Genomic DNA, 115,552 nt, shown 5'->3' on the forward strand with positions numbered 1-115,552 from the left:
TTGATTAATGGAATCATTCAAAAAGTCATAAAATCAATAGTCATCAATAGTCATCTTAAACATGAGGTCTAAAATCATTTGAAGCTTGAGCTGGAGAATGTAGAAGCTTGAGTTCTAGATTTAGAGCTTAAGGTTTGGAATCTCTTGTAAAAGAATAATTTGGAACGTCAGGTCCAGAATCAACTGAACCTGTGTTCTGAAATGCTTGGTCTGGTGGTGTTGCTCCTCAGTACAGTACAGTAGAGTAAAGCTCAGTTGGTGTACTGCATGGCACTTTACAAATCTTACAAATTTTATTGAATATACAAGAGATGCTTGAGCATCACAATGACTACAACACAAATGTAGCTATTTCATTTACTGTCAAAACCACCAGTCAACCTACACGTGTCTTCTGACTTTTATATGAAATGGTGATAATAAAATAGTGGAAAATCTGAAATAATAAGTTTTCTTTTAGGGACTATTTTGCCTCACAGTGGCCTGCATGCATCCCTCCACCATGAATGGATTTTAAGGCCCAAATCTTCTCAAACTACAGTAAAACACTGAGTGTGTTTATATGCAATCAATAGTCTGATCATCATAGCCTGATGTTGTGGATTTCTGCAGTTACGTGATTATTCAAATGGTCATGTAAACAGCACACTGTGATTTCTTAGATCGGAGGGAGGTCTAGAAATCTGACTAAGAAATCCAGCAAAGAGCGCTAGATTTTAACTCAGATTCATAACTAAGATTTCTCAGTTCATGTAAACTCTTACTCTGATTTCTTTCGGATTTCTCAGTCTGTGCATGTACAAAAACAGACAGAGGTACTGGAAATAAGCAAGCAGTGTCGCCGTGAGACGCAGCAAAACACTTTTGGAGCCATGCTGAAACCGTCTACATGCTTGACGAAATGAAGGATTTAAATATTCTTCATCTTCTAGATGATGTATGTTTATATTTTTAGGTAAAGTGGTGCGATGTTTAAAAATAAGGCTGCGGCATGAAGTTTGATTTTTACATTACATTTACCTCACATCTTCTTCTGTGAGTTGATTGGCTGGTTGCAAAGCAGAAATCTGATTACTGCCTGATTCATGTAGACCCAGAGTTTCCCCATTATCTGATTACTCGCGAGCGTTGAATGGATTACTGACAAAGTCTGATTTTCTGCAGTTATCGGATTATTAAGTGCATATAAACACAGTCAGTGTCTCAGACATCAGGCAGTGAATTCATAACCATTTCATGTAATAACTTTCTGTGAGGGAGCTTTTAGAGAAGGCTTGAACCATTTATACAAAATTAGCAGTTAGCATTGTCCTCCAGGCATGTTGAGCTGTCCAGTTATACTGCATTAGCCTCAATTTGAGACTTTTTGCTATAACGAAATTTGCGATTATTCACTCTCTCATGTGCTATTGCTTCATTATGTAGACTGACAGTGTTCAGAGGGGGAGCTGTGCTATTTTCCAGTGTGTGTTTGCTTGTATTGTCTGTATAGGATGCTCCTAGCAGCCATGGAGACCTGTCCTGTGTCCTCCAGTGTCCTTATTGTCCTCTCTTTTGTCTGTTTTCACTCCCCCAGGCTTACCGCCACATAAGAAAGGAAAGGAGCTGTACTGGTTTTAATGACCAGCCCGGCCGTCCACTCGCCAATTAAAGCTGCGCAGCGCTGGAAAGCGGCCCATTGTAACGGAGGCCTTGCCAGGGTCTGCGAGTGTGCACCATGGAGATAAAGACAGAAGGATGGAGAGGGGAGAGGAAAATAAAGAGGAAAAGAGCGAAGAGGGGTCCAGCTCTGTCCATCCTCATCTCCTCCTCTTTAATCCCGCTCTTTGTGGTGCAACAAAACCCGTCCAGTTCCTAGAACAGTTGGCTGTAGAGACCGATGGAGAAATAGAGACGTTTTTACCCTGGAGCGGAACGGAAATAAACAATAAACAAACAACAAAGAAGTAAATAAACAAACACACAATAAGGAGAAGATGACCGACTGGAACAGCCTTTCGTGTTTGTTGTGTTGTATGAATGGACGAAAAAGTGTTTCCATTGTTGTTTGCTGTTGTTTCTCATTTTTAACTACAGTGTTTGATTTATATTTAAATGAATGATTTGAAACTGAAGTCTGGAGGTATTTTTTTGGGAATATATTGCTTTTTTTGGTCATTTTTATGATGGATTGTAGCTGTAGGCTCACAAATCAACACTGAAAACAACAAAGCTATGGATTTACTTGATTGAAATGTGTATATTTCCACACAAACGTGCAAACTTTTGGCAGATACTGTGCTGGTATATATTTATTATTCATGTCAAAAGTATGTACATAAATCAATTAAACTCAGAGAGCTTTCCTTCAGTGAATCATTTTGAGGGAACTTAAAAGTCTTTCACACTGGAGAAACATTGATAACGTGGTATTTTTCATGCCTACGTCTATTGTGCACAAATACATTGTTGTTGTTGAACTTTCAGAATGTCGATAGTTATTTGTATTGCAGTATTTTGATTCTATTTAATTTATATTAAATTTTAACATTCAATAAAATCCCTTACAGCTTCCTGTTTTTCTCACATCTACACTCAAGGTTCCCTGATGTACGGTTCTACATGGAGGTTTTTAAGCTTTAGAAAACACTCATATGTCTCACTCATGCCTTTCACTTACAAAGGTTCTTTAAGTGAAAGCTTCTTTGCAGAACTGAAAGTGGTTCTTTTGTGGGATCGCTCCAAAGAACTCTCTTTGGCACCTTTATCTTGAAAAGTGTGGAGGAATTGATATTAACTGTACTTAAAAGAAGAAGAATGTACATAAGTTACATTGGCTAAAAAAGTGAAATTTGGCCAATGATCATTCTAGAACCAAATTCTTTTCTACACTGCCACTGTCTCCAGTGGTGAACCCTGAACATTATAGCGAGGACTTCTATGCTGATTTCTAATATTATGTTAGCGATAAGCTAATGCTGGTGCACATGAAAATTTTTTGGCCATTCTGTATTGAACACAAACATTTACAACTTGTAACAGACATTAACCAAGGTGCGAAATAGGGGAGGATCCAGGACCCCCTAATTAACCTCTTGGACCCACTAATTAACTCAAAATGAAAATTCTGGCGGGACCCGGAAAACAAACTCATCACGTTATGCTGACCGTTTGGGTAAAATAGACACTTAAATACAGATTCAGTGGAGCTCATTGTTTATCTACTTCACCCACAATCAGCTTCTGTCTTTGGTGTTCTTAACTAACTAGAGCTGCAGCACTGCTCTGCCTCAAGGTGGCGCTATAGCAGACTGGTTCACCCAGTTGGTCCATCATAGTTTAGAAACTGTAACTCTGACCGGATTTCTTCGAAAAACTGTACAATGTGCTGCAGCAGATCTGTAAATCTGAAAACTCGCCCATTTCCCAAGAGTTTGGTGTAAAGAGTGACTGTTGCTCATTTCACACACTGAAGACAGATGAGGAGGTGAGCAAGATCTCAGTTAATGTGAGGAAGAGCGCAACTAGAACAGAGACTTTCCAGAAGAAGAACTGATAAACAAACATTTTGTTGCTATGGGAGGTAGCACCAGTGCTGTGAGTTGGTAGGCAGCCAACTTGGGACCCCTGAAAACCAGGGGGTATTTCACACACTTAGATTAATGTATATCTGAGCTTGTATGTGTCCGTGTTACAGTGTCTGTATTTGCATGCAAAGATTTCTGCCAATCTGACTGAATGCATTTTGATTATATTTTAAGACTGAGGTGTTTATATGCTCACTCTACTTATTAATCTGATGGAAAATCAGAGGCGTTTACATGCTCACTGCAAGTAATCAGATCCAAAATGACAGAGAACCACTTAGCGCAGACGTTACCATGATAACGGGCATCATATGAGTCCAGTCAGAGTGAGATGAGCAGCAGTGAGCAGTGCTTGTGTTTTTTATTACTTTAAAATGATGACTCAGGAAAGTGTTCTTCACATGTACTTATTATAGAAGGGTCAGAGGAAGACATCATGTTCTGAGTCACATAAGCTGAATGCCCGTCCTGCCACCATCTTTTAAAGTTCAGAGCATAAACTCCGTCTCCTCTGCAGACCAGTTTCTGCTCCAGCCACGTTGAATGTTATAAACTTTTGCTATGATGTGACGCACATGATCAGAACGTACTTAAACTTTCCGATTGGGAATGTAATCAGATACAGGTGTTTACACGGATATTATTTTTCTATTTAACGGATTATTTACAGAATTACCCACCTTGTTCAATCAGATAGAAACTGTATTCTGAATGGTCTCAATACAATACATGGACGTATTGTATTCCGAATGAGCTATTAGTTGGATTATTAGGCTGCATGTAAACGTAGCTAGTGACTCTTTCAGTAAACAGTCCTGCCATAGAACTGCCACCACAGTTTTCCATTCCTAACAACTACCCGGAACCTGCTTAGACTACAACTCATTTAAAACTTTTAGAGAATTTTCAGAAGGACTAGAGTGATGTTTTTCCCAACTATGTCGGCAATTAGGCCCAATTCCATTTCCTACACCTTTGTTTTTTTTTAAATTTTTACCCGATTTTTCTCCCCAATTTAGTCGTCTCCAATTCCACCCGCTAGTTAGGACTCCCCCAATCACACGATGCTATCAACGCTAGGAGGGTGAAGGCTAACACAGGCTTCCTCCGAGACCTGTGAAGCCAACCACCGCTTCTTTTCGAACTGCCGCTCACGCAACGTCACTGGACAGCCGAACGCGCTCGGAGGAAAGCGCCAACCGCCAGATCTGTTACGTCAGCTAACAGACGCCTGCGCTGACTAGCATCGCGCTGAGTGATGGGGGGAGAGGGAGGGGCCATCCTACCCACCCAGAGAGAGCGAGGCCAGTTGTGCTCTCTTGGACTCCCAGCTACGGATGGCTGTAGCATCACCAGGGATCGAACTCGCGATCTCCTGATGATAGGGCCAACGCTTAGACGGTTGCGCCACTCGGGAGCCCCCCCTACACCTTTGTTTTTGAGTGTCACCGTGTCCCTTGGAACTTAGTTACAAGGGCTAATGCTTGAAATCTTCCCTACGAAAAGCGGCAAGCCAGACATTTCTAATATGCCAACAAGCATTGGTGGATTGGTTTGTGGTATGTAGGAAAGACTGCAATCAAGTTTTGTTGTAATTAGCCTAGCTACACTAGCTAGCGTGACTTGGGCCTTAATCTTATATGTGAAGTCTTCAGTCCAGCTCCTGAAGTCCTAACCAATAACAGTGCTCACTTGGCTGTATTTACCTAGTTTCAACAATTTAACCCTCGTGTTCCCAGCAAATCTTAACGAAGAAATAAGAGTCTTACATCTAGCATTTAAATCATGAAAATCATATTAAATAAAAATGTAGGCATATTTTTTTCTTTCTCAAAAGTCATTAGTCCTTCTCTGAAGACCTGGAAGGCCCTGAGGGTCCCCGCTGATTACTATAGTGTGACTCTAGGGAGTGATAGACAGTGCACCGGCATTTAAATAGAAGCTGCACCTGAAGCATGTTGGGAAATGCCATAGGCTTGTCACCACTCCTGAGCAAGATGGCATGTGTATGTTAGTGGGCTCCGCTGGTAAGCGCCATGGGCTTGACCTGTGTGTTGGAGCTTTAGAATGGGAATACTGTGGACTTTATACTGCTGTTTAATGGAAATTTACATGTGGAGCAAGTATGGTCCTCACGAACTCGGTGCTAAAAAGAACCAGCACAGTAATTTACCAAATAAATAACATATATCCACGTAAAGCCATGTTAGAGTGAGATTTTGGCCAAAAATCTAATTTCCCCTACTACTCTAAATGTGACTTCAGCCAAGATATGTTTAGTATCTGAAGCTTGCTTCTTTAGTTTTACACTGGAGCTACCAGGCTAATGTAGCTAACAAACCACTGACACTCACGTGCACCAATTCATATCATGCTAACTGCATGTCTATATCACACACTTGCCCCGAACTGTGTGGAGTTGTTCAGTAATCTCTAATAAGCTGCATCTTGTGGTTTCTAACACACTGTTATCTACAAACAGGGTTAGCATAACATTAGTATAGCTAAAACATTGCTAGCAGCTTTTGGTACATTGATCGATGACAAAGTTTTCAAAATGACAATTTTTAAAAATCTGTGCATTTTTTATCTTAATTATAGATAATTATATTGTTATCAAAGCTTTAATTGCCTGTTTCTGTTATTAAACTGTGATGTTGCTCCTTCTGACTGACTGGTTGAGCCATATAAAATAAACAGGCATCTTGAAACCCATAGAAACCTTTGTCCTTCAACTTGAGTTTATACTTACATTTTCTCAAATAAATAAACGTTATTATAATAATTCCACATTTTCATGGTTTTCCCAAGGTCAGACCACCTGACATGGTAAACTGAACTGTTCTAACCACGACATAAACATCACACTTTTACTCAACTTGTGACCTTCACTTTGCACCATGAAGATCACTCTTCTTTATGATGCAGTACCCTGGCCCCTCTTTCATAAAAGCCTGTCAAGATAAAAGTCCTTTGTTTTTGGTTGTGCTGCCTGACATCTGAGGAAGTAAGAAGTTGCGGACAAAAGTTTTTCAGCGAGTTGAGCACTTTTAAAGTTGACTTATTTTGCAACATGAATTTTATTTAAAAGTTTTCAAACATAAAATCAAGCCAAACTACTTTATTTAGAGTCTTATAACTAAATTACCTTGATCTGTTTACTTAATCAACATATATGGTTGGACTGTTGCACCACCTGTTATTTTTAGACTTTTGGGGGCAAAAAAGAAGCTGAAATAAATTTTATATGGATGCACTGAATAATGTTCCACATTAAAGAGGAATTGTTGAATAATTTGATATATATGTCATGTATGCCCTGTGATAGACTGGCAACCTGTACAGGCTGTTTTCTGCCTTAGGACTGCTTAACATAAGATCTCTTACATCTAAAGCCATCATTGTAAATGAAATTATTACCGATCACGACTTTGATGCTCTGTGTCTAACAGAGATGTGGATTAGACCTGAAGAGTACTTAGCTTTAAATGAAGCCACCCTGACAGGCTATAGCTATGTACATAGGTGGAGGCGTAGCAACCATTTATACCAATACTTTAGGAATAACCCAGAAAGCAGACTATAGTGTCTCTTCTTTTGAAATTCAGTTTCTCAATGTTAGCAATTGAGGAACAAATGAGAGCTCATTTTCGCTCATCGTAATCTACAGGCCACCAGTTTTTACAGGAATTTACTGACCTGTTATCTAGTTTAATAACAATCTTGAATAAAGTAATAATTGTTGGAGATTTTAATATCCACATAGCCAAACCACAGGATCTGCTAAGTAAGGAATTGTATCTATTTCAGACTGTTTTGGCTTCACTCAAAATATTATGGGGCCTACTCATTACTGTAACCACACTCTAGACTTAATATTGACCTTAGGTATAGACATTAAGTATTTGGCCATCCTTCCTCAGACCACAGCAGTGCCAGATCACTACTTAATCTCATATGAAATCAGTTTTAGTCGTAATATATGTCCATCCACACGCTATAGTGTTAAACGTACTATAACATCATTTACACCCAATAGCTTTATTGACAACCTTCCAGATCTTTCATCCTTAATGAATTAGATATGCTGACTAAATGTTTGGAGGACACTTTTCGCTCTACTGTAGATATTGTGGCTCCATTTAAAAGTAAAAGAATAAGGCAGAAAAGGCTCGCTTCATGGTACAATGACCATAATCGAGCTATGAAACAGACTGTTTAGAGCGTAAATGGTGTCAGACTAAACTTGAGGTTTTCCAATCTGCCTGGAAGGAGAGTCTTATAGACTATAGAAAAGCACTAAAGTCAGCACGTTCAGCCTATCTCTCGTCATTGATTGGAAATAACAAGAATAATCCTAGGCTACTATTCAGTACTATCTCTAAATTGACTAATAATCAAGCAGCTACTGAAGCCCAGATAACAGCAGCCTACAGCAACATTGACTTCATGAACTTTTTTAATAATAAAATTGAATCGATTAGGCACAAAATTCAAAATGCACAGCTAACAAGTGTCCTATAAACCTAATCTAGATCTAGAGTGCAGTATAACCACTACAGAGACACTGGAGTCTTTTACTTTACTCCAACAAACAGAGCTCATCCAAATTATTTCATCTTCAAAAACAACAACATGTATACTAGATCCTATTCCTACAGGTTTACTTAAAGATGTTTTGCCAGAAATAACCAAGCCTTTTCTATCTATAATAAACTCTTCTCTCAGCCTCGGCTATGTTCCAAAGTCTCTTAAATTAGCTGTAATTAAACCCCTAATTAAGAAACCTAATCTTGACCCCTCTGAGTTATCAAACTATAGACCTATTTCAAATCTTCCCTTTTTATCAAAAAATGTAGAGAAAGCCGTGGCAAAACAATTATGTTCCCATCTGCATAGGAGTGATATTTATGAAAAATTTCAGTCTGGCTTCAGGTCTCACCATAGTACTGAAACAGCGTTAGTGAAAATTGTAAATGATCTTTTATTATCCGCTGACAAAGGAAACATATCCTTACTGGTTCTAATTGATCTTACGATCACAAACATTCAAAGTACATCAAAGTACATCAGCGTATGCATGTATGTAATGGGCACTTCTAAATTAAGATATGGCACAGACGTTTCTGCTCATGGGCTCCCTTTGAGTATAGAGCAGGAAACTCTTAAGGTAATCTGCAGAACATGAAACAGAATTTGGCCAGCAGTTCTGCAGAAAAGCACTTTTATGTACTGATCTAGAGGCAAGTCCTAATGCCATGATGATGCAAAATGACATTAAAGATGTTAGAGGTGTTCTTAGGAGGATTTAACTTCACATATGTTCAAGCGCTTCTGAGCTGAACCCATTTATGAGTGCACAGTGCCCTCTGTTGGTGATTAAATGTATTGCTTCCAAGTTGCCTTGTTTACATACAGAAAATCAGAATCTGAAAACTGAAAGTACAAGGTAGGTGTGTCTAATAAAGTGGCCAGTAAGTGAAAGCATAAAGTAGGTGTTTCTAAAAAAGTGGCCAGTTAATGGAAGCATAAGGTAGGTGTTTCTAATAAAGTGGCCAGTTATTGGAAGTACAAGGTAGATGTTTCTAATAATGTGGCCAGTTAGTTGAAGCACAAGGTAGATGTTTCTAATAAAGTGGCCGGTTAATGGAAGCACAAGGTAGGTGTTTCTAATACAGTGGCCAGTAAGTGGAAGCTCAAGGTGAGTGTTTCTAATGAAGTGGCCAGTGAATGACAGTACAAGGTTGGTGTTTCCTATAAAGTGGCCAGTTAGTGGAAGTACAAGATAGGTGTTTCAAATAAAGTGGCCAGTGAATGAAAGTACAAGGTATGTGATTCCTATAAAGTGGCCAATGAGTGGAAGTACAAGGTAGGTGTTTCTAATAAAGTGGCCAGTGAATGAAAGTACAAGGTAGGTGTTTCCTATAAAGTGGCCAGTTAGCGGAAGTACAAGGTAGGTGTTTCTAATGAAGTGGCCAGTGATTGGAAGCCCAATTTGGGTGTTTCTAATAAAGTGGTCAGTGAGTGGAAGCACAAGGTAGGTGTTCCTAATAAAGTAGCCAGTTAGAGGCAGTACAAGGTAAGTGTTTCTAATAGAGTGAGATACAATGTTCTTCCTCTTCATTCATTCCTTTTCTTCTCTTTATGTTCATATGACACATATTGTGTTTTTTCATTATACTTTTTATCTACAATATTTATTAAGTTTTATTCTCACTTCTGGGCGATAGCAGATTTCTAGGTTTGACTTTCAATGTACTAGATGTATCTTTATCTGGTAAGTTGTTGCATACAGTTGCTTTAATGTATCAGGTATAGCAAACAATGAACTCCTAATTTTTAATAAAATAAAGTGGTCCATAATAAATATCTTTTCTTTTTCTTTTTCTTTTTCACATGATTAGAAAACAGTAGTTGCCCTTTACACTGTGACAAAATTCCAAGATTAATGCACCAATAAAAATGCTCCAAAATGGAATCTTATTCCACTGACTTCCTTTCAAAGTTAATACAGTTCTCAAGTTCAGGTTTAATAAGCTGAGTAGTAAATGTGATAGAAGATTATGTTTTGGCCAGTTCTATTAAATTTTGTTGCCTTATTTTGCAGGAAAGTTGGTTAGACTGCTGGGCCTCATTCACCAACTGTTCGTAAGAAGAATTTTCTTCTTAAAACTCACTTACGCAGTTTTTACGAAGATTCTGACATTCACCAGTGTTTTCTTATTTGGGATTTGTTCTTAGGTAAGAACAGACTCTACACACAGTCAAGAGCACAAAGGTGAGAACAGTTCTGCGCTTTAAGAACATGTCATGAATCTGACGTAGGATCTTTCTCAAGAACACATTTAAGAACAAACTTAGGAAGATACCAGTGAATGAGGCCCACTGTTTTCAGGGAGGAGAGCCTGAGGACAGAAGAGTGAAGGTTGGAGAGCAAAATAGCAGGAGAACATTTTCAAAAGGCTCCTTCAGTAAATACTGTCCAGTTTCTGCCATGTCTTGTAGATAATGTTCACATGTGAGTCACTATCACTCCAGAGCAGCAGTTAGAAACAGGAACTACTGCAGCAGATGTGGAGAGATAGAGCTCTGCAGTGCCTCCTTCAGCACAAGCTGTGGCTTCCCACACATTACTCATCTGCACACGAACTTGATCTGACCATCTATCCGTCTGTCTTATCTAAATATGGCGCAAAGAATCACAGCTGATATGCTTGTATAGAGCTGGTGATCATATGATGTGGTAACGAAGTGAGCATGTTTTAATAGTTTATTTAATTTATTGTTAATATTAATTTTATTAAGCATTTCTTTTACTAAGCACTGTAGATCAGGGGTTGGCAACATGCGGCTCTTTTACTGCCCTGTTGCGGCTCCACAACAGAATTAGATTTGTAGGTAATCTAAAATAATCTTCCTTTACAGTAAAATAAAGCTCTGCTGATCGCTCAAACACAGTTTTAACAATAAATGGTCTTAAATGCTGGAGTTCACCAGTAACCCTGAAGATCAGTAGAGACTGCTGGTCACCTAACGAAAAGGTAAAGAGAAAGATTTAAGACAAACATCAATAATTTGGAGATGAATGGACTTACTTTAATTTATAATCACTCCAGCTGGTGTCCTGATACGTTTAATCTGCAACGAGAAACTGCCGAACACTAAAGAGTCCCAAGGCTGAAGTTTCTCATTCGCCAGCTTCTTGTTTGAATTCTCTTGTTCCACCTTTAATGGTGCAGCCATTACACTCTCATTACACTCATTTAAGGTGGAACAGGAAAATTCGAGCTGTAAGCTGGTGAATTAAAAAGTGACTTCAGCCTCGTAAAGGTTGAACATTGAGAGACATTTTATAAGCAACTATTCTAGAAAGCAGCTATAGCTGAGCTAAAGCTTAAAGCAGAGCAAAGTAACTCTGTGTTTTTGTTTATATTACATTCTTTGGTCTACACTAGCACATCAGCACATACTGAGACATCTTTACAGCCAAGATGGTAAAATGGACATAAAATGTTGTGGCTCCCAAGATGGTTTAATTTTTGCTGAAAGGACAAAATGGCTCTTCTTTACATTTGGGTTGTGACCCTTGCTGTAGACTATGGCTGCCAAGCAACAAAGATTTTTGCATGACCAATGGTAACGTTTTAATAGTTTTGATTATGGCTTATTTAATGTGAGTCTATCTTGATTTTAGAACTGTTTTGAACCTGTTAGAGCGGAATTCCACCAATGTTTGAACATTTTTGGTTAAATCTGTGGCTACGACAAAGTACACAGAGTGGTTTGCTGTGGAATGGTTCAGATTTCTTTACGGTGGTGGTGATGGGAACCAGGGGTCACCATGACTACAACACAAATATAGACATTTTATTTACTATCCAAAACCACCAGTGAACCTACACGTGTCTTCTGAATTTTATGTGGAATGTTAATGATAGTAAAATAGTGGAAAAACTGACACAATATATTTTCTTTGGGGACTATTTTGCCATAGAAAACCCTGCATATTATGGATCCCTCCACCATGAAGGGATTTTAAGGCCTAAACTATCATTAAACAGTGTCTCAGACATCAGGCAGTGAATTCATAACCATTTCATGTAATAACTTTCTGTGAGGGAGCTTTTAGAGGTGGATGTCTGGTTCCTATCACCACCACTGTGAACAGTTCTGACTCAGTAAGTTTCTCTAGAATGGAGCATTTCACTTCATCTTAACCTTGATGTTTTATTGTATGTCCCCAGCTTTGTGTTGATTCAGAACAGCTTTAAAAATATTTGAAAATATTCATTCCAAACTTGTAAATATGAATGTGAATGTCCGTAGAATAAACTAACCTAAAACAAAAATGAAAGTTCTGTGTCAGAAAGCAAAATTAGTGTCTCTGAGAGGCAGTAAAAAATAGATTAGACATAACATGTCCTAAGAAGGCAGGACGATGCTATCAGCTTCTGTTTACTGAAGTTTGTCAGCCTCTTTATCGGACGATTTACATACACGTTTTCACTTTTTTGGCAGATGCTTTAGCAAAATAAACTTTTCACACCCTGAAAAGCTGTTGCTCAGAGTGTGCTGTTTGCATCCTTGTGTAGTTACTGCTGGTGTAGGGGTGGCATATACAGACAAACTCAATCATTCCTCCTAAGAATCATCAATACTTTATGAACACTGCAGGAATTTGCAAAAAAGGAAGAAATCTGCAGCCACACCTCCAAAGATCAGTCTTAGAAGTTGGATGTTGGTTGGTCTACCAGGTCTTCTATGGTTCTTAGGCCCAATCCCATTTCTTACTTTTAACCCTACCCCTTGTTTTTGAGTGTTGCCCCTTGGAACTGAGTTACAAGGCGTAGTGGTTGAAATCTTCTCTACGACGTGGAAAAACCTTCAAATAAAAAAGAAAAGAAGTGATAGCAGAGGAGGGTAAAGTTCAGCTCCTCACTGCTGGGCTTCAGTTACATTTAGGGCATCATATGCCTTCAAAGAGGGGCAATTATTTATTATCACCCACCCATAATTCTTCAGTGATATGAAGCTGAAGTCAGCTATTCGCCAGCTTCTCGTTCAAACTTTCCTGTTCCACCTTAAATGGGAACGGGAAATTTTGCTAGCATGACATCAGCACTACTAGAGATTTTTTTATGCTTGTTATAAATGGCCATAATACGTTGAAATTACACTAATCTAAGATAATTCAATTGTATTTTTTAACAGAGAAAATTCTCACATTTGTGTGTTTCTTTGGTCACTCACGCAGCCATCTTGCCGGTTTTTCTTTTTTTCTTGTAACACTCTGTTTGGACTGTGTCTTTGAAACCTCTGTTTGAAGGGTCATGTAGCCTTAACACTTCACCCCTCTATCTCAACAAGAATCAGGACACCCTACCCCTAGATGTGAACGCACATAACCGAGGGGTAAGGGCTAAGTGGTAGGGGCAAGGGGTAAAATGGGACTGGGCCTTAGAAGTCCTATTTGCTGTTGGAGGCTTTTCTATAATTTTCTGTTACAAATATTTTCTGCTTCTTTCCCTAAATTTGCAGTTATGGCCTGTTTTAACAAAAATCTATTTATTAAATAAGTGAAAAGGAAATATCTGACTATTGCACAGTACTGAATGCTGAAAAATAAATTTTCGCCTGATATTCTTGATCAATCCTGAAGCATAATTACATACAAACACTGGCAGTAGATTGGGTCATGATGAAGAGCTTAGTGACGTTAAATAGGATGCCATCTTTGTCACTAGTCTGTTTGCAAAAGTTCTGCCCTGCTGGATCTGCCCTGGACAACAGTAAGTGCTGTTTTTGTGAAATGAAGCAACAACAGCTCAGCTACAAAGAGGTAGATCACACAAAGTCTCTCACTACAGAGTCCCAATCTGCCTCTGGAAGCAACATAAGTACAAGAACTGTGTGTTAGAAGCTTCATGAAATGGGTTTCCATGACTGAGCAACTGAGAACGTTACCAACCAGAATGCAGCTCTTGAATGAGGGGGTAAAACTCTCTGTGCTCTATCACTTCTCCGAAGTGAAGAGAGGCTTACCCATGTCATCATTTGCCTGTGTTGTGTTTTGTGAGTGAAGACTGTGCATTATTTACACTAGAAGATATGTGTTAGTTTAGTGCATTTAATGCATTTTCGTGTCATTTATTTGCATCATGTTGCCCACAAAATAGAGGAGCAATCATAAGCACTACATGACCATAATGTGTTTTATTTACATTAAATTTTTCATTCTTTTTTACTGCATCCTACTAATTAGTCTAAACCTGTGCACACAAGATCCCATTTATTTATGTATCTGCAATGAAATTTGTTTCATTTATTTGAAATAAGCGATTTAAACTTTGATGCGAATGTTTGCATAAAAATAAAAGGTGAACATTTACATTATAAATGGATGTAATGACTAAGGAAATGTTGTGCTGCAAACATTGAATGAAAACCAAATTGCACATTATGTCAAATATTTGTGAACAGTTTCTATACGAAAAAAAATAGAACACAATCTGCTAAGCAGCCACATTAAGCAAAAGCATGAGAAATGTTTTTAGATGTGTGTAGATGTGAAACATTTTTCGACTAATGAGAGTTTAATGACTCGATAAGTGATAAAGATTTAAAGTGTTTTAAGAAGACAGGCTGATGTTATCACCTTCTGTTTCCTGGGAAAGTTTATCACACAGCCTCCTTATCTGAAGATTTACATGCATGTTTTCACTTTTATGGTAGATGCTTTAACAAAGTAAAGACACCCTAGTCCAAACAGAAACATGTGCTGTTTAAATTTTTGTATAGTTATTGCTGGTGTAGGGGCGACATATACAGACAAACTCTTTCAGGGGAAGGAAGGAAATCTGCAGCCACATCTGCAGTTCAGTCTTCAAAGTTGTTTGTTGGTTGGTCTATATTAACACTATATGGACAAAAGTATTTGAACACCTACACATTACACTTACAGGAGCTTTTATGGCATCTCATTCTAGATTCATAGGCATTAATATGGAGTTGGTCCCCCTTTGCAGCTCTAACAGCTTCCACTCTTCTGGGAAGCTTTCTACAAGATGTTGGAGAGTGTCTGTGGGAATTTTTGCCCATTCCTCCAGAAAAGCATTTGTGAGGTCAGACACTGATGTTGGACGAGAGGGTCTGGCTCACAGTCTCCATTCCAGTTCATCCCAGAGGTGTTTGATGGGGTTGAGGTCAGGGCTCTGTGAGGGCCAGTCACATTCTTCCACACCAAACTCACCCAGCCAGGCCTTTATGGAGCTTGCTTTGTGCACTGGGGCTCAGTCATGCTGGATTAGAAAAGGTTCTTCCCCAACCTGTTCCACCAAAGATGGACGCATACAATGGTCCAAAATGTCTTGGTGCTGAAGCATTAAGATTTCCCTTCACTGGAACTAAGGGTTCTAGGCCAACCCCTGAAAACAACCCCATAGCATTATGCCTCCTCCACCAAACTTTACAGCTGGCACAATGCAGTCAGGCAGGTAACGTTCTCCAGGCATTCGCCAAAACCAGACTCGTCCATCAGACCGCTAGATAGAGAAGCCGATTCATCACTCCACAGAATGTGTTTACACTGATGCTTGGCATTGTGCTTGGTGATGTAAGGCTTGCATGCAGCAGCTCAGCCATGTAAACTCATGCCATGAAGCTCCCAGCGCAGTTTTTGCGCTGATGTTGATGCCAGAGGAGGTTTGGAACTTTACAGTTATTGATCAACAGAGCTTTGGTGACTTTTATGTTGCTCTGCAACTTTATGTGGTCTGACACTTTGTGGCTGAGTTGCTGTGGTTCCTAAATGCTTCCTCTTTTCAATAATACCACTCACAGTTGATCATGGAATATCTAGGAAGAAAGAAATTTTGTGGCATCCTATTACAGCACCACACTGGAATTCAGTGAGCTCTTCAGAACAACACAGGCAGACTGCATGGCTAGGAGCTTGATTTGATACACCTGTGGCAATGGGACTGAAGGTGTGTCAAAGGACAGCTTCAATATATATATATATTGAAGCCGTCCTTTAGTTTCCTTTCATTTTAGGAAACTATAACTATAAATTAAATTTTAATTTTTTTAAACTTGGTTGCAAATCCTTTGCAGTCAGTGACTGCCTGAAATGTGGAAGCTATCTGAGGTTGGTTTTTTACCTATTGGTGCTCTGCCAGGTCTTTACTGCAGCCGTCTCCAGTTCCTGCTCATTCTCGGGCCATTTCAGTTTTGCCTCCAGTAAGTGAAATTCATGCTCAACTGGACAGAGGTCAGGAGCTAAACCTTAGGCACCCTGGTCAAAATTTCTGTTACTGTAAGCAAGTAAATGTTGACCTGATTTCCCAAAGGCATAAAGTTAAAGATGACACATTTCTTTAACATTTAAGCACAGGTACTTTCTTATTTCCATCTTTTATAGTTTCAAAATAACTAAAACTTTAAAAAGTTTGGGCAACCTGCATGGTCTGTACTTAAGTACTTAAATGTCTTTTTCCATTTTTATCATTTTGAATGTGTAAAAGAAGGAAAATCTTCCTTGCAAAAGGCTTCTAGCTCTGTGTGATTTATGGGCTCTGCTCTTTTGAGGTCTATCCACAGATTTTACGATAACATTTATGTCGGGGGACTGTGATGGGCCTTATAAAAATCTGTAGCTTGCACCTCTTGAGTTTGTCCATGGTGGATTTTGAGGTGTGTTTAGGATCATTATCCTGTTGTAGAAGCCATCCTCTTTTCATCTTCAGCTTTTTTACAGGTGGTGTAATGTTTGCTCTCATAATTTACTGGTATTTAATTGAATCCATTCGTCTTTCTACCAGTAAAATATTCCCCATGCCACTAGCTGCAACACAAGCCCAAATCATGATTGATCCACCCCCATGCTAAACGGTTGGAGAGGTGTTCTTTGAATAAAATTCTACACCGTTTTCTCCAAACACCTTTATTTATTGTGGCCAAAAAATTCTCGTTTAACTTTATCGGTCCACAGGGCTTGTTTCCAAAATACACGAAGCTTTTCTAGATATTCCAACTTCTGATGCTGAATTTTGAGGTGATGATCATATTCACCACCACTCCAAAGTCTGCTAAATCTTCCTGAAAGTCTTTTGCACTCCAAATGGGGAGACTTTCTTGCAATCCCATGAGCAGTCCTCTTGGACAGTTTTCTTGGTCTTCCAGAGTAAGCAGCTACCCAAAAACAATTTGTTTTATATAACGTTTCTTATATATATATATATATATATATATATATATATATACACACACATATATATATATATATATATATATATATATATATATATATATATATATACAAGGAGGTGGTTTAATGACGTGACCAGTTGGTATATACAGACACACAGTTATCTATCTATCTATCTATGGATCAGACACAGCAGTGCTGCTGGAGTTTTTAAATGCTGCGTCCACACACTCTATTAGACACTCCTACCTTGTTGGTCCATCTTGTAGATGTAAAGTCAAAGATGATAGCTCATCTGCTGCTGCACAGTTTGTGTTTGTCATCCTCTAGTCATTTCATCAGTGGTCACAGGACACTGCCCACAGGACACTGTTGGCTGGATGTTTTTGGTTCTCAGTCCAGCAGTGACACTGATGTGTTTAAAAACTCCAGCAGCACTGCTGTGTCTGATCCACTCCCACCAGCACAACACACACTAACACACCATCACCACGTCAGTGTCACTGCAGTGCTGAGAATGATCCACCACCCAAATAATACCTGCTCTTTGGGGGGTCCTGTGGGGGTCCTGACCAACAGGGTAACAAAGTAGATGGACAACAGTATATACTGTTTATATAGACAGAGAAAGAGAGCGAGCATAAGAACATAAAAACTGTTGAAACACGTAAATCTTCAGATAAGGAGGCCGTATGATAAACGTTTCCAGTAAACAGAAGCTGATAAGATCATTCTGCCTCCTAATGACATTTTAAATCTTTCTCTCAGCACTTATTGAAGGTCAGCAAACTCTCATCAGTGAACACATCTAAAATGTTTCTCACCATAGAGATCATGCTTGTGCTTAATGTTGTTTCATAGCAGACTAAATTTTATCATAATCACTGTAGGGAGAGTATAAAAACATTGATCAATATAGATTTGTAAATGCTAGAAGACAAAAAAGGAAAAATCTGAACACAGATTTATAACTCCAGGGAAGGCACAACTGCCTTTAAAACACTGTAGAACTGTTAAACAATGAAATGTCCATCATAAACTAATGCATGTTGCATTAATGTACAACCCCATTTCCAAAAAAGTTGGGATGTTGTGCAAAATGTAAATAAAAACAAAAAGCAATGATCAAATCATTTAAACCCTATATTTAGTTGCAAATAGTACAAAGACAACATATTCAATGTTAAAACTGAGAAATTGGATTGCTTTTTGAAAAATATATGCTTATTTTGAATTTGATGCCAACAACACGTTCCAAAAAAGTTGAGATGGGGGTAACAAAAGGCTGGTAAAATTGTGTAATGCACACCTGGTGGTAAATTGCCAACAGGTCAGTAACATGATTGGGCAAAAAAAGAGCATCCCAGAGAGTCTTTCAGAAGTTAAGATAGAGGGGGGGTCACCACACTGTGAAAGACTGTGTGAGCAAACATTGTAACAATTCAAGAATAACATTTCTCAACATAAAATAGCAAAGAACTTTTGCTTTTCATCATCTACGGTACATAATATCAATAAAAGATTCAGAGAATCCAGAGAAATCTCTGTATGCAAGGGACAAGAACAAAAACCAGTATTTGCTGGCTGTGATTTTTGCGCCCTCAGGCGGCACTGCATTAAAAAACAGACATGATTCTGTAGAGGAAATCACGGCATGCGCTCAGCAACACTTCTGAAAACCACTGTCTGTGAAAACAGTTCATCGCCGCATCCATAAATGCAGGTTAAAACTCTTCAACGCAAAGAAATTAAATATAAACAGGATCCAGAAATGCTGCCACCTTTTATGGGCCAGGGCTTATTTAAAATGGACTGAGGGGAAGTGGAAAAATGTCCTGTGGTCCGACAAATCAACATTTAAATTTTTTTTTTTGGAAATCATAGACACTGTGTCCTCTGGGCTAAAGACCACTCAGCTTGTTATCAGTGCACAGTTCAAAAGCCAGTATTCATGATGGTATAGAGTTGCAGTAGTGCACAGAGCATGGGTGACGTGCACATCTGTGATGGCAACATTAATGCTGAATAATGATATATACAGGTTTTGGCAACATATGCTGCCATCTAGATGACATTTTTTCATGGAAGGCCTTGATTATTTCAGCATGACAATGACAAAACACATTCTGCATGTATTACAACAGCATTGCTCTGTTTTTAAAGGGACCAGGTACTAAACTGACCTTACTGCAGTGCAGTCCTGACACCACTGATAACATTTAATGCATTATGAAATGAAAAATATGACAAAGGAGACCCCGAACTGTTGAGCAGCTGAAATCCTATATTAAATAAGACCAAGAAAACATTTCACTTTCAAAACTACAGCAGTGTCTCCTCAGTTCCCAAACGCTTACAGAGTGTTGATAAAAGAAGAGGTAATGAAACACAGAGGTAAACAGGCCCCTGTCCCAACTTTTTTGGAACATGTTGTTGGCATCAAATTCAAAATGGGCAAATATTTTTCAATAAACAATAATTTCTTTGGTTCATTATTTGATATGTTGTCTTTATAGTATTTTCCTTAAAAAATATGGTTTATATAGTTTGTATATCATTGCATTCTATTTTTATTTACATTCTGCCCAGCGTTCCAGATTCTTTGGAAATGGGGTTGTACGTGTTGGTAGACAGAGTTAACCAAGCAAGACCCAGAAAAACTCCATGAGCATCAAAACAAAGTTGGACACATGCAGGAAAAATGACCTTAAAACTGTTGAATTAGTAATCAGTTTTATTTGTGAAATCATGTTGAGTGAATATCATGCACTGAGGTCTTCGAAAGATGGAACAACTGCTTTTTTTGAAAGGTTTTGTAATCTGAAATTCAATCGTAGCTTGCTGGCTGGCTACAACTTTTAGCTAGCTAGCTAACAAGGCAAACTGGAATTTGTATACTTAACCTAATCCACCTATCTTACACCACTAAGCTGGAACTTATATATTCAATTTAACTAGCTAGCTAACAAAACCAAGCTGGACCATATATATTCAATTTAACTAGCTAGCTAACCAAGCTGGACCTTATATATTCAATTTAACTAGCTAGCTAACAAAACCATGCTGGAACTTATGTATGCAATTTTATCTAACTAGCTACCAAGATCAAGCTGAGACTTATATACTCATAGCTAGTTAGAAAACGCCACCAAACTGGGACCTCTATGTTCAGTTTTATCTAGGTAGCTAACAAGATCAAGCTGTGACATATATACTCAACTAAAACCAGCTAGTTACCAAAAGCAAGTTGGAATTTATACATTTATACACTCAACTTTTTTAGCTAGCTAAGAAGTCCAATCAAACATGCATTACTCCTTATCAAGCCAAGTTTTATTACAAACTTCTATACATTCTATATTACAAAAGTAAATGTCTGAAGTAAGCAAAACTTAAGACAGAGGCATGTTGGAATCAAGCGCTGTGGTCTGATACAACAAAAAAGAGCATTTGATGAAAGGAACGCCTTGCCAACTGTTAGGCTTAGAGTGGATCATGTACGAAATGTTGTGGAGATGGAGAAAAAGAGGAGATTTAGCTAAATTTCAACAAATTCTGGCAGCCACTGTCCCACACTCAGTTAAGAAACTCTGTGGTTAGATCTAGAACTGGTAGATGAACTGGAAGTGTTCTGCAGGGAAAAGCGAGAAGAATTCCTAAATCAAGAATAGAAAGACTGTTAGCTGGCTTCAAAAAGCGTTTGGAGGCTGTGAGTTCTTAAAGTGAGTTGTTGACTGGGCACCCAGACTTATGCACACACCACGTTTTATTTTTTCCAGTATCTTAAATTCAGCAAGTACACAGTAATCGTGTGTTAAAATCTGCAGAATGCAGAGCAGGCGTTATCTCCTTTTCATAATAAATCACTGACACAGTAGTTTTGACTCAGAGGCTCTGCCCCCAGACATATCAATAATAATCTGAAGTCTGGCTCGTAAGACTATTTAAACACACACAGACACACACAGATAACCTAAAGGCTCCAGATCACAATCAGGTAAGTGCTGAAAGTCACATTTAGGAGTATGAATTAAAGACAAAATAGGCAAAAAATAGTTAAGAGTCTTAACCTTTCAAAGTCTAGTGTTCCTATTTCTTGCTAATAACTATGTAGTTACACATAAACAATACATGCAACAACAATTTAACTACTGATATTTGTTATCACAGATGGATTATCAACTTCAGTTTTTACTCATTTCAGAATTGAGTAAACATTTTGATAGAAACATGCTGCACTGTCAGAAATAAAGGTGCTAAACTGTCACTGGGGTGGAACCCTCAAAGGGTTCATGCCAGTACCTTTAGTCAGGGAACATAATTGTACCATAATCCATTGGAATTATATTTTCTAAGATGTATTGACTTCACACACCCCGTCTCGTCTCCAGGATTTTCCTAACACTTAGCTTAGCTAGCTGATAGAATACGCTTGTGTTGTCTAAAGGCTGTCACACACTGGCTGCGCCATGTCACGTAGCGTCATGTAGCAGAATGCTGCAGTAGAATCCCGGCAGGTACATCCCAAAAACAGCATCACTTAGCACGCTTAGCATGGTGTGTCTGGCGTGACAGCCTTCATAGCAACCAAAGTTATGGCTTTAAACCATTCTGTAATGTGGTGGTATTGAATTGACTCAACAACAGCAGATGTCCATTTATATTTAACCTCTTAACATTCCAGGTTTATTTCATAATAAGGCTTATTATTCAGTTACTACAAGGACTTCAATGCAAACTAATTGAGCTATTCTTAGGTTATAGAAGTGTGTAATAAAACTGGCTTGTTAAGGGGTAAAAGATTTTTAAGTAGGTGCAGTGAAATCAGTTAATCCATGTATTTTAATCAGAATGTCATGTTATATTTAAAGCATTCCACAGTAACATTGTAACTGTTACATTTTAGAACAAGAAAAGTGCATCTGCAGGAAAATGCAGAGTGATTGTACAGCTTAAACAGTTGCTAGACAGTTGCTATGGTGTTGCCAAATGGTTACTATGGTATTACAGGTGGTTGCTAACATTTTGATAACCATCCCAAGTGGTTGCTAGGGTGTTGCAAGGTGGTTGATATGGAATCCTTGATGGTTGGTAAGAGGTTGCTATGTAATTTCTCTTGTATTCCACAAGGTGAATAGGGTGTTACTAATGGACATGATTCATTGTGATATAAGCTGTGTGTACAAACTTTTGCACCCCATTGATTTCTGTGAGATAAATAAAAGATTTCTTTAGGGTCCTAAAATGCTCATGTCTACTGCATTTGCAAGTTAAAATATATGCTAAAACTTAATTTTTCATTCATTTTCAGAATCAACCAGCAAATATTGAATCTAGTGCATTTCCTGCATTAAAATAATAAATGAGGACATCTCAAGACCTAAGAAGCTTCACTGTGTTTTTGTCTTAGAAGCTCAACATCACCTACATCAGGGTTCAGTGTTAAGATCCAAATTACAAGAATTCTTTTTAAATTTAATTAAAACTACAATTTTTTTTTACCGTATTCACAGTTTAGTATATTATTTCACATTTGCCATCGTCACTCACCTGGGCCTGTGCAGTAACCTAATGGATTTCCATTAAATAAAATCAAGCAAAATATATATATATATATATATATATATGTATATATTAATATATATATTATATATATATATATATATATATATATATATACACACACACAATTGAACCCCTTAACAGGCCAGGCCCAAAGTTTTATTAAACTTTATTACACATCTATAACCTAAGAATAGTTCAACCAGTTTGCATTAAAGTCTCTGTAGCTACCGAATAATAAGGCTTAGTGTGTAATAAGTCTGAACTTTTAAGGGGTTAATGAAATTTAAAACTACATTTTTAATGCAAAATTTTAAAACTGAGCTCAGTTTTTTGTTTATGAATTTTGCTGAAAGTTTTACTCTGATTCTAAATCACAAATATTGAGTCACCTGCTTATAAAATGACTAAACTCTAAACTACTTGGAGCAATTTTTTGTAATGTTGCATGGCTGCATGAATTAATCTTCCTCTGTGCAGAATGAGGGTTTTGCTCGCTGTCGCTGCTCTTGTGGTCGCGGCCGGTGCTGCCAGCGTCTCTATGGAGGATCTGGAGTTCCACGTCTGGAAACAGAAGTTTGGTGAGCAATTTACATCAAATTTGCTTCTGTATAACAAAATCTCCACCTCCATTTAACAGCTGTCCATCAGGCCTTAGCATTAACATGCCACTAACATGCCAAAGGTTTCACAGCTGAGAGTTGTAGCAGCTGTAAGAAGCACCTTTGGATGTAACTAATATGCTAATTATATTCTTTTTTAATTCTCTTGAAATAAATAATAAATATTATAAATACATAAATAAATAAAATAAATAAATATTAAAATGTCTGTCACACTAAATGTTTTCAGATTTTCATCCTCATAGATGTTACATAAGATGCGGAGAACATGAGAAAACACAAAACATTGATAAATGATCATTTCATTTATTGAAGAGAAAACGTTGTGCAACATCAATATCAGTCATGCAAAAAGTAAACTCAAATAACTGGTTGGGGCATCTTAAGTAGCAACAACTGCAACCAGATGTGTCCTATAACTAGAGATCAGTCTATGGAGGAATAGTGGTCAGATGTTCCTTGCATAATTGGTTTCATTGAGCCACACTCAAGAGCTTTCAAGCATGAACTGCCCATTTAAGGTCCTGCATCTCAAAGAGGTTCTTTGACTAAACCACTCCAAACTCTTTATTTTGTTTCTTTTGAGCCATTCAGAGTTGGACGTGCTCTTGTGCTTTGGATTGTTGTCTTGCTGCATAACCTTATTGCAGATGAGCCTCAGATCATGCATTAATGACCAGACTGTAAGATTTCTGTAAAGCAAAATTCATGGCACCATATTATAGCGAGCTGCCCAGCAGCAAAGCACACCCATCCTGTAACACTACCACCACCATGTTTCACTGCTGTTATAATGTTCTTGAGGAATGCTGTGTTAGTTTCATGCTTGAAAGGCTTGGTAAGCCTTTTTAGACTGATTTATTTCAATAAATTTCTCAACTATTCCACATTTTTGGTGGCAACTGCTTGTTGAGACTTTTTATCCTACTTCACATTGCTGGAAAGCATTCTTATTTAAGTGAGGTTTAGATTCAATAGGACAGCCAGCTGGGTGTGTCAAGTATAATTGATCAACTAAGTTTGGTTAATTGGTTGATTGAGTACTTAAGTAGGCTTTTTCCACACAGGGACAGTTGGTGTTGGATAACTGTTTCTCTGAAATAAATGAGATGAACATTTAAACAGTGTATGATCAGTGTATGATGTGTTTACCCAGATTGTTTTTGTCTTTTATTAGATTTAGTTTGAAGATCTGAAACAATTAACAGTGAGAAATATGCAAAAATAGGATGTATGTGTTTTTAGTCAATGGCAATTATTTGGGGTGTTTTGGAAAGGCCTGTTTGTTTTGTGGCATATCAGCTATGTTTTCCCAAATGTGCATGTCTGGAAAAAGGACTTCTTATCTCTTTCCTAGGTAAGCATTATGGTTCAGTGGATGAAGAGTCTCGCCGTAAAATGACCTGGCTGGACAGTCGTAAGCAGGTCCTGGTGCACAACCTGCTGGCTGACCAGGGCATCAAAAGCTACAGACTCGGCATGACCCGCTTTGCAGACATGGTGAGATCCCTTTGTCCTGCAAATCAAATGTACAATCCGGGGCAGAATTTAACAAATAAATGCAGTAAGTCAGTGTGGGAGAGCTTTTCCCACTGATTGTCTTTAGATGTTGAAGTTTTGTGTATAAATTTGCAGACAGTCTTTTACAGAAAGAAGAGCCCATTTTGATCCTCTCAGCATTGACGGCTTCAAACAGCTTAAAAACGTTGCTGAGCTAGTTTGTGTTTAATGTGAGAGCAAATATTTTCTATAGGGTTTACATCTGGACTTTGATCAGCCCAAAACCATCAGTAAAAGCCATCAAAATTCTTTTTGAATGGGAGTATATTACTCAACACTCTTTTGGGACTCACTGGTCTAGAGCACTGTTTTTAATGGGCAGTAACTGCAGTGATTCAGCTCGATGATTTGTACCAGTCTTTATGTATGTTTTGTGTTTGCATCTCTCATTTTTCTTTAGAATAACTCCATTTATTTGGTTTTATTAATTGTACAACTGACCCATCCATGCTAATGCAAGTTTAGATATAGAAGCCATGATTAAATCATCATGGCTCACTTTTCTGAGAACAAACACAAAAATGTGTTAAGGATAAATGTCAGACACAAACTTAATTCGAAGAAGACCAACAATCAGCGTAGTGTGATTCAAACTCAGCTGTTTGAGTGACAATAATGCAGCCATTAGCGCTTCCGTTGATCATTTGCGTTTTAGCTTAGCTAGCTAGCAGTGTTAGAAGTGCTAAAGCCTGTGAATTTTTTGCTTAGCCTCAAACTCTAATCTCTAAAAACCGTGATTATATACACTCGTGACAGTAACTGAGCAGAGCACAGATAGATCAACTCACTGCTGCTCTTCAGAAGGAAAAAAATGTGCATGTATTTCCTCATATCAAAAATATATGTGCAGTATACCGTATGCTGTCAGTATAAATTTCAAATATATTTCCTAATATCAAATAAAAATTGTTGTTGTCCAAAATACGCCCCCAAGTGTTTCTATTTATTTTGCACATAAATACAAACACACACATATATATATATATATATATATATATATATCTATATATCTATATATGTCAATGCAAAAATTTTTAATATATATATATATACACACACACACACACACATTGTTTAAGCGTTCCACTGTCTGAACAGGACAATCAGGAGTACCAAGCCACGTTCACGCACTGCCTGCGGTCCTCCAATAGAACCCAGAGCCGCAGTACACCTACACTCCTCCGACACGCAGAGGGCGTTACTTTGCCCAACACTGTGGACTGGACGGATATGGGCTTTGTGACAGAAGTCAGGGACCAGGAGGTCTGTGGCTCCTGCTGGACCTTCAGTGCGGTGAGTCTCAGTAGGACAGACAAGTGGAGAGAGAGAGATGGAAGTGTGTGTAAGGACAGTAATAAAAGCAGAAGGAACAAACAAATAAAATGAAACAGACAGATGTACTGCTGCAAACTCAGCACTGTGTCATGTGGCTAAATACACTAGTTGTGATCATGCTGTAAAATACATTTAGGATGGTTTAATCTCTGCTGTTTCCCTTTATTAACGGCTCTGGCACTCCCGGTTAAAATTTCGTGGAGTCGAGAGTTGGGATCGGTTTAGAATTGTGCATCAACAGATTACTTTGTGCTCTTGCACTCTCATGTGTACAAATTTAAACTCAGTGAAAACCTGCCTATTCGAATATTAACCGTTTATAGGAAAGGTTAATCAGATAATCATTAACACAATCAATAGGTTAAGATTAATCAGTTAATCATCCCAACGAATTTCTACTCGGTCGTGATTTAGCCCTGACTACTGAGAGAAAAGACTACCTTCGTGAGTTGAATGACAGGCATGTCTTTATGTGTTGTTTCCTGCTGTTCTTTTTTCATGCCGTCATGCTTTATGGTCACTGGAAAATGTAACGTAATGCTTGCTAGCTAGCTAAGCGTGTTTGTTATCTGAAATTTTGAAATAATGATGATGACAGTAACACTAAGAAGTCCAACAAATCAGTTTTGCATTCCATTATATAATGTTATTCTCTTGTTCCTCGCTCTCAGGTAGGGGCACTAGAGGGTCAGATGTTCCGGAAGACAGGGAAGCTGGTACCCCTGAGTGAGCAGCAGCTGCTTGACTGCTCCTGGCCCTTTGGAAACGATGGGTGTGAAGGTGGTTTTGTGGACCGAGCCTTTCGGTATATCATGGAAAGTGGAGGCCTGATGTCAGAAAGCTCCTATCCTTATGAGAACAAGGTGTGTTTATCAAAGTAAACTGTCAGGTAAACAAGGTGAGGCAGGTAAAAGGCCTCGTGCTGTGTTTGAATTTTGCTGCTACACCTGAATCACAGTATCATAACATAACTACACACCACTTATTGTGATATACAGTCAGTCAACCTCCTAGGGCCATTTCACACCTTGTTTAGTGTGGACCATTCAAACTTTTTTTTCAGTTTGGTCCAGTGGAGCCTTCCATGTATACAATTGAATGGTGGTCCACCAAAAAACATGAAAACCTGATTGGTCCATTGAAGCAGATATCAATTAAGTTTTCTTCTTATTGCTTTGATTATGATGCGTATAAATGGTAAGCGTCTCTGTTTTCTATTTTTCTGTTTTTATGGTGGTGAATGTGCCACCATAAAAACAGTCCCTGCAGAATTTCTGACCAGTAAACAAATGGGTCATTCTACAGAAACGTCCATTTTTGTGTCCTTAGCATTTACAGATATAGTACACTTAAAAAACATGTTAGGGTGACAATTTATTTATATTTCAAAATAAAACAATAAGTTATTTTGAATTTAGCAATATTGTTTTAAATCAATTATCTAGAATTCCAAGCACTACAGAAGTGCTTGTCTCCACAGCCATGTGTAAAGGGTGAGGCCATATTTTAAAGAAAAAAACACATTTTTCTGCTATTTTAACTGCAATAATCTATACATGACTTTTACAGAAAAGTGGACGTTTCTGTAGAGTGACCCAAACACGGAATTGAAATTTGGTACTTTAGTGTGAAACTGACCGTACCAAATAAAAATTATACAGTGTTGCAAAAAAACTCAAATACTGGTTCAGATCTTAGCAAAACAGCTCTGAAAATGTACATCATAAAGTGATACATAAACACATCTTTTTTCTTCATGTTTATTCACTTTTGGCAGGAAAAGAGGTGATGATATATTTTTTATTTATGTGGAACTGATGTACACCTTTCGTAAGTCAGAAAAGTCGGTGCACTTTTTTCAGTGCTGGTGTGAAAGAAGCCTTCATTTCAATCTAGCGCATTATTTGGTTCATTTTATTTGAAGAGGTAACTGGTTTCTCATTCAAGAATTTAAAACGCCAGCTTGGCCTGTTAGAAAGTCCTCAAAAATGCATTTGTGTGTTTTATTTAACATGCGCACTATGAGCTTTGGGTTGGCTAATTATTATTAGAATTCAGCCAAAAATTCAGGCATTGGCCAATTTGGCTGTAAAGAAATGGGAATTGAAATTGGCCATAAAAATTCACAATTGGTGCATTCCGAGTGTTGTTTCTGATCTTTGGATTTGTAAAGGAGCTGCGAGGCTGCAGTAGATAACAAGAAAATATAGATGCTTATATAGTTGTTGAGTTGTTTAGTAAGCTCAAATAAGTTTTCTTATGTAAAAAAGCAAATAAGAAATTTTACACTACTGTGCAAAAATCAGAGACCACTCTTTTTTTAAGACAAATGTATTCATTTTATTCAAGTTATTCATAATCCATTTGCAAAAGGAAGTTTCCAAAACTGTAGTTCAGAAAATGATCAACGAACAGAGAGAAAATCTGACACAAATGAGGAAATTGGCATTAGATCACCAAACCTGGCCATCTGAGATGTGAAGAAAGAGTGATCCCACTTAACATTATGTGTCTCTAATAACTGTGTAGTTACATGTGAACAACAAATGCAACCACAATGTAACTACTAATGATTTAGGCACTGTTACAGATGAATTACGGAAGTGTAGCCTTTGTAATTACACATGTGTATCTTCTTCAGTTTTGCCTCATGTGATCACACGTGTATTTTAATAGTGGTAACAGCCTATTCTCTTCATGTAATTAATCAAGTGTAATAACAAATGTAATTACATTGGTAATCTGATTGGAAATGCATTTTTTCAGAAGTTTTTTTTTGCAGTAAAAGGAAGTTTGTAATAACTTACATTAAGATATTACTTACACTGTATCTGACAGCTTTCCTAACATTTAGCTAGCATTTATGTTGCTAGTGCTGTGACACTGTAACCAGTTTAAACCATTCTGTAATGTGACAGTACAGCAGATGTCTCCTTATCTTAACATGTAACTTTTATGACATTAATTAAATGTGCTGCATTACCGCTAAAGCAATGTCTATATTACCACTCCATTATTACACAGTACCTACATAACAACTACACAGGAACTGTCCACTTTCTTTAAAGTGTAACTCTAACACTACACTACAGGAAAGTTCCTGTGTAGTTGTCATAGAGGTACAGTGTAATTACAGAATGGTTTTAATGAATGTGATGTGATTAGGTTACCTTGTTACAACACAGTTATTCCACAGTAATTATGTAAAACATAAATGTAATGTTATGAAAAACATACTTCCTTCAAGCACTGGAAAACACCTCTGATCTGTAGTGTATCAAAAAGATAATTACATGAGGCAAAACTGAAGTTGGTAATCTTCTGTAATCCATCTGTAATACATACTAAATCATAAGTAGTTACAGTGTTGTTGCATATGTTATTCATGTGTAACTATACAGTTATTAGAGACCCAAAAGCATTTATAGAGGAGTCTAAATTTACAACTGGGACAATATGAATGGTAAGAAGCAGAAAATACAAAACCAACTTCTGAACTGAAGACTGAATTTTGGAGGTGTGTCTGCAGATTTCTTTGAGAAACTGAAAGTGAGTCTTGTGAAAACAATGTAAGTTGTAATAAAGGTAAAGAGTGACACACTGAACACTCACACAGCTGATATTAGATTTAGTTCTTGAGGCTTCTGGGTAATTTTCTGATTAAAATGTCTTTTCTGCTTTTTTCCCCTGATGTTGAAAATTTAACAACTTGTGCTTGTTTCCCATTTTGGACTTTTACACATACATCTATAAAAGTAGATGTAATGATCTCATTATTAAAAACGGTAGAAGCATCTTGAAGCCTGACATTTTGTACATACTTTAGTCTAAGTTTATAGATAACAGTGCATCATGGAAACCACATAATCAAGTCTATTAAAGAAACTGAATACTAAACATCACTTGGCTGATCTGTATTTTGGGTAAGGAGGGGGTAAACTTAAACAGTTGCTTTAAACCTGAACCATAGGGTGAGAAATCCTACAGACACTTCTGATTGTCCCTGTCTGTTCTGCAGGAAGGGATGTGCAGGTTTAAACCAATGGAAGCTAGTGCTACCTGCAGTGGCTTTGAACAGTTACCTGTTGGAGATGAGAATGCTCTGCAGATGGCCGTGGCTGCAATCGGACCTATTTCTGTAGGCATAGAGGCCAGCCGTAGCACCTTACGGTTGTACGAGTCAGGTAACCCTCAGAAACCATCCTGTAACCACCCTGTCTCTACTGAGGCACAAATCTGGCTGCAAGGAAAGGAGTGAATCTTCAGAGAAGGGCTACTGATTTCTAGCAATCATCATATTGTTTAAGTGTAGTAGTGTAGTAAAATCTGGAAATCGAAAATTGTCCAATCAGGATTGTTCTCTCCATGGCATCTAGGTTGAGACAGCCAAGTAAGCTCTCCCATTGGTTAGGACTTCAGCTCAACATAATGGGAAGTTTTAAATATCATCCCATTGGAATTATAAGGTTCTATCTGACATTTTTCTCAAAATCTGTGAGGTCTTGACATTATGTGAGGTGTTTTTTTTAGTTGTCTGCATTTTTGGACTGTTTATCTAGAAAACAAAAAGGTTCTATCTCCAAAGTCAAACTCTAACTTAGTTCTATAAGGTTCTGTCTGCAAGCCAATCAGCACTTCAAATACACACAGAGGACCAATCAGGTTCTTCTTCTTTGTCATGTTGCGGATCTGCTCAGTGAAGGCAGGAAAAGTTTATAAAACTTTATGAAATGTGAAAACATGTTGCTGAAACTCTGGCTGTCTTCTTACTGCTCTTTAAAAAGGCTTACTGTCTTAGATTTTACAAATGTTATGCCTAAAAGGTAATTATATATTAAACATTTGAATTGATGGGCTCTTAATTACAACTTAAACATTAATTTAATTCATTTATCCATCTTTCTTTTTCTTCTTTCTCTCAAAATAGGACATTTTGGCTTATTAGAGTCACATTTCTGATATAAAACAAAACCTAATGTTGCCTTTAGACTGACCTGCTGGGACAGTTTATTACAGTAGCTGATTTCTGTCTGACTAAACGAAACTTAAATTAATGGTTCCTTGCTAAAAACTGTCCACTGGACAAACTCTCCACTGGACAAACTATTTAGCACTGACCTTTATACTTAATCTGCAATGCCTTTTTGAATAAGTAAAAACTGATTTGTCCTAAAGCAAGAAATAAGTGTAATAAAAAGATAAATAAATAATAAAAAGTGTCACAAAAATGTCATAAAAGCACAAAATCTAACTCTCTGAGACATGTAGAAACTCTGCTACAACACTAAGTTTTCAAACAAATTACCCTTAAAAAGTGTTCCTTTAAAATCATTGTTTCTTTTCATGTTTTGTCAGATAGAACCTTATAACTAGATATAGAGTGTCTGTCATTTTCATGCAGAGACTTGTTCCACATATCAGTTTCGCTATTTGGAAAGCTTTTGGAAAGTTCAATACCTCAAAACTGCACAGATTGCAGACAGAACCTTATAATTCTAAGGGGACGATATGTCACTGACTGTGAATATGAGCTGTAGTCTAAGCAGTGTTCCGGTTAGCTGTTAGGAATGGAAAACAGTGGCGGCAGCTCTGTAACAACTCTTTACTGAAAGAGTCACTGTAAAATTGACACATACAAGCTCAGAGATATGATAATGTCTGTTACAAGCTTCAAATAAAACATATGGAACATCTTTTACAAGCTTAAGATGTCTGTGTTTTATCAAGAACAGCCCAGCATTAGCCAAGTGCTAACAAGCAATTAGAAGTCCCATAGGTAGCTAGCAGAAATTGGCATTGTTGTAAAGGACATGGGGCTCTAAACAAGTCAGGGCAGGACAGAGCTGTGAAGTTTCACTGCAGAATCCAGATGACGGTGATTCTGTAACACATTGTTTGTCCATTTTGGTTCATTGATTTTCCAATTTACTAGCAAGTTGATTCATGTCTGGATATCTGTAACTGACGGCTTATATGCTGTCTCATTGTAGGGGTGTATGATGATCCGTACTGCACTGATGAGAACCTGAATCACGCTGTCCTGGTTGTTGGTTATGGCACTGATGAACACGGGCATGACTACTGGCTGGTCAAGAACAGGTGAATGAACAGGCAATTCCAGTTGAATTCCTGACAATTCCTGATTGGAATGAACACTGGAAGACTAGTGCTTTGTGCTTTAAACTGAACTTATACATTAGTTTTTAGTAGTTATTGAACAATTCATAGTTTAATAGAATAATAAATCCTGTGATGGTTCAGCCAAAAATGTACCCAGTTATGATCTCACTTTATTTGGATAGCCCCCAGTAGATTATCTATGGATGTTCAATTTATTAACAAACTATCTGTTGAAAGTCAGCAGTGTCAAAGTTAGGGTTAGGATTAATACCAGGGTGAGGCTTAGGTTTACGTTTTTTTAGGGTTAGATTTATGGCTAGGGGAAAATTAAGGTGAATTTAATATATACTTAATAGAATGTAAGTGTGCCATGTGCCGGCCCCCCTGGCCCCCCCGGGCCCTGAGGGCAACTGTAAAAGCTGGCAGGAAGGCGGGGCCTGAACCGCGAGTGAGGAAGAAGCCCTGCAAGGATGGCGGGGAGAGAAGAACTGTAAGGAAGCAGGGGACGGTGCACAAGTCCCGTGGCAAGGCCACTTTAATTTGCCTCACGTTTCATGCCGGTGGATGAGCTGGAGAGCAGGGGCTGTGATGAAGGAAGAGCAATGAGCTCTCTTTCCTTCTCCATTCCTTTTAAAAGGCACTCCTGAGCACCTGAACCAAGAAGGAAAGAAAGCTTGGGACCAGAGGTGGTGCTCAGGAGGCAGGGCTTGCTACCCGACCCCCATACCCTCGCAGTTCTCCTCTCCTCACCGGGCTTCGTCCTTGCTCAGGGTTTGGGCCACACCTCACTGCCGGCTCTTGCGGTGGTCATCAGGGCCTGGGGAACGGGCGTATGGCACAGTAAATTAAATGTAAGATAAACATCTACAAAGCATTCCAAAGCTATCCAAATAAAGTGTTACCCCAATTTCGTCCCTTGAAATGATCGCCAAGAAAAGCTTTTTGTCTGAAGTTTGCTTCTTCAGGTTTACGCTAGAGCTGCAAGGCTAATGTGGTTAACAAGTAATGGAAGGTTATACCCCAGCAGTTAGCAAGGTGCTAACTGCATGCCTAAATTAACACACACTTGCCTCAAATTGTGTTGAGTTGTTGAATCTCTCAATAGACCTGGTTGTGTGGTTCAGTATGAGAAGGGAATGGTAATCTCTAATAGATTGTGTGGTTCAGTATGAGAAGGGAATGGTAATCTCTAATAGATTGTGTGGTTCAGTATGAGAAGGGAATGGAAATCGGATTTACTTTTTGTAACTGCCAATGCATATTTAGCAGTGCTATCTCAGTTACCACAGAAAGCTCATCGCAGCTCACGTTTTCTTCTTTGGCAGCGATTTATCCATTAAAAAAACATTTTATTCAAGTTACTACATTTGTAACCCACTATAAATACGTGTTGCATTTCTCTGTAATGCTAATCCAGGTGGATTTAGCCCTAATTTCTACATTTTCCAAATGGGTGTGTATCAGCATCGACATCATCTGATATGTACATGGCAAATGTTGAATATTGGCATTGGCCCATAATTCTCATATAACCACACCCCACTTCACAAAAACAACGCAGAAGGTTTTAATTAAATTTATGGCTGAACGAGCATCAAGAGAATGCTGCCATGGCTAACTGGGCACACAATCGAACAAACTAACAGACGTCAGGCAGGCTTATTAGCACTGTTAAGTTTCTTAGATTGGCTTTGGTTGTTAGCTTTCGCTCAGTAAGTTTTGCTGCCCCAAACAAAGAGAGACAGAGTTGGAACACATAAAGCTGTGTAAAGATTTTATCTAAATACTATGTCATTCATTTGTTGGATGCTAGACTGTTATTTTAGAGCATGATTTGTACCTATAGCCTATATTCTCATAGATTTCAGTTACCTGGGGCTTTCATTTATGGCTGAACTGTTGTTTTAAGATTCACTAAATCATACGCTTTCAGTTTAAAGTAATTTATTTTGCAGTTGGGGTGCTAAGTGGGGTGAAAAGGGCTACATCAGGATGTCCAGGAACAAGAGGAACCAGTGTGGTATTGCCTCAGATGCCGTCTACCCTGTGGTCTAAAGGTATGCCTTAAAAAGGAAGATCTACACTGCTGAGTTTAGCTCAAATAAATCCTAATATGATAACAGCCCACAGTGATGGGAAACACTAATTATTATGCAAAAAACAAGCTCAGGGTGGGTTACTGTGTTATGTTCCAACAGGCAAATAAATAAAGCTGCCTTTGGTAGGGTGTCCCATTTTGGGACATCCACAAACCACAGCGTCAGGTTTCAGACATCCGAGGAAAAGGCTTCAGGTCTCGGGAAAAACACAGTCATGTCTAACGACACTGTGTTATTGTATGCATATTTTAGTGTTTTTTTTATGTAATGCTTTTAATTTTAATTAAAAAAAAATACATTTAGTATGCTCTTCTCTTTGGCAAAGGCTGAGCTTATTCACAGCCTATCACTGTGTTTACTCCTGTATCTGCTCAGTGTTCAGAACAGTCTCAAAATTATCAGAAGAAAACTTGTATGAACTGTAGATCAGACTCAGTTTATATCACAATACCTACATTTAGAGTCAGTTATTCATTCAACCTAATGAGAAACTGTAGAACAGACTCAGTTTATATCACAATACCTACATTTAGAGTCAGTTATTCATTCAACCTAATGGGAAACTGTAGAACAGACTCAGTTTATATCACAATACCTACATTTAGAGTCGGTTATTCATTCAACCTAATGGGAAACTGTAGAACAGACTCAGTTTATATCACAATACTTACATTTAGAGTCAGTTATTCATTCAACCTAATGGGAAACTGTAGAACAGACTCGGTTTATATCACAATACCTACATTTAGAGTCAGTTATTCATTCAACCTAATGAGAAACTGTAGGACAGGCTCGGTTTATATCACAATACCTACATTTAGAGTCAGTTATTCATTCAACTTAATGAGAAACTGTAGAACAGACTCAGTTTATATCACAATACCTACATTTAGAGCCAGTTATTCATTCAGCCTAATGAGAAACTGTAGAACAGACTCAGTTTATATCACAATACCTACATTTAGAGCCAGTTATTCATTCAACCTAATGAGAAACTGTAGAACAGACTCAGTTTATATCACAATACCTACATTTAGAGCCATACGTTTGGTATATTATGGAAGGTCACACTGTTAGGATGTATCAGCTGGGCAATTATGTTGTTTTTTGAGGATTTTTAGTGCTAAATATCTGACAGATAAGGCAGAACGTTCACCAGCTTCAGCTGTTTTAGTGGGGCTTGATAGTTAACATCACGGCCTATACCGCTAACGACTGTAGCGTGGATGAAGTTTACCTGACAACATTTTTTCCCACTGTACTGCCATATATTAATACATTGGTGCAAAAGTAAAAAACACCTTAAAAAGTCTTTGATGTTAATTCAACTACGCCAAACAACTTTGTATCATTAACAAAATGATGACATTATAAATGCATTGAACCCATTCTATGAAATGATGTTTTCCTACAGATTGGAGAAAGCCAGGACCCTGATGAGCATCTCAGAGGCGATTTTTTAAAAAATCTATTTACAAGCTTGTTTTCTTTTCTAACTTTCAACTTTTACTTTTCTATTTCTTTTTTTAAAACATCAGTGTTACATCCTCACTCATGATGCTGTCTAAAAGTATATTAAAAAAGTAAATAAACAAACTTTGAGCATTCGCAAAACTGTGTAATGGCTTTAATGATAACAGTGTAAATGCAGCTGGGTGTCATCAGCGTTCTGCGAGAAGTAGAATGGAAGTGCACCAAGAGTAGTCCCCTGAGAAACTCTAGTAGTGAGTCTCCGAGGCCCGAGAGGGAGGCATTCCAGGCTACTGAGATCCAGAAGATAAGATAGAAATCATGATGGTGCCTCTTTGAAAGTCCCTGAGAACCTCAGTATGACATGTTCTACTCATTGTTTGTCATCACAAGTTGGTAGTATAGCCATCTTAAAGGCCTTTACAGGGTGTAAAAGATGTAGTGGTGTACTGGGCAATGCACGCACGTTGCTTACAAAAGGTTGCAAGTTCAGTCCCAAATCCAGGCAGCTTTGCCATACAAAAACAAAAGTTAAGTGCCCGAACTCTACATTCCCAGCTGCTGGATGCCTTAAAATGTAAGGTGTACTATATTTTGTGAACACTGAACTTACTATGCTTTCACTGTTAAATCAACACTGCACAATCATAGAGTAAACATTGCTTGAACATTTAATCAACCTGCTGGTAGATTAACAGCTACTCAACATTCAGTGAGGGCTGGTAAATAGTTAATGATGAATCAATGGCCAAAACTACAAACAAGATCAATGCAAATTAAACATTAAGATCTATGTTAATTCTGTGGTTTTGCCCAAGTTTGCTATCTGTGTAGTCATCAGTAACAAACTGTCATCATCTCTGCTAACAGTAATGATTTTTTGGAACAATTATAACTTATCCAAGAGATTTTATTTGAAGTTTTCATTGTGGTACCACTTTAAATAAATTCTGGCTTTAGATACAATACAAGTATACCCACTTTTAACCAAGTTCTACAAACATCTATTTTCAAAATTTACATGTAATCAAATCATTTTTTAAAAAGATAATTCATAAAAAAAGCTTGTTGCATTTGTTTACCCTCTGCAGTGTCCTGACATATGATTGGCCTTTCGTAAGCCAGCAGATCTACTGGAGAATGTGAAGCCTATGATTCATTTAATAGTGGCCTTAAATGATATGAATTAAAATTTTAATTGACTTTTTTGTCTCTTTTTCATTGGGTTTCATAATGTATTTCACTGTATTTGGCTGAGAAGGGGAAGGTGAAGGGGAAATACATTGGTTCCTATGCCAATGGTAGAAAGTAAATGAAACCGTGAACAGCTTCAACTTCATTAGGTTTCAGCTTTTTTTAAGCCTCGAAACAGAAAACACCTGGCTGTTAGCTATCATCTTCTTGATGTTCTTTACTGAGATGGTCAAAACTTCATCATTTTCTCCTAAACAAGTTCCTACTACATGCAAGTCCACTGATTTACCAAACTACACTACAGTAATCACACATTTCAGTCTTGAAGGAACGGCACAAAAATTCAATACAATCTATTCTTGTCTCATACTTCTTAAGTTTTGTGCAGCATTGGCTACCATTGGTCAGTAATTCCCACCCCTGGTCCTGAAACACCCCCTGCCCTTTTCTCCCAACATACTTGATTCAACTAGCTATCCTATTGGCTGATTGCTAATAAACAAGCCCTCCCCGAGTTAAAGTGGGTTTTTTAGCCAGGTGTTATCCATTTCAGGTTCTAAAGGGGAGCACCAGGAACAGAAGCACAGATGATAACCTACACATATTATCTAAGCCGCTTTTCCTCCTGGGTTGCAGGAGCCTGTCCGAACACTCAATGGGTGGACACACTGGACTAGACAGGCTGCCAGTCCATCACAGGGCAAACACACAGATACAAACATTCACACCTAGCATTTCCATTTCATCTGACAGCATGTCTTTGGACAAACTCCACACAGAAAGGATCCCGGCTGGGAAATCAAACCCAGGCCCTTCTTGCTGTGAGGTCACAGTTCTACCCACTGTGCCGCCATGCCAACCTAGACGATAATATAAGACAATCCTACCTGACTGACCACTGACAGTTTAAAAATATAAATGTCAAATTTTCTGCATGTACTAAAGTGAAGTGTGGTGTCCCACAAGGTTCTGCTATAGGACAATCGTTATTCTATTATGCCTCCATTCAGTACAGTTACATGCAAATATGTTATTAGCATTCTTGGCTGGACTCACAGATAACAGATAACTATATTTGCTGGTCTACTGTACAGGCCACAGAAATAATCCATAGAAGATTTATTGCTTTTTCTTCTCTGTGGCTGATGCTAGACATCATCTCAGGCCACTTTAATTAGCGTGCTATCCTCATTGCTCCAAATGCACACACAGTGTTCTTAACCACATCAAACATCAAAACAGCCCTTTGAACATCAAAACACAGAAAATACATTTATCAATTAGTCACAAAAAACGGGCACCCAGCAAAATTAACAATACATTATGTATTATACTGCACTCATGCTTTCACAAAAACAGAGCTGAGAAAGAGGGAAAAAGTAGAATGAAATGAAAAAGCAGATGAATCAGACACCCTGCAAACCACCAGAAAAAGAGGATGTTTGTGGTTAACCTTTCTTAAGAAGCAGAATCAGATAGCATTGGTTTACCTTATCTGAAATTTTTTATCTACTTCCACTTTCTGCTGCCACTTGTAGAGTAAACTCTCATGAATGTAAACCTGAACCTAATCATCATTGTCCTCAATTTTATTGATTAGGCAAATTGTTTCAGCAAATTTGACAGTTACTCACAGATATAAACGTGAATGAACTACGTGGTCTTTATTCAATGTTCACAGCACAATTTTCATTTACGTTTTTATTTGTGCTTTCCTGTAAACTAAAGTCATTTCTATTTTTATTAAAAACCCTCAGCACTCAGAATCCTGCTTTTTAAATGCTTAACTCGTCCTGGATGTTTATTATGATGATCTGGATAGTATTTGCGTCAAATGTAGTGCGAGAGAATGAATTTTACGTCAGTACTTTCATTAAAAACTGTTTGTGTTTACTAAATATTCAATATAAAAATTCTTTAGTATTTACAGTACTGTAAATACAATTAACATGCAAGTAAAATGCTCCATTGTCATCTTCATCATCATCATTATCATCATGTATGTTGTCCTCAGTCCATCATCATCGTCATCATCATCATGTGTGTTGTCCTGAGTTCCTCGTCATCTTCATCATCATCATCGTCATGTGTGTTGTCCTGAGTCCATCGTCATCATCATCATCTCTTCTTTAGGGTCACTGAGCTTCGTAGGGCAAAGTTTTTTTGTGCAAGTTATTTAGAAAGATCAGATCTTTTTAAAGTGGGGAGTATGAACCAATATACTCAGCAGTTCTCTTCTTGAGTGCATTAGCAATAGTATTATGTACAACTATGTGTAATCATGTTCATGTAGAATTAAATACAGTAATAGATACATTACATGCAAACTTAAATTTAACGAATGAAGTTTCAATCCTCTGACATATGTTTAAGACATGCCTTAGTACAGTTCAAAGTGCTACACTGGCTACATTTCTCTAAAGCTAAACTTGCGAGAATATTCTCCTTCTCTTCTCTATTCTTTTCTAGGCATCCTTTTTTGACACCATTTCCAAGACCTATGGCTATGATATTATGCCTCCTACAACAATTAATATTTTTGCTATATTCTCAGTTCCAGACGATTCCAGTCTTCCTGCTCAATTACGAAAGGTCATTGCTTTTTCCTCTCTAGACGCTAGGTTTTATTTAAATGGAAGGATGTTTCCATTAAGAGATTTCACAAAACCTGGGATCCATTAATAAACTATATGAATAGGTTACCTGTCCTGGAACTATGAACTCATATCTCTACTGGTGATGTGCTCTATCTGCACTTAAACACATCATGATGCATGGGGTTTTGTTTTGTTTGTTTTTTTATTTGTCAGTTGTTGTTGGTTTTGTTTGTTGTCTTTTTTCAGTATTCCTTATTGTTCTATACAAAGTTTGCTTGGGATAATATTTGAAGTTTTGTGAAAATTTTGTCTGATAAGTGAAAAAAGGCCTTTAAGGGAAGTGCTTGCAATTTTAACCAGTGAATCAGAGAAGTTGATTTCTATCAATTATATTTAAGTAATAGAAACAATTTATTTGCAAATAAATGGAGGAGAAAAGAGGAAAAATGCCAGTTGTCTCATTGCGCTGTCCAGCACTGAACTGTTAGCTCATAGTCACGTCTTTACTTCTGACTGGAAATTAAACCAAATGTCCGTTTCAACACAGAAACCACTGTCAACCAAACCAACGTCAGATTGCTTCTGTGGTTTAGTTGTTTATTTCAGTTATTCTTAAAGGACACAGCATGTGGTGGAGGTTTAGGATTCCAAGTCAGATACTTTTTTGTTGTAATTCAGTGTGTAAAACATATTTAAAATATCATTTCAACAATAAATCAAACCCAGTTTGATTTAAACTCATGGTCTAAAGTGGCCTAGTCCAGGGGTCGGCAACATGTGGCTCTTTTACTGCCCTGTTGCGGCTCCACAGCAGAATTCGATTTTTAGGTAAAAATAAAAATAATCCTCCTTTGCAGTAAAATAAAGCTCTGCTCCGCTCTGCACAGTTTTAACAGTAAATAGTCTTAAACGCTGGAGTTCATGTAGAACTGCTAATTCACCCTTTAACCCTGAAGATCAGCAAGCAAACTGCTGGTATACCATAGCAACGCAGAAAACAATCTTGCATACCTAGTAGTTAATAAAAAGGCAAAAAGAAAGATTTAAGATGAACATCGATAATTTAGAGACAAATGGACTTATTTGTGGTTATAATTACTCAGCTGGTTTTCTGATACGTTTAATCTGCAGTGAGAAACTGTCAAACACTAAAAGGTCATAAAGCTGAAGTCAGCTTCTCGTTTGCCAGCTTCTTTTTTTCGAATTTTTCCGTTCTACCTTAAATGGTACGTGCTAAAGCTTGAGAGACATAGCTTGGGAGACATATTTACAGCCAATATTGTAAAATGAACATAAAATATTGTGGCTCCCAAGGTGGTTTAATTTTTGCTGAAGGGACAAAATGGCTTTTCTTAACAGTTGGGCCTTGACACCCGCATGCGGCAAAGAGACCAGAGAGATGGTTCTCACGCTCCTGCCTCCCATCCCCCCTGGCGCCCTTCTCCAGCTGGGCCACCACTTAGAGGAGACCTGCCCGAGCCCATGCTATAGGGTAGTGCTGGCTTGCCTGATCACAGTCCTGGACCTCAGTCATTTGAGGCTAGGCGCCCTGGCAACACCAGTCGCCCATCGGGAAACACGTGGGTCCGCTCCGGTCAGGGGGACCAGTGAGGGGCCTTTGTTCCTCCTCCCCCACTTCAGGACTCTACTTGAAAGCAAAAATTTCATGGGGCCCTGTCAACACACCACCTTGCAGGCCTTCATTGACTCAGGGGCGGGAGAAAGCTTTCTTGATGCCATGTTGGCTGCTGACCTTGGTTTATACATTGGACCCCTGGAGTGTCCACTACCACTTATGGCCATGGATGGCCAGTCTCTGGGTTCTGGGTCCATCACTCATCGCACTGGGCCAGTCACTTTGCGAGTGAGCCCTCACAGTGAGATCACTGTGCTGTACCTCACCCAAGCCCCCACTTACAACTGGTGTTGGGGTTCCCTTGGTTGAGACAGCACAACCTTTACATCGACTGGACCACACAGTCTGTATATGCGTGGGACCCCCAGTGTAATGGTCATTGCTTGGCCGATCCTGGCCCCCTACGAAGGGCACCCTCCCTCAAGGGTCCAGCCATGCCGGAACTTTCAGGGTCCCCAGAGACTACTGGGACCTCCGGGTGGTCTTCAGTAAAGAAAAGGCCCAGGTCCTGCCACCCCACATCAACCTGCTCCAAGGCACCACACTGCCCCGTGGTCGGTTGTTTGCGCTCTCGCTCCCTAAATGTGCTGCTATACATGAATTCATCCAAGAAGCTTTGGAGCTGGGTTTCATATCCTATCCTCCTCTCCTGCAGGAGCAGGCTTCTTTCTTGTCAGAAAGAAGGATGGAGGCTTCCGCCCCGCGTGGATTACCGTGGTCTCAACACCATCACCGTAAAAGACCACCACCCCTTGCCCCTCATGTCAACAGCATTTGAGGCACTACAGCAAGCTACAATATTCACTAAGCTGGACTTGCACAGTGCTTACAACCTCATCCACATTAGGTAGGGGGATGAATGGAAGACGGCGTTCATAACCCCCACTGGGCATTATGAGTACCGGGTGATGCCCTTTGGGCTAATGAACGCCCGGCAGTCTTTTAGCAGTGCATTAATGAAGTCCTCAGAGAGGCCCTGGGTCATTACGCATATGTCTACCTCTAGGATATAGTCATTTACAGCCGGTCCCTCGAGGAACATGTTGGGCATATCAGGCAGATCCTGCAGCTATTGCTCGAGAACTGCCTGTATGTTAAGCTGGAGAAGTCAGTGTTCCATGTCTCTATCTTTTTTGGGCTTTGTGGTGTCCAAGGCCACGCTCTGCATGGACCCGGCCAAGATCAGAGCTGTGGTGGACTGGCCCTGTCCTACCTCCCTCCATTTGGCCCAACGTTTTCTGGGGTTTGCCAACTTCTTCCGTTGCTTTGTGCGGAACTTCAGGTCTGTGGCGGCTCCTCTCACCGCCCTTACCCAGAAGACCCCAGGACCCTTTCATTGGACCATCAAAGCCCAAAAGTCTTTCAAGGAGATCAAGACGTGGTTAACATCCCCCATGGTCCTCCAGCTACTGGACCTGGAAGAACCGTTTGTCGTCAAGGTAGATGCTTCGGAAAAGATGACATTACACAAGAACAAGTACTTTCAAAATAAAAAAAGATTGCCTAATTGATGGATGTCTTCAGTTATTTCATCAATCTGAAATTGATAAAGCAGAATTGGTTCAATAGGTAACACGCTGACTATTAACACTTTACATATGCAAATAAATGTTTTTTCCACTCACACAAAAGTTGAAGTATGATGTGCTTCAAGGCTCTGTTCTGGGAACGCTGTTATTCTCCTACTTACTCTCCTACTGTTATTCTCCTGTTACTCCCCTACTGGAATGGCACTTTTTTATTACATTCAACAGCATGCTGAAATTTAAGTAACATTTAAAGAGTTTTGCTCCGTAGTTTAAATTAGACACCATCATGGACAACTTTGATATTCTTGGCAAAATTCTTTCGCGTTTACTATCAAATGCACAAAATAATTAATATATGAGATCCCTGACTGGCGAGACACAAGATTTAAGTTGAAATTAAACTTTGTTGGACGGTAAATCGTCAAAAGCTGGTGGTTGTTTACAGAAAATAAATCTACCAACCATATCAACCAGTCATAAACCATATAGGCTAGGCCAGAGGACACCAACTTCCAGCTCATGGCGTTTTACTTTTTAAATTCAAACAAAATCCAACATCTCTCACCATTCAAGGATCATATACAGGAATTATTAAGACACATCCAGAACGACATAAAACATCTATGAATTTAAAATGTTCACTTTATTTAGAAAGATCAGATCTTTTTAAAGTGGGGAGTATGAACCAATATACTCAGGAGTTCTCTTCTTGAGTGCATTAGCAATAGCATTATGTACAACTATGTGTAATCATGTTCATGTAGAATTAAATACAGGAACTTAAATTTAACCAATGAAGTTTCAATCCTCTGACATATGTTTAAGACATGCCTTAGTACAGTTCAAAGTGCTACACTGGCTACATTTCTCTAAAGCTAAACTTGCGAGAATATTCTCATTCTCTTCTCTATTCTTTTCTAGGCATCCGTTTTTGACACCATGTCTAAGACCTATGGCTATGATATTATGCCTCCTACAACAATTAATATTTTAGGTATATTCTCAGTTCCAGACGATTCCAGTCTTCCTGCTCAATTACGAAAGGTCATTGCTTTTTCCTCTCTAGACGCTAGGTTTTATTTAAATGGAAGGATGTTTCCATTAAGAGATTTCACAAAACCTGGGATCCATTAATAAACTATATGAATAGGTTACCTGTCCTGGAACTATGAACTCATATCTCTACTGGTGATGTGCTCTATCTGCACTTAAACACATCATGATGCATGGGGTTTTGTTTTGTTTGTTTTTTTATTTGTCAGTTGTTGTTGGTTTTGTTTGTTGTCTTTTTTCAGTATTCCTTATTGTTCTATACAAAGTTTGCTTGGGATAATATTTGAAGTTTTGTGAAAATTTTGTCTGATAAGTGGAAAAATGTCTTTAAGGGAAGTGCTTGCAATTTTAACCAGTGAATCAGAGAAGCTGATTTCTGTCAATTATATTTGGTAAGTAATAGAAACAATTTATTTGCAAATAAATGGAGGATAAAAGAGGAAAAATGCCAGTTGTCTCACTGTGCTGTCCAGCACTGAACTGTTAGCTCATAGTCACATGTCTGTACTGACTGGAAATTAAACCAAATGTCCGTTTCAACACAGAAACCACTGTCAACCAAACCAACGTCAGATTGCTTCTGTGGTTTAGTTGTTTATTTCAGTTATTCTTAAAGGACACAGCATGTGGTGGAGGTTTAGGATTCCAAGTCAGACACTTTTTTGTTGTAATTCAGTGTGTAAAACATACATACATACATACATCATCTAAACCGCTTATCCTTCTGGGTCGCGGTGGGGTGCTGGAGCCTATCCCAGCTGTCATTGGGCGGAAGGCAGGATACACCCTGGACAGGTCGCCAGTCCATCGCAGGGCAGACAGACATACACAATCACACCTAGGGGCAATTTTAGCATGGCCAGTTGGCCTGACTGCATGTCTTTGGACTGTGGGAGGAAACCGGAGTACCCGGAGGAAACCCACGCAGACACGGGGAGAACAGGCAAACTCCACACAGAAACGACCCCAGGCCATCAAACCCAGGCCATTCTTGCTGTGAGGCGACAGCGCTACCCACTGCACCACCGTGCCGCCCGTGTGCGTAAAACATATTTAAAATAATATTTCAACAATAAATCAAACCCAGTTTGATTTAAACCTATGGTCAAAAATGTCCTGGCCCATGGCCTAGTCCAGGGGTCGGCAACATGTGGCTCCTTTACTGCCCTGTTGCGGCTCCACAGCAGAATTCGATTTTTAGGTAAAAATAAAAATAATCCTCCTTTGCAGTAAAATAAAGCTCTGCTCCGCTCTGCACAGTTTTAACAGTAAATAGTCTTAAACGCTGGAGTTCATGTAGAACTGCTAATTCACCCTTTAACCCTGAAGATCAGCAAGCAGACTGCTGGTCACCATAGCAACGCAGAAAACAATCTTGCATACCTAGTAGTTAACAAAAAGGCAAAAAGAAAGATTTAAGATGAACATCGATAATTTGGAGACAAATGGACTTATTTGTGGTTATAATCACTCAGCTGGTTTACTGATATGTTTAATCTGCAGTGAGAAACTGTCAAACACTAAAAGGTCATAAAGCTGAAGTCAGCTTCTCGTTTGCCAGCTTCTTTTTTTCGAATTTTTTCGTTCTACCTTAAATGGTACGTGCTAAAGCTTGAGAGACATATTTATAGCCAATATTGTAAAATGGACATAAAATATTGTGGCTCCCAACGTGGTTTGATTTTTGCTGAAGGGGCAAAATGGCTCTCCTTAACAGTTGGGCCTTGACACCCACATGCGGCAAAGAGACCAGAGAGATGGTTCTCACGCTCCTTCCTCCCATCCCCCTGGCGCCCCTCTCCAGCTAGGCCACCACTTAGAGGAGACCTGCCCGAGCCCATGCTATTGGGTAGTGCTGGCTTGCCTGATCACGGTACTGGGCCTTAATACATCAATAATGTATTAAGCATAAAGCTTAATTAATTAATTAAAATCTGAATTTGAAGCATTTCTCTTTTCTTTGGAGAAGAATGGACGTTATAAGCACTCAGCTGATATGTTTAATCTGCAACGAGAAACTGTCAAACACTAAAAGGTTGCAAAGCTGAAGTCAGCTTCTAATGCACCAGCTTCTTTTGGTTGCGTCCCCTGGCCTAGTCAAACTCAGCTTCTACAGTGAAGAGCATACTGGCATGTGATCCAGTCAAACCCTATTTCCATAATGAAAAGTCAAACTCCACTGCAGCATTGAAAAGCATCTCAGCTTGTGACACAGTCAAACTTCACTATAGCGGTGAAAAGTGTCCCATGTTGCGGCCCAGTCATACTCTATTACAGCAGTGAGAAGTGTCCTGGCTCATGACCCAGTCAAACTCCACTACAGCAGTAAAAGTGTCCTGGCTCGTGGCTTAGTCAGCCTCCACTACAGCAGTCAAGCATGTCCCAGCCCACAGCCCCATATATTAGTGAGTAATTTTTGGTTCCTTTTCGTCTAAAACAAAATGCTAAAGGTTCAATATGGGAGAAATGATCAATGTTAAAACAAAATAGGAGCTGAACCAACGCAACACAATAAAATTAAGAATTAGAAACTTAATGTTAGTGACTAACCTGGAGCTGAGTAAAAGGTAGATTATTTTCTAATACATTCGAGCATAAGTAAAATTGGAATGTAAGAAAAGTACCCGGAAGTGAGTGAGTCAAACTATTTACCACACACTACTGTTGTGAGAACATTGTGTACATTGCTGTTGAGCAGTTTCTGGTAAGCAGAATGTGGTGAGCAGAATGTGGTGAGCAGAAAGCAGAACTTTACAAAAAGATAATTTCATCATTATAAGAAGAAAAATAAGTCAAAAGCTGTAAAAGTGACAATGAACAGACATAAATTATCAGAGCTTTGAGCTGGATCACTAGAAGCATTCACAGAAATCTGTGTGACACTTTATATTATTGCATATGATGTTGTCAGTACACACAAAGAGGAGAGTTGCTCTCATATAGCTTCTTATATACACTCCTGTGCAAAAAAATGGACCAAGTCCAGAATACTAATAGTTTTACTGATGGTTTTGGTCTGTTCAGAGTCCAAATATTAACTCTATAGAGAATATTTTGTCACATTTTGTCCCTCTGTGAAGGACTGTCTGAAAGTTCACCCACAAGGTTTCAACTTTTAAAGAAATGAAAAGGAAAATCTCTCCCACGCTAACTTACTACATCTATTTGTTTAGTTCTTGCTAAGTTAGTGAATTATGATTTGTTAAGACCATTGAAAGCTTGGTGTTTTGCCATTTTGGGCTGGGGCCAAAGAGAGTGTACATCATAGAAGCAGTGAATTAAGTCAAAGGCTTGGCTACTCAAGTTACAGAATCTGAATCACCAAGATTCAGACAAAACATCTTAATTTGAAGCATTACTCTTTTAATAATATTGGTATGAATTCATATCAAGTTGAACTAATGTACTGTGAATATAACACATGTAAACTGAATGAATGCAATTCAGTTTATTCTGTTCTCTTTTACCCACCAAACAGGCTTACAGAATGTGGGTTTTGCTCGCTGTCACTGCTCTTGTGGCCATGGCTGGTGCAGCCAGTGTCTCTCTGGAGGATCATGAATTCTACACCTGGTAACTGAAGCTTGGTGGGAAATCTACATCGTATCTATCTTCTTTATAATAAAATCTCCATCTCCATTGATAAAGACTACTTGACAGCATAACTGATCTCGTTTAATAGCAAGTTTGTCCCTCTTTTTGCTGCAGTAAGAACCAGCACTCTTCTGGAAAGGCTTTACACTAAAAGCTAAAACATTTTTGCCAGGATTTGCTTTCATTCAGCAACAAAGGCATTAGTAAACATGACTAATCTCACAAATCTGATATTGGAAGAGAAGTCCTGGCTCACAGTTGGCATTCCATTTAATTTCAAATATGTTGGAACAGAGAGAACAGGCCAGTCAAGTTCTTCCACACAAAACTCATCAAATCATTTCTTTATGGTGCTCGCTTTGTGTCCTGTTGACACAGGAAAAGGATTTCATTTCGCTGCTTCACAAAGTTGAAAGCACACAATTCTTTAGAATGTCATAGTACGCTGTACTACTAAGATTTCACCAGGACTGAAGGGCCCAAACCAAGGAAAACAGCCACAGCTTATTTTCCTCTTTAACCAAATTGGTGTTTTGTCAGGTAGCGTTCTCCTGCATCCTCCAAACCCATCTCAGACTGACAGACGAAGAGTGATTTATCACTTCAGAGAGTACAGTTACACTGCTTCACAGCCCAATGCTTAGGGGCTTGTTCAGTGGTTTTCCATGGGGATTATGCAAGCTGTGTGTGCAGAACTGCAAGCCTGTGTACATATCCAAACCCCCTCAAATGTCTTTAATTCAATTACACATATAGTTTACTGAATTGTAGCTGTTTGCAACACTTATTTATTATGCATTGTTCAGTACCTATCATCAACATTAAATTCAGTCATTAAATCCTCCACCATCTCCTTCTCCAACTGTCACGCATCCCTCCGGCCTCGATTCCACAAGGACTTCATTTCCCAGAACCCCTTGGGAGACTGACTAATGAACTTCCTCGTTTAACCAATCATCGCTCTAAGTCTCCTGAGTACTGATTCTCTACACCTGTGTTCTGTGTCATATGGCCTGTTAAATTTAGATTATAAGCCTGGGCTTTAGCTTAGCCAAATTGCGACGTATTGTTTCTCCTGCAGAACTACTGATCGCTTCTATTGTGTTTTCAGTTGCCCTTTTAGTTTATTGGACTGTTTTCTGGATTTCTAATTGTTGTCTTTTGTCTTTGCCCTGCTGGTTATGATTGCTCTGTTTTGCCTTTTTGCTATTTTTGATTTGACCCACGCCTGTACCATGAGTACTATTCTTGCCAGTCCTTTTTGCTTTAAAGCCTCATCTCTTGGATTTTACCGCAAACGTTTGACTGGTTTTGTCTTGTCACAGAATACCTCGGCATTGATGACATCACCAGGTTTTGGCTTGTGTTACTCACTCGCTCGAATCGGTAACTCAAGAACAGACTGAACAAAGAATACAACTAGTACAGCTGGTTGACAGTGTGAAAGAGCTCACTTCATAACTCTGAGCTCTAGGTATGTCAGCTAAGAGTGATAATGCTGCTAATGTTTCTACGCCTGTTGAAACATCTAGGTCTGTTTTTTCTGTAAGTAATCCTGATAAATTTGATGGTAATCCAGAGAAGTGCTGTGGTTTTCTTCACCAATGTGTCTTATTCTTTAGTAATTCCCCTCCTAGCTCAGATCAAGCTAAAAATTCTTTCCTAATATCTCGACTGACCGACAGAGCATTAGAATGGGCAATTGTCCTTAGCCTTCACAGATAAATCCCACTTGAAAAACACAGTAGGGTTTCAATTTTTTAATATTTTAAAATAAAACAATAGGCTATTTTAATGTTTACACCTTCTTGAGTCATCAATTTAGCAATATTCGTTTTTAAATCAATCATATAATATGCCAAGGACCACAGAAGTGCTGGTCTCCACAGTTATGTGTAAAGGCCATATTTTGAGGTAAAAATTTGTTTTTCTGCCATTTTAACTGCAATAATCTATACATGAGTATGAAATATATGATTTAAATGACATAAAGAAAACAAATAACAAATAAATATTATAAAATATATAATGAAAGTTGTGGGCGGCACGGTGGCACAGTGGGTGGCACAGTGGGTAGCGCTGTCGCCTCACAGCAAGAAGGGCCTGGGTTCGATTCCCGGCCGGGTGACCAGGGTCCTTTCTGTGTGGAGTTTGCCTGTTCTCCCCGTGTCTGCGTGAGTTTCTTCCAGGTACTCCGGTTTCCTCCCACAGTCCAAAAACATGCAGTCAGGCTGATTGGACATGCTAAACTGCCCCTAGGTGTGAGTGAGTGTGTGAATGTGCATGTCTGTCTGTCTGCCCTGTGATGGACTGGTGACCTGTCCAGGGTGTATCCTGCCTTCCGCCCAATGACAGCTGGGATAGGCTCCAGCACCCCACCGCGACCCAGAAGGATAAGCGGTTTAGATGATGGATGGATGGATGGATAATGAAAGTTGTCCCAAGGAGTCATCACTGGTGTTACAGAATAACAAAAACATCTCTTATTTTGAAAGAAAAATCACACTGACGACATCAGTTGACTTCCTTTTACCTGTTTTCTGAAGATCTATGAAGAAAAGCACATGGTAAGTCCACTGTGTCTTTCAGTTAGCAGACATTTTCTCATTTACCTTATTATTCCATATGAAGCTTTTAGTTGATGTCACTGGTCTGACCTACTTTATTCTTAGGTAATTGTGAAAAAATTGAGTACAAATGGATTAAACTATATATTTTAGTTGATATTCCATGACTGACAACATGGGGTTTGATACTCTGTAACAGCCATTGAAAAATGTCACTGGTGTTACCTTTTTTATGTGTAATACCAGTGATGATCAGTAACACCAGTGACTCCTGTGCTAGATAAATGTTATTCAAAGCTGTTCATTGTGTTTACAGGCAGATAAAACAGAGCTCAGAGTCTAAGATCAAACCCAGGTTTCGTACTTCAGGTTTGGTATATATAGCTAAAGAACCAAGTTTCTCACAAAGCATTTCTTAGAGTTTTAGTACCAAAGATCAGTATTATCCATTTTTTTGTGATTTAATTGTAGAGAATTTTGTGAGATCCCCTGAGAAATACATGACACACAGCTGGTTAGTCTGTCTACACAGTCTTGATTTTCAGAGGGTATAGAAATGTATAACTGTGTGTCATCAGCATAGCTAAGAAAATTGATATTTCGTTTCTTAATGACATCACATCGAGAGGTAACATCTACAAAGAGAAAAGCAAAGGCCCTAAAACTGAACCTTGAGGAACTCCTTAAGAAATGTTACATTTTTTGATGAATGATTTCCCATTGAAACCATGAATTGTCTATTACCTAAATATGATTTCAATTGTTCTAAAACTGTACCTGAGAGGCGACCCAGTATTCAAGATAGTGTATTAGAATCTTGGGGTCAACAGCATCAAAAGCTGCACTAAGATCCAGTAAGAACAGAATGGAAGGATTTTGTGCATCAACACTGAGCCTAAGGTCATTCACAACATGAACCTATGCTCTCTCAGTACTCTGGTTAGAATGAAAACCTGATTGAGGTTATAGTATTTTAGTTTAGACAATGTACTTGTTGGACAGGTTTAGTTGTTTTCTAATAAAGTTATATATTTTTAAACTGTTGTTTATGACTTGTGTCTTTTACTTAGTGCTTTCATTAAGTATTAATGATAACCTTTGATTTTATGCCAAATGTAACATTCTCTCAAATGTCTCACTTTCTTAATTAGATTTGGGAGATCTTTGGTGTTTCATTGTGTCACTGGTGTTACTGTGTGCTTTTTCTGTCATGTTAAATAAAAAAGTGTCACACCTGACATAATAATAATTTTAAATTAATTGATGTTTGCTACATTCAAAAGTTCAGAGTTAAGGCATTTCATCATTACTTGTTTATAACTATATCACATGATAGCTGAGTACTCTCAGAATTCTGTACCCTGGCAGCAGGTAGCGGATGGAATGAACCAATGTTACTAGTGATGTTTCGCCAAGGACTGAACCCATACATTCTCACAGAGTTAGCAAGTAGAAGATTATATTAAACAAGTCAAAAATAACTCCTTTACCAAATGCACACTTTTCCAAATTTAATACAAAGAAAGCATTTTGCAAACAGCTAAAACCGTCTCTAAAACCCACTGTTTGCTCATTTTAGAAGAAGATCTTGATAAGTGAGTCTGCTTTTTTGTGGTGAGATGTTTATGGTGAGATTTTTGTTGACAGTGTGATGTGCAGACAGAGGAACATGCTGAAATTACAGTAAGACTAATAAGGTGGCCCATTCCCGCATCTCAGCCGTAGAAAGAGGAGTATTGGGTCGGGAGGAACTAGCAGCGTTAACAGGGGTTCTTGTTACTGGAGTGCGGCAAGAAACAACACCACGGTGCTAAGGTGAAACAAAGAACAAATTCATCAGCTAATGTAGCAGCTACAGATAGTCTGCACACTTTCTGCTCATTAAGATACACAACGATTTTCTCTGGGAGACTTTTTGAGTCTTCTAGTAGCATGAGCTCCTTGAGCTCTTCAAACGTAGTGACTTTGCTAGCCGCACACTATTTCTCAAACAAAACAGTCTTCTCCCTAGCAAACTAAACAAAACCACAATTTTGCAGTAGGCTTCGGGCACCAGTTCATAAGACCTCAGAATTGTGGCTTTCACTACCTCATAATCCAAGCTCTGCTCCAATGAGAGAGAAGAACACACTTTCTGGGCTTTCCCAACTAACTTGCACTGCAGTAACAGTGACCACAGATCCTTAGGCCAACAAAGAGCGGTAGTGATACACTCAAATATGGGAAAGTAAGCATCCACCTCATGCTCTCTAAAGGTTGGGACAAGACTAACTTGTCAACTGACATCAAACTGACCAGCGCTACTTATGGCTGTTGAGCATATGGGAGAGCGGGGCTTGGGCACTGGTGGAGCAGCAGCTGCTTGAGGGCCAGCGGTAGTGGGCGTCCAAGCTGAGAGAGAGGCAGCGCTCCGAGGGAGAGAGACCGGCTTGTCGCTCGCCAAACTCAGCCTCCTCGATTCAAGGTCCCTCTCAGCGTTAACTTGTATCGCTTTCAGGCAGAGAGCCTCTGCTTCATGCTCCTGGATTTTAATTTCCAGCTCCAGCTCCCTCAGCTGAACAACCAGGTGAGGATCCAACCCAGGAGAAAGGGCACCACTGGTATCCATGCGCGGCCGGTGCACCGAGCCATCTTCAACCTCCACCGCTTCCGCACCCGGAGTATGGCCTGAAGCAACACCCAGGAATCCTTCCCTCTCAGGCAGAATGCCCAACATAACAAGGTGAGTTTCTAACTCAATCTTTATCTCTCGTTTAGGAGCAGAACAAGGGACCAAGAGTAGGTCAGTCTTACAGCATGCATCAAACTGTTCCCAACGAGGGTTAATAACAAACACTGAAAGATCAGACTTAGACATCACGCCCCCCCCAAAAGAGAAAACCACCAGCCAGAACAACAAAAAACCCACCCAAGCACAAAAGGCAGCAAGGCCACACAAACAAAGAAATGGAGGACGAGCCCCCAAAATGTGTTACAACTCGGTCTAGGTTAGGCCGTAAAAATATGAACAGAGTGAGTATTAAATGTGATGTGGGTGAGGAGAAGAAACACCAGACATAACTATTAAGTTCAAAGACTGTATTACGTGACTGATATGAGCACAAATAGTGGATTCTCACACCGGCAACAACGTCAGGAATGGCTTAGGCCAAAACAACAAACAAACCCACATTAACTTTATAACACATTCTACCTATCCTACATACAAACAAAATGAAATAAAAACAGTATACTAATCTACCTTCCCGACTAGCCATACGCACAGACAACCCTGTTCCCAAGCAAAATAGCAGCCACTCCCTACAGCCGGTTCACACTGACTATTTACAAATATCTACAATATATGTACAGTTATTAGGGAACAGGCTAAATCGAAGTCAAAAACAATCAAGGTCAGTAACAAGCGAAATAGGCAAGAAATCAAGGACTACGAAATGTACACAAAAGGCAGCAGCAATACAATGAGGAAGTCTCCTCCTGACCAAGCCATCAGGGTCCTCTTTAAGCAGGTGGGAGGAGATGAAACCACACAGTGGAACACAGCAGAGTCTGGGAGCGGGAAGGGTGAAGTTGTGGGATGGAATCTGGAATGAATACAAGAACACACAAGACCAGGCAAAAACACAAGGCATAACAGGATATGCAGGATTATCTTACACTGGCTAATGTCAGTGTTCATGAGTCCACCATTAGGCAAACGCTGAAGAAGAATAGTACGTAGGGAATGATAGCTTGGAGAAAGCCACTACTCTCCAGGAAGAACATTTCTGCCTGTTTCAAATTTAGTAAAGATCACTTGTATGAGCCAGAAGAATACTATAATAATGTTATTTGGATGTATGAGGCAAAATAGATCTTTATGGTTTCAGTGAGAAATGTTATGTTTGGCAAAAACTAAACACTGCATTCCAGCATAAAACCTCATCCCAACTGTGAAACACAGTGGTGGTAGTATCATGGTTTGGGGCTGTTTTGCCTCTATTGGAACAGGACAGCTTGACATCTTTTGTTGAAGCTATGAATTCTGGATGGTATTTCTACAGGTGAATGTTAGAGCATCCATCTGTGAACTGATCCTCAACAGATGGTGGATCCTGCAGAAAGACAACGACCCGAAAAACAACAGTTAGTCTATGAAGAATCGGAGTTGAAGCAGTTCTGTAAGAAGGACTAGATCAAGATTCCTCTAATCAATGTGCATGGCTGATCGATATTAACAGGAACTGCTTAGCTGAAATCATTATTGCTTAGGGGGTCACAGTAGTTCCTGAAATTAGAGGCTCACACACTTTTGCCAAAAAAGACATTTAATGTTAGATGACTTTGTTCAATGAATGCATTAAAACTAAAGGTATATATACCTTTTGTATAATTTGTTTTATTGGGTTCTCTATGTGTTGTTATGAGTTAAATGGTCAGTGAAAATTGTGATGGGAACAGAACTACTACCAAGCTAACAACAGAGCCAGATTATGTTACAGGCAAATTGATGCTTTAAGAACTTCTTGGAAAAGAAACACAAAGGATGGTCAATGTGATCTTCATCTTCTTGAAGAACACTGCCAGCACCTGTATCACTTGCATTGATTTCCAACTTAAACAGCTTATTGAAATCAAGTGCAGCAAACACAGGGGAACTGATGAGCAGCAGCTTCACAGAATCAGATGCTGACTGGCACTCGAGTGATCATGCAGAAGGGGCATCTGATTGCAGAAGGTTAATGCAGGGTGACACAATAACCGAAACATTTGTACAAAAGCAGCTATAGAATTGTTTGCACCTTAGCGTCAAAAGGCTTCATCTGACCCTGTCCTGCAGTCTTTAACTCCTTTACCAAATTCACACTTTTCCAAATTTACGACAAAGAAAGCATTTAGCCAACAGCTAAAACGTGTCTAAAAGCCACTGTTTGCTTATTTTAGAAGATGAGCTTGATAAAGTCTGCTTTTTGTGGTGAGATGTTTGTGGTAAAATGTTTGTGGTGAGATGTTTGTGGTGAGATGTCTGTGGCAAACTGTTTGTGGTGAGCAGAGTGTGCTTACCGGCATCTTTAGCACAGAGATAAGCGTCATTGTGGTGGATTAGCCAGATGAAGTCACTATAAAAACCAAACCCGACAGGGCCGATACATTCACCTCATCATTCACACATAGAGCTTCAAGACTGCAGAACATCACACAGAGGTAAGAGCTGAAATGCACACACTGGTAGAAACATTCATAAAATTACACTCATGTAAAAAGTGAGTAACACTAAACATTCAGTCATTGTAGCCATTGTACTAGTGCTGTATAATACTAATTCACCGGTTTCTACTTAGTTTCCTTCCTCTTATGTATTTAGATGTTCAGGGACAGTGTGATGTACAGACGTAGTCACAGGCTGAAATTACAGTAAGACTAAGTGGTGTTAGACCCATAAATGCAAACTTACTTCTTTCCACCTTGTGTTGTATTTCACTGCATCTTACGTCAGGTGAAAAAATCAGTTCTTCAGAATAATGTGGGTGATTACACTGAAACTACGACTCAAATACTCCATTATAATCATTGTTGTTATGTTACTTTTTACATGTTGGCTCACCTACAGACATGGTTATCCAGAAAGAGGCAAATATACTGAGATTCAGATTAATTTCAGTGATGAAAAAAACTTATAATGCAACACAACTTTTTATGATTAACACTTTATTGATGATTTAGTTCTAAAGGGTTCATCACATTCCAACATGTTACAGACATACATGCTGTAAGTCTCCACTCATGGGACCATGATGTTCGTTGTCAACACCATGATCGTGGCAATTAAACACTGTGCAATAGAAACACTTTATATACAGGAGATGGAGCTCAGAGTAACTTACCTAAACCTAACATTGTGCATGTGCAGACACATGGGTCGATAAGCATTGCTAATAAAATAAAATAAACAAATAAATAAATAGAGCTTCTGTATAAGTTACAGTATAAGTTTAACTCAGTAGTTAAATACAGAATATGTTGGCCTTCTTTCTCTCTGTTGTAAGTGTAAACAACATTATGAACAGTGCTACCTCAACAGTGAACAAACCCTGGTGATATGAAAACAAATTTCCAACCATAACTTAATGTCCTTAGAGGGAAATACGCCTAGGCAATCTGCTTTGGGACAATGAAGGTGTGAGTAACTAGGCTAGCTAATATCCAAGCTTGTTGTCTGGCCCCAGTCTTGCACATTTCACATGCTCTGAAAGAACACAATGGCTTTTGCAGGATCAGTGAAATGCCTTGAACTCTCTGTAGTGTCAGTTCGTAATGTAGCTGGGAACAGTAGAACAAATTTGAAGAATTGCCATTCTTTAAAGGCAACATAGTAAACCAGCAGAAAGGAGTTTGCATTCACCATCTACTAGATGCAATATAGTAAGATATAATAAAAGGAAATAAATGACTTCTGTGGAAAGCTAATGCCCAAAACAAGCTAGAAACAGTGGGCAGTGCAAGAGCAGATGGCACAGATGCAACAACTGAAGCAGCCAACCTCCATCTTACTTTCCCAGGCCCTTTCATAGCTGGAGCACCCCTGTTGCTCAGAAGTCTCCAAGGTCTGGGCCTAGTAAAGAGACAAGTGGAACAAGTCACTCGTGGATCACTGAGACAGGAATGACCCTACACCAACATCAGAGACCGCCACTAAAAATGCTATTGCAGGGTCGGGGATCCGTAGCGTCCAACCTGTGCCTGTCTTTGAGAGGACAGTCAATGTAGTGGCCACTGTGCTAAAATCCTCAATGAATTGGCAGAAGAAATTGGCGAAGCCCAGAAAGCTTTGAGTCAAGTGGAGAGAGGTGGGGTGCAGCCATGATGGCCTTGGTCTTAAAGTGCCTGCTCAGTTTGCCTTTTGACACAACAAACCTATGAACGGTTTCCAACTGGGTGTGGAAAAGGGATTTTTCCAGCTTCACATATAAATAGTTCTCGAGCAAAGCTGGAGAATCCATCAGACATGTTCGTCTACTGAGCAGCTGTAATTGAGCATGTCATCAAGGTAAATGAACACATAGTGATTCAGGGCTTCTTGCAGATCTCCATTAATGAAGTGCCAGAAGACAGCTAGTGCATTACTTAACCTGAAGGACATCATGAGCTACTCATAGTGTCCCTAGGGAATGCTGTTTCCATTCTGCACCTTAGTGGGACCCTAAGGAGGTTGTAGGCACTGTACAAGTCCAGTTTATTGAAAACTGTGTCATACAAAACAGAGGACGATGTTCACTGACAGTTATTTTGTTTCGACCCTGGTAATCAATGCAGATGTATAGATCCCTGATACATTCATCTGTATCTGTTTGCCCTGGCCCCAAAAGAGAGAACAGCCTCTAAATTTAGGCTTTGCATTTGCCAAAGATCTCCAGCTGACCAAGAAAACACTGATCTGATTGGAGGCCACAGCAGGTTTCTCAATGCTGGAGCCATTTTCCATGTTGTTGTCCCCAAGAGGGGGTAGCAGTTAGGAAAAGCCTGAGTGCCTTGGCTTCTCCCTTAAGTTCAGGACATTCAGGATGGAAGTGGCTGGCTTGCCCTGCAGTAAACGCACCTGTTTCCTGCATGTGAGAGTCATGTTTTTGCCAGGAAAGACCGGTATGTTCTTATTGAATGGTCTGCTCAGCCTGCTTGGGAGGAATAGCATACAATGGAGAACTCTGATGGGACCCTGCATTAGGGTGCTCTGTCTCACACTCCCTACAGCACTCCTGTAGCCAGTTGTCCAGCTTAAGGGCCTGTTCGATGAGGGAAGGGAGGTTCAGCTCACCTTTAATCTCATCATTCAGGCCCTGCTGGAAAGTGGGCATGAGTGCCTCCTCATTCCAACCATTATCCACAGCCAGAGAGAATGTGGAATTAGGCATAGCCTGGCACTGAACGCTCGTCCTGCAATATTTAAAGGAGGCAGCACTGGCCTGTCGAGGTCTGCTCTGAAGACTCTACCCAGTGCTCTCATCATGCCAACTCTGCATGCCCCTGGGTTGGCAACTACAACTGGAGCTGACTCTTCTGTTCTTGCTACCTGGGTGGCTCCTGTTCCATCTCCCTGAGCTCTCCATTTCCAGCTACCAGGGCCACTCCAGTTCTGGCTCTCAGGGCCACTCTAGTTCCTGCACCTCAGACTGCTCCTGTTCCCTAGATGGCTCCAGTTCCTGCTCCCAGGACTTCAGTGCTGGCTCCAAGCAAGTCTTCTGTTTGAGTTCTCCAGACTGCTCCATTTCCTGCTCCCAGGGCTCCGATGCCAGCTCCATGCATGTCTCCAGTGCTGGCTCTGTGCAAGACTCCTGATGTTTTGAAAGATCACTGATAATGATCTTTGAGGCATTGCCCACAATCTGTCCCTTTTCTCTTTGATGTGAGTCAGTGGCTGGATCTCACAATTTTTACTGACACCTCCTTGATTCCTCAGCCCCTGACCAAGAAAGTGAAGTCTGTCATTTTTCAGGACATATCAGTACTTAAAATGTGCTTTGAATGATCAAGGAGTAAGGATAGAGGAGTCATAGACCCTTGCAGGGCAGGACTTTTTTTATTAGTAGGAAAGCACTGTTTATGTATTTCCTAAGATGATCTAGGTAAGAGTGTCTGCTAGGTTTGTAGTAAGCTGTATGTGGTAAGCAGAGTAAATCTGATAGCATCAAAAGTGAAAAAAAGATTTTGTTGCAATACATTTTTCAGACTCTGCAGTGGCCTTCAAAATTGAACTCAAGTGCATCTGGTTTTCGGTCATCATCCTTGAGATGTTTCTACATCTTCTAGTAAAATACCTTATGTAAATTCACTTGATTGGACATGATTTGGAAGTGCACACTTCTGTCTATATAAAGCCCCATGTGTGAAAGTGCATGCTAGGACAAAGATCTAACCATGAGGTCAAAGGAACATTTTGACCTCCAAGGACTGTGTTGAGGCAAAGATCTAGGCAAGGGTACCAAAACATTTCTGCCAGTCCTAAAGAGAAGTGGCCTCATTCTTAAAAAAAAAGAAATCTTAAACTACTCTAGTAAGGTTGGCCACCTAACCAAACTGAAAACCGAAGAGAAAGGCTTTATTCAGGTGATTTGACTCCAGAGATGCTGTGTGGACATGAATGAACAGCCATCTCGGCACCAGTCAGGGCTTTATGGTACAATTTCCAGATGGAAGATGACCCTGAGTAGAAGGCGCATGACAGCTGGTTTGGATTTACCAAACAGCACCTAAAGGACTCTCAGACCAAGAGGAGCAAGATTTTATTGTCTTATGTAATCAAACTGAACTCGCTGGCCGTAATGTTTAGTGTTACTTTTGGACAGTTGTTTACAAAGAAGCTGTTTGTTGCTTGTTGCACTGTGTGCAGATTTTGAAATAGTTAATAAAAAGTATTTAAGATGTTTCTTTTAAAGATTGTAAAAGATTGTGTGATTTTTGTGTAGTGAGATACTTGGCTGGACTCAGTCTCAAATTTTTTTTATCTCAAACCTGGCACACTGAATTTTTGGGTCCTTTCACAGTTCTATCTGAAGAAATTTTAAAGCTCTATCAGATTGGATAGAGTAGCATTGCTATACTGCTATTTCCAGGTCAAGTTATCACAGCTTGCGGAGGGGGTGAGTTTGAGATATCACTCCGAACACCTCCCATGTGGAAAGAGAAACCCAACAGCTTTGGGAACCAGATATGATAAGGACTGGAACACTCCCAATGTTTTTAATCCTTTAAGATGCTACCCCTCAAGTTTATTTTTGAATTTTGAATTGGGATTCTTCTACCTTCCAATCACCAACTTCTGAGACTCTGCTCCAGCTCCAACTATTAGATTGATTCCCATTTTGAATTCTATTAGAGTGTTTCTTGACAGAAGATAATAAAACGCAGGCAAACTTCTGAATCTTAAAGGTACTCTGTGGCCAGCTGTTGTTTCTACAGTGTTATGTGTTTAGTACATCATTTTAATTTAGTCTTGTTATTAGATGCAAGCATTGCATTGTACAAAGTCAACCTACTAAAACCCTGACAGGTTCAACAACATTTCAAATAATAAGCCTTTCAATATAGAAAAACCTTCAGTCTGAAGGACAGAACTGAAGCACTACACTGACTATATATCGTATTTAAAAGAAAGAGGCAAAGAATTTGAAATGGTTGGTTAGTCTGTAGTTTGTATAACAAGTATGCTAGCTAACTAGCTTAACTAAAATAGCTGAAGATATGAAAACTATTAGATTTCAACTAGGGCTTCTTATTGTTTTTGAGTTAATCTGCAGTTTGTTTTTATACACTTTGAATGTGTTTGGCATTTAATATCTCTATTTACTATTTATTTTTTATAAAATAACTTTTTTATCTGTAGTAGATGTCATATCACACATATACTTCAGGTCAGAGACCCTTGCACTCTTGTGTAGCAGACTCAAGACAGTAGTTGAGACCAGGCACGCACACCCTAGGAAGTGCAGATCTGAAGGTTTATTCCTGAATAAAAGTATGGGGCATGGGGCAGCAGTAAGCTCAAGCAGCCATAACAGCTCTCTCCCACTCCCCGTACAAGCATCCACTATGCTTCTACATGTTCACAAAACATGTGAAATAAATTTGTACAATACATAAAACAAAATGAGGTAGATTAATTTAAAGTTTAAACACATTCTAAGATGAATTTCAATTTACAATGCTTAAAGTAATGCAGATAATCATTTCAGCTACTCTGAACTGTGCAGCTTGGTTTCAGCACAAGTGCTGTACACAAAAAGGCCACCAGATGGCGCTCGGGAAACATAGGCTATGTTCACATTACCATGTTGAAGTGGTACAAATCCGATTTTTTGTCCTAATGTGACTCAGATCTATTTTTTTTCAGGCCTGTGTGGACACGGATCTTTTCAAATCCAACCTGAGCCACTTATATATGTGGTCCTAGATCGGAAAAGCATCCGATTCATGGCCATGAAACCTTAATGTGGCAAAATTCATGTGTTTTTTTACCCACTGTGCGTGTGCTATCATTCAGCATTACCATGGCAGCAGTTAAAGCCTGTAAACGGTGGAAAATCAGCTCATCTCACTTTTTCTCTTCGTCTCGCTCTAAAAATTAACAGCTACGAGCTGATCAGAGTTAATTATCTTCACAGCGAAGGCTCATTCCGCACATTAGTTTGTTTGCTGATGATGCACATGATGCCCGTGATTCATTCATGTGACATTACTGAGTAGGATGTGCAAATGTGATTTCAGGACACCGGTTCGTTCACATTAATGACAGATTTGAGTCACTTACCTAAACGAGTGTGAACCGTCCTGGATGTGAGCAATGAGGCTTCTCATGTGAACGCAGCCATAGAGCAAAAAAATGAAATTAGTGCAACTTAAAATGCACCATATAGCGCCTTAACTAACTTATTAGAACCCAACAGATCTCAAAATCAAGGCATGGACATACCCTAATAAAAGTTGCACGGGGCAGTAGTAAGCTCATGCAGCCAGAACAGCTCTCTCCCACTCCCTTTTTGATAAATAATAAGTGATTGTAGCAGTAACACATCAGCAATGAAATATTAAAATAATTTTAACAATTTGTACTGACCGAAAAATCACTGATAGATGAAATGTTAGTTTTCCAGCCTTTTAGCCTGTTTTGGAGGTCCCTCAGTTCAGTCTTAGATATGAATATTTTTAAATAAACTATAAACAGTGTAGACATTTTAATTAATTAATTTAACATATCCAATGCCAAATGTTTACAGGAGAGACAGAAATCTTCATTTTCATAATAATTAGGCCTGTAGAAAGGGGTTAAATCAACTGTGTGTCTCACTAATAATTCATTGCTGATCAGAACAGGGAGACAGAAAACAGAATAAAACTAGAACAAACTACATTGGAGTAAATTTCCTGATTGAATATACTGTGAATGTAATTAATGTAAATAGAAATAATTTTATTTTAATATATTATATAAACTTCTTTCAACCCCTATTCACACTTACTCTGTGCAGAATGAAGGTTTTGCTCACTCTCACCGCTCTTGTGGTCGTGGCTGGTGCAGCCAGTGTCTCTCTGGAGGATGTGGAGTTCCATGCCTGGAAACTGAAGTTCGGTGAGTATATACAATTATGGTGTGCAAAAGTTTGTGCACTCCTGGTCAAATGACATTTGTTGCTCTCATTACATAAATTTTTATTATAAGGCTTCTTTTTCTCCAGTAAAGTCACTGTTTTGAAGATCACATTCAAAATGGATATATATTTTTTAAACAACAGTAAATTTCTCAGTTTCAACATTTGATATACTGGCTTAAGTAATTAAAGGGTTTCAGTGATTTACACACCTTTGCACTCTGTTTTAATTGACATTTTGCCAGTTTACATAGCATCCCAACTTTAAGGAAACAGGGTTTTGTGTAATGGGGCACCCTGCATAATCAGTTCTTAGTAATACCCTCTTTAACAAGCATTACATCTTGCGAATGCTTTTTACAGCCAGCTAGGTCTCTCAGTTCTTGTTTAGGGTTATGTTTGCTCATTCTTCCTTGCAGAGCATGCACTGCACTTTCATGGTTTAAATGTAAATGGTCCATTAACATGTTTCATGACCGTATTCTTTAACCTAGTATACTTCAAAGTCACAGATTTTCAATGAAATTTAGACCAGCGGACTTTGAGGGCCATGGCAGAACCTTCGGCATGCACCTCTTGAGGTAGTCCATTGTGGATTTTGAGGAGGGTCATTATCCTGTTATAAAAGCCTTCCTCTTTTCATCTTCATCTTGTTCCCTGTGCCACTGGCTGCAACACAAGTCAAAAGCATGATTGATCCATCCTCATGCTCAACAGTTGGAGAGGTGTTCTTTTCATGAAATTCTGCACTCTTTTTTCTCCAAACATACCTTTGCTCATTGTGGCCGAACGTTTTAAGTATTTTAAAGTTTTGCAAAGTGATATGCAATGGTTTGAACAACTAGGTTTAAATGGCTAAGTGAAAATAACACATCCTCTACAGAAAACACACTTCTGCACATTTTAATGCACAATTGCTTTTTACTTACTGTTGCTTCAGTGGAAATTTGGACTAAGGCTATCATTTAATATTAACTAATAATATTTTTAGATATTTATATTTTATTTTATATTTTACAAAATTTTGTAAAATTAAATAATGAAACTGATTTATTTACCACTAACTAAAAACAGGTTGCATTTTATTCTAAAGCATCCTAATATGGTTTTGGTCTTGAATCAAATTCGACTACTATGAAGTCACAAATTTTTGACTACAACACTAGTATTTAGTCTGCTAATCTGGTATATACAATGTTCATTTACTACAAACGCTACATAGGCTGTGACAAAATGCAAATATCTACTTCTGTGATAAAAGTCATCAAAGGTAAGATGTAAATGGTCCATTAACATTTTTCATGTCCACCATGGCCATAGTCTTTAACCTAGCATACTTCAAAGTCTAGGTTTTCAGTTGTGTGGTGCTTTTGACATCTCATTCTTTTAACTCCGTTATGTCATCTTCATTGGTAAGTTTATGTGGATACAGCAGTTTTGTTGATTTGTATAGTTCCAATAAGGCAGAAGAGTTGGAATAGATACGATGGTGACTGCACTGCTGTCAGCAATAGGCTGAACCCTGATGTTATCACATTGTGGAGAAAATCATGTTTGAAAAATGTGGGTCTACCCACTTTTTAACGGTCTTACTCAAAATGCTTTACTGCCTACACCACTGGCTTTTAGAAAACTATATATTTTAGTATAGGCCTCATTTTTTAGAGCTCACAGAGGCAAAAGATGAAACATTTGTTTCTGAAGCAACCATAAAAAAATTAATTGAAATGGTGAGCATATAAATGCAAAATAGGTTTGTCTCAGTATATTTCAACTTTGTTGAGCTGAAACAAACAGTTTGTAATGTTATCAACTTAGCTCCAGTTTTCTTAGTGTCCACAGAAATAATGAGTTCCAGTGAGAGTTTTATGTAGTTTCAAAAAGTGTAAACTTTGTTAAAATCTACTGGAATAAAAATCTTCTAAAATCTTGAAGAATTTGAAGCACATACAAATGTTTTCTGTACTTTTAATGGTGAGTTTTATTGCAGTGTGTGTTAATAGCAGTTTTTCAGTGGTATGAGATTAAAACTAGCTTTGCTTTCTGTTGACTCGCAGTTCAGCATATTGACTGACTCAGAGTGCAGATCTTTGTTAATTTCCCAGAAGCACTATACTGAAATAGCAGTTAAAAACTAAGTTAGTCATGGTAGACACCCCCACCGGACTAAAACAGTGTACATGAACCATGGGAGATATAGGAATAATGTTTTGTATGTTTAGGAATAAATCAGTTCAATATCTCTAGAACTACATGATGGCCTCATTGGTCCTGTTTACTGGTTTAATATGGAGTTTTCCCCTTTTTGTGCTGCAGTAACAGCCTCCACTCTTGTTGAAAGGCTTTACACTAGATACTGGAAGATGTTTGAGGGGATTTACTTCCATTCAGCTACAAGAGCATTAGTGAGCATCACTAATCTTACAAATCTGACAATGGGCATTTCATCCCAAAAATGTTGCATGGTGGTTGAGACGCAGGCTGATCAATTGCTTCCGCACCAAACTCACCAAATTATTTCATTATGAAGCTTGCTTTGTGTTCTGCTGAAACCCCAAATTGCTCCACAAAGTTGGAGGGACATAATTCTATAGATGCCAGATGAAGAATGGTTTCCAGAGAACGCAGTTTCACTGCTCCACAGCTCAATGCTGGGGGTCTTTATACCCTCTAGTTGAAGCCAGCCTGACCTTTTCTATTGATCAGTGTTTTTCTTCTGCAATTATATAAGCTGTGAGTGCGCAACTGAAAGCCTTTGTCAGCAATGCGTGCACCTTAAAGTAGCTTTACTTTTTCAAAGAAACAGCTTGAAATGTTATTTTGCTGCCTAACTCTACCAAATGTGGGAACAGCAGAGTGTTGCCAGCAGAGCAGTGCCAACTGGGGCAGGTATACCTAGTCAACTGTGGGATTTGAACCCACAACCTTTCAGTTGATGGCTCACCTCTCTTACTGTAGGCGACTGGTCACCCCTAATTAAAGACATTTGTTAAAGTTACTAAATTGGACTGGAATTAATTTTTTTATGTTCTGAAGTCTTAGATATTAGAAACATGTTGTTTAAGTATATGTATCTGTTTCCTCAAAGGTAAGAGTTATGGTTCAGTGGAAGAAGAGTCTCGGCGTAAGATGATCTGGCTGGACAATCGTAAGCTGGTCCAGGAGCACAACATGCTCGCTGACCAGGGCATCAAAAGCTATAGACTTGGCCTAAACCACTTTGCAGACATGGTGAGAACTTCCATATACACAAACCCACTCAAATGTCTTTAATTTATTTTCACAATTTATAAACAGTAGTTGTTTGTAATTCTGTTATTTATTATGCATTTTCAGGTAATTATTGTTGACATTTGCTAAGGCCATTAAATCTCCCACCGTCTCCCTCTCCAACAGGACAACCAGGAGTTCCAGGCCGGGTTCGGCAGCTGCCTGGGATCCTTTAACATGACCAAGGCCCACAGTGCACCTGCACACATCAGACAGGCAGGGGACGCTAATCTACCAAATTCTGTAGATTGGAGAAACAAGGGCTACGTGACTCAAGTTAAAAACCAAAATCCTTTGAACTCCTGCTGGGCCTTCAGCGCGGTGAGTTATAGAAGCACAGATAGAGAAAAACAAAGGGATGGAAAGATAACTTGAAAATTTGAAATAAAATAAAAAAAGAGGGCAGAAAGAATAAGTGCTGACCGTGGGCAGGGTTTTTGTAAGCTAGCTTGTAAACTGGCATTTGCCTAGAACACGCGTTGTGCATTCTCTAGTTCAGTTACTTATGTGCTCATGTTTCGCTGTGTGCTGAGTCATTTAGCTCCCGTTTGTATTATTTAAAACTGTCTTCTCACTATTTACAGCCAGGGCTACATTATATTTCCACAACTTTCTGTTTTAAAAATGTGTCTTGTATGAACAAACAAGTGTATGAACATAGAAATATGCTGAAGGAAGCAAAGGCATTGCATAAATGTAGATGACTAAATGTAGGCTAGTGCTGGTCATGGCAAATAAGCTTGTAAAGCCTCTTTGTTCAAACAGCTAATTGCTAAGCTGTATAACTGTATATACTAAAATTATGAAAGTATGTTCATATTAACAAAGTATGTTTATATGACAGTCTATAAAGAAATTTGCATGTTAACCACTGCAAGAAAACACAGCAATGTCGAGTAGCAGCCATGAAAACATTAAAGAAATTTAAATCCTAGCAGTCATATCATAAACAAACCAAATTTGTTTGTTAGTAAAGAAACCTGCAGTAGGCTGTTTGAGAATATGTGCTGGGTATCACTATAACAACTTGTTAACTCATTGCCAAGCACCTGCATGTTTGCAAAGGGACAGCAGCACTGGCATATTAAAGCAATAACCCATAGGAGCACATTTGTTACAGTGATTGTATTGTGGTTTAAGAGTGATGCTACCTTAAATCTGTGATGAAATCTTTGTAACACACTGCTTCAAGTTGCTTATTGCTTAAGAAAAACGGCAACAAATATTATAATATATACTATAAAAAATACAACATAATAAAATAAAAAAATCAATAATAAAGAAGTCTGGAACTGGTCTCAAGAGTCGCCACTATCGGGAAAATGCATAGTATGGCCCTGGGAACCATTTGGCTTACAGCAGTGTTCTTGGGGTTCCTACAAACGTCACTGCTAGGATGAGAGTGGTCCATCACCCAAAACTATTCAGCCAAGAGCAGCTCTGTAGTCAGAAGCTGACCACTGATGAAGGGCTAGAAAGAGAAACACGGGCAATGTTCTCTAGGAGTTCCAAGCAACTCATGTGTCTGTATGCATCCCTCTCTCTCAGGCAGGGGCGCTAGAGGGCCAGATGTTTCGGAAGACGGGGAGGCTGATATCCCTGAGCGAGCAACAGTTGGTCGACTGCTCTGAGGATTTTAGAAGGAACAGCTATAAAGGTAGTCTGCCGGACCGGGCCTTTAAGGATGTCATCGACAGAAGAGGCCTGCAGGCAGAGAACACCTATCCATACGTGGCCAAGGTGACACTAATGTCAAGTGAAGCTTCTGAGATGGACAGTTTTTCCTTGATCACAAATGTAGTTTTCAGCCAGCTTATTAGCATCTGAAGTTTGGTTCTTTAATTTTGCTAATGTAGCTAAAAAGAACTGATACTGATTGCATGTAAGTCATCACACACTAGCGTCACAAATGTACAAAAGTACGTCAGCATAGCATAGACATTTTTTCAACTTTCACTTTCAACTTTGAACCAGGAGGCTAGTCATTCATTAACTCATCCTGATTGTTTTCATTTCACTTCAGGTTGGTCTGTGCCGGTTTAATCCATGGTATGTTGTGGCTACCTGCAGAGGCTACAGATTCTTGCCCAGAGGAGATGAAAGGAGTCTTCAGTATGCTGTAGCTGTAATCGGACCTATTTCTGTAGGCGTAATTGCTTCCGAACCCTCCTTCAGGTTCTATGAATCAGGTAACCCTCAGAAACGAACCTTCACTCATCATCAGGGGGTAAACTGGGATAGACCACTGCAGTCATGTCGTCATTTTGTTGTCAGCGCCATGCTGTTTTGCCCATATAAGGAACTCCGGGTCTAAGCCCCATTTCTCTATCGGCAGAATGAATAGGGTTTTCGAAAAATTGCCTCTATCACACCCTGTGTTAAATACAAATGTTCTGAACCCGATACATTTCGTCCTGTGAACCTTCTTCTCTCGAATATCACTGGATCCTCTGAATTATGAAGTCATTAAAGAGTTGAAATATGAATATTGCTACATATGAGCTAAAGCTACTGTGCAATGAATTCACGTCATTAGACTGGCAGTCTCCTTAAGCAGGTTTTGGCAGTAAACATTTCCATGTTTAGACTTTTTGGAAGTGGAAGTGTACACATCAAATTCAGTAATACTGCAGCGCTCACAGGCGGCATGGTGGTGCGGTGGTTAGCGCTGTCGCCTCACAGCAAGAAGGGCCTGGGTTCGATTCCCCGGCTCTGTGTGGAGTTTGCATGTTCTCCCTGTGTCTGCGTGGGTTTCCTCCCACAGTCCAAAGACATGTAGTTAGGCTAATTGGACATGCTAACTTGCCCCTAGGTGTGAGTGAGTCTGTGTGTGTGACCTGTCCAGGTCATTTGCCCGATGACAGCTGGGATAGGCACCAAAACCTCCCGCGACCCAGAAAGAGAAGCGTCTTAAATGGTGTGTGTGTGCACCCAGAGTCTACACACTCTGACCCTTAGCACCTTGTCAAAAGCTGCCCAGACAAACAGTTCTACTTCAATCATCACCATGAGCTGTCTTTACTGAGGCGCATGTCTGGATACCGGGATACAGGAGCGAATTTGACACTGTTGCTGGGAGTTGAGTCTGAGACTATGTGTTCTCCCAGTGACTCGGTTTACTCTTGTTCAGTGTCTTAGCTTTACTGATTAATTGATTAACAGAGTAATTTAGTGATGGGTTAATGGTTGAATGTTCTAATTGCAGGGGTGTATAATGAGCCAAACTGCAGAGGCACTGAGCTGAATCATGCTGTCCTTGTTGTTGGTTACGGCACTGACCGCATCAATGGGGACTACTGGCTGTTAAAGAACAGGTAGACGAACAAGACATCAAAACAACAGAACATCAAACAGACAATTACTGATCATAGTTAACATAAAAGGACAGCAGAGTACTGTTTGGGCATCAGGAGCATATATATATATGACAGTCCAAGGTCTCGGACATATGATTTTATCTTTAATACTGCCTAAACACTTACACTAATAACTACACTAATAAATAATAACTACGTTCTCAAAAAGTATCAAAAAGAAAAAAGACTTCAGATGCCGAGTTCTTGTGGAAAGAGAAAAAAGGTACTTGAATTTATTTGAGCATTGAATGAAAAGTGGTCTCCGGAGACGCCAAATGCAAAAGACAATTTTTGAACAATGCCATTTATATCCTTTAGCTGGGGTGATATGGTGTCACCCCACCGTCTTATCAGTTTTGATTTTCCATTAGTCTCCATTACATTCAAAACCTCTACATTCCTTAGCCCCCCTTATTTCCAATTGTATACAACACTCCTTTTTGAAAAGCTGGTTTCATCCAGTTCGTACCCGTCCATCCCATCTTGCAAAGACATTCTTATAATGTTTCATGAGAGTTCACAAAGGTCACTCAGACACCTGCATGTAAGTTCAGGGACCTCACTAAGCTAGAATGCACACAGTCTATGGCCTTTTGCTTTTCCTATGTTAAGAGAAATTAATATTTCCTTTTAGCCCATGCCTAACCTATCTGATTATTGATTACATACCTAATCTGTTTGATTATTGATTAAGGGTGTATTTATTCAAATTTTTCCATCACCCCCCTAATATTTCAGACTTCAACACTTTATATCCCATAGTCTCATAAGCCTACTTATAGACCAGTATTTTAAGTAGTATTTTGATTTACAGATAGTATTTGAGAACCAAGAAGAGGCACCCAGTGGCAATATTGTTGATTGGATGTAGGTTATTTTGAGTACTGATTATATGTGACATGATGGCAAAGCCAGACATCTATATTTACCCTAAATACTGCATCTGTGTATACACTGCAGGAGCTAGAAGCATACACATCACTCAAATCATAATGAGTTGAAACAATGGATTAACTGAAAATTTGGAAGAGGGCCATGTCTAAAACCCCTCCTTCTTCTAATATATCACTTTATAAATTCCCATCCTTACCTTTTATTTCCTGTGAAGAAGCCACTTGGTCATGAGATGCCAGTACTGCTACAAGCCATTCTGACTCCTGAATGCTCCTCAGCTGTCTGTCTGCTCCTTCCTACTACACAGCCCAGCCAACTTCCAACTGAAATTCATTTTCCTTGTTCCTGCTTCTCTGGCTAGTGCTGCCTCGATAGGATCTGCCCGCCCAGTTGACTTCCTCGGCCACATGCTCTCCCTGCCCGGACTCAGCGCTTACTGCAGGGCAGCAGCTCCATTCCTGCCCTTGCATCTGCAAGCTTCCTCCTTAACACCTAACTGAACTGTGGCGTACAGAAGTGCATTCTGTGACACGAATCTCTGCCAGAACTGACAACGCATGCCCTACGCGTTGATATCACATGCCCTACGCGTTGATATCACATGCCCTACGCGTTGACATCACATGCCAAAACGCATTCTACACAGCATCACCCCATCAACAGCTATTCCAAGCGGTGATACAGCCGCCATGGCTCCGCTCTCTTGACATTGTCTGTTTTTCTCCTTCATGCCTGCTTCCCCGTTCCCTCCTTCCTCATGCTTATCTCCCACTCTTCTCTTTAGCACATAGTCAAGATTCCAGTCTGTTCTATTCCATGCTTTGTATCTAGTGATTTGCTATCTTTTTATGTTAAGCCTTTAATTTGCTCATGTCAGCTTATCTATTGTATGTACCTAAATCACTAGTTTTAATCTGGCTGAATGAGCTCTTGTTAAGGAAATACTTATTCTCTTCTACTGTGGTGTTCCCTGTCATTTTACTGTTCATAGCATTCAATGATCTTGATTACCTACATTTTTGAGATATTTACTTTGCTTATGACCCATTTCATATTGTATTATGTATTTTTGTGATTTTAGTGGTTGCACTGCACAATTGCTTAACCTTCTGATCAAAGCCTTTCTATTAGTCAACTTCCTTCCGTCCTTTTTGTCTTCTTCCCACCTTCACTCCTTTTGTCCTATCTTTCCTCTTCACTACTCATGCCTTCCCTCTCTCTTCCTTCATCCCCCTTCTTTCCCGTTTTCATTGACTAAAATCCTATCGTCATTGACTAAAACTACTAACAGTTAGACTATAAATTATAAATCTATTTATCTATTACCATATAAGTAAAAATGTTATAATTATAAATAGACAAACATATAAAAACAGATTGAAACAAAAAAATGAACACTGCTCAGGAGGGTGAAGTGCTTTAATCACAAAACCAAAATGAGACTTCAACTCAGACAATTGCTCTGAATATCCAACACTGACAGTAATTTATTTTTCCAGCTATGGTGTTCAGTGGGGTGAAAGAGGCTACTACAGAATAGCCAGGAACAAGAATAACCAGTGTGGTATTGGCTTGTATGCTGTCTACCCTGAGGTTTAAAGGTATAACTTCATTACATTGGTTCCAGTACCCATCCACAGACATCTACACTGCTGAGTTCAGTTCCAGCTGCCCTTTTCAGACGATCAATTAGACCGAGCACATAGAAGTTGCTCCTGGATTTTTTGAGGTTACTGTACAAGGTTTTGTCACATGAAATGTCTAAACTACAATTAAATTTTATAAATTTTCAACAATTTGACTTATAGACATCTGCAAAACCACATTGTTGTTGAAGGGTTTGCTATTAAACATCATTGTATGTGGAACTGCATGTTCCTAATGACCTACAACAACCAAAAATCTGAGAACCTCTCCATTAGAAAGTTCACTTCATTTGTAATCAGTCTAAGACTGGTTGTGTGTGATTCCAGTTGAAACTGAACTCTACAGGTCTCTAGAATTAATACTAAACTACATCAATGAATATAATGTATCTCTATTTATAAAACAACATTAAGGATGCAGCAGTTCATGTGAGTCAATCATCAATCCTGTTAAACTTTGTTTTTCTACAGATTGGAGAGAGACAGAACCTGAAAACCCCACGGAGGAGGTTACAGACTGATCAGATCATCATTTACTTAGCGATGCAGCAAAAGTTCCTGTGGTTTTAGCTTTAGTTAAACCACTACAGTGCTTCAGTCCTTTCTATAAAATAAGCATTGTCTGTGTGTGAAATATTACTGTTTCTTACTGCTAAAAATATCTAATAAACTCTCAGCATTCACAAAATTTACATCAAGTGTAATGACTTTGACTATTGCTATGATTACAGTGACTAAAACATTTTTAGTTTATGAGCAGTAAAGTCCTGATTGATCAGACATTTATCCCAACATTACATTATTAGAACATTTATGTCCAGCTGTCATAATCTGGGTGATAATAATAGAATTGATAGATAAACATTCAACTGCAGTACCACCAGATACAGTTTGAGGGGAGCCCGCCACTTCCTATTTCTCCCATTACACCAAAAAATTACTGATAAAAGCTAGCGGGCACCTCAGTGAATGAGGGTGAATAGAGCTAAAGAGCTAAAACTGACGTATTAAACATCTTTGTAACCATTTATGAAACACCAATGATGGTAAAAGCCCTGAAAGGGGAAAGCTGAACGTAAGTGGAGAAAAATGAACTTCAAATCCACCTCTGTAAACAAAGCCTTAGTACTTTTAACTTTTTTAAAAAAAAACTTTTACAATGGCATTAACACCACACAGTCAAATAATGATACCATGCCATCTCTATGTCCTGCAAGAAATACATTCACTGAGCACTTAAATACGAGCACCTTGTATCTACACTCACTGTCCATTTTATCAGCTCCACTGACCATACATGATCACTTTGTAGTTCTACAGTTACAGACACAGCAGTGCTGCTGGAGTTTTTAAACAATGTGTCCACTCAATCTAGCAGGAATGATAAAGCTCTAGAAAATATTTTTCATCATATACTTAATGACACTGAGATCTGAACTCACTTGTAAGGATGATCATCTGTGCTTTTCCCAACTCTGCTGTCATTAAAGCTAGACAATCTAATTTCAGGCCAATGGCAAAATGCACCACTCTTCTACCCCCTAGCCACACCTTCTCCTTGCAAGACACAGAGCCTATGGAGATCTATGGGTCTGAGCCAAGCTGTCCTCTGAAGAGAATCAAAAAAGAATGAGAGAAGGGCTGTGTCTGTGTTGTGGTCACCCTGGGCATTTTAAAACATCCTGTCCATCTCATGTCTGGCCCACACCGCCCCTCCCATTTCATCAGGTGCATTTGCCACATGGATTGACGGCACTCGGGCGGACCGCTCCCATTTGCTAGATGTGCACCACGGACATACCGGATTAGGGCCATAAGTGAGCCAAAAGCTTTTTCAGTGAGAGACAGGCAGGTCAGTCTGCACTCTCTGATTAGACAGCATCTAAAAGGCAGCATATGTTGCTCAACATTTTGTCTGGCGGTAATAGTGCGTTCACAGATGTACAGGTTACCCACTTATACCCTAAATGTACAAAAACAATGAAGCTGATGAGATAAAACATCAAATATCTTGTCTTTGTTCTGCTTTTGTTTAAACAGAGATCAAAGTAGATTTACTAATAACTGCTTTTTGTCTTTATTCGCATTTCACGTTATGTCCAAATATTTTGGACTTAGGCTTGTTTATATACATTTGCCTTTGAACCTTCATACAAACCAATTATGTTAATTTGCATGTTTAATCATTATATGACATGATGTGACCATTTAAAAGATCAATTTATATGACATAATAAATAACATGAATCAAATTACTAATAAGACTTATTGTTTTGTTTTGAAAGGTAGCACTTCTGTGTTTTCATCAAAGCATTGGCCAGTGCTGGACAGCTGCTGTTTCTTCTTGGAATGCTGTAGAAATTCATATTAGTATTGATCATGTTCATAAGGGTTTGTTAACACAATATCATCTCTATTTTTAGTTTTCCAATTATTTTCCATTGTAGAACAGCAATATTTAGAACTTTAGAGTACAGTACAGTTAGCCAGATTCAGTAAGACAAATACAAATGTTGTGAGAAAACACAGAAAAACACATTTCAGCTTAGCAACCACACCACTGAAACAATACCACTGACCCCATCTCAGAGCCAAAGTAGCTAATGTCCAATGCCTGAGCTAACATGCTAACCACCAGCTAATGCGCTAACCCTAAGGTACCATGCTAAGCCTGAGTTAACGTGCTAACTGCTAACTGCGAACTAATGCGCTAGCTAATATGCTAACATGCTAACCGCGAACTAATGCGCTAACTAACATGCCAACAGTGACAGCTTAGCGCTAGTTAGCTATAGGTACACAAAAGCATAAAAATAAGAAGTTAACTTAGCCAGCTAGCTAACGTTACATCAAGATAATATATTTACAACAACAAAACTACTTCACCTCAGTGTTTCTAACACAGGTAGAGGTTTACATTACTTACCAATAACTTCCAACACTGTAGCACTGTATTCACATGTTTAAACTTTTATAAATCATTTGACAGTTTTCCTGAATGACCAGGATGGCCAGAAGTCAACACTGCAGTCAGAAGGGCTTTATGGTTTACAACGAACACATTACACTGGCATAATACAGTCAGTCATGGAGGACGTAGTATAATACAGTCAGTTCTCTACGACTGACTGTATTACACTAACACAATACACTCTGTCGTAGAGGACATCAAGGTAAAACACACGGACAGACAAATAAACAACAGTACAGACTAAAATCAAGCTTAAACAGTCACAAAACATGCCTTAGCTGGTTCGCTAAATTTGGCGTGAGGGGTGGGGTCAATTTGCTATATCACAAAAGTGTCTTTTTAACAGCTTTGATGCATTCAGTTCTTTATTATTCAATTCAATTATTCATTTTTCACAAACGTTCGGTGGCCAATTTTCTTAGAAAGAAAATTCCTCGCATTTTGCACTTTATGTAACCCAGTAGAAAAAGTCTCCAAATCAGTCTCTTTGAAATATTAACATTTTTCTAGCCAGAACAGAACATAAGTTCACAATACATTTCCTGTGTGGAATTTGAATCTTATTGGTTGACTTGACTGATTTGAAAAAATGCTAGTTTCCTATTGGAGCAAAGGAGCTTGCTCCAATAGACGATAAAGTGGAGCTTAAACAGAAAAATGAACTAGTAAAACAGACTGCAAACATGCTATAAACTGAGCAACACGGTGATTATTTGTACTATCAAGCGATACAGACCAAGAACAATGATTCCGAGGATCGATTCCTGCTTTGTATTTTCTTTTGTCTTGGTAAGTGAAAGTTTCAGTTGAGCTAGTAAATGCAGAGCATTAGACCAGGCGTTCCTGCAGTTCAGCCACTCTAGCCTAGCTTCACTTTAAACCTGTTAGCACTGAGAGTCATGTTTTAAGTTCTTTAACTAAACAAATGTATGTGTTAAAGACCCAAAAATATAAAATATAAAATAAAAGAACATAGTGCTGAACCTAAAGCTAATGGAAGTTGTAACTAGCCGTCATTTTCAAGTTTTGGTCATGTGCCACTGTTGGAGGAACAGCGCCTCCAGCTGGCTGTTAGTGTGAGCTGTCGAGTCCACAACAGGAGTACAGTTGGAGCTTAGACTATGTTGTTGACAATATCAGATTATGAGCTCTTAAATGTAACATTTTCTTTTGGTTAATGTGGAAGGGCTCAGTACTACTCTTGAGTAAGGAAATAAGGTAAGTATAACTCATTTTATTGCTGAAATCACTTTATTGTTCCGGCGGCACAGCATGCACCTGCAGCTGCCACTTCAGGAACAACAAAATGGTGCTTTTTTGCTCTTTTGTTTCACTATTTGTTATTGTAACCTGAGCAAAACTCAAAAATCATGACTGCAACAACCAGCACCAACGTCTACCATCAGCAAATCCTGCTACAGCTGAGAAATCAGTCACAATCTCTGCTTCCAGATGGACTGGGGGAAGAGCTGGGCCTGCTATGATCCACGGCGCTGCGAAAATACCTTATTCCACTACCTCATGCTCAGAAATGAGTGCTGTATCTGCGCTGCACTGTCCTGTCTGTTTATTGTGTCTAATGTCCGTTTTATTTATCATATTTAATGTATTAGTTCTAGTTTAATGTTTTGCACACTTACGTCTGCACATCTGCACTTTGTACTATCTATTTTGTCCCATGTTGCACCGTGTTCCTGGCGGAATGTGATTTCGCTCCACTGTGTACTTGTATAGAAACAGTTGAATGATAGTTAGTTGAATGACACTTTATTTCCATATGTTACTGTTGTTAATAAGTAATGTTGGGGTTTACATTCATTTCATTGCTATTTCATTGTCATGTCATAGTTAAGTGAAACGTAAGACCTTGAAGATATGCTAGATCCTGGATTCTCTTCTTGAGTGGGGAGATGGCATCACTTCTTTGAGAGGAACACCTGTTGACTTGGTGGGAAGGAGCTTACCTGCATCACTGGTTCTCGTTCACCCTGGTCTGGATGTCCTTATCCTTATTAGAGCTGTAGTACTGTGCTTTAATGCCCATGCCCTGTTATTGTTTGCTACTTTGAGGGTGCATAATAATCTGATCATTGGATTTCTGCAAACTCTTACTCTGATTTCTTCCAGTTTTTTCAGTCTGTGCATGTGTGAAAACAGATGGCGGTACTGGAAATAAGCAAGCAATGTTGCTGCGAGATGCAGCAAAACACTTTTGCAGGGATGCTGAAACCAAATACATGCTTGACGACATGAAGAATTTAAATATTCACCATGTAGATGATCTATGTTCATATTTTCAGGTAAAGTAATGCTAAACAATGTGGCATGAAGTTTGAGTTTTGGATTACATTTACGTCACATCTTTTTCTATGAGTTTATTAGCTGGTTGCAAAGCAGAAATCTGTTTACTGCCTGACTCATTTAGACCCTGGAGTTTCCCCATTATTTGATTACTCAAGTGCATGTAAATGCGCTGACTGGATTAGTGACAAAATCTCACATTCTGCAGTTATCGGATTATTAAGTGCATGTAAATGCACTCAGTGGCACTATTTGACTGAAGACTTGACAGACATTCAGAACAAATTCTCAACACTAATTGTGCATAATCTAGTTACTGTGAATGCGGCTAACTTTGTAATTCTGTTATTTCTTTTCAGAAACATAACTGGAATACATTTCATATCTTATACTTAACCTTTGACTCCCATAGCTCATTGTGTCTATCTTTTTATTTCCAACTCCTCTCTACGAACCTGGACTCTGGTGTACCATAACTCATTTAAGTGACCAGCATCACTTCAACTATCATTTTGGGCTGTATTAACATTTTTGAGCTACTTTTATGTGAAAACTGATTTAAGTATCATTACTGATTCAGAAGAATGAAAACAGGCTAAATATGGTGAGTGCACTGCTGTGAGTCACCTTGTAAAGCCTAAAATAAACATTTAAAAGGTAGAGGTGTTGAATTTTTCACACCACGTCATAAGAGTTTATGTATTAACGTCACGCACAGACTCAAAAAGAAGATCCAGCTCGATGTCAAATGATCTCAAAATCAACAATATACTGATGAAGATATGATGACACTCACATCCTCAGAAGACACCTCATTCACCAAGTTTAGACTGAGTTCTCTTTAAATTGTCTTTTAAGCATGAAATTCATCTGGTCAGGGGATGGATCTGAAGCACAGCCCACACTACAGAATGTTTTTTAACATGTTGCAAATTTTCACCAGAGAGGTCTCCAAAATGCCCAAAATGTAATTGGTGCAGGTTTATCATTTTTAAATATTAATTGCGATGTATGTCATAGAGTTTAGTTTCAGAGAATAACTTGATGGTTTAGATGCAAACAATGTCACTCAGAGTGGCTTGAGGTGAAATAAAAAGAAATTAGTCAGAACTGTTTACAGTGGCGGTGATAGTGTTTTAACTGTAACATATCCATTAAAAAATATTATTCATCTTATAATTCATTGATAAATAATCTTTTGTACTGTAATTTAACCCAAAAGAACCCATGGTGACATATGGGTCACAAACACTTTAAAAGGTCTGGAAAGTTCCTTAAACAGCTTTAGCCTTCCCCTTGTCCTAATGATGTCCCTAAGTGACATATACTGAACGTCCTGGATGCAGTCATATGACAGTTTGTGAATTTGTGTTCATGTGACCTCATTAACGAAATGGTGGTGTGCTTGGTTAGTGCATGAGACCAAACCAGCTGAGTTTAAAAGTGTTTTATTTGCTTCTACAGGTATGTTCCAACCCATTTAACAATTTTAATGCTTTAATAACATGTCCTATATTACATATAACCCATTCTGACCATTTCTAGAATAAAATAATAAAATACAAGTTGCGAAATTGTGTTGTGACATATATGTTACATCGGGATTTTATTCTTAAAATAGTTACAGAAGACGCCATGCGACCTCCTTGTCACAATAAGAAAAAATTGAATTATCTGCCCAATTAATTTGACTGATTCTATTATTTTGTATTAGTATATGTTTTTGTTGTTCAATTCAAAGCATATTTAAACAAATGTAAACAGAAAAATAATGTAAAATCAATTAAATTAGTTATAAAATGTATTGTGATACAATTTTTGTGTATCAGTTCTGAAATTACACCTTGGCTTTAGCTGAGACGCTTAGTTTGGTAAATAAAACAAACAAAATTTTTACTATGTTGATCTTATTTAAATGTAGTTTTATTTACTTGTAGTATGAATACCAAGAACCGATACAGTCTTTACGATGCACTCAAGATCATCACTGGAGATGACAGTGAGTTTGAGGGATGTGAAGATAGCTCAAATGAAGACCCTGTAGACCAAGCAACAAAGACATGGAGAGTGATGAATCAAGTGGGTCTGATGATTCAGACAGTAGTGAATCAAAGGATTTAGATGATGTACAGCAACCAAACATGAACCCCAGACAGCAAAATACAACTGTCCAAGGAAAAAAAGAATTTTCTTGGAGAAAGAAACCTTTTGAAACCCCTGAATGCACATTCAAAGGACAAAGTGTCACACCTTCAGAGAATCTTCATACTCCACTGGAGTATTTCAGAAAATTCATAACACAAGAAATGCTTCAGTTACTGATGGAACAAACAAATTTGTACAGTGTACAAAAATCTGAATCTCACAGAAATGTTAACACCACTGTTAAAGAGTTGGAAATATTGATTGGTCTTTACCTGCGCATGGGTCTTTGCCAATTGCCAGGAAATCGTGCATACTGGGAAAATGACACAAGGTGCCCCATGGTGGCTGACAACATGTCACGCAACCGTTTTCAGACCCTGCTGTCATGTCTACATTTCACTGACAACACTGATTTGTCGAACAGGCAAGAAGAGGATAAGTGTTGGAAGATCCGTCCATGGCTTGATATGTTTCGCAGACAGTGCCTAGATATCACCCCAGAGGAGCACAACTCTATTGATGAACAAATGGTGCCATTCAGAGGGACATACAGCCCAATAAGGCAGTATGTGAAGGGCAAGCCCCACCCTTGGGGATTGAAAATTTGGGGGCGCTGCTCTTCCTCAGGAATCCTCTGTGATTTTGTGGTCTATCAAGGTGGTACTGGGGAGAAAACCTTACTTGGCATGGGAGGTGATGTTGTGGTCAAGCTGTGTGAAACACTCCCATCAAACCAAAATTACAAAGTATTTGCTGACAATTTTTTTTCTTCGGCACCACTGGTGCTCAAGCTTCTTCAGCGAGAGATCTACTTTGTAGGAACACTCCGTAGCAACCAGTTGGCTGGATGTCAGGTTGAAGATGAGAAAGATCTTGCCAAGAGAGGCAGAGGATCCTTTGATGTCAGGGTGGAGAAAGAGGAAAGCATTGCCATTGTCAAGTGGTATGACAACAGGTCTGTTACCCTAATCTCATCCTACTGTGCAATTGAGCCTCAAGACAAAGTACGACGCTGGAGCAAATCAGGAGGTCAACAGGCCACACATTGTGAACGAGTACAACACATTCATGGGGGGAATAGACCTCCTTGATGCATGCGTTGCAAGGTACAAGTACCACATGAGGTCACGGAGATGGTACCTCTACCTGTTCTGGCAAACCATCATGTTAGGCCTTGTTAATGCATGGTTAATCTACCGCTGTGACTGTAGACTGCTTGGTATCCAAAAGCCACTGAAACAAAGGAGCTTCCAAGCAGAGGTTGCCACTAGCCTGATTCTTGTCCAGTCACAAAGAGGTCGCCCATCACTTAATGCCACACCTCCTCCACCACCACCACCACCCAAGAGAGTTCGTGTTGGAGTTCCAGATGATGTTCGCATCGACCAGGTTGCACACTGGCCTGTGAAATGTGACAAGCGTGGTCGTTGTAAAGTCTGCAAAGTCAATGCAACCACCACCCTCTGTGAGAAATGCGATGTGCGTCTTTGCTTCACTGAGGAAAGAAATTGTTTCAAACGTTACCATTTGGCTTAGGCCACATGCTTATCAGACATGAGAACTGATAACGATGGTTCGAAACAACACCTCCACCACCACCCAAGAGAGTTCTTGTTGGAGTTCCAGATGATGTTCGCACAGACCAACCACCACCCTCTGATGTGCATCTTTGCTTCATTGAGAAAAGGAATTGTTACAAACATTACCATTTGGCTTGGCCAAATTACGAGATGAAAGGACTAAAAACAATAGTTCACACATGGTGCTAATAACACAAAAGTTTTGTTTCCCTTAAGCGTTTCTCAACAATTATTTAATTCTGAACATTTTTTTTGCACTATGTACGTGTTTTTGAAAGTTCACGCTTTGCATTTTTTGAAAGATTGAAGTTTTAAAATGGTGTTAAAACAAGTGACAGAAAACTTTGTTCATTCATGTTTTAGTTAAATGTTTTTAAAGGATTGAAAAAAAAGAAAATAAGCTGTCATCTATGTGGACTAATATTTTTAAATATTTATTTCACTAAAAATGGGAATTAAATGAAGTATAATAATGAGCATTTTCTAAACGCTTCACTTTTTGGATTTGTTGTCTCATAATTGAGGACCACTGATTAAAAAGAAAAACCAAATGTCACCTTCAGTTCTCCACAGTTCTGCACATTCAGTGGGTTAAAGGATCAACAGACTGGCAGTGTGTTATGTGACATTTTTTATCCAGGTAAAGCATCCCGTTTTGAAACATGCTCTTCATTCATGGCTTTAAAACATGCATAAAGACAGCAGATGGTGCTGTCAAGCCTGCTAATTAAAATATTGTAGGAAAAAGTGGTCTTGCTTTATTTGGATAGCCCACAGTAGCTACTATATAGACTTTGAAACTGTTAACAATTTATCTGGCGAATTTAATTTAACAATTTACCAGGGAGCTGTCCAAATAAGCTGGTACTGAAACAGTTTTTGTTATAAATTCAAGGTGTAACTTCAGATGGCAAAACTTCTCTTTAAGAACCTGGAACAGACAACACAGATTGTTTGAAATTAGTTTCTTAATAGTCCTTAGTAAGGCAGTCTAAACTTCACAATTTCCACCACCATGAGTTCATACAATAAAGTGATACTGTTTCACCAACTTAAATTACAGCAACACAGGACATTTCAGTACAAACACAAATATTTAATTAAATGTGTTCATGTCTCTACTCACATTTCCTAATCTTAGTGCAGTATGTATATTATGATTTACATAGATCATGATATCACAATTGAACTCAATTGAAGTTTTTTTTTTTGTTGTTGTATGAGCCGTACTTTTTGATCAGTGTTTTTTTACTTTTTCTTCAGTTAAGCCAGGAGCTGCCAACTTACAAACTATTCTCTGAGAGAAAACAGAAAAATGTGCATGCTTTCTAGCGTAAAAGCATAAAAGACAAAGCATAACAGACAAAGTAGATGCATCAGACACCACACAAACCACCAGGTAGGGAGGATGTCTGATTTCTAAGAAGCAGAATCATATAGCATCACTTTGCTTTTATTTGAAATGTTTATTTTCATTTCGCTTTCTTATTGCAAGAGTAAACTCTCTTGACTAATTGCAATTATGAAATGGTCATCTCTTTTCTGGGTCACAGCAAGGTGCTATTTTATAAGTTTTTCTTATGTTACTGTGTGTTTTCCATGTCCAGTTCATCACTGGTCCAGCACAAACATTTGTTGCACTGACACAATCAAGTACAGCTGTGCAACACTCTTAGGAATTGGAGGAAAATGCAGTGTTTCACGGCATTTTGGTGCTACGAGCAGAGATAGTGGAGGAGCTAAACAAAGCTGGGCTTCTTGGGAAGTCATGCCCAGTCACTGTGGTCTCAGCTGAGCAACCCCTGTCAGGAGAGGAGGTGCAGGAGACAGTGCAAGCAGAAGCACAAATGTGGAAAATGCACTGGAGTCTGAGCTAGGCTAAAAGCTAACCCCACACTGCCCGTACCCTCACTTGTTTTTAGCCAACGTTCGCTTGCTCGACAACAAAATGGAAAATGGTCAGGTTCAGAATGACTGCACATTGTGAGATGGGAGAACGCTGCATATTTATTCTGTCTGAAATGTGGCTTTCCAGCAGTATCCCGACTCAGTAATCACGCTGGATGGACTAACCTGCTTCTGTGTGGACAGAGACCTCTTGTTTGGGACAACCAGTCTACATGAATAAAAGTTGGTGTATGAATGCTTCCGTCATTTCTGTCTCCTTTTTCTGCAGCAGAGGAATACATCACAATAAAGTCCTGGCCTCAGTAATTACAGAGAGAACTCTACTGTCTTTATCCTCAAAGTTTATTCGCGCCGAGTGCCGTCGCTAAGGGTGCGTTGGGGGCACTCAATGACGCAGTCAGCTCAATACACAACAAGCACCCTGAGAGTTTAATTGTTGCAGGTGACTTCAACCATGTAAATTTGAAGAACATTCTCTCTACAGACTTGAATGATTGTGCATCGTTTGTTATTTGGCTAAATAAGCAAGTGCCTAGACGATGTAGTGATTACAAGAAGTGTCTCCAAACAGCAAACCAGAAGTAAATGCTGAGGTTGTTTCATGCTCAAGGCCCGCAATGTTGCATTCAGATCAAGTGATGGAGCGGCACTCAGGGTAGCTAGAAACAGCCTCAAAGATGGCAACAAGAGAGCCAAGGATTCAGGAACACTTCTGAACCAATCACCCACTCATTCATATTCATATTACCACTGACTACAAGGGGAAGAATCACCTCATCGGCACCAATGACACTGCCCTCCTGGATGCAAGACGCTTCTGTGATCTTACCGAAGCATCCAACACTGAGGCAGCAGTAGGATCTTGCCTCTGCTAGTGACCAGGTGCAGCTGATGTGAGTATAACCCTCCTGAGGGTGAACCCTTGGAAAGCTGCAGGCCCTAACAACATTCCTGGGTGTGTGCCCAAGGAATGTGCCCACCTGCTAGCTGCTGTCTTCATCTCCCTGGAGCAGGCTGCTGTCTCAACAAATCAGCCACCATTATCCCAGTGCCAAAGAAGTCCTTTGACACCAACACTAATGACTATCTGATCTATTCCACCAAAACTGGACCCTACCAATATGTGTACAGGCAAAACCACTCCACTGAGGATGTTGTATCCCCTGCCATCCACCTGGCTTTATCACACTTGGATAACACCCAAGAAGGTAACCAGCAAACTGCACTTACTTGTACTATGCTCATCTCTCTGTAACTAAACTTTTTTAGTAACAGACCTCAGACAGTCAGTGTCCAGAACACATTATCCCACTCCATCATTTTGAACACCAGGGCCACCCAGGGCTGTGTACTGAGTCCTCTGCTGTACACCCTGCTCCTCTCAACTGCATTACCAAATATCAGAGCAATTACATCAAGTTTGCTGATGATACTACAGTTGTGGGGCTCATCTCCAACAATGATGAGACAGCCTACAGAGAGAAAGAGAGGCAGCTGGAGGGCTGGTGCGCTTAATCTCTCTCTCTGAATGTGACTAAGACAAAAGAGATGATTGTAGACTTCAGAAGGTCACAGACCCCTCAAACACCTCTTCATATCAATGGTACAGTAGTGCACAGCTTCAAGTTTGTGGAAGTGCATATCACTGACAATCTCTCCTGGTCCCCAAACACCTTCTCCTTAATGAAGAAGGCACAACAGCACCTCTATTTCTTCAGGAGACTCCACTGCTTCCACAAAAGCATCCTGACCTGCAGCATCACTGTGTACAGTCCATGACATGGACTATTTACACCACTCCCTGGAAGAAGGCTATTATCACTATGCTTATCACAAGCAGTCAGACTGCCGAACAGATCTACCTGATTGACTTCTACTACCTCAGCCATAATACTCACTTTATCTGCTGCAATTCTTCAATCTCACTCACTTCATATGCAATCACTTTAATCTGTATATCGCCTGCAGTTTTATTAATCATTCTGATTGCAGTTGTTAATTGAAAAAAAAAGGTTAATTATCAGTGTATTCATAAACACACACAGAACTGTCATTGAGTGCATATACATGCACTCAATAATCCGATAATAATCAGATTTCTGCAGTTATCCGATTATTCAAATGGTAATGTAAACACCATACTCCAATCTAGTAATCCGATTAAGAAAACCGATAAAGAGGCTGGATTTTAGCTCAGTAATCAGATTTCTCAGTGCATGTATACTCGTACTCTGATTTCTATCGGATTTCTGAGTCTGCACATGCGCAAGAACAGACGATGGATGTTGCAAGATGGCAGCAAAACACTGTTGGAGCGGCATGTAAATGCACTCATTGTTGCTGTGGACCAACAGATGGCCTGTTTTCTCTATTGTCCTGTGCTGAATAGTTGTATAGTTGCAGTTGTTGTATATTTAAAGAAGACTTTATTGTATTGTGTTTGTATAGTTTGTATTCATTATATTTATTGTCTGTCTGCACAGTTGTCTGCTGCTGTTCTGTGTTAAATGTAGCACTGTGTCCTGAAGAAATTACACTGTGTTCCTCTCTCAACATACATGTGATAAGAAGGAATAACAATAAAGCTCACTTTGACAAAACTTCTGTTCTGATCAGTTAATTCAGTTTCCCTCAGTGTTGCTGGTTCTTACAAACGTATTGGTTTCAACTTAAGTCATTTTGTCACAGATACCTAATGTCATCTTTATTCAACAATTTAAATCAGTTTTAGTTTTAGATTCATTCCTGTCATGTGCAACTCCCAATCTGTCCACCAGAGGTCTTCCTTTCCTGAAAACTAACAGGCTCAATCACACACTCGTTTCCTATTCTCCCTCTTCAGCTTTCCTACAAATAATCTCACTCCACTCTTTGCGAAGCATTGTTAGTCTCACACTGCTGTCCTGAGCCGTTATCCCCTGTGAATCATTTGACCTTGTGGTTTTTTTTATCTTAGTCATTTTGACTTTTGATATTCGGTTTTGTGTTGTATTTTTCTACCCTGGAACGTGTGTTTTTGGCCTTTAACTCTTTGCTATGCCCCTGACGTTGCTTTTGGATTGTTCAATAAAAGCCTCATTATAGATCCAACAAGTCTGCATGGCTCTGCATTGTCACAGTTCCCTAGGATAGTCATGCCTTGCTGCACAATAAAGCCATTTATAATTTTATACAGCAATTAAAAAAGACAAAAACATGCTTTTTAAATAAAAAACAGGAGAGTTTGGGAAATACCACATCAGAGTTCAGATGATGCAACGATTCTGGTTGCTCAAAGGCGACACACGGGTACGCTAACCTGGTAGCTAGCGTTAGCATATGTGTTTAGGGTGATAGTGACGATTCTGTCCAACCAAGCAGTAGTCTGCAGTTTGTGTAAGTCACCTTTTAGTATTAACTCAGCTCGCTTGGAACCTTGACGGAGATTAAAAATAGGACTGGGTACCAGATTTGCCCAAAGGAAAACTAAAAAAGGCGAGTCGGGCCGGAGGGGAATGGAATGTGACTGCTTTGAGATGCTTTTGTTGGGCAGACACAGCGAGAACATGTTGGGTTTAAAATTACAAGGATTGAAGAGTTAAAGTGGCATTAAATTTACGAAAAGTAAAGAGTGGATAAGCTAAACACTGACAGATTTGATATTTAGTTGTTGACACTTCTTTGTCATTTTCTGTTAAAGTTTCTTCTTTTTTATTTTTTAACCAGACGATTAAAAATAACAACTGGTATTTTCCATTTTGACAGAAAATTAAATTAACAAAACAGTGTGAAAGGCTGGTCTTTGACATTTTCATAATATGAGTATATTACTATTTGACAGAAGTTCATAAAATGTCTGCAGTATAGAGTGATGATTGTCAAAGTGCTTGTCCTCATTTAGCAGTCTATGGTTTCTTGGCAATGAAAGCTTACTTTAAATAAGGGGCTTCAGCCACCCTCTTTTACCTCTCTACCCTTTAAAAATGTGGTTTCCAAATAAATTACTTTCTTTTGATTCTATGTTCTCTTTTGTTTCACTTTTACTGTAGTGCTACAGTAAAAGACCATCCTGGCAAACTATCTTTTTAGTTCTCCCCTTCATTTTGTGATTCCTTGTTATGAACTGTGACTCTGGAACAAAACTTTCTTTAAAGGAATGACAGTTCCTGAGTTTGACATCTTACAAAAGCTAATATCCAGGTAGATATTCTTATATATAATTTCATCAATTATTAAAAATGTTTAATTAAACAGTTAAATGCTCAATTTTAGAGAAACTTACTGAGTCAGAATTGTTCACAGGGGTGGTGATAGGAACCAGATGTCCACCTCTAGAAGCTCCCTCACTGAAGGTTTTTGCATGAAATGGTTGTGAATACACTGCCTGATCTCTGAGAGATTGTGTATTGATGGTTCTGAGAAGGTTTTAGTCTAAAATGTACTTTTAAATTCCATTCATCGTGGATGGATACATGCAGGGTGTTGTAAGGCAAAATAGTCTTCAAAGAAAATGTCATTTTTTAGATTTTCCACTATTTTACCATCATCAACATTCCATATAAACTCAGAAGACACGTGTAGGTTCACTGGTGGTTTGGGACAGTAAATAAAATGTCTATATTTGTATTGTATTCATGGTGACCCCTGGTTCCTATCACCACCATAGTATAGAAATCTGAGTGTGCCATGCACACATCACCCCTGCCCCAGTGATGGTTGCGAGAGCTGGCAGGAATGCAGGGCCCTGAATCCCGAGTGAGGACGGCAAGGGAGTTTTCCTTCTCACCTCAGCCATCTTTGTGAGGTTTCGTCCTCGCTCAGTATTTGGGCCCGCCCTCTTGCCAGCTCTTGCATCTGTCATTGGGTCCCGGGGGTTAGACACATGGCACATACACAGACCTGGCCTGAGCAGACATCCCTTCCCCCAAGCACAGGACAGGAGGGTGGGAGAACAAAGCTGCGGTCTGGGTTGGGCCTCGGTCACTGGCAAGGAAGGAGGCTTGGAGGCTTGGAAGCTACTGGCACGGAGGCCGGCATGTCGGGAGGCAGTGTGCATGCTGGCAGTACACACAGCCAGGATTGCACTGATGTCTTCGGGTGCAGACGAGACCTCATTAACGTCTTCGCGAGCAGGAAGGGGAGAGGAAGGCGTGAACCCCGAGCCCTCTGAGAGTGGGGAGGGAGTGAACTCTGAGCCCTCTCAGAACGGGGATGGGAGTGAACTTCAAGCCCTCTCAAAGCAAGGATGGGAGGGGAGAGAAGGAGACCCAGCCTGTGCCACCAGCCGCCCGCAGAGGGCGACGGCGGCGGAGGTGCAATAAGTTCAGGGAACTCCAATTCCCAGAAGCCCATGGGCTGATTAGGCTCAACCTGGCACACCTGTGGACTCCTCTACTTAAGTCTGTGGCAAACAGGAGCCCTTTGTCACACCTTTGTAGAGGGGTGACTGGTACAGTACTTAGCCCAGGTGAGTATTTAAATGAAAAGGAAAGGAAAGGAAAGGAAAGTAAAAGAAAAGAAAGAAAAAAGAAAAGAAAGGAAAAAGAAAGAGGGTTGGAAAAAAACAAAAGAGAGAAATTGCCCCAAAACTACTTAAAAACCAAAAGAAGCCTTGAGAAAGAAATGGGTCCAGGCCATACAAAAGGTGTTTGCTCCACAAAGAGCAAACAGGTGAAACATAAGTCTGCCTTCCCCTCATAATCACAGAGTAGTGATTTTTGTTTTCTGATTATCTTTTATTTCACTTTTCTGTTTCAGCCTTTGTTTGAGCACACAGCTTTCAGCATCACCTTTGTTTGCCAGTGGTAACCCCTTGGACCACCAGTCAGTACATTGGCGGTTTGAGCCTGGCTCTGGGTCACCTCAACTCCAATGTGCACAATCACCAAAGTCACACTCTATCTCCTCAATAAATTCATTTAAGACCCTTTCTCATAGGTTTACCCCTCTGCACTTGAGTCTGCCTCCCTGCTGTTCCATAACAGAAAGGTGTGACCACCATGGACCCAGCAGAGTTGGAACCCATCAAAACTGCCCTGCAAAGTCTGCTGTTATTGGCTGGCATGAGCAGCTGTTACAAGCCTGCCAGTGCTGCTGCTGCTCCTGCTCCTCCTTCAGCTCCCATTCCACCAACCCCCCGGCTGATCAGAGCCCCGTCTGGGGGGATGCTCTGGTGGCCAATCCAGAAAGGTATGCTGGGGACCCAGAGAGCTGTAGAGGGTTCCTGCTGCAGTGCTGTCTGGTGTTTGAGCAGCAACCCTCCCGGTTCCCCAGAGAGAGGTCCAAAGTGGCTTATGATCTCCCTATTGACTGGTAGGGCTTTGGCTTGGGCCACCTCGCTGTGGGAACATGCGGGCAACCTTCCATTACCCTGTGGGGGGTAGGGACACTGCGGTAGTCCGCACTGTGGCGGATTATGCCATTAAATTTTGTAGCCTTGCCGCTGAGAGGGGCTGAAATGAGGGGGCACTTATTCCTGTCTTCTATCAGGGGCTTAACGGGAGGCTCCAAGATCAACTAGCCACCTGGGAGCTGCGCTCCACATTAGAGGGCCTATACAATGTATGCATCCACCTTGACACCTGCATGCATCAAAGAGACTTAGACCGGAGAGGTGGTTCACACACTCCTGCCTCCCATCCCCCCTGGTGCCCTTCTCCAGCTGGGCCACCACCTAGTGGGGACCTGCCCGAGCCCATGCTATTGGGTAGTGCTGGCTTGCCTGATCACAGTCCTGGGCCTCAATCACTTGAGGCTAGGTGCCCTGGCAACACCAGTCGCCCACTGGGAAACGCATGGGCCTGCTCTGGTCAGGGGGACCAGTGAAGGGCCTGTGTTCTTCCTTCCCCACTTTAGGGCTCTACTTGAAAACAACACTTTCATGGGGCCCTGTCAACATACCACCTTGCAGGCCTTCGTTGACTCAAGGGCGGCAGAAAGCTTTTTTGATGTCATGCTGGCTGCTGATCTGGGCCTAACCATCGAGCCCCTGGAGTGTCCCCTAACACTTATGGCCATCAATGGCCAGTTTCTGGGTTCTGGGTCCATCACGCATTGCACTGGGCCAGTCACTTTGCGAGTAGGCCCTCACAGTGAGAGCACTGTGCTGTACCTCACCCAAGCCCCCCACTTATAACTGGTGTTGGGGTTCCTTTGGTTGAGGCAGCAATCCTGGCCCCCTACATAGGGCACCCTCCCTCAAGGGTCCCAGCTTGCCAGACATTTCAGGGGTCCCCAGAGACTACTGGGACCTCCAGGAGGTCTTCAGTAAAGAAAAGGCCAGGTCATGCCGCCCCACAGGAAATTTGACTGTGCCATCAACCTGCTCCAAGGCCCCATGGTTGGTTGTTCTTGCTCTTGCCCCCTAAACGTGCTGCTATGAATGAATACATCTGAGAAGCTTTGGAGCTGGGTTTCATACACCCATCCTCCTCTCCTGCAGGAGCAAACTTGTTCTTTGACAGAAAGAAGGATGGAGGCCTCCGCCCCTGCATGGATTACTGTGGTCTCAACACCATCACTGTAAAAGACTGCCACCCCCTGCCCCTCACGTCAACAGCATTTGAGGCACTGAAGGAAGCTGGACTAAGCTGGACTTGCGCAGTGCTTGGCACCTCATCCACATTAAGCAGGTGGATGAATAGAAGATGGCATTCATCACATCCACTGGGCATTATGAGTACTGGGTAATGCCCTTCAGGCTTAAGAAAGCCCTGGCAGTCTTCCAGCGCTTCATTAATGAGGTTCTCACATAGGCCCTCGGTCATTATGTGTATGTCTACCTTGACGGCATTGTCATTTATAGCCGGTCCCTCGAGGAACATGTTGGGCATATCAGGCATATCCTATTGCTGGAGAACCGCCTGTATGTTAAGCTGGAGAAGTCGGTTTTCCCTGTCTCTACGGTATCCTTTTTTGGGCTTTGTGGTGTCCAAGGGCACCCTCTGCATAGACCTGGCCAAGATCAGAGCTATGGTGGACTGGCCCCATCCTACCTCCCTCTGGTTGGTCCAATGTTTTCTGGGGTTTGCCAGCTTCTTCCGATGCTTTGTATAGAACTTCAGTTCTGTGGCAGCTCCCCTCAACGCACTTACCTGGAAGACCCCAGGGCCCTTTCGTTAGACCATCAAAGCCCAAAAGGCTTTTGAGGAGATTAAGGTGCAGTTAACCTTTAAGAAAAGTTTGTCGTCGAGGTAGACACTTCGGAAGTTGGCGTGGGAGTGGTACTCTCCCAACGCCTAGGTCTGGCCAAAAAGCTCTACCCGTGTGAATTCTTCTCCCACCGTCTTACCCCAGCTGAATGCAACTACAATGTTAGGACAGGGAGCTTCTGGCCGTAAAGCTCGCCCTGGAGGAATGGAGGCACTGGCTTGAGGGGTCTAAACATCCCTTTGTGGTCTGGACCAACCACAAGAACCTGGCCTATATCCAACAGGCAAAGCAGCTCAACCCTCGCCAAGCCTGATGGGCCCTGTTCTTTAGCCGCTTTAATTTCCTGCTGTCTTATAGGCCAGGCTCTAAGAACACCAAGCCATATGCCCTGTCCAGACCCCTTCCCAGAACCCATCATTCCTGCTCCTCGGATCCTGGCCCCACTTCATTGGGAGCTGGAGACCACCATCAGTGAGGCCCTACAGCCCCCTGGAAAGCTGTATGTGCCTGCAGCTGTGCGGCAATGGGTGCTGCTATGAGGGCATGCCTCCTCATTTTCAGGTCAGCCAGGAGCGAATAGGACACTGGACTTTTTGCGCAGGCGGTTTTGGTGGCTCAGTACGGAGAGAGACTTCTGTGCCTTTATTGCATCTTGCGAGATGTGTGCATGCTGCAAGGCCACCCAAGGTCTCCTCCACCCACTGCCCATCCCTGCACGTCCATGGTCTCACGTTTCCCTGGACTTTATCACAGGCCTACCCCCCTCAAAGGGCAACATGGTCATCCTCATGGACCGCTTCTTCAAGGCATGCGTTTGTGGCACTGCCCAAGCGTCCATCTGCCAAGGAGGCAGCGGAACTTCTATTACAGCACGTGGTCAGGGTTCATGGGATGCCTAGTGAGCTGGTGTTTTCCCCTCTGCATTTGGGTCTGCCTCCCTGCCGTCCCATAACACAAACTAGCTCAGCAGTGTTTTTCTTTCTGTAAAAGGCTGTCTGAATGTTCACTCACAAGACTTCAACTTTTAAAGCAATCAAAAGGAAAAGATCTCCCATGCTAACTTACTGCATCAATTGTTTAATTCTTGCTAATTTACTGACTTATGATTTGTTTTTAAGACAATTGAAAGCTTAATGTGTTGCCATTTTGGGCTGGGGCCATTTTTTTGAGTGTACATTATAGAAGTAGTGAATTAAGTTTAAAGCTTGGCTACTAAAGTTACAGAATCTGAATCACCAAGATCTGAATTTGAAGCATAAATCTTTTAATTTTGAGACAAATGGATGTATTTACAGTTATAAGCACTCATCTGGTTTCCTGATACATTTAAAAGGTTCTAATTCACCAGCTTCTTGTTTGAATTTTCCTATTCCACTTTAAATAGTACCTGCTGCACCATCTAAGGTGGAACAGGAAAATTCAAACAAGAAGCTGGTAAATGAGAAGCTGACTTTACCTTTGTAAAAAAGAAAAATTGAGCATTGAGAGACATTTTACAGGAAACTATTGTATTTTGGTTTAGTTTCCTGCCAGAGATGTGACAGAAGCGACTATAGCTGAGCAAAAGCTTAAATCAGAGCAAAGTAAGTCGGTGTTTCTGTTTATATTATGGTTTTTCGCCTATACTAATACATTATCACATACTGAGACATATTTACACTCAGTATGGTAAAACGGACATAAAATATTGCGGCTCCCAAGGTGATTTGATTTTTGCAGAAAGGACAAAATGGCTCTTCTTATCAGTTGGGCGGCCAACCTCTGGCCTAGTCAAACTCAGCTTCAACAGTGAAGAGCCATTCTGGCCTGCAGCTCAGTCAAACTCAGCCACTATGATGAAAAGCATGCTGGCCTGTGATCCAGTCAAACCCTATTTCCATGATGAAAAGTCTCCTGACTTACAGCCAAGTCAAAGTCCACTACAGCAGTCAAAAGTGTCCCAGACCACTGCCCAGTATATTGGTGAGTAATTATTGGGTCCTTTTGGTCTAAAACAAAATGCTAAAGCCTCAGTGTGGGAGAAGTGATCAACATTAAAGCAGAAAGGGAGCTGAACCAACACAACACAAAATTAATAATTTTGTTAATGACTTATCTGGAACGGAATAAAAGAATATACTATTTACTAATACACTTGAGTATAAGTAAAATTAGAATGTGAGAGAAGTACCTGGAAGGGAGTGAGTCGAATTATTTACTACACACTACTGCTGTGAGAACATTGTGTACATTGCCGTTGAGTGGTTTGTGGTGAGAAGAAACAGAACTTAATACAAAAAAGATAATTTCATCATTATAGGAAGAATGAAGAACAAGTCAAAAGCTGTAAAAGTGACAATGAACAGACATAAATCATAAGAGCTTTGAGCTGGATCAGTAGAAACATTCACAGAAATCTGTATGACACTTTATATTATTGCATATTATGTTGTCAGTACACAAAAAGAGGAGAGTTACTCTCATACAGCTTCTTATATACACTCCTGTGCAAAATAGACAAATTCCAGAGGGCGGCATGGTGGCGCAGTGGGTAGCGCTGTTGCCTCACAGCAAGAATGGCCTGGGTTCGATTCTCAGCCGGGCGACCAGGGTCATTTCTGTGTGGAGTTTGCCTGTTCTCCCCGTGTCTGCGTGGGTTTCCTCCCACAGTCCAAAGACATGCAGTCAGGCTGATTGGACGTGCTAAAATTGCCCCTAGGTGTGAGTGTGTGATTGTGTATGTCTGTCTGTCTGCCCTGCGATGGACTGGCGACCTGTCCAGGGTGTATCCTGCCTTCCACCCAATGACAGCTGGGATAGGCTCCAGCACCCCACCGCGACCCAGAAGGATAAGCGGTTTAGATGATGTATGATGTATGTACAAATTCCAGAATACTAATACTTTTCCAAATTTTAACCCTATAGAGAATATTTGGTGTCATATTAAACCCAAACTAGCTCAGCAGTGTTTTTCAGGTGTTTGAAGCCATCAATGCTGAGTGGACAACTACTGACTCTTCTTTCTGTAAAAGCCTGTCTGAAAGTTCACCCACAAGGCTTAAACTTTTAAAGCAATCAAAAGGAAAAGATCTCCTACACTAACTTACAAATTCTTGCTAATTTACTGACTTGTGATTTGTTGTTAGGGTCATTGAAAGCTTAATATGCTGCCATTTTGGGCTGGGGCCATCTTTTACATGAGAGTGCACACCATAGAAGTAATGTATTAAGTCTAAAGCTTAATTAAATAATAAAATAAATAAATAAATAAATAAAAAACATGAGAAAAAAAAAAGCTGGCCAATGAGAAGCTGACTTTAGCCTTGTAAAAAAATTGAGCGTTGAGAGACATTTTCCAAGAAACTGTTCTATTTTGGATGTAAAGTTTCCTGCCAGAGATGAGAGAAAAGCAGCTATTGCTGAGCTAAAGCTTAAATCAGAGCAAAGTAAGTGTGTGTTTTTGTTTATATTACGGTTTTTAGCCTATACTAACACATTAGCACACACTGAGACATATTTACAGCCAATATGGTAAAATGGACATAAAATATTGTGGCTTCCAAGGAGGTTTGATTTTTGCTGACCGGGCAAAGTGGCTCTTCTTAACATTTGGGTTGCAACCCCTGGCCTAGTCAAACTCAGCTTCTACAGTGATGAGCCGTTCCGGGCTGCAGCTCAGTCAAACTCAGCTACTACGATGAAAAGCATGCTGGCTTGTGATCCAGTCAAACCCTATTTCCGTAGTGAATAGTTTCCTGACTTACAGCCAAGTCAAACTCCACTGCAGCAGTGAAAAGTGTCCCATGTTGCGGCCCAGTCAAACTCTATTATAGCAGTGAGAAGTGTCCTGGCCTATGACCTAGTCAAACTCCACTACAGCAGTAAAAGTGTCCTGGCTCGCAGCCCAGTATATTAGTGAGTAATTTTTGGATCCTTTTGGTCTAAAACAAAATGCTAAAGCTCCAATGTGATAGAAGTGATCAACAGATAACAGACTTCACTATTGAAATGAAAGGTGTCCCGACTTATGGCCCAGTCAAACTCCACTATAACACTGAAAAGTGTCCTGGGTCACAAAACAGTCAACCCTGACTATTGCAGTGAAAAGTCTATAAGCCCACATCCCTGTCAAACTCCACTATAGCTGTGAAAGTGTCCCAGCTCTCAGCTCAGTCATTCTCCACTATAGCAGGGAAAAGTGTTCCAGTCATTCTCCACTATAGCAGGGAAAAGTGTTCCAGCCCACAGCCCAATCAAACTACAGCTGTGAAAAGGGTCCTGGCTCATGGCCCAGTCAACATACACTATAGCAGGGAAAAGTGTCCCAGCCCACAGCCCAGTATATTTGTGAGTAATTTTTGAATGTTTTTGGTCTAAAACAAAGTGCTAAAGCTCTGATGCGATAGAAGTGATCAACAGACAACAGGCTGGCTCGTGGCCTAGTCAGCCTCCACTATAGCAGTCAAAAGTGTCCCAGCCCACAGCCCCATATATTGGTGAGTAATGTTTTGTCCCTTTTGGTCTAAAACGAAATGCTAAAGTTCCAATATGGGAGAAGTGATCAACGTTAAAGCAGAACAGGAGCTGAACCAACACAACACAATAAAATTAAGAATTAGAAACTAAATGTTAATGACTAACCTGGAGCTGAGTAAAAGGTAGATTATTTCCTAATACACTCGAGTATAAGTAAAATTAGAATGTGAGAAAAGTACATGGAAGGGAGTGAGTCAAACTATTTACCACACACTACTGTTGTGAGAACTTGTGCACATTGCCGTTGAGCGGTTTGTGGTAAGCAGAATGTGGTGAGCAGAAAGCAGACCTTTACATAAAGATAATTGCATCGTTATAAGACGAAAAAGAAGAAGTCAAAAGCTGTAAAAGCGACAATGAACAGACATAAATTATCAGAGCTTTGAGCTGGATCACTAGAAACATTCATAGAAATCTGTGTGACACTTTATATTATTGCATATCATGTTGTCAGTTCATGCAAAGAGAAGCGTTACTCTCATATAGCTTCTTATATACACTCCTGTGCAAAAAAATGGACCAAGTCCAGAATACTAATAGTTTTACCGATGGTTTTCGTCTGTTCAGAGTCCAAATTTGAACCCTATAGAGAATATTTTGCCTCATATTAAACGCAAACTAGCTCAGCAGTGTTTATCAACTGTTTGAAGCCATCAATGCTGAGTGGAAAAATACTGACTCTTCTTTCTGTGAAGGGCTGTCTGAAAATTTACCCACAAGGCTTCAACTTTTAAAGAAATCAAAAGGAAATTCTCTCCCACGCCAACTTACTACATCTATTTGTTTAATTCTTGCTAATTTAGTGACTTACGATTTGTTGTTAAGACCATTGAAAGTTTAGTGTATTGGTATGAATTCATATCAAGTTGAATTTATGTACTGTGAATGTAACAAATTTAAATTGAATGAATGCAATTCAGTTTATTCTGTTCTCTTTTACCCACCAAACAGGCTTACAGAATGTGGGTTTTGCTCGCTGTCACTGCTCTTGCGGTCACAGCTGGTGCACCCAGTGTCTCTCTGGAGGATCATGAATTCTACACCTGGTAACTGAAGCTTGATGAGAAATCTACATCGTATCTATCTTCTGTATAACTAAATCTCCATCTCCATTGATAAAGACTACTTGACAGCATAACTGTTAACATAAGGCTTTACACTAAATGCTAAAACATTTTTGCCAGGATTTGCTTCTGTTCAGCAACAAGGGCATTAGTAAACATTACTAATCTCACAAATCTGATGTTGGAAGAGAAGTCCTGGCCTATAGTTGGCATTCCATTTCATTTCAAATGTGTTGGAAAGGAAAGATCAGGCAAGTTCTTCCACACCAAACTCATCAAATAATTTCTTTATGGTGCTAGCTTTGTGCCTTGCTGACACAGGAAAGGGACTTCCTTTCACTGGTTCACAAATTTGAAAGCACACAATTCTTTAGAATGTCATAGTATGCTGCATGATGTTCTCCTGCATCCTCCTGCATCCTCCAAACCCATCTCAGACTGACAGACAAAGAATGATTTATCACTTCAGATAGTACAGTTACACAGCCCAAAGCTTGAGGGCTTGTTCAGTGGTTTTCCATGGGGACTACACAAGCTGTGTGTACACCACTGCAAGCCTGTGTACATATCCAAACCCTCTCAAATACTTTAATTCAATTAAACAATTTATTGAATTCTAGCTGTTTGCAACACTTATCCCTCACGCATCCTTCTGGCCTCGATTCCACAAGGACTTCATTTCCCAGAACCCCTTGGGAGATCATGTGACTGATGAACCTCCTCGTTCAACCAATCATCGCTGTAAGTCTCTTGAGTGATCGTTTCTATTGTGTTTTCGGTTGCCCTTTTGGTTTATTGGACTCATTTTCTCAGGATTTCTCATTGTTGTCTTTTGTCTTTGCCCTGGTGGTTAAGATTGCTCTGTTTTGCCTTTTTGCTATTTTTGATTTGACCCACGCCTGTAACATGAGTACTATTCTTGCCAGTCTTTTTTTCTTTAAAGCCTCATCTCTTGGATTTTACCGCAAACTTTTGACTGGTTTTGTCTTGTCACAGAATACCTTGAGATTGATGCAGACAGCGGACAACATCACCAGGTTTTGGCTTGCGTTACACACTCCCTCGAAGTTTTATCTCAAAAACAGACAGAACAGCAAACGCAACTAATACAGCTGATTGACAATGTGGAAGCTCACTTCATAACTCTGAGCTCTAGGTATGTCAGCTAAGAGTGATAATGCTGCTAATGTTTCCACGCCTGTTGAAGTATCTAGTTCTGTTTTTTCGGTTAGTAAGCCTGATACATTTGATAGTAATCCAGAGAAGTGCCGTGGTTTTCTTCACCAATGTATCTTATTCTTTAGTAATTCCCCTAATAGCTCAGATCAAGCTAAAAATTCTTTCGTAATATCTCGAATGACCGAGAGAGTATTAGAATGGGCAACTACTATCTGGCCTAAAGCACAGAACTAATCGTATGATCAGTTTTTGAAAGATTTTTGTTTGGTTTTTGATCATCACCATGATGGCAAAGTCAGCGGTGAACTGTTAACTAAACTTTGTCTGTGGAATTGCGCGATAGCTGAGTATTCTCTAGAATTCTGTACCCTGGCAGCAGGTAGCAGATGGAATGAACCAGTGTTACTAGTGATGTTTTGCCAAAGACTACCCAGAAATTCTCACAGAGCTAGCAAGTAGAGATGATGACTTAAAATGAGATCAACTCATCTCTCTGGCTATCCAGATTGATCATCTTATTTGTGACTGATGACATCCAGGAAACAAAAGAAGAATTAAACCACCAGCTGCGCTACCTTGGGTGATTCAAGAGCCAGACAAACCCATACAATTTGATGATCTCATTTGTCGGCCAAGGAGAAACTTTGTTGTGTGAATGAAAGGCTGTGCTTCTACTATGGAGGTGCTGGTCATGTTCTACAAGGCTGCAGTGCCCGTCTGCGTAGATATAAGGCACCGACCCCTGGAAAGCTAATGTGGGGTTGATTTCTAAATCTTTTCTTATGCCTGTGACTATCTACTGCCAAAATCTCTCCTCTGTCATTGCAGCCCTGATCGATTCCAGAGCTGAGGGAAACTTTATTCATACAAAACTGGTTGAGCAGCTGCAGATTCCCCCTTTGATCGCACTGTATGGAGAGCCCATGGGACCAGGATCCATCATTCAAGAAGCTGAATCTATTAGAATGTGTGCCAGTGTGCTTCACAATGAACAAATTTCCTTCTAAGTCTTAGAATCCTCTCTAGAGTTCTCTGTGGTACTAGGTCTCTCCTGGTTAGAAAAGCATAATACCCGTTTTTCTTTTTAACAGCCTGGTCAGAATATTGTTACCAGAATTGCCTCACCTTTCCGTTTATTCAGATCAGCTCTACATTAGTGGAAAGTTCTACTGCAGATACAACATATGGCATTCTAGCCAAATATTCTGATCTCCAAGAAGATTTTAAAAAGGAAAATGGCACTAAGTTACCCCCGCACAGTCCATATCACTGTGCCATTGACCTCATTGAAAATGCTACATTGCCCAAATCTAGAATTTATCCAGTAACTCAGGAAGAGGAACAGGCTACGAATACTTATATACAGGTTGCATTGGAACAGGGATTTATCAGACCGTCAAGAAGAAGGTGGCCTTCGTCCTTGTATAGATTACAGAGCATTAAACCAAGTGACTAAGAAGTACCCCTATCCTCTCCCACTAATCCCGGTAGCCTTAGAACAACTTTGAGAAGCATTTTAGTAAATTAGACTTATATAGCACATACAATCTAGTGAGAGTCAAAGAGGGAGACGAGTGTAAGACAGCATTTGTTTCCACTAGGGGGTACTATGAGTACCTTGTCATGCCTTTTGGTTTATCTAATGTTTATCTAACTTTTGGTTTAACCCTTCTGTGTTTCAGGCAATCGTATATGATGTTCTACGGGACATGAGTGGTCAGTTTGTTATCACCTATATAGACGATATTTTAATTTACTCCCATAGACCCTAGAAACTCACATTAAACAAGTCTGTTTGGTCCTTCAGAGACTTCTAGAGAACAACTTGTATGTTAAGAAAAATGTGAATTTTATATGCAGGTCAGTGTCTTTCTTAGGTTATGTGATCAGTCAGAACAGTGTTGTAATGGACAACCACAAGGTAGAAATGCTAGTTAACTGGCCTCAAACTGCCTAAGTTAAAGAACTTCAGAATTTCCTGGGTTTTGCAAATTTTACAGACACTTTATATGTAATTTCAGTAGTATAGCAACACCCTTGACAGCCCTCTTAAAGTGTTCCTCCTGTAAATTGTGTTGGATCCTTCAAGCTGAGATTGCTTTCCACTCCCTGAAGGAGGCTTTTACCTCTGAGGTAGAGACCTCAGAGACAGAAGTGGGCAGTGTATTGTCACAAAGGTCTGGAAATCTGCCTAAGCTATATCCTATTGCCTTCTTTTCTCATAAGCTTACACCATCTGAATGTAATTATGGTATCGGAGACCATGAGCTTCTTGCCGTGAAATTAGCTCTCGAAGAGGGTGCTAATCACCCATTCACCGTTCTGACAGATCATAAGAACCTCATATCTCTGTAATGCAAAATGTCTTAACCCCCGTCAGGCATACTGGTCTCTGTTCTTTTCAAGGTTTAAATTCAAGTATGCAAAGCCTTCTTGAACACATAGGGGTTTCAGTTAGTTTGACTTCTGGGTATCACCCCCAATCCAATGGCCAGTGCGAGTGGATGCGATGCAGTGAAGGGGACTGGGTGGAGACCCATCAGCAAATTGAGATGGCCCTCAAACAAAACAAGCAGCAGGCAGATCGCCACTATGGCGTCGCTCCCTCCTAAAAGCCTGGGGACTCTGGACTTCAGGTCTGCTGAGGGAAGTAGGAAATTGAACCATAAATATGTTCAAGATAACTGAAAAATTCAATGATGTCACTTATAAGCTTGACTTGCCTCTCTGTTACCAAGTGTCATGTTGCTTTCATGTTTCCTTGCTCAAACCTGTTGTCCCCGGTCTATCAGACGAGGCTTCACTGGCCGACGTGCCTTCCTCTCCGGAGGAGATTGATGGGACCCCAGTCTATGCTGGACTCCAGGAGATGTGGAGGCCAGCTGCAGTACCTTGTCGACTGGGAGGGATATGGCCCAGAGGAGCAGTGCTGGGTGCTCGCTGGGGACATCCTGATCCCTGGATAAATCGCGAACTTTCACGGTCAGCACCCAATTAAGCTGGCTCTTTGTCCTAAGGGTTGTCCACGGGTGACTTCTCCCTGTTCGGTCCCTGACCATCGCCATCTGAGTTCTTCATTGGTCCAGCAAAGCGGCAGCTCTGGGCGTGCTCTCTGTCAGGCCTCCGGAAGTGTGGGATGTTGTCATCTCAGACTCTTTGGGGGGTACTGTCCTCCCTCCGGGCTCAATTCACATAAGGCTTCCACTTACCAGAACCCCTTGGGAGATCATGTGACTGATGAACTTCCTCGTTCAATCAATTAATCATCGCTCTAAGTCTCTCAAGTACTGATTTTCTACACCTGTGTTCTTTGTTATATGACCTGTTTAGTTTAGTTTTTAAGCCTCGGCTTTAGCTTAGCCAAATTGTGAGGTATTGTATCTGCTGCAGAACTACTTAGTGTTTCTATTGTGTTTTCATTTGCCCTTTTGGTTTATTGGACTCTCTTCAACATAACCAAGGACCACAGTGCAATTGCAGACATCAAGCAGGCAGAAGGTGCTGATCTGCCCAAATATGTAGATTTGAGGAGCATGTGCTAGTAGATTTGAGGAGCATGACTGAAGTTAAAACCAAGAACAACACTGTGACTCCTGCTGGGCCTTCATTGTTGTTAGTTACAGAAGGATAGAAGAGAAAAACACTAACTGGCCTTCTGGTGTTACTTGTATAAAGTCATGTCTGAGAAAGCAAAGTCAAATGATTTTTGGTAAAGTGACAAAGCTAAAAATGAAGTCGGCACTACTGGGAAAAGGCATAGTATGGCTGTGGATATCATTTGGCTCTACAGCAGTGTTGTTGTGGTTCATACAATAAGGTCAAAAGTAAGAAAATTAGTTTATATTACCTGTTTTCAACTATTTTTAAGAATATATCTGTATGCACCTCTTTCAGACATGTGGACAAAGATGGTACCCATGACTGATGCCACAAAGCAATTTCTGACATGTGCATGTGCGCCCGTAGACAGAACTTAACAACACGTTGGTGGTGTGGGCTGACAGGCAGCAGTACAAACATTCATGGCAGAATCTGTAACAGGACGTTTTTGGTGTGAAGAAAATGCTAACTAAACTGAGCTGTTTACCTGAACGGCTGAGCTGCTTCTTTCAGTAATCACTTGTCTGCCGTTGCATGGTTACTTACAGTCTTAGTTAATGTTACTGAGAGAGAGGAAGGAACCGCCAGACTCTCAGCATAATGATAAGCCTTTAGCCTTGATTTAGCCTTTATCACAGCAGCCTTCTAGCCGGGCCTGTGCGTATCATTCAGCAGTGGGGTCTTTCAGCCCGTCGCTTCAACCAAGCCAGTAAAAACACTTAAAGCCACTGATACTGACGTAAATGATGGTGATATTTACTGAACTGACGCTCAGAGATGCAGCCAGAGTGAACAAGATGCACGTGAGACAAAAGCCTTGAGAAATTTGGATGTGAAACAACATTCAGCCCTGTTTTTGAGCCAGAGAAGCTGCTGTGCTGATGTGTAAACACCACAGGTTTATCTGTACACTGTTCGGTTCTGTTTTTAACTGGTTTGGACAATGAAGACATTTTGTATTTACTTAAGTTGTTCAACATAGTTCTTATTACTAATTATATACAATCCCATTTCTGGAAAAGTTGGGACGCTGTGAAAAATGTCAAAATGCAACGATAAAAACAAAATGCAATGATCATTTGAACCTTATATTTCAGTGAAAATGCTTCAAAGACAACATATCAAATGTTGAAACTGAGAAATATTATTGTTTTTTTTTAAATATATGCCCATTTCAAATTTCATGCCAGCAACACATACCAAAAAAGTTGGGACAGGGCAACAAAAGGCTGGTAAAGGTGTGTAATGCGAAAAAACACCTGGTGGTTAATTGGCAACAGGTCATTAACATGATTGGGTATAAAAAGAACATCTCAGAGAGCCTGAGTCTTTCAGAAGTAAAGATGAGGAGGGGGTCACTACTCTGTGAAAGACTGCACTTCAATAATGCAACAATTCAAGAATAACATTTCTCAATGTAAAATAACAAATAAGTTCTGCTTTTCATCATCTACATTACATAAAAACTTAAGATTCAGAGAATCTGGAGAAATCTCTATGCAAGGGACAAGGCTGAAAAGCAGTATTTGCAGGCCATGATCTTTGGGCCCTCAGGCGGCACTGCATTAAAAACAGACATGATTCTCTAGTGGAAGTCACTGCATGGGCTCAGAAACACTTCTGAAAACCACTGTCTGTAAAAACAGTTCGTTGCTGCATCCACAGATGCAAGTTAAAACTCTAAAATGCAAAGACGAAATCATATATAAATAGGATCCAGAAACGCTGCCAACTTCTCTGGGCCCAAGCTCATTTAAAATGGACAGAGGGGAAGTGGAGAAGTGTCCTGTGGTCCAGCAAATCAACATTTGAAATTCTTTTTGGAAATCATGGACACTGTGTCCTTCGGGCTAAAGACCACTCAGCTTGTTATCAGTGCACAGTTCAAAAGTCAGTATTCATGATGGAATTGGGGTGCATTAGTGCACATGGCATGGGTGACATGCACATCTGTGAAGGGACCATTAATGCTGAACGATACATGTTTTGGCAACATATGCTGCCATCCAGATGACGTCTTTTTCAGGGAAGGCCTTCCTTATTTCAGCAAGACAATGTCAAACTACATTCTGCATGTAGTACAACAGCATAGCTCCATATTAAAAGAGTCCGGGTGCTAAACTGGCCTGCTTGCAGTCCAGACCTGTCACGCACTGAAAACATTTGCTGCATTATGAAATGAAAAATATGACAAAGAAGACCCCAAACTGTTAAGCAGCTGCAATCCTGTGTCAAACCAGAGCAGGAAAACATTTCACTTTCAAAACTACAACAATCAGTCCTCCTTAGTTTCCAAACGCTTACAGAGTGTTGTTAAAAGAAGAGGTGATGCAGCACAGTGGGAAACATCCCCCTGTCCCAACTTTTTTGCAATGTGTTGTTGGCATCAAATTCAAAATGTGCATATATTTTTCAAAAAACAATAACATTTCCCAGTTTTTAACATTTGATATGTTGTCTTTGTACTATTTTCTTTTACAAATATGGTTTACATGACTTGCATATCATTGCATTCTATTTTTATTTACATTTTCACAGCGCCCCAACTTTTTTGGAAATCGGGCTGCAACAAATGCAATTGTGTAAATTTCAGGATTTATATGTTCTATTAGATATAGTTGGTACTGGTACTCGGTATTGGCCGATGCTAAAGGATCAGGTATTGGAATTGGAAGGGAAAAAGTGGTATTGGTGCATTCTACTTTATATGATTCTAATTTGACAGAGAAAACTTTATAACATCAAAAATGTAATTATAATCTGCAGAATGCATCATATTTCAAAAGTCTTGAGGCAAAAGGATGGATACAAGATATTGTTGTAAATAAATAATTACATTATATTGAAAAGAAGTTTTTGGTTGTTGTCAAAAACTGATATTATTGAATAAAACATCTAATAATATGATCTATACGATTGTTTATGTTGCTCTTGTCCAGTTATTTTTCAAAAACATAATTTGTATGTTTTGCAAGATCTTAATAAGTATGACTAAGTGTGTGGTGAGTTATTTCTGAAGAGGAAGGCATGTTTGATAGCATCAGCAGTGCAGAGAGATGCAGCATAAAACTGCAGAGTGGCAGGTTGGTATATCTACATGGACAAAAAAACTTAACATTTTTTTTTTTAAGTTTTTGAAATTAAAAGCTTGAATAGTTGCAAATTGTTTAACAAGTGAAGAAGAAAAACACTCTAGATTCACACCCAAGAGACAAGACTTAGACTCACACCCCAGAACCTCAAGACTCACACCCCAGAGACTTGAAGCTTGAACTGGACTCACATAACAGAGACTGTACTTCCTAATATTGGCTACCTTGGGAGAAAAGCTTTATTTTAGGTCCATTTCCTTTTCATTCGTTGTTAGGAGTCCCTTTTTCTTTATAGTTTTGATGATGTATTGAAATCTTGTTGTTTCACTCATTTTCCTTTGACTTTCCCCTTCCTTATGCGATTGGATTACCTTCTTTCTAATCTCTGTTTTGACTGGAAATTAAATGAATGAAGGGTGGTCTCAGTACTATAAATATGACCACTATGAATATCTTGTTATTTTTCATCAGTGAGGTTTACAGGGACATATCAGGGACTGTAACGGTGGATGGCTCACCAGACAGAAGATGTGGACCCAGGCTGTCTTGAGTCAACAGAAACGGCCAGTAAATTGGGTAAGAGGGCTGAGTTTTGCACTTCCCCTCACCTTTCGAGTTTCTCCAGCCTCCTCTCGAGGTTTTTTTTCTCTGCTCTCTGTTTCTTAAACAAAAAAACAAAAAACAAAAAAACACACCAGCATGGAACCACCACTGACCTGCACAGTGCCTTGTCTCCACAGCAGTGTTGTGTTTCTACAAACGTCAGTGTCACTGCTAGGTTGACAGTGGTGCATCAAACAAAAATATTAAGCCAAGAGTGACTCTGTGGTCAGAAACTGACCATTCATGAAGGGCTAGATATAGAAATAATAAAAGAGTTTTATTACCTGAACTTTTTTTAAGAATGTATCTCTATGCATCTCTTTCAGGCATGAAGAAAAGACAGTCAGATGTTTTGGTAGATGAGGAAGCCGGTATCCCTGAGCAGGCAGCCGCTGGTAAACGGCTGTCAAAAAGGTTGGCCACACAGGGTCTTCAGGTATGTCATGTCTAGTGGAGGCAGCGTACATTTATCCATACAAGGCCAAGGTGAGGTGACTTTATGACAAGTAAAGCATATGAAATGGACAACTTTCCCTCGATCACAAATGTAGTAATGTTTAGCCAAAACATCTTTTTGCCGGAAGTGTGCTTCTTAGATTTGCTAATGTAACTAACAAGAAACAATGCTAACTGCATGCAAGTCATCACACACTTGTATCAAAAAATGTAAAAGTACTTCAGCATAGCTAAAACAGTATTAGCATCTCCAAGCAGAATTTGAAATATAATAATTATATTTTAGAATTTTAGATAATTATAATTATTCATAATTCTTCAAATTTCAGCTTTAAGGAAGAAAAAGAACAAAACATAGATTTAACAAGAATTAACAAAGAAACCCCAATAAATGCAAATATACTCATTTTTAAAAGTATTTTATATGTCCACTATACATGAAAAATACTGAGACTCGCTTTCAATTCTTCAAAGAAACCTTTTGAGATACTTTCCTACACCTTCACAGTTCAGTCTTAGACACTGGTTGCTCATTCTGCTTCTCAAAGGCTTTCAGTAATATTCAAATCTGAGAACACCAGCAGCTTCTTTGTTTGATGTGTCTATTTCCTTTTCTCAGCAAGTAATTTCTCCTTTTCTCCTGCTGTAATGCTGGTATTTAGCGATTAAAGTAGATTTCTGCTTGGCTAGTGTTGACGTATCAGTGGACAGGCACAGCTGAGAAGCCTTGGGTCCTGTTAGCATTAGGCACTTGAAGCTAAGCTAGTACGAGTGGTGACGGCAGCAGTGGTGCATATTTTATTTCGCCTAGTGTGACTTTTGTGCAATAAGGTATGCTGCTGTGTGCATCACCTACATTACTGTGGTCTCTGTTTGCTTAGTCAGTAATTTGATGTTCTGTTTGTGTTCCGGTAGCACCTAGTCAAGTGCCATGGTGAATCTGGAGAGAGCCAGCACCAACTTTAGCTTCTGATTTACATCGTTCTGTTCTGTTTCTGTTATTAGCATTTGGCTCATTAACATGGCTGCTTTGGAAAGGGTTTACGAAGCACTTGAGTGTAACTTCTACTACTATTCTGCTTCTTATAACTGCTGTTTGCTTTATTGTGCTGCTAATAGGTGTGTTTATATACTATGCAGTGCAATCACTTATTTTAGAATTAAGTACATTTTTCTGAGCCATGCTATCAAGTTATTCTTGAGAGCTTGGTACATCTTGCCCTGTGTAGTGATACTTGGTGAAAAGTACCCTAACTTGCTTATCTGTAGGTGCCTTACAGAGGATGACTGTTAAAAATGCACTATGTCTTTCTCTTGTGTATTTTACCACATTGATACAGGTTATACCCTGTGCCAGTTCCTGTTCTCTAACCACTTTTATAAAAGTTTTTGTGAATTTGATTTGAGATGCTGCTCTAAATTTTACAGAAAGTATTTTATTGTTTAAGCTTCCCTCTAGGCTGTGGCCATATTGTGTGTGTAAATGGTTATTTAGTGTATTGTGGGCCACTGGATAGAGGGGTTGCAACTTCTTTTAGTTACTTTTATTATTATTTTCTTTTTAGTCATATTCCAGTCTACGTGGAGTTAAGTCAAGTCAAGGGAGTTTGCGACTAAGTAATGATTGGGGATGGTTTTGCTGTGTTCACTAGAGTGGTAGAAGTTTGCAGTGCAGTGTATTTGGAGTGGTTAGCATGTATTGCTAGAATGGTGTCTTTTAGAATTTACTTTGAGAGAATAATCTTCAGTTAGCATCCCAACAGGCCAAGGCTCGAGTAACCCCAGTAGCACTGTGAATATGTTTAGCACTGTTTTTATTTATTCATTTATTTTCAAAAAAACAAACTGACAGTGGGTGTATGACCTCAGCTCTATTTAATAAAGATTGTTTTTTGTATTTTCCTGCATTTGTGAATTTCTTGTGGTCAGAGCTCTAGGTATAAACCAAGGGGTGGTGTTGTCTGGTATGCACTAACAGGGCCGTCACATAAGTTATTGTTTGCTTAACAATTTTTTTTCAGCACAATTTCATTTGCTTCCAAATTCACAACTTCCATTTACCTTTAAGGTTACTTCAGTCATCACTTTTTTATATACAGTTTCCAGACGATGAATAACGGTTTTCAATAAGAGAAAAAATAACTCACTTCCAGACAAACGTAAAAAAATTATTCTAATATGTTGCTAGTATGTGATGTGGCAACAGAATACAGACGCTCGCGGATGTAAAAACGACAAGTTTTAATATAATCGAGCAAACAAAGCAAAAAGGGCAGAGCTGAAGTCAGGGTCAAAAACAGGCAGTAAGGTTCAAAACACGGGTCAGTCCAAATCAGGCAACAGTACAAAGGGATCAGGCAAAAGACTAAGTCAAGAAGAACAAAATGTAGGTCAGCAAAACAGAATACAGGCAGTAAGAAAACAAACGCTCAGTAGGTCGTAACGATACAATACTTCGCAGTGAACCTAACTCAAGCCCGGGCTTATAAAGGAGACTAACTAGTCATATGATCAAGTTCACAGGTGTTCTCAGTTAGTACTCTGGGGAGTTTGAGCGCTGATTGGAGCACGGGCGAGAGTCAGGAGTCATGTGATCTCCCCTTGAATTGTGGGCAATGGAGTCCATGTCTGCATCCGAGTCGGAAGGAAGTTGCTCGGTCACGTGACTTCCCTGAGGATTCTGGGAAATGGAGTCCGTCTCCATGTCAAAGTTTGCTGAATGCGTGACAGTACCCCCCCCCAAAGCGTCCGGGTGGGTCTCGGCACAAGGACGACCAGGACGCTCACCACACACACCACCGGATCGCTGAACAGGGGCAGAACCAGAGCTGCCGAGGTGCTGAACCGATGGATCTTCTACACGAGAACGCAAACGGGCAGGCATGGAACTAGAAAGCCCCTTACGTGGGCGACCCCTAGGACGAGGAGCTGGCTTATTCGGGTGCTTGCTGTGGAAATCCACGATGAGACCAGGGTCTAAAATGTCCCTTGCAGGCACCCAACACTGTTCCTCGGGGCCATACCCCTCCCAGTCTACGAGGTACTGAATAAGCCCGCCGCGTCTCCTGGAGTCCAGCAACCTTCGAACAGCGTAGACTGGAGCCCCATCTATCAATTCCGGTGGCGGGGGCGAGACGTCTGGCGTAGCCTCATCCAAGGGCCCTGTAACAACCGGTTAGACACGTGACACGTGAAATGAGCGTGACACTCTGAAACGTGGGGGAAGATCTAATCTATAAGTAACATCATTGATACGTTTTAACACTTTGAAAGGCCCAATATATTTGGGCTGCAACTTTCTGCAACTTCCCTCATCAAGACGAAAGTCCCTCGTTGCCAGCCAAACACGGTCCCCTGGTTGAAATACTGGTGTTTGACCTCGGTGCCGGTCAGCCTGTTCCTTCTGACTCTGGATGGCAGTTTCTATCCTCTGATGTGTCTCTTCCCACACTCGCTCACTGCGTATCATCCACGCATCCACGGCCGGAACATCCGTCCGAGTTCCAGTCCAGGGGGCTATCGGAGGTTGGTAACCTAAAATACACTGGAAAGGGGTCATTCCCGTCGTGGCACTTGTCAATTAGTTCTGCGCTATTTCTGCCCATATCAGATACTGTGCCCAGTCACCTGGATTATTAAAACAAAACAGCCTTAAGAATTTTCCCAGTTCCTGTTTAGTCCTTTCGCACTGTCCGTTGGACTGTGGGTGATACCCTGATGAGAGACTCACAGAAACCCCGAGATGTTCAAAAAAGGCGGCCCATACCTGGGAGGTGAATTGAGGTCCCCGGTCAGACACTATATCCTCTGGTATGCCGAAAAGCCGGAATACGTACTGGAACAGGGCCTCAGCAGTCTGAAAGGCACTGGGGAGATTAGTAAAGGGTATGAAGCGTACTCCCCTAGAGAATCTGTCAATCACAGTCAAAACAGTGGTGAATCCTTGTGACTCAGGTAAATCGGTGACAAAGTCTACTGCGATATGGGACCATGGTCTATTGGGTATTGGTAAGGGCATTAGTTTCCCTGCTGGCAACGTCTTAGGTGTCTTACATTGTGCACAGATCGAACATGAGGATACAAAAGAGTGGATGTCCTGGGTCATGGTCTCCCACCAATACCGATGGACCAGAAGCTGGTGAGTGCGGGTCTCTCCTGGGTGACCTGAAGTCAGAGACGAATGGGCCCAAGTTATGAGCTGGGTTCTGAACTGTTTGGGCACGTATAGCTTTCCCTGTGGGCATTGACTGGGCACATCAATGTCGTGTAGTGCTCTTGTGATCTCTTCGTCTATCTGCCATCTGATAGACGAGATGATCACTTCAGGAGGAAGGATGTGTTCTGGTGTCTCTAACATGTGATTGTGCGCATCTTGTTGGTGGATTCTAGAGAGTGCATCCGCCTTTGTGTTACGTGAGCCAGGTCTGTATGTTATGTGGAAGTGAAAACGAGAGAAAAATAGTGGCCACCTAGCTTGGCGGGCATTGAGTCTTTTGGCAGAACGGAGATATTCTAAATTCTTGTGATCTGTGAAAACTGTAAAGGGATGGTTTGCTCCTTCCAACCAGTGATGCCATTCTTCTAAGGCTAGCTTAACTGCAAGTAGTTCACGATCACCGATGCCATAATTTCTCTCAGTGGGCGATAATTTGTGAGAAAAGAATAATATTTCTGTGGTGATCCAGTCCTTTGGGACAGAACTGCTCCTACTCCAGTCTCTGAGGCATCCACCTCAACTACAAAAGGCTGTGTAGGATCTGGATGCTTTAAAATGGGAGCAGTAGTAAAAGCGTGTTTGAGATGTTGGAAAGCCTGATCCGCCTGTTCAGTCCACAGAAGCTTTCTGGGGTTCCCTTTCAACAGAGAGGTTAGAGGGGCTGCTATACTGCTGAAATTTCTGATGAACCTGCGGTAAAAATTTGCAAAACCTAAAAACCTCTGTAGTTCCTTTATAGAAGAAGGATTTGGCCATTGTACTACAGCATCGACCTTGTGGTCGTCCATGGTAACTCCCTGGGAGCTGATGATGTAACCGAGGAAGGACACTGACTGCAGGTGAAATTCGCATTTCTCTCCTTTGAGAAATAGATTGTTGTCTAGTAGTCGTTGCAGTACTGTCCGGACATGGCGTACATGGGACTCTAGAGAAGGTGAGTATACTAAAATGTCATCTAGGTATGCTATGACAAATTGTCCTAACATGTCCCTAAGCACATCATTGATGAAGGCTTGGAATACAGAGGGGGCGATAGAGTGCCCGAAAGGCATCACCAGGTACTCATAGTGCCCCCTAGTGGTCAAAAAAGCCGTTTTCCATTCGTCCCCTTCTTTCACTCTAATTAGATTGTAAGCACTACGGAGGTCCAATTTAGTAAAAAACCTAGCCCCTTAAAGTTGTTCTAATGCTACTGGCACTAAGGGCAAGGGATAGGGATATGCTTTAGAGATCTGATTCAGGGCCCGGTAATCTATACACGGGCGGAGACCTCCATCTTTCTTCTTAACAAAGAAGAAACTGGATGCTATGGGGGACGTGGATGGTCTGATAAAACCTTGTTCTAGGGCCTCTTCAATATAGACATCTAGTGCTTTCTGCTCCTCTTGGGTTAGGGGTAGACTCTAGTTTTGGGAAGAACAGGGTTCTCAATGAGGTCTATAGCACAATCATAAGGTCTATGTGGAGGTAGTTTGGTGGCATTCTTCTTGTTAAAAACTTCTTTGAGGTCTACATATTCTGGGGGAATCTCAAATGGTGAGTCCGAGTGAGGGCTTTCTATGGAGGTGGATAAGACTGAGATGGTGGGGACAGTGAGGCAATTTTGGAAACAAAAATCAGACCACTTGGCAATAGTGTGCTCAGCCCAAGAAATGTTAGGATTATGTTTCTCTAACCAGGGGAGCCCGAGGATCACCTCAAATTCAGAATGTTCTAGGACTAGAAATGACAATTCCTCCTGGTGAAGTGCACTGGTCTGAACAGTTAAGGGTGTGGTGACATTGAAAATGGTCCCCAATCCTACAGGTCCTCCATCGAGGGCGGCCACTTTAAGATTTGAGTGGAGCTTCTGCACTGGAATCCGTAGCTGCTCCACCAGTCTGACATGAATGAAGTTCCCCTCGGCCCCGGAGTCGATCAACGCTGAAACACATAGAGAATGGGGATGACAGTGTATATTCACTGGCAACATTACGGATTTAGAAACCAACCCCTTTGTGGGCACACTCACCACATTAGCACGTGGAGTGTACTCCACGTGCTGTACAGGGGTCGGCGCCTTGCTTACTTGTGGTCTCACACGGCAGTTGCGAATTAGATGCCCCGCTTTACCACAATATAGACATAGATGGTTGTCCAGTCGCCGCCGTCTTTCCTCCTGGGACAACCGGGAGGAGTCACACTGCATGGGTTCAATGTGGTCAGCACTGTCCGGGGTGACTCTCACCTGAGGAAGTGTCCTTCGTGGGGCCTTCCCTACCCTGTTTCTGGTTCGGGAGTTTATCAAATGATCTAACTTAATCGCGAGGGTTATCAGTTCATCCAAATTCAAATCATCATCCTTGCTAGCCAGTTCATTTAGTATCTCAGCATTCAGTCGGAAGGAAGTTGCTCGGTCACGTGACTTCCCTGAGGATTCTGGGAAATGGAGTCCGTCTCCATGTCAAAGTTTGCTGAATGCGTGACATAGTACAAAATAAACTTTAGATGCACTGAGCATGATGAACAGAGCTTTATATGATTCTAATTTGACAGAGAAAGCTTTATAACATCAATAATTATATAAATAATGCATCATATTTCAAAAGTCTCGAGGCAAAAAGTCTTGAGCCTAAGGGAAGGATAGTTTGTTGCAAGGTGTTGCTACTTGTTCCTAATAGCTACTGAGCGTTATTCATCTTTTGTGATTTTTCCGGGTTCTGACTGTGTTTTGGTATTTTGACTTTTGTCCTTTTTGCCTTTGCCCCTTGGACTCTGTTTGCCAAGTTATGTTTGTGTTTTTGTGTCTTTTGTCATTTCTAGATTCGCTAGATTCTTTGCCTGTTCTCTGACCACGTTTTTGGATCATGCTTCCAACATTAAAGCCTCACTTTCTCTTTTTATCCCAGAGCATCCGCGAGTTATTCTCCCTCGTTACAAAGATACTGTTGTAAATAGATAATTACATTAAATTGAAATGAAGTTTTTGGTCACCAAGAAACTTAAAATATTGAATAAACATCTAATAATACATTGAGTTTAGCTTTAATATTTCTATATACCTTGTGTATGTGAAGTATATATAAAAAGAGTGGCTTTTATAGAAGAAGGTAAAAACACTCTTAACTTCTAGTATAAGTTGAGGTCTGAAGTCCTCTGTGTTATCTGTTTTTGCAAGGTTTGGAATGTTTACGTTAAGGGGGCCCCCTGGTCCAAAGGTCTCTCTCTCTTAGTTCCAAATAGATGAGCTGTTCTGTTCCTTTTTTTGAAAAAAAGCACCCTATATAAACAGTTGGATATTCTGTTCTAGAGGAGACACTTTAGAATTGGCACGGATCCTCTCTCAGGTACTTTATAGTGCTTGATGTGATACTGTTTTACTTTGTAATAAACATCTTATACAAGGAAGACAGTGTCAGCGGAGACTTCATCATCTTCACATCATTGCTACTTAATAAACAACATATGCTACACCTGTCCAGTTTTTCAAAAGTGTCATAGTGTTTGCTACAGGGCTTCTTAATCTTTCTTAAATTTATAATGATGCGGTTTCATACTGAATGTTTGCATTCATAATTAGCTTATTTTTAACATTACACTTTTTGTTCTCATACATCAAGCCTCATCATATTCCTGTCATGTTTTAGGTCAATGGACTCTTGCAGAGAAGCGTTTTTGAGTAGGTTTGGCAAACTACTGCTTTGTATATTTTGTAAGATCTTAATAAGAGTGACTAAGTGTGTGGTGGTGTTATTTCTGAAGAGCAGAGCATGTCTGATAGCATCAGCGGTGCAGAGAGATGCAGCAGAGATAAAGCCAGATAATAAAACCTGAGAAAGCCAGCAAGCAGGTCAAACAGAGATGTTCTTTCAAGGCTTCAGTATATCTAAATGGACAAAATACTTAATATTTTCCTTAGAAATCTAAACAGGTTTTTGAAATTAAAAGCTTGAATAGGTGTAACTTGTTTAACAAGTGAAGAAGAAAAACACCCTAGATACTTGATACTTGGATTCACACCCAAGAGACAAGACTTACACTCACACCCCAGAGCCTCAAGACTCAATTTGGACTCACATCACAGAGACTCAACTTGAACTCACACCCCAGAGACTTGAAGCTTGAACTGGACTTCCATAACAGAGACTGGACTTCCTAATATTGGCCTTGGGAGAAAAGCTTTATTCTTGGTCCATTTCCTTTTCACAGATTGTTAGGAGTCCCTTTTTCTTTATAGTTTTAATCACGTATTGAAATCTTTTTCCTTTGACCTTCCCCTTCCTTATGCGATTGGATTAACTTATTTCTAATCTCTATTTTGACTGACCATTTTCTTTACAACTTATGACCACTATGAATATCTTGTTATGGTTTATCAGTGAGGTTTACAGGGACATATCAGGGACAAGTAGATAAGTTTTGCTATATGTCATCTTGTCATGGTGTGTCAATATTCCTTCACCTTGTTTTCACTCAGGCAGTGTATCATTACTTTCTTGTTACACTGACATAGCAAAAGTCATGGGACAGGAACTAGTATCGTGTAGGACCCCCTCTAGCCTGGCGAATCACAACAACTCTATGTGGCATCGATGCCACAAGTGGACAGAAGAGGTCTGGAGGTATATTGAGCCATGCCATCTGGATGGCCACCCACAGCACTGTGGTATTTGTAGATGGAGGATTTTGAGTGTGAATGGACCTCTCCACCACATCCCATAAATGCTCAAATGGAGTGAACATGCAGGCCACATCATTCATCGGAACTCTCCAGAACGTTCCTTGAGCCAAAAAAACTTGGGCCCAATGGCACGGTGCGTTGTCCTGCTGGAATATCCCATCATTGTGGGTGTACATGAGGTCCATGATGGACTTCAACCCATGCCATGAGAACACACCCCACACCGGTATGGAACCTCACTGACCTGCACAGTGCCTTGTTGAGAGCTGTGGTCCATGGTTTCATGGGGTCTGCACCACACACAAACCCTACCATCAGTCAGAAACAATTGGTACCATGACTCATCGGACCACGCCAGTTGTTGCCAGTCCCCTAGGGTCTGGTTAGCAAACTCACGAGCCCAGGTGAGGCGCGCGTGTCCAGTGTTATGGTGTTAACAGAGGCACTCTAGTGGGTCTTCTGCTCCCATATCCCATGAAAGCTAAATGCTGCACTGACCTGCGGGTTATGCATGTGGAGCCTCCTGCATTGAATGTGGATGAGATTTCTGCCAGAGTCGCTTGTCTGTTTGCATGGACAATTCCAGCCAAATCAAGTACACATGAGTGGCCACTGCACTGTCCACTGTAGGTGGTAATGCCAAATATTTCTGATTTCTTGGCATCAGCAGTGCAGAGAGATGCAGCAGAGTGGCAGATAAAGCCAGATAATAAAGCATGAGAAAGCCAGCAAGCAGGTCAAACAAAGATGTTCTTTCAAGGCTTCAGAATATCTACATGGACAGAAACTTAATATTTTTCTTAAAAATCTAAAAAAGTTTTTGCAATTAAAATCATGAACAAGTATAAATTGTTCAAACATTTTAAGTACAACAACACCCTAGATACTTGAATTGGATTCACACCCCAGAGATAAGACTTAGACTCACACACTAGAGCCTCAAGACTTAATTTGGACATCACAGAGGCTCAACTTGAACTAACACTCCAGAGATTCAGTCTGAAACCAACAAGATTCTTCCTAATGTTGGCCACATGGGGAGAAAACCTTTATTCTAGGTCCATTTCGTTTTCTCAGTGAGGTCTTCTTGACAGCTACACATTCTTTCAGACCCATAGCGCTGAGTTGTCTTCTCACAGTGGAAGGATGGACAGAAACACCTGTGGATGTTTTCAGATCTAAAGCATGAGTGGAGCTTGATTTTCACCTCTCGCTCAGATGAAAGGTTAATAACTGTTTATTTGGTGGGAACAATTTTGGTGGTCTACCTGGTCTTATATATTTGTTTACTCTGTAGTTTTAATAAATTTTATAAAATGTACAGAATGCTTTATATTTCCAAAGTCTTGAGGCAAAAAGTAAGAGGTGACTTAACAAGAAATTGTTGTAAATACAAAATTACATTATATTGAAATAAAGTTTTTTTGTTTCTCAAGAAACTTCAAATATTGAATAAAACAACAATACATTGTGTCTAGTTTCTGTATTTCAATCTACATTGTATGTGTTTTGTATTGGGCTTGTTAATCTTTCTTAAATGCAGTTTCAGTACTTACTGTATGCATTAATAATCAATCCTTTTAAACATTTGAACTTTTGTCTTAACTCATCCTCTTCATATCTCTCATCTTTTAGGT

General features: G+C 40.0%; 3 protein-coding genes across 4 annotated transcripts in view; all 3 read left to right on the top strand.

The window, feature by feature from the left end:
* Positions 1–2,486, top strand: part of vgll2b (vestigial-like family member 2b) — a 12,389-nt gene extending 9,903 nt beyond the window's left edge. For both annotated transcript variants that reach the window (XM_036593323.1, XM_036593324.1), the window contains exon 4: positions 1,577–2,486. In XM_036593323.1, the coding sequence (XP_036449216.1) occupies positions 1,577–1,620 (44 nt within the window). In that variant the 3' untranslated portion in view covers positions 1,621–2,486. The remainder of the gene's footprint in view (positions 1–1,576) is intronic.
* An 18,675-nt stretch (positions 2,487–21,161) lies between these two features.
* Positions 21,162–36,031, top strand: LOC118823538 (cathepsin L1-like). The gene is made up of 9 exons (XM_036593228.1): positions 21,162–21,268; positions 23,314–23,414; positions 24,814–24,956; positions 26,115–26,309; positions 27,023–27,214; positions 30,370–30,535; positions 32,342–32,450; positions 34,427–34,528; positions 35,985–36,031. The coding sequence occupies exons 2-8, from the start codon at positions 23,315–23,317 to the stop codon at positions 34,524–34,526; spliced, it is 1,005 nt and encodes a 334-aa protein (XP_036449121.1). The 5' UTR covers positions 21,162–21,268; position 23,314; the 3' UTR covers positions 34,527–34,528; positions 35,985–36,031.
* A 19,315-nt stretch (positions 36,032–55,346) lies between these two features.
* LOC118823540 (cathepsin L1-like) lies at positions 55,347–72,049 on the top strand. Its single transcript, XM_036593229.1, has 9 exons — positions 55,347–55,394; positions 62,210–62,310; positions 65,418–65,560; positions 65,726–65,920; positions 67,148–67,339; positions 67,623–67,788; positions 68,805–68,913; positions 71,349–71,450; positions 71,967–72,049. The coding sequence occupies exons 2-8, from the start codon at positions 62,211–62,213 to the stop codon at positions 71,446–71,448; spliced, it is 1,005 nt and encodes a 334-aa protein (XP_036449122.1). The 5' UTR covers positions 55,347–55,394; position 62,210; the 3' UTR covers positions 71,449–71,450; positions 71,967–72,049.
* Positions 72,050–115,552: the final 43,503 nt, after the last annotated feature.

The sequence above is a fragment of the Colossoma macropomum genome, unplaced genomic scaffold (genome assembly GCF_904425465.1).
Source record: "Colossoma macropomum unplaced genomic scaffold, Colossoma_macropomum, whole genome shotgun sequence".
Classification (NCBI taxonomy): Eukaryota; Metazoa; Chordata; class Actinopteri; order Characiformes; family Serrasalmidae; genus Colossoma; species Colossoma macropomum.

What these genes read in the sequence shown, in the direction of transcription:
- LOC118823540 (XM_036593229.1), top strand. Translation starts at nt 62,211, where the DNA reads ATGAAGGTTTTGCTCACTCTCACCGCTCTTGTGGTCGTGGCTGGTGCA. An exon ending in TGCCTGGAAACTGAAGTTCG is followed by an intron (nt 62,311 to 65,417) that starts GTGAGTATATAC and finishes GTTTCCTCAAAG; the next exon opens with GTAAGAGTTATGGTTCAGTG. An exon ending in CCTGCTGGGCCTTCAGCGCG is followed by an intron (nt 65,921 to 67,147) that starts GTGAGTTATAGA and finishes CCTCTCTCTCAG; the next exon opens with GCAGGGGCGCTAGAGGGCCA.
- LOC118823538 (XM_036593228.1), top strand. Translation starts at nt 23,315, where the DNA reads ATGAGGGTTTTGCTCGCTGTCGCTGCTCTTGTGGTCGCGGCCGGTGCT. An exon ending in CGTCTGGAAACAGAAGTTTG is followed by an intron (nt 23,415 to 24,813) that starts GTGAGCAATTTA and finishes TCTCTTTCCTAG; the next exon opens with GTAAGCATTATGGTTCAGTG. An exon ending in CCTGCTGGACCTTCAGTGCG is followed by an intron (nt 26,310 to 27,022) that starts GTGAGTCTCAGT and finishes CCTCGCTCTCAG; the next exon opens with GTAGGGGCACTAGAGGGTCA.